Source organism: Miscanthus floridulus, chromosome 10, assembly GCF_019320115.1.
Source record: "Miscanthus floridulus cultivar M001 chromosome 10, ASM1932011v1, whole genome shotgun sequence".
Lineage (NCBI taxonomy): Eukaryota > Viridiplantae > Streptophyta > Magnoliopsida > Poales > Poaceae > Miscanthus > Miscanthus floridulus.
Window position 1 is genome coordinate 4971460 of NC_089589.1, and position 143360 is coordinate 5114819.

The 143360-nt window shown below is 45.1% G+C and overlaps 7 protein-coding genes, 1 long non-coding RNA gene and 1 pseudogene across 13 annotated transcripts; 4 read left to right on the top strand and 5 right to left on the bottom strand.

Moving 5' to 3' along the window:
* The first annotated feature begins 19147 nt into the window (after positions 1 to 19147).
* On the top strand, positions 19148 to 23424 carry LOC136486123 (protein DETOXIFICATION 21-like). Its single transcript, XM_066482909.1, has 8 exons — positions 19148 to 19678; positions 20596 to 21137; positions 21259 to 21345; positions 21755 to 21811; positions 21899 to 22137; positions 22244 to 22362; positions 22451 to 22537; positions 22672 to 23424. Exons 1-8 carry the CDS (start codon positions 19331 to 19333, stop codon positions 22750 to 22752), a joined length of 1560 nt encoding a protein of 519 aa, XP_066339006.1. The 5' UTR covers positions 19148 to 19330; the 3' UTR covers positions 22753 to 23424.
* LOC136486124 (uncharacterized) lies at positions 19846 to 20708 on the bottom strand. Its single transcript, XR_010766668.1, has 2 exons — positions 20569 to 20708; positions 19846 to 20409 (listed from the first exon to the last, which is right to left on the bottom strand). It is a non-coding gene; the product is annotated as an uncharacterized lncRNA (long non-coding RNA).
* Positions 23425 to 23937: 513 nt separating the features above from the next.
* On the top strand, positions 23938 to 32926 carry LOC136486121 (uncharacterized). 2 transcript variants are annotated; one of them, XM_066482905.1, is made up of 9 exons: positions 23938 to 24068; positions 24201 to 24345; positions 25279 to 25436; positions 25845 to 25929; positions 26016 to 26076; positions 26315 to 27690; positions 27995 to 28150; positions 30663 to 31267; positions 32791 to 32926. In XM_066482905.1, exons 1-6 carry the CDS (start codon positions 23956 to 23958, stop codon positions 27616 to 27618), a joined length of 1866 nt encoding a protein of 621 aa, XP_066339002.1. In that variant the 5' UTR covers positions 23938 to 23955; the 3' UTR covers positions 27619 to 27690; positions 27995 to 28150; positions 30663 to 31267; positions 32791 to 32926. The 2 variants fall into 2 exon arrangements, with proteins under 2 accessions (XP_066339002.1, XP_066339003.1); XM_066482906.1 differs by lacking the exons at positions 30663 to 31267; positions 32791 to 32926 and adding an exon at positions 28334 to 28367.
* A 37-nt stretch (positions 32927 to 32963) lies between these two features.
* Positions 32964 to 39103, bottom strand: LOC136486122 (type I inositol polyphosphate 5-phosphatase 10-like). Of its 2 annotated transcripts, XM_066482907.1 has the most exons (12): positions 38774 to 39103; positions 37698 to 37777; positions 37538 to 37622; positions 37278 to 37358; positions 37048 to 37120; positions 36815 to 36919; positions 35562 to 36270; positions 35254 to 35447; positions 35067 to 35175; positions 34824 to 34969; positions 34488 to 34699; positions 32964 to 33644 (listed from the first exon to the last, which is right to left on the bottom strand). In XM_066482907.1, exons 2-11 carry the CDS (start codon positions 37728 to 37730, stop codon positions 34495 to 34497), a joined length of 1740 nt encoding a protein of 579 aa, XP_066339004.1. In that variant the 5' UTR covers positions 37731 to 37777; positions 38774 to 39103; the 3' UTR covers positions 32964 to 33644; positions 34488 to 34494. The 2 variants fall into 2 exon arrangements, with proteins under 2 accessions (XP_066339004.1, XP_066339005.1); XM_066482908.1 differs by lacking the exons at positions 32964 to 33644; positions 38774 to 39103 and having other exon boundaries at positions 33997 to 34699; positions 37048 to 37116; positions 37538 to 37739.
* Positions 39104 to 43500: 4397 nt separating this feature from the next.
* Positions 43501 to 57927, bottom strand: LOC136486125 (long chain acyl-CoA synthetase 8-like). 2 transcript variants are annotated; one of them, XM_066482910.1, is made up of 13 exons: positions 57787 to 57927; positions 57609 to 57693; positions 54341 to 54928; positions 54171 to 54251; positions 48333 to 48527; positions 47660 to 47791; positions 47404 to 47577; positions 46690 to 46919; positions 45829 to 45946; positions 45327 to 45458; positions 45118 to 45252; positions 44842 to 45048; positions 43501 to 44529 (listed from the first exon to the last, which is right to left on the bottom strand). In XM_066482910.1, the coding sequence occupies exons 3-13, from the start codon at positions 54878 to 54880 to the stop codon at positions 44365 to 44367; spliced, it is 2109 nt and encodes a 702-aa protein (XP_066339007.1). In that variant the 5' UTR covers positions 54881 to 54928; positions 57609 to 57693; positions 57787 to 57927; the 3' UTR covers positions 43501 to 44364. The 2 variants fall into 2 exon arrangements, with proteins under 2 accessions (XP_066339007.1, XP_066339008.1); XM_066482911.1 differs by lacking the exon at positions 57609 to 57693 and having other exon boundaries at positions 57787 to 57895.
* Positions 57928 to 98601: 40674 nt separating this feature from the next.
* Positions 98602 to 101599, top strand: LOC136487542 (MYB transcription factor 69-like). The gene has a single exon (XM_066484663.1). The coding sequence runs from the start codon at positions 98793 to 98795 to the stop codon at positions 99825 to 99827; it is 1035 nt and encodes a 344-aa protein (XP_066340760.1). The 5' UTR covers positions 98602 to 98792; the 3' UTR covers positions 99828 to 101599.
* Positions 101600 to 104898: 3299 nt separating this feature from the next.
* LOC136487543 (uncharacterized) lies at positions 104899 to 110463 on the bottom strand. The gene is given in 7 exon segments (XM_066484664.1): positions 104899 to 106271; positions 106566 to 106699; positions 108282 to 108786; positions 108788 to 109216; positions 109218 to 109281; positions 109284 to 109499; positions 109502 to 110463. Coding segments are annotated over 5 exon segments (1806 nt in total). The 5' UTR covers positions 110421 to 110463; the 3' UTR covers positions 104899 to 106271; positions 106566 to 106699; positions 108282 to 108608.
* A 1138-nt stretch (positions 110464 to 111601) lies between these two features.
* LOC136487898 (uncharacterized) lies at positions 111602 to 117551 on the top strand (annotated as a pseudogene).
* On the bottom strand, positions 116789 to 122666 carry LOC136487544 (pentatricopeptide repeat-containing protein At4g14820-like). Of its 3 annotated transcripts, XM_066484666.1 has the most exons (7): positions 122191 to 122666; positions 121678 to 122089; positions 120932 to 121450; positions 120399 to 120575; positions 118817 to 120225; positions 117177 to 117627; positions 116789 to 117080 (listed from the first exon to the last, which is right to left on the bottom strand). In XM_066484666.1, the coding sequence occupies exons 3-5, from the start codon at positions 121363 to 121365 to the stop codon at positions 119016 to 119018; spliced, it is 1821 nt and encodes a 606-aa protein (XP_066340763.1). In that variant the 5' UTR covers positions 121366 to 121450; positions 121678 to 122089; positions 122191 to 122666; the 3' UTR covers positions 116789 to 117080; positions 117177 to 117627; positions 118817 to 119015. The 3 variants fall into 3 exon arrangements, with proteins under 3 accessions (XP_066340763.1, XP_066340762.1, XP_066340764.1); XM_066484665.1 differs by lacking the exon at positions 121678 to 122089; XM_066484667.1 differs by having other exon boundaries at positions 117177 to 117594; positions 120932 to 122089.
* Positions 122667 to 143360: the final 20694 nt, after the last annotated feature.

Below are 143360 nucleotides of genomic sequence, written 5' to 3' on the forward strand. Positions count from 1 at the left end.
GGGCGCCTCTATTTACAGCTGCATAGGCTTTGGTATATAGGTTACAATCTGATTTACAAGGAAGGAATAATCCTCCCAAAAGCTACCAAACTAGGGCAGGTCTTATCCTATTTATAGACCTGCCTAATATACAGTGGATCTGCCTAATATATAATGGATAGCATATTCTATTGCCTAATACCCTCCCGCAGTCATAGCGGGAGGCTCCCGGACGCAAAGACTAGATCGAAAGTCGATGAACAATGGCGTTGGGAGGCCCTTCATCATGATGTCTGCAAACTGATGAGAGGAGGGCACGTGGAGCACCCGAACCTCACCAAGGGCCACCTTCTCATGCATGAAGTGGATGTCGATCTCGACGTGTTTCATGCGCTTATGGTGGACTGGGTTGGCCGTCATGTAGACGGCACTGACATTATTGTAGAAGACAACATTAGCAGACGGTAGCTGAAGGTGGAGCTCCTGAAGTAGCCGGCAAAGCCAACAGCACTCTGCCATGACATGGGCCATAGCGCGGTACTTGGCCTCGGTGCTGGAGCAGGACACCGTGGTCTGGCGTTTGGAAGACCAAGAGACCAGATTATCACCAAGGTAGACGCAGTAGCTAGAGGTGGAGCACCGAGAGTCTGGGCAGCCAGCCCAGTTGGCATCGGAGTAGGTAGTCAGCGTCTAAGTGGAGCCACGCCCAATGTGAAGACCCGAGGAGAGGGTTCCTTTCACATAGCGCAGGATGCGCTTGATCAGTGCGCGATGAGGCTCCCGTGGGGCGTGCATGAAGAGACACACCTACTGGACTATGTAGGCTAGGTCAGGACAAGTCAAAGTCAGGTACTGGAGGGCCCCCGCTAGGCTCCTATACTCTGAGCTGTCCTTCTCTGACAAACGGTCACCCTCATGGGCGGAGAGCTTGGCATGAGTGTCTACTGGGGTCATCATAGAGTGACACTCAACCATGCCCGCACGCTAGAGAAGGTCGATGGCGTACTATCGTTGAGACAGAAAGAGGCCACCAGAGGAATGCGTGATGGCGATGTTGAGGAAGTGATGTAGTAAGCCGAGATTCATCATGGTAAACTCAGAGCTGGGTCGGGCCATGATGCATTGGAGGAGAGCCGAGGATGAGGCGATGAGGACGATGTCGTCGACGTAGAGTAGCAGGTAGGCGAGACTTGTCCCCTCACTGAAGACAAAGAGGGACGTGTCGGAGGTGGAGGCGACAAAGCTGAGCTAGCGAACGAAGGAGGCGAACCGCTGGTACTAGGCCCACGGAGCCTGCTTCAACCCATAGAGGGACTTTTGCAAGAGGCAGACGTGGTCTGGGGCAACAAGGTCAATGAAGCCTGGGGGCTACTGGCAGTATACAGTCTCATAGAGGTGGCCATGAAGAAAAGCGTTCTTCACATCCAGCTAGTGGATTGGCCAGTCGTGGGAGGTGGCGATGGTGAGGACGGTCCGAATGGTGGCCGGTTTGACAACTGAACTGAAGGTCTCGTCGTAGTCGACACCCTTGTGCTGGGAGAAACCACGGACCACCCAGCGCGCCTTGTGGCGAGCAAGGGACCCATCGGCATGGAACTTGTGCCAGAAGATCCACTTGCCCGTCACTACGTTGGCACCGGGAGGACGAGGAATGAGACGCCAGGTGTAGTTGTCGACGAGGGCCTGGTACTCGTCCATCATTGCAGCGCACCAATTGGCATCAGCCAAGGCACTACGGTAGTTCATCGGGAGTGGGGACGGTGAAGGAGACGCGAGCGAGGCAGAGGCTGTCAAGTCCTCATAGTTAACCCATGGAATGGCGCCTGACATGGTCCTGGTGGTAGGACGTGGTGGAGGAGGCAGAGGTGGCGGCACCGGGACAGCACGCGGTGTGGGTGCTGCCTGAGGTGCAGCCACAGGAGGGTCTGAAGGCATGGGTCGATGGGTGTAGAAGTGCAGGAACGGGGGCACCAGGTGTGCAGGCCCACCCGGAGTGGAGGCACCGCCTGCAGGGTTGTAGCCCATGCTCGGGGCAGGCTGCAGATTGACTAGAGTGGCCTGGACAAGCACTACTGGGGCAGGCAGGACCTCCTGGTCGCTAAGGGAGGTCCGGCCAGCCTGGCCAGGAGGGAGCACGATAATCAGGGGCGGTTGCTCGACGTCCAGAGTGGAGGGAGTGTCCACGACAGAGGTACCACCTACATTGTTAGTAGGACAGTATACCGAATTCCTATTGACATCAAGTAGAAAGTCAAGGGAGGTAGGTGGCAAGGTGGGAGAGCTGGTGGCTAAGGGGAAGGAGTGCTCGTCGAAGATGACATGATGTGAGATGATGATACACCGAGTGGAGAGGTCAAGGCACCGGTATCCTTTATGAGCTGAGGGGTAGCCGAGGAAGACACAAGCCGTGGATCGAGGTGCGAGCTTATGAGGTGATGTCGCCTGTAGGTTAGGATAGCACAAACAACCAAAGACACGAAGATGCACATAAGTAGGAGGGGTGCCATGGAGATGGGTGTAGGGGACTTCTTTGTGGATGGAGGAGGAGGGGCGTCTGTTCAGCAAATAAGTGGCTGCAGCAAGGGCTTTGGCCCAGTAGGGTGGTGGTATAGAGGCTTGCAAAAGGAGGGTTCGGATGGTATTATTCAGGGTGTGGAGGATGCGTTCGGCTTTACCATTTTGTGAAGATGTATGTGGTCAGGAGCAACGCAACAGGATGCCCTGGGCAACGAGGAAGGAGATGGCGTTGTTCACGAACTCTGTGCCATTGTCCGTCTGAAAACATTTGGTAGGGAGGCCAAACTGCGTGTGCGCATAAGCAACGAACTCAAATAAATGCTGCTGCATGTTAGATTTATGACGGAGGGGAAAAGTCCAGCAAAAATGGGTATAATCATCTAGGCACACTAGATAATAAGAAAAACCAGAGTTGCTTTTTATTAGGGATGTCCATACATCACAATGGATAAGTTCAAAAGGAACAAAAGTGCTGGATGTTGATGAAGTAAAAGGAAGGCGCGTGTGTTTGCCTAGCTGGCAGGCGTGGCAAATACTGCGATCTACTTTATTACATGTGATGAAATTCTTATCTTTCAGGACATCTAGTGCAGCTGGAGCAGGGTGCCCGAGGCAACGGTGCCAAAGAGATGACAAAACAGCAAGGTGACATGATGGTGCAACAGGTAAAGTGTAGAGGTCTCCGTCACTAGCGCAACGAAGCATCACTCGTCCCGTCCGAGGATCCTTAACCGAAAAACCAGTGGCATCAAACTCAATGGAGCAATGGTTGTCATGGGTGAACTGTCTAACGGAGAGTAAATTGCGCACAATGGAAGGAACAACTAGGACGTTATTAAGGACAAAATCTGAATTTGTTGTAGAGAGAATGGAACGAGCACTGGATGTAACAGGAATGCGAGTACCATTGCCTACTAAAATGGAGGAGGTAGAGGGGGTTTGGGGCTGTAGTAGTATACCATCCGATGCCATCATGTGGGAGGTGGCGCTGGAGTCCACCACCCAAGGAGATGTGCCTTGCACTGTCAGCTGCTGCAAGGCAGCAATCAGGCCTGCCTGATCCCAGGTCGGAGCATCGAAGGATGCTTGGGGTGGAGCGAAGGTGGTGTTGGCTTGTGGGGCTGCGCCTAGAAGACCCCCCTAGTGGCGCCTGGGCTATCCGCCAAATCCACCACGGGAGGAGCCTTGGTTGCCGTAGCTGAAGCCGCCATGGCCGCCGAGGGGGTGACGCATTCATCAGGGTTGATGCGCTCGCTGGTCCAGGGGTTGAAGCCCTAGGGCTAGCATTTGTCGTCCTTCCTGGTGTTGCGGCGACTACCATCGCCAGGCGGCTGCCGCTGGTGCTGCCTGGCGCTCGATGACGAGGAACGGCCACCAGAGTCACCAGAGAGGGTTGCGACGAGGGCTGAGGCAGCGCACACCTTCTCCTCGTTCTTCAGACAGAGTTCCTTGAGGAGGAGCTGATTCCAGGCCATGGCGAAGGTGAGGTTCGCCTGCCCGACGATGTTGTCGGCGATGGAGGAGTACTATTTGGAGAGGCCACGCAACAAGTTGAGGACGAGGTTGGAGTCGAAGATAGGCTGGCCAATGTCACAAAGGGCATCGATGGCCTCCTTCATGTGCATGCAGTAGTCGTCGATGGAGGAGTCTCCTTGAGTCATTGAGTGGAACTCGTGGCTCAGGAAGATGGCATGAGGTGCTTTGTTCGCCTGAAAGACGTCGGTGATGGCTGTCCATAGCTAGCGGGCTGTCTGGTTGTCGCCGTCCATGGCGAGGTTGAGGATGGGATCAGAGACGGAGCCGAACATCCAGTTGCGAACGCAGTAGTCAGCTTGTACCCATGCCTCATCGGTGGGTTGAGCGGAGGAGGTGTCGAGGTGCATCAGCAGCCCAAATTTCCTGCACATGGCGCAGAATGTAGACGACCACTTGGTGAAGTTGGGGGGCTTCAGCTCAAGGGTCATGGGAACGTGAGTCTTCACATTGACAGAGGCATATGGGCAGAGGACTGTCGGGATGGGGGCATCAGCCATGCCGTTGGTGAGCAGGGGAGGAAGGGACAGGGGGCGGCGTGGCCTAGAGGGGAAAAGGAGAGAGGCCCATGATCGGATTAGTCTCGTGATACCATGTAGAAGATTAGAATTGAGGGCAATTGGCCACACACCAAACTAGGTGGGGCGCCTCTATTTATAGCTACATAGGCTTTGGTATACAGGTTACAATCTGATTTACAAGGAAGGAATAATCCTCCCAAAAGCTACCAAACCAGGGTAGGTCTTATCCTATTTATAGACCTACCTAATATACAATGGATCTACCTAATATACAACAGACAACATATTCTATTGCCTAATAACAACACCCCCGAAGCTCTATGGGTGGAAGCAATCAACACCGCATGCTATACATCCAACCGCCTATTCCTTCAAAAGTTCATTGGCAAGACACCTTATGAGTTGCTCAATGAGAAGAAGTCGAACGTCTCCTTCTTTAGGGTGTTTGGTTGCAAATGCTACATCTACAAGAAGCGGCAACACCTAGGGAAGTTTCAAAGACATTGTGATATTGGTTTTCTTGTTGGTTACTCATCAAAGTTCAAAGCATATAAAGTATTTAATCATGCCACCGGCTTGGTTGAAGAAACATATGATGTGGAATTTGATGAATCTAATGGCTTCCAAGGAGCACATGAGAATCTTGATGATATAGGTGATGAACCATTGAGGGAGGCTATGAAGAACATTCTGGTTGGAGACATCAAGCCTACAGATGATGAAGATGATGTACAAGTGACTGATCCACCTTCTTCATCAAGTGTGCCACAAGATGATGAAAAAGATAGGAGAGTAGAAAATAAAGATACTCATGTCTCCCATGAACAAATGGTGGTCCAAGCATAAGATATTGATGCTCCACAACCTCCCCCTCAAGTGGTCAATAGAAGAAATACACCCCTACTTCAAAATCATCCACAAGATCTCATCATAGGGAGTCCACCAAAGGGTGTAATGACTCGATCTCAAAAACTTACTTCATTTATTGCTCATCACTCTTTTGTCTCTTGCTTTGAGCCTACTAAGATAGAGGAAGCTCTTCAACATCCGGATTGGATCAATGCCATGCATGAAGAGTTGAACAACTTCGCCCGCAATGAAGTTTGGACTCTTGAAGAGCAGCCAAAAGGTGCAAGAGTCATTGGAACAAAGTGGATGTTCCGAAACAAGCAAGATGATCAAGGTGTTGTTGTGAGGAACAAGGCAAGACTAGTTGCAAAGGTGTTCTCTCAAGTTGAAGGTTTGGATTTTGGAGAGACCTTTGCCCCGGTTGCAAGATTAGAAGCCATCCATATCCTCCTTGCATATGCATCACATCATGAAATAAAACTTTATCAAATGGATATGAAAAGTGCATTTTTAAATGGCTTTATTAATGAACTAGTCTATATTGATCAATCTCTCGGGTTTGAAGACCTTAGATATTCTAATCATGTTTATAGGTTGTCCAAGGCATTATATGGGCTTAAGCAAGCCCCAAGAGCTTAGTATGAGCGCCTTCAGGACTTCCTCATTGAGAAGAGCTTCACCATTGGGAAGGTCGACACCACTCTATTCACCAAGAAGCTTGATGGATATATCTTCATTTGTCAAGTGTATGTTGATAATATCATCTTTGGATCATCAAATGAAGACTCATGAAAAGAATTTGGTGAATTAATGTCGAAGAAGTTCGAGATGTCAATGATTGGAGAGCTTACATTCTTTCTTGGTTTTCAAGTCAAGCAAATAAGAGAAGGGATTTTCATCTCTTAAGAGAAATATACTAATGATCTTTTCAAGAGATTCAAGATGGATGAATGTAAGCCAATCAAGACTCTAATGCCAACCAATGGACATCTCGACCTAGATGAGGGTGGTAACCTGGTTGATCAAACTCTCTACCACTCTATGAATGGTAGCTTATTGTATTTGACCGCATCTAGGCCCGACATCATGTTTAGTGTGTGTATGTGTGCTAGGTTTCAAGCTAATCCTAAGAAAACTCATTTAATTACCGTAAAAAGAATCCTTAGGTATCTTAAGCACACACCAAGCTTGGCCTTTGGTATCCCAAAGGAGCTAGATTTGAATTAATTGGCTATTCCAATTCGGACTATGCTGGTTGCAAAGTTGATAGAAAGAGCACATTCGGAGGGTGCCATTTGCTTGGTAGATCATTTGTGTCATGGTCCTTCAAGAAACAAAATAGTGTGGCTTTGTCCACCGTCGAAGCGGAATATATTGCCGTGGGTGCTTGTTGTGCACAAATACTTTACATGAAACAAACTTTGCTAGACTATAGTGTAGTTCTAGATAAAGTACCTCTTTTGTGCGACAATGAAAGTGCGGTAAAACTTGCAAATAATCTGGTTCAACACTCTCGCACCAAGCACATAGATATTCATCATCACTTTCTTAGAGATCATGTTGCTAAAAATGATATATCACTAGAAGGTATAAGGACCGAGGATCAACTGGCGGATATCTTCACTAAACCACTAGATGAGGCAACATTTTGTAGATTGCGGAATGAGCTCAATGTGCTTGATTTTAGTAACTTCACTAAAAATTGAGCTTGTGTTGTCCCTTGCATTGCATTGTAATATATAACATGTTTAATGCTTTATAATGCATATAGGGCTTGTCTAACATGGTTAAGATAACCACCAAAAAGCGTGTGAAGAAGCTTAACCTTAGATCAAACTTGACAAGCAACTAGATTTACATTCAAGTATTGCATATGCATGAATGTTGTTTTGTTGTTTATCTTAAATTGCAATCTTATTGCCTATTTTCTTAAAAAGAATTATAGCCTAAGGCAAAATATTTTAAAAAAACTTGAGGGTTTAAGAGAGGTCACTCACATTAGTCCTAATTGGTGTTTATTTTGATCTTATTGAAGTTGAGACTTGATTGGGAACAGGCAGCGCGAAGGACTTTGAAGATTTGCTGAAGGAGTGACCGTACACTACACCGGACTCTGATGTCCAGCATCCGGTCAATTCACAGGAGGTGAACTGCTGTCGAAGGAGTGACCGGATGCTAAAAAAATGTTTCTAGTGTCCGGTCAGAAGGAGCTTCAACGTCCGGTCGATGATGAAGACGTCAAGGCTAGGTGATCGGACTCTGGCTACGTCAGGTCAGTGTCCACCAAACGCGTTCGGTCATGATTCCAAAGGATTTGGACTTCTTTGGAATCGACCGGACGCTGGGTGGTAGCGTCCGGTCGCTACCACCAGAGTGTCCGGTCAATAGAAAACGTGCAGCTTACGATCTCTTTTCTCCTTTCCTTTTTGGATCCACCGGGGGACCCTCATATAATCCACGTGCGTGCCCTAACCGAGCCTATCCGCCTTCTCTGCTGCCGTCTGCCCTAGCCGCCCGAGCACCACGCCACCATACCACGAGCCGCTCGCTGCTCCCTACGCTGCCGCTCCTTGCGCTGCTCACCCACGCGCCATCACCGCAGCCCGCACGTCGCCGCCGCTCGCCCGCACGCCGCACTGCACCCCTACGCTGCCATTGCCCCTTCTCCAACACCACCACCAACTTCCCCACATAGCTGCCGCCGCGCCTCTATTCCTTGCACCGCCGTTGCCCCGCGCGCCACCGCTGCTCAGCACACCGCCGCACTCCACTGCACCAGCGTCACCATGAGCTCTCCTGTGCCCTAGCCGCCGTGCCCTGCAGTGCCCTAGTGCCCCCAAGGTGCATCCTCGCCGGTGACCTCCATTGCAATCCAGTGCCACCGATCCTAGACGACCAGGAACCTTAGCCATTCGGTGTCCCCCGATCTATTCCTCCTCTCGCCGCTTCGTTGTTTTGACAGGTAGCAAGCCCCGCGTCTCAATTTCGTATCTAAATTGCTTGCTTCTTAGGGTTTCACATATATTAGATACATTGTATTTATTTGTATATCCTATCTATTCCATCGTGCAGCGAGTTGGTGCCGTTGAGATCGTGTGACAGTTGTCAGTTAACTCAGGGCCAAGCTCACGAGTACAGATCGAGGCCAAGCCTCGAAAGCGATAGATTGACAGTTGTTCTTTGTCAGCAGCAATTTTTCTTCAGATTATCAGATGGCTCACGTGGATAATGTTGGTGGTGGTCCGGGTGATGAGGATTGGAGGCCCCTGCCTCGCCAGCCTGCAGACCCTAAAGGCAAAGTAATAAAGAAGCTAGCAACCTAGAAGCAAAAATATCCAGATGCAGAGATAGCAAGAGCAGCAGCAATTGTAGAGGCCACAGAGCGTACCGAGAGAGGAGGTGCATGCAGTGGAGTTGTTATTGCAGATCCACTTTCACCAGAGGCAATGACTACACTTCAGCGCGTTGAACATCTTCATGGTGGTCCAGCTGGGACCCTCATGATTGGAGGGTGGCGTGTTGCCATTGACGAGGTTCAGCCTCAGGAGGAGCCACAACAGTAGACATAGGAGGCACAACCATCACAGTAGTCTTAGGAGGGTGAGCAAGTCCAGTAGGCTGAGGAGACAGAGGCGGCACCACAGCCACAGTTATGCCACTCTGGTTATACTCGTGTCCCAGTTTCACCGAGGCTAGCCACTCAGCGTAGGGGTTCTCATCCACCGCCTCGACCATAGGGTCTGCCTCTAGTGACCTATCTTGACCTGAGGGCTGCCACGGCCAAGCAGGTGTAGCAGTTGAGGTTTGTTGACTTTGAGGTGTAGTTTCCACCCAGGAGGGATGAGAGAGCATCCGATGGATTCTATACACCCCTGCAGTAGGACTTCTATAATGCCTATCTGAACAGTGGAGCAGTCTTCAGACCACAGAGAATGTGCGCCATCGAGTCCATTGTTGCAGTAGCTGGAGAGCACATTCGCCCCTATCTTGCATATCTATCAGGGCTGATAGATCTAATTGGATGGACCAAATTATATGTTCCATCTTAGGTTCGGCAGTTCTATGCTTCTCTCTTTATTGATCTGCACCATAACTTTATTCACTTTGCATTCAGTGGTAGAGACTATCGGTTGACGAGCACCAGGGCCAGGGAGATTCTCAGGCTTCAGGAGCAGCCAGTCAGGCTCCATGAGGTGTGCTATGGATAGACTGCACCCCCTAGACCCCCTCATGGTGGCTTAGTACCCCCTACAGACTTGGTGCGTCACTGCTTCACTGAGCCTTTTGGCGAGGGTTCGAGGAGGAACCCCAATGATCTCACGCCCACTGCTCTCATGCTTGAGGCAGTTATGAGGAGGACTTTACTCCCGAGGATGGGATACATAGAGGGATTGACTCAGATTTAGCTTTGGCTTATCAACTCTCTGATGCAGCAGACAGTCTTCGACATCTGGGATCTCCTTCTGTTAGAGATGGAGGATACTATAGCTGAGGGCTTCAGAGGTCACAGGCAGCTACCTTATGCTCACTGGGTCACTTTTCTTATCCATAGAGCTATTTCTGTTAAGTCGCCTGAGATGATTGCTGAGTACAATGGTGCCACGACATAGTTCCCTTCTTATAACCTATCTCAGATGATTAGACACAGTACACTACATGCACTGAGTTAGCCATGCCATCATCCAGAGGTGCCAAAGACTACAGCCCAGCAGGATGATATCATCAGGGGTATTACAGCTACAGAGGAGGAGGAGCTTGCTCAGTAGGAGGGGTTGGTCACTAGCGAGCCCAGTGACAGTTCTGATGATGATTACCAGCCCATTCCATAGATGCCTCCACGATGACATGATGCTAAGGCCAGCAGCTCCAGTTCAGCGCCACCTGCCCCGTAGACTGACCCCACTCTTCTGGCTATACTTGAGCGGATGAGGCAGGACCAGGCCAGATAGGCTCAGGAGACAGCTGCTACTCTTACACAGTTTTAGACTCGGTAGGATGAGTTCCAACGCCAGCAGCTAGTCATTCAGCAACAAACACATGCACTACATCAGCAGCAGCACGCCATGCATTAGCAGTAGCTCCTCATATAGTAGTAGCTTCTTGGATTTATGCAGCATGTAGTGACAGCTATTGGGGCTCCACCGCCACAGCCTATGCCCCAGCTTGGTCAATCTGCCACCACTTCCACGACTCCAGCATTATAGCCTAGTGGGCTTTAGAGTCAGGGACAGCCACCAGCACAGTTTGCTTCTCCTATAGAGCAGGTGTCCTAGTGGTTTGCTACATCAGTGCTAGCCCCGCAGTTCACACTATTTCGTACAAGCTTCACACCGACTGAGACGTCATCGCTGCTAGAGCCAGAGACCATAGTGTCTAAGAGCCTTGGTGCTTCCTTTAGTGAGTTGACAGGATAGCCCACTCCTCCATACCTACATGTTCTAGGTCCTTCTATGGCTACGCCTATCACCGCGATGACAGAAACGCTCTCCTCTTCAGTGGCATCATCAGAGCCAGCTGCTTCAGTTATACCATCTTAGCCTACAGCAGCACCAGTTCCTGATCCAACCTAGACTGCTTCAGCATTAGTACCAGCTATAGAGGGGCAGACAGCATAGAGCTCAGGATCAGACAATGATGGCACCCAGTTCCACCTTGCCCCTCGTACCTTAGTGCTCGGCTCGTCCGTTGTAGCCTCACCGACCGACCCGTAGGTTTTGGTGTTTGACGCCAAAGGGGGTGAGGGTTTGAGTATGTTAGGTTTAGGGGGAGCTACTTATCTAGGGGGAGCTTAGTTATTATATTAGCTTATCTATTTACATTTGGAGTTTCTATTTGTAAGATACACTATTATGCTTTTGTGTGTGTGATACATTATGCATTCATGTTTACTATTATATCTATGTGATAGTGATATCTATGTGATTGTGATATATGACATGTGTGCTCTCTACTTTAAATTCTTTATATGTCATATCACTTGTGTTTTGCTCATTTGCCTTTGCTTCCGCGCTTTACTCCGATGCAAATGAGCTTTATTACTTGTACTCATGCTTATTTCATATCTTTTGAGTACATCATGATGGCTTGGGTCATATAAGCTTATCTAACACTTTTGTTCTTATCGCCAAAAGCTTATATGATTCAAGCATGTTAAAAACCTCATCTCTTTCATATACTCGAGGTAGTATTGTCATCAATCACCAAAAAGGGAGAGCTTGAAAGCATCTAGGCCCCTAGTTGGGTTTCGGTGATTAATGACAATACGTGATTACTGTGACTAACGTGTGTTTTGCAGAAATAATTGAGTTAGGTCACGGTAATGGAGATCGATTGGGCAATCATGGTTGTCATGCCCCTACGATGGAAATCATTTCGGTTTTCAAAGGATGGATGACAAGGTTAAGGATGGACTAGTTCTAAGTGTCGATTCGAGTTGGAGAGACACTTAGAGTAGTTTAGGACTTTGTTTTTCCTTTGGCCATACTATTAAGGGGGGAATAAATGGGTAGCTTGACCTAGGTGAGTCTAGTGAGTTAGGTGTGGTGTACACTTGTTAAAACTAGCACTAGGTAGCTCTAAAACAGCCCTATGATCCAATGGAGCAAACTTCATTCACATATGTTCGAGAGTTGGAAGTGAATAGAGCATCAAATACTGACCGGACGCTGGCTTCGATGTGACCGGACGCTGGCTCAGGGCCCGGTCAGTTCATTTGACCAAGGTGATTGCGTTTGGTTTGACCAGACGCTGTGAGGTCATGGTACCGGACGTTGAGGGCCAACGTCCGGTCGACTCTAGTAAGGTTCTAGAGAGGGAAAATCACGACCGGACGCGTTCGGTCAGTGCTGACCAGACACTGGCCAGCGTCCGATCACACTGTAAATACTAGAGTTTGGGGTATACTGACCAGAGCGTCCGGTCAACATGACTGGAGCGTCCGGTCACCCCGCAGAGGCACATAACGGTTTGTTTTTCAGCCGATGTTCTAAATACCACCTCCACTCGTGTGTGGGGGTACTTTTGCTCATTCCAACAGCTAAGAAACACCTTAGAGAGTGCCAAGAAAAGCAAGGTCCTAGTGAGGTGATTGAGATTTGAGAATCCAAAAGAGAGCCGTCATTAGTGAAGATCAAGAGTAGCAAAGTGTGCATCCACCTTCTTATTAGGCTTATCGTGGTCAAGTAAGAGTTCGTGCTTGTTACTCTTGGTGATCGCCATCACCTAGATGGCTTGGTGGTGATTAGGAGTTTGGTGATCACCCAGCGGAGCTTATAGGTGACCCAACTCATGTTGTGAGCGGTTGTGGGTGATTCACCGCGATGGAGTGTCGAAGAATCAACCCGTAGAGAGCATTTGATCCTTGCGCGGATCAAGGGAGAGCTACACCCTTGCACGGGTGCTCCAACGAGGACTAGTAGGGAGTGGCGACTCTCCGATACCTCAGCAAAACATCGTTGTGTTCCTTCCTCTCTATTTACTTTGAGCAATTCAATTCATATCTTTACATTCTTAGAATTGCCATGCTAGAGTAGGATTGGAACTTAGGTTACAACTCTTTTGTGCGGAAGAACACTTAGGAACACTTTCTAGGCACAAGGGGTTAATTGAGCTAACTATAGGATTTAATTATTGCAAAGAAATTTAGAATTAGCCCAATTCACCCTCCCTCTTGGGCATCTTGATCCTTTCAAACCCATCACTTGGTGGATGCGTGTACCTGTTACAACTATGGATGTGGGCCCATCTTCCAGTTGGCCGTCCAGAGGTTCTGGCTCATCGTGAGTGGTTCCAAGGTCAACCTCCAAGTCGGCAGCCGATTTGGGCGTACCTTTAGGACCAGGTTAGGGTTCCGTACATGAGGTTAGACCGGGCGTACATTGAGTTCACAAACGAGCTAGACACGGTGACGGCGTCTAGTGTAAGTAAATTTTATTTTCCATACTGCTTTGAAAAGGATTAGTATACCATCTAACATCTTGTTTGGACATGTTGCAGGTGGAGTGGGAGTCATACGTTGGAGAGGGCGCACTTCCTTTTTAGTTGAGCAACATTTGTGGGTTCGACAATGACTTCTATAGGATGAGGTGCCCTCTAATCTACTTCTATGCTGTCGAGTTTCACCTGTCAGATAGGGTTGCATGCCAATTTAGAGTGAGACAGCTTTGGCCTATGACTCTGTTCTCGACTGGCATTGACTTACACAAGTAAGTGTTTTGATATTTCAAATGTCTCATGATGGTCCATTTCTATTAATATGGTGACATGTACATGAATTCAAGTAATGATGACATACATACAGGTTGGATCGTCAGAAGAACAAGAAGATTTTTGACTAGGAGAGGCACCACCAGTCCTTCATTGAGCAATGGGAGGAGATGCACGACAACATGGATGGCAACAATGAGTCGCACATGAACCATGAGTTTAGGTGGTACCAAGCTTGGTACCAGCGTGCGACACGTTGCAGGCTAAGGGTATAGTGGATAGAAGATGACTACGCCGACATCGAGTCCTCTGACGATGAAGACATGGCGTACGACCAATCGACTCGTGCAGGAAGGCAGGTGGAGGCAGGACTGATCTTGGATAGAGTGGTAAGACAATTGCCTTATTTTTCTATGTTAAGTTGCACAACAATACATTAGGCGTTCTTGACCGACATTAGGAGTTATCTATTTTAGTTAGTGCCACCTTCGAGCCGTATCACCCTTATAATACGTTAGATTCTTGTACAAAAGAAAACCAAACCTATTGCTATCTGTTCAGAAGTATTATTACTGAGAACTTTGTTGCAAGGTAATACACTCAAATGCTCAGTTGAAGAGTTTGAGCGTATTCGACCGAGAGTCAGTGATGACTACATACTTGGCTTCCTAGACGTAAGATTAAAAATATTCTTTCAAACATATCATTAATACGTTAGATTCTTTCAGTTAACATAGTTTTGTATAACAGAGGCTGTCACGTCATCTACGCCGTGCGGCTAGTCATTGTGGTTGCAGGACAAACACGACGCAAGACGTGTACATTCCTTCCATGGGCAGAGGAGGCTTGGGTTCCTCTAGCCAAGCAGCTATAGGGGATGGGGACGAGGATGAGGAAGAAGATGACGTGGACAAGAGGCACGAGGAGCTTGGCCCCTCTCAACTCCATGACGCTCCCTCGACTCATCCTACACCGCCTCTAGGCACTAGGCGATGCCGTCCGCATGACCCTTACACTCCAGGTACGAGCGATCTGGATCACAAGGGTAAGGGCAAGAGTAGGAGGCAGTGAGGGATTTGGTAGCTATTAGTATGCACTATTATAGATTGTGTATTTACTTTTCTGTAACTATTTGGGACTGTATGGAAATTGTGGACTATTTGGACTGTGCAGGACATATTATGTTAGTTGTGATGTTCGTTGTGGTTGCATTTTGCTCCTTGGATGATTAAATGTTTGGAATATATAATGATATCTCTGTTTGTAACTGTGGATGCTCCTAAAACAAGGAAAACTCTTACAATTTTTTTTCATGAAACATTAATCATACTACACTGCTACAAAGGCACAAATGTAGTACACAGATTAACTATAAATTTATTAGAACATGTATAATCCAAACGTACCGTACATACGCTTTGTAGATGAATCTAGGGTTACCAAGCAATAGTGAACGAATATATGCTTTTCAGACAATAAAATAGACTTTTTAGATACAAGGACAGCATCGATTTATTGCATCACTGACATAGTACTGGTATGCAAGGAAGCACAACTCCACTCTATCTCCACCATCCATCTTATGACTGTTTGATCCAATGGCCGAGGTGAAGAGACACACGGATCGCTGACATGGCACATTGAGAGGCCTCCATTTCTCATCTCAACCTATAAATAATCATTCACTCCCTCTCATTCACACACACAACAAGGAAGAAGAACACTCATCAGCATTTTCTTTTGTTGCAGTACCAATGTCTGAAGGGTCGTCTAGAGGAAAAGAAAAAGGGAAGGGAACTACCATTAGGTGGGAGGGTCCTCTTGGTCCCGATTTCTTTAAGGAAGCTCTTTATCAGAGGTTCCTAGTTGAGAGTAAAAGTGATTTCACCAAAGAGGCACCACTGAGAGGATACGATGAAAGGAAAGAAGAGTGGTCAAAATGCATGCATGGTGAGGACTGCCTAGTGTAGATGTTCACCGAGGGAATAGATGGAGGTCATCATTTCTTCAAATACCCGCGAGCATGGGTAATTGCTATTACTATTTGTTTCTTTAATATATTCCTCTTGTATATAACTTATACGACATACTTATTGTAGTCTTTTTTGGTCGAAGACAACTGTAGGTTCATTAGGTGGGTCGATCCTCGACCTATTTATCTGCATGCGGAGTACATCTACTACCTGCAGGACCGTATCTTCGATCTAGAAAGGGAAGTTAGCAGCGGTTATAAGGACGACGGACAGGATGACAACAATAATGATGCCGATTCACAGGAGGCACTCTGCAATGATCCATATTGCACCTGCCCTAACCACAAGAATAAGAGGCCTCCCCCGTCACCCCCGCCACCACCACCAACAACAACAGGAGGCTACTATGGAGAAGGTGCAACACAATTTGCTATGTGGCCACACTACTAGGACGACTTTATGTTATTCACATGCCACATCTATATGTTTGTTATTTGGTTTAATTACCTAAGGCATATTAGGTTTAGTCGAAGGAAACTCTATACCCAGGTTCGGTCATGTTCTCACATGCCATTTCATTTGTTTCGTGTGTTGAATTATATAATGCCGTACATCGTTAGGTTTTATTTGCAGCACGTGTTCACATTTCAATATGTCCGTATCATTAAGCGGAATATTAAGACCATAAATAATAAAAACAACCATATAATGAAAAGTTCAATACTATGCCACATTACACAACATATTAATACTAGAAGTATGTACCGACAGTAGACATAGGGGCAAATGCACTTATAAATCCTCAGTCTAAAACGTACTGAGTAAGCAACTCATCATCCGAGTACCAGTCCTCTACTACAACCTTATCGCTGTGGCTAGGCTCACCTGCGTTTCTCTGACATGCCTATCATCTGTAGTAAGCGGCCTCTACTTCATCTGCGGCCGCTGCGGCCTGAGTGAAGAACACGTCGTCATCCTCCTTCGCCTGTAAGCCCGCCTCTGCTAGACCGATGAGCTCGCTCAGTCTACCAGTGTCTTCCTCTGCCTGCTCCGCCTGCAACCCCGCCTCTGCTAGAGCGATGAGCTCGCTCAGTCTGTCAGTATCGTCCTCAGCCTCCTATGCCTGCAAGCCCACCTCTGCTAGAGCAATGAGCTCATTCAGTCTGCTAGTGTCGTCCTCATCCTCATTCCCCTCATCAGACAACACAATCGGTGATTGAATGGTGCGACCAACTCGAGATCTATGCTCATCTAACTTCTTCTCCTCATACCTTGCATGAGCCAGCTCCGCGGCATGTTCCTTGCTGCAACCAATCTCTTCATATATAAAATACAATCAGTTAGCAACGCGATTATATTTCATTTAAAATCATGCAATGAAAAAATGCTTTCAAACACTCACTGCCACATAATGCAACAACATGCTCGTTCAAGACCTACATCTGTACTCTTGTCTCCTCCCTTGCCTCATTCCTTGCTCTCTCCTCCTCTAACGTCATCCACCTCTCCAATCCCTATTTGTTAAGCCCAACATCGTTCGGATTACATATACCGCGCTGTCTAGCAAACTCACGTATCTTTTCTTTATGATGTTTAACGAATAGGTTGACGTAGTCAGGTGCATATCCTCTCTTCCGTGCAATTACTTGCCTCTTCTTCAGTTCATCCAAGAACTTAGCTTGACCATCATAACATTCCCACCTGTATTTCCTAGTGCTCTGTTCAAACGTCAAATTCAATCATATATGTCTTAGCAAAAGAAATAAAATACGATTTTATGTTTACCAAAAAAATAACCAACCTCATCATACTCAACCATATGGCCGCAATAATAACCTATTCCAAGCTCCGAAGGGACTAGGCCATAGTTAGATTTAACACCACATTCGCACATGACAGGAGGTGCTTTGTAAATCACTATTTCTTTCTTCTTTTCCTTAACCTTTCGCAGTTCTTTCAGTCGTTGGTTCTTAGGACCATACAACCACTCCTTGAAACGACACTTCGCCATTGAAAACACCTAAATAAAAGGATATTAGTACATGAACACATATAGCTCAACATTTCAACACGTACACTTTGCACTTACTTTATGCTTGTTTGGACACACAAACTCTAACATATTCTCAGGGTTTATCACAGCTCGATCTCCACAATCGCACAGAGGAGGTTCCTCGAGTCATCTAACTACGGCTAGGTGCTTCTCCTTAGCCATCATTGGCAGAGGGTTAGGGGGGTGAAACCCACCGCTTGAAGTGCTCACGTGGATGCCTCCCTCTAAACCAATCATCGAAAAGGAGGTACCTAGGATCAAACTTGTCTGCACCGTCGATCCACTGAAAGAAAAATCACCTCTCATGGTCCTACACAACGAGATTCCAACATAATATTAATAGCATACTTACACAAATAAATAAAAAGGATAGTGGAAATAATTTCTTACATTAAAACGACTACATGTGTAGAAGCAACGCCCCGCTGTGTCTGGATGTTTCGATTGAAAAACATGGGCCGGGAAACCACAATCACAGTTAAGAACAGGGAGGTCAGGAGGGACGAGGGCATCTTTGCTCGATGCGTTAGGGTATAATTCTCGAGGACGACCCCGTTTTCGTCAAAACTCCTCCCTAAACATTTCTTGCATCTAACAAAACGGATGTAATTTAACAAACATAAATCAAAACATCACAAATAAATATCAATGAGAACCATAACTATAGTACAACCAATTTCGTTCTAAGAACCCAAAGCGGTTAACATTAAACCATAAACTAGGGTCTCTCATTTGATGCACAACAATGAACCCATAACATAACTACATGCGCCTAGGTTTGCTAGCTTTTCCACGCCTTGGCATCATCCTACGGTTGTATAATACATATATTGATGGATACAATAAAACCCTAAGTGATGACGATTATTACGTTAAAAATCCGACTAATACATATCGAATCGATGCGAAAAAAAAAACTAGGAGGGGAGCGAGGATACCTGACTCTCGAAGATCTACGGATCAAATCAAAGTTTCCAAGGTACAATATGCCGATTCGTGAGGTAGGGTGAAGTGGGGAGAGAAAAAACCTGAGAGGGAGGAGAAAGAAGAGAAAGAACGCTCGGGCAGGAAGGTTGCCCGGGGTTAAATGGCAGTGAGCTCGGCGCCAGTCACTCTGGCGCCGAGCTTCTGGCGCCGAGCTCGCTGTCATGTCATCTATAGTACTCAGGAGCTCGACGCCAGCACCAATAGCGTCGAGCTAAGGATCTATTTTCTGAATTCTTTCCGTCAGAGGTCTATTTATGATAAACTTAAAAAAAAAAAGCTAAAATATAAAAAATTCGGTCGTGGAGGCCACAGGATGGGGTGATGGTTGTGGAGCCATGCATGTTGCGCGACGAGTGCAGTTGTGTAGTACCTACCACACGAGACACGAACATGTGCCCGTCGTACCCGTCCGTCCCAACGCAGCTGCCGCCACGCCAACGAGGGCACTCTCGTCCTTGCCGGCCGGGCGTCAATGAACAAGAACAACGCGCGCATGCCACACCAGACACCACACCTACCTCTCCTTGGTCCTTGCTTAAACTGCAGTGCAGGAGTATATAATAATAACCAACGCTCGGCTCATCATCACGGCTAATCTTCTTCTCAGAGCTTATTAGAGCTTGTCGCACGCGCCCGTGTCACAGCATTATCTCTCCTCCTCCTCCGCCTAAAGCTCGTGCACGCAGGCCCCGGCGGCGAGTCGACGGTACGGTATGGAGGAGCAAAGTAGCGGTGCTGAGGCGAAGGTGCCTCTGCTGGAGCCACGGGCGGCGGCGGAGCACCACCACAACGAAACAGGAGGAGGCGTCGTGGTCGGCAAGGGGGACGAGGCGGAGCAGCGGCGGGAGGAGGTGGAGTGGTCGGCGCAGCCGCTGCGGCGGCGCGCGTGGGAGGAGAACAAGCGGCTGTGGGTGGTGGCGGGTCCCTCCATCTGCGCGCGCTTCGCCTCCTTCGGCGTCACCGTCATCAGCCAGGCCTTCATCGGCCACATCGGCGCCACCGAGCTCGCCGCCTACGCGCTCGTCTCCACCGTCCTCATGCGCTTCAGCAACGGCATCCTGGTAACTAATTATATATTACACCGTTCTTCTTGCTCACCTTCCAATCCATCCGACCATCCAGTTAGCAGTAGTAGTAGCAGCGCCACCGCCACACCACAAGCTAGCTAGATCTGCAAATCTGATTTCATCTCCTGCTAAAACAATCTCAGCGTGCATCAACATACATATATAATTAAATTCTCATCTGATTTCATACACATGTATGTGTATGCCATTTTTCTAGGGGCAAATGTATAAATATAGGAGGGAGAAAATTAAACAACGACTTTTATTATTATTAATACTCTGCGACGAGTTTGGCACCAACTAACCATGCTGGGAATAAAGGAAGCGGAACAAACATTGCTGCATCTGTTCCTGGGGACATGTATGTCGCCCAAATGAGGAATTTCTTTCTTTTTGCACGTGCAATGCAGTAGAGAGACGTACGCTGAATCGATCCGTTCTTCCCTCGGCGGCGTCGCTGAAGAAACTGGCGAGGGGTTGACTGAATCGGGTACGTACCCGTCGTCGTCGTCATCGTCATCGGTGGTTGCCAAGTCATGGTCCATCTCACCAAAGTCATGGTGGAACAGGCATGGACGACGTTTCGTCTCCAATGGCTTTTACTTGCGTGACCTGACTGTGACTTCCTTTCTTGCCGCTTCAAACACTACTTCCTTTTCCTACGTACCCAAGATGAACAATCTCCTCTGGTGTGCGGTGTGCAGCGCATCACCCTGGCATCATTGCTAACAAGGGGAAAAAACATGTGAAAACATTATACATCAACAGCTGAGTGAAAACAGCATGACCTCAACAGGATATCTATCTGTATATGCCAACCAAATACAATTACCACTCTAGACTAGAAGCTTAATTAATCGACAGAGCATTTTCATGGATCTTACCGATGTAATGAACTAACCACATTGCAGCTGGGGATGGCGAGTGCGCTGGAGACGCTGTGCGGGCAGTCCTACGGCGCGAAGCAGTACCACATGCTGGGCATCTACCTGCAGCGGTCCTGGATCATCCTCTTCGCCTGCGCCATCGTCATGCTCCCGATCTACCTCTTCACGGCGCCGCTGCTCGTCGCGCTGGGCCAGGACCCGGACATCGCCGCGGTGGCCGGGACCATCTCGCTCTGGTACATCCCGGTCATGTTCTCCTACGTCTGGTCCTTCACGCTCCAGATGTACCTGCAGGCGCAGAGCAAGAACGTCATCATCACCTACCTGGCATTGCTCAACCTCGGCCTCCACCTCCTCCTGTCATGGCTCATGACCGTCAAGTTCCAGCTCGGCCTGGCGGGGGTCATGGGATCCATGGTCATCGCCATGTGGATCCCCGTGTTCGGCCAGCTTGCCTTTGTCTTCTTCGGTGGCTGCCCTCACACGTGGACCGGGTTCTCCTCGGCTGCGTTTGCTGACCTCGGTGCCATCATCAAGCTCTCGCTATCTTCTGGTGTCATGCTCTGGTAAGCAGCATGTACATTTTTCAGGGATACTAACAGTATCATATATAGCTTTTTTATCGATCTTATCAAGGTTTTGATACACCTGTAACACAAATTCGTTGCTCTACTTTTGCCTTTACAGTTTGGAATTGTGGTACAACACCATATTGGTGCTGCTCACAGGGTACATGAAGGATGCAGAGGTTGCACTCGACGCCCTTTCAATATGGTAATAATATGCATTACTCTACACTTCACTAATTAGTAGCTTGCTATTCACACTTCTTCAGTACACTTTTTGTCCTCCCACTCATAATTGGCTGCCATGCTACTCCCATCCTGTTTGGATCTCGTCTCACTAGATCTTAGAATCATCTCACCAGATCTTGGAATATAGCTTCCATAATTCAGTTTGGGATCCAAACAATTCAACTTTTGTTCTATAGTCTTTACCATCTATAAGTTGGCTCTCTCTAGCTTTGATCAGCTTGTGCCTGTTGAAAGCTCTAGCTGATCCGAACGGGACCAGCTTTTGCTCCAGATTTTAAAATCCACAGGCCAAAGGTTTTTGCAAGTTGAAACCCAGTGTGGATCCAACAGGCCCTAAACAGTGTGATAACTATTTGTGAAATGTGCAGCCTCAACATCAACGGTTGGGAGATGATGATTTCTTTCGGGTTTTTGGCTGCAACAGGGTAAATAACTTTATCTTTACCATTTTTTTATTCAGTAATATAATATCTACTTTCAATGGTTTTGATATGAATGCAATATATCTTCAGAGTGCGAGTGGCAAATGAGCTTGGAGCTGGAAGTGCAAGAAGGGCAAAGTTTGCCATTTACAATGTGGTCATCACCTCTTTCTTGATCGGATTTGTGTTGTTTGTGCTCTTCCTTCTCTTCCGTGGAGGCCTTGCCTACATATTTACTGATAGTCAAGCGGTAGCTGAGGCAGTTGCCGACCTTTCACCTCTGCTAGCCTTCTCCATATTGTTGAACAGTGTTCAGCCAGTGCTATCAGGTATCCTTCTCCTAAGACCTACTGAATGATAGAGGTCGCTACAATGTGCTACCACCACCTTGTTTTATTGGCACTAAAATGACCATTGTCGTCATCAAATCTATAGGCGTTGCTGTCGGCGCAGGCTGGCAAAGCGTAGTCGCCTATGTCAACGTCACTTCGTATTACCTGATTGGCATCCCTCTTGGAGCAGTCCTGGGCTATGTGGTGGGATTTCAAGTGAAGGTGATATACAGAGTTTGGTGTTTACCATTGTGGAACTCTAGAAAAATGTTGGCTTTAAATCCTTACTCTCCTTGGTTGTTCATCGTAGGGCATTTGGATTGGCATGCTGCTCGGAACACTAGTCCAAACTATTGTGCTTCTGTTCATAACATTAAAGACCGACTGGGATAAACAGGTTTACCTCGACTCACTGTTTCCTCAGTATTGCAACTAACTAACTAACAATGTTATATGCAGCCTTCAAACAATAGCTAAAAGGTAGTACACAACATGTTGAATCACCTTTAACAATTAACCCCTTATCTGCAGGTGGCGGTTGCCCAAGAGAGACTGAAGAGATGGTACATGGAAGAGAACAGAAGACTTCAGGGGTTGAGGGGAAACTCTTAAACCGCCCCTCAGACCAGCCCCAGCTCCATCTCTGCAGGCCGTTAAAGTATCTGCTCGGCATCCGAGACCCTTTGGGCAGAAACACGTATCTCTAATTTTCCATTCACCGTCTCACAAGAACGAAATGAGGGAGCTCTTAGGTAGGTAGCCTATCCAGAATCGCTCCTCAATCCCAGGCCGAGCAGCGGAAGTGGTTGTCAGCAGCAGCAGAACAGACACTATTGTTTGGCAGCGGCATGGCGGATTTGCTCGCAGCCTCTGTTGGGTTAGTGCAGAGTTTGGCTTAGGTTTTGGGCAGTATGGTAATGCCATCGTCATCAGAGCAGCGGTTGTGGTGTGTTGGGGATGTAGTAATTTGTAACAGATTTGATTCAATACGTTTGCATACAAATAATCATCTGGGCATGTGTTGCATACAAATAAATAATCATCTGAGGGGTGTGTTGCACACACAAATAATCATCTGGGCATGTGGTGCGTGGTGGTGTGTGTCCTGTTGAGGTCTCTCTGTCTTGTTTATCTAATTCTACTATTCTAGTAGTATCTTGTTGATTGAAATCCTAATTGTTACGGCTACTGTGCTTTTGCAATCTGGGAACTCGAGTGATGTTTTCGAGCGAAACCGGATCGGTTTCCTGCGTAGTTTGGGGAACTAGCAAGTGCGCGATTCAACACGAGGCAGAATGAGCAAGCAAAATCGAATGCGGGGTCGGAGGACATGAGAGGGGGAGCCGGGGAGGACGAACCGAGGTGAATTGGACTCTGTAGGTGAATGATGGGCGGGGCCGGGGCGGCTCCCGTCAACCGTCATGGTGGCGTGGCCTACAGGCCGGCATCCGCTTCGCCGGAGCGCCGCCTCTGCTCTCCCCTCCTCGATTCCACCCGCGGCCGGGCTGCAGATCGAGGTTTGGCCGCCGGTGTCCGTCTAGGGCTCAGCGGATCGTCGATCTCCTGAAACTGACGCTCCAGCGCTGGGTGAATGACAGGTAGGGCCCGCACGCCAGAGAGGCAAGCCGTGCTGGGCCAGCCGTGAAGGGTCTGACCGGTGGGCCCCGCCCATTCCCATGTCCGTTGCCCGTGGGCCGTGGAGACTGGGGAGAGACGGAGGCTCCATCCATTTGAATTGGGGAGGGGGAGGCGGCGGCACAGCCAGAGCCAGGCAACATCCGCCGCTCGATCGAGTCCACCAATCGGAGCGGTGCCATGGCCGCCGCCGCCGCGGAGCAGGAGCAGGAGAAGGAGAAGGAGCTCCTCTCGTCGGTGGTGGACGACATCCGCTCCTACTCCGGGTCCGACCCCCTCCGCCCGTGGCTCCGGTACGGCGCCGCCGCCCGCCGCCCCCTCCCTCCCTCCCTCTCGTCTCCCTGAAGCTCCGTCCCTGTGTTTTGCGCGCCGATGACGGATCGACTGACGATCCCCTTCTCCTCCGCCGTTGATTTGCTTTCTAGGGGGATGCGGAAGATGGAGCGGGCGCTGCCGCCGGCCACGCTGCGGGAGAAGCTGCCCAGGTTCCTGCAGAAGTGCGCCCAGGAGTTCCAGGGCGACGCGCGCTACCGCGACGACCCGCGATACCTCCGCGTCTGGATCCAGCTGGTCAATGTTCCTCTCCCCATGCGCTTCAATGTTCATTGTGGCAGCGTCATCGGTTCAGGGCTTTGGGGGCTTTCACTTTTCGGAGTGGCCTGAATCTGCACTGGTTCAGTTGACATGTTGGGGGCGGTTCAGAGTTGCCTCCTGGGCCACGTTTAGATTGCAAATATTTTCAACCCGATAAATAATAGCACTTTCGTCTTATTTGACAAATATTGTCCAATCGTGGACCAACTAGGCTCAAAAGATTCATCTCGTGATTTCCAACCAAACTGTGCAATTAGTTATTTTTTTTACCTACATTTAATGCTCCATGCAAACGACTAAAAATTGATGTGATGGAGAGAGAGAGTGAAAAAACTTGAATTAGGCCCTGCTTCTGCACTGGCTCAGTGGACATTTATTTCTGTCTGATGTACGGATTCCACAGCACAGCACAGCACAGCTTTTCGTTTCCACACTGTGTATATTGCGCCATTATCACGCCGGGAATGCTGTCATGAAAACTCTCGGCAATACCGCAATAGGCTCACTGCAACTTTTCCTCTAGACTAGGGTAGTGTTTAGTTCCCAAAATTTTGTAAAATTTTTCAAGATTTTCCGTCACATCGAATCTTTGGACGCATGCATGAAGCATTAAATATAAATAAAAAATAAAACTAATTACACAGTTTAGACAAAATTCACGAGACGAATCTTTTAAGCCTAATTAGACTATGATTGAACACTAATTGTCAAATAACAACGAAAGTGCTACAGTACCATTTCGCCAAAAATTTCGCCAACTAAACAAGGCATAGATTGTGCCATAGTGCCAGTGGAACAAGACACGTGCTCTTGAGGAAATGGCTCAACCATATATACCGTGCTCCATTTGGCTTTGAACCCCATGTTATAAGACATTGTCTTACTGGGTTTAATTTATTAACCATGCAGATGGACTATGTGACGGATGCGAAACCATTGCTCAAGAAGATGGAGCGGAATGGAATAGGCCTCAAGAGAGCTTCATTTTATATGGCTTATGCTCTGTATTATGAGAAGCACAAGAGGATCAATGACGCAGAGAAGATGTATCGTTTGGGAATCCAGAAGTAAGACTTTTACCCTCATTTTGTTTTTTGATACCACCTCCTTTTACTACAATTGTTATGTTATTGTGTGAGCAAAACTCACATTAGCTGAATCTTGCGTGTACTTTCATCATCTGGAACTAGGCATATCTCAGACCCACCACCTACAGTGAATAAGTTAGTAGTTATTATTTTAAAAAACAACTTAGTCTCTTTCCCTGGATATTATCATTTTTCTGAGATACACTATGTAGCCTCATGGCCAACCTGAATGACTCTATTAAGAAACAGTCGCACATGGTTATACAACACCTAACAATTGAGAAAAAATTAAGGCAGAAGGATTGCTAATGCTCCATGTTAAAAAATAGATCTCAGTACATAGTGCCTTTAAGAGTAAAGCTGGTTACTTACTCAAGCGATTAATAGCCTTGCAGAGCCTATTGGAGAGTTGCAAAAGGCACATGAACAGTTTCTTCTTCGCATAGAATCATACAAGAGGAGGAAAGATAAAGTATACTACTCAATTATCTATTACAACAGTTTATATCATGGTCAGTGTTGGGTTTGTTGACCTCCTTTTTTATTTGTGCACTTTAGCTGCAGGAAAGAATGCCTAGGAAAGCTGAGTCAAGTGCTACACTGATGAACCAAGTTGAAGGTAGGCCTGTGAAAAAAGGGTGTACAAATCATTTCCTGGTGTAACCATATATTGTCTTTGTCACTTTTCTCTCTATTAAAAGCTTATTATTCAATCTTCCACAAAATGAAGAAACAAAATCCTTCTTGTGGTTCCTTATCTCAAACCTTTCTTTTCTCAACACATTTTCTAATTTAATTGAAGTATAATATAGATGTTGATCTGTTTGTTACCGTACTTACTTTCAAATATGTTGCAGGTGAAAGCAGAAACTGTAAAGAACTGAAATCCAATACAATGCAAAAGTCAAGAAGCAGTTCCAATCCCTCAGTAGGTTGTTATCCTCCATTAGGGCCTGCTAAAGTGGGTATACTATGCAGAGGCAACTCAGGAGCTAAAAAGAATTTGCCCCGTTGTAATAGTGATGATACTGTAGTTGTACGGTTTGTAGGCTCTGCATTGGTTGGGAAGTCAGAAACTGAAGATGCCTGCCATCATGGCTTAGTTGAACCAACTATAAACACTAAGGAGGCTATGGATGCCATCAATAGCATGTTTTTTGAGCCAGTGGAACCTGAGACAATGCTCAAGAGACGATCAAAACCTAAGAAACCAAATTATGATCAGCAGGCAAGTGCATTTGGTATCTTTGTTGATGAAGATGAACCTAAAGGTAATCCAAATGTGCTTCACAACAACAGCATGAAGCAAGACCATCCGAAATTCAGTCAGCAAACAGGAGGGTTTGCGATCTTTGTTGATGAGGATAGTCCTGATGGCAACGACCAAAATGTGAGGCAAAACAAGAACTCTAATAAGGAAAACGTGAAGTTGAATCAGGAAACAAGCGCGTTTGAAATCTTTGTTGATGAAAATGAGGCTAATGGCAATGTCCAGAATGCCACATGCCACAGGAAGAATAGGTCTCCTCCAAGACCATTATGTGATTCATCTAAGAATCGAGGCGAAAGTGACTTCCAGAAGCCATTTGTTGGAGGATTTGCAATACTGCCAGATGATGAAGAAGAACAATGTGAGAAAAGTGATGACGGTATGAAGATGAATTCTAGAACTGTGCAGCCTACTAATGATAATAATAGTTTGCTCTGTCCAGTTCGAGATGATACAGGAACAAGATATCATGAAGGTTCTCATCCTGTGAGTTCTGGGCTTGGAGAAGACACTGTCATTCATAGATTTGTTGGATCCACTATTGATGATGAGCCTAAGGTGGAAAATGCATGCCACCATGGGTTAGTCGATCCAACTGTCAATCTAAAGGAGGCTATGGATGATATAAATAATATGTTTGGGAGACCACTGAACTTCAAGGGTGACAGAACAAAGCGGAAAGCCAATGCATTGTCAGATAGAAAAACAGCTCCAGCTTCTGGTTTCTCCATATTAGCTGATGATGACCTAAAAGATAACCCTACCAGCAAAGCCGATCAGAAGAATTCTTGCAAATTTGATGCTGAGGATGGTCTATTTGAGCCCACAATCACCACCCGTGATGTCATGGCAGAGATCAATGATATGTTTGGAATGCCACTGGACTTCTAATATTAGAGGGAACTGAATAACTCATGCATTTTTCCCCCTTACCTTTTCACTTTTCCCTTGTGAAATATGCAGGTGAGCATTTTCTTAAGTTTTTGTTGGAATGTTTACAGTTCATGTCCATTACCCCTGCAAACCTAGAAAATATTGTTTTGTCAGTGGGAAATCCAAACATAAAGATAACATTCAATTGGTGACTGCTGTCAATCAACATTTATCGTAGCGGGGGCTCGGAAATGGACATTAGCTTCACATGAATCTATTGATGCCCTGAGTTTTGCTCTGCTTGAAAAATGCCTCTCACTTTTGTCTCTAGATCCCTCCCAACCTGATTTTGCTTATGACCGACTCGAAAAGTTCATTGGTTCTCTTGGTGCAGGGGGAGATATGCACCAGATGTTTCAATGTCAGGAGAGCTCGCTACATGGGTAATTCAGGGCGAAGAAACTGGCAACGATTGCGCTGCTGCAGGAGCTTGGACCTGTTGCTGGTACAAATTCATCGGCATGGTCTTATCCATCCAGAGAAGGGAATGGTTAGCATCCCAACCTCATTAGCACCAACCAATTGATCGCTGGTGTCGTGTCATATATTGCTGTCATTGGCTGAAATGTTGGCTCAAGACTTCATTTTCCAGTTCAAAGTGTTGAGACTTGTACTATTTTATAAAAATTTTAGCAAGAGTTGGTGTGCTGTTCTGATGTTATGTTTTTTCTAGATTGCGCATGTACCTGCTTGTGATAATCGTATGCCTTCAACAACAAAGCTTTTAAGTCCCAAACAAGTTGGGGTAGCCTAGAGTTGAAACCCAGCAGAAGCAATCAAGGTTCAGGCACGTGAATAGCTATCTTCCAAGCACTCATATTTAAGGCTAAGTCTTTAGGTATATTCCATCCTTTCAAGTCTCCTTTTATTGCCTCTACCCAAGTCAACTTCGGTCTTTCTCTGCCTCTCATCACGTTACTATCCTGACTTAGGATTCCACTACGCACCGGTGCCTCTGGAGGTCTCCATTGGATATGCCCAAACCATCTCAACCGGTGTTGGACAAGCTTTTCTTCAATTGGTGCTACCCCTAATCTATCACGTATATCATCGTTCCGAACTCGATCCCTTCTTGTATGACCGCAAATCCAACGCAACATACGCATTTCCACGACACTTATCTATTGAACATGTCGTCTTTTCGTAGGCCAACATTCTGTACCATACAACATAGCAGGTCTAATCCCCGTCCTATAAAACTTGCCTTTTAGCATCTGTGGTACCCTTTTGTCACATAGAACACCAGATGCTTGCTGCCACTTCATCCACTCTGTTTTGATTCTATGGCTAACATCTTCATCAATATCCCCATTTTTCTGTAGTATTGATCTTAGATATCGAAATGTATCATTCCTAGGCACTACTTGACCTTCCAAATTAATATCTTCCTCCTCCCGAGTAGTAGTGTCGAAGTCACATCTCATATATTCAGTTTTAGTTCTACTGAGTCTAAAACCTTTGGACTCCAAAGTCTTCCACCATAACTCAAGTTTCTGATTCACTCTTGTCCGGCTTTCATCAACTAGCACTACATCGTCCGCGAAAATCATACACCAAGGGATGTCCCCTTGTATGTTCCTTGTGACCTCATCCATCGCTAAGGCAAATAAATAAGGGCTCAAAGCTGACCCTTGATGTAGTCCTATCCTAATCGGAAAATCATCCGTGTCTCCGTCACTTGTTCAACCTCTAGTCACAACATTGTTGTACATGTCATTAATGAGCCCGACGTACTTTGTTGGGACTTTATATTTGTCCAAAGCTCACCACATAACATTCCTTGGTATTTTATCATAAGCCTTCTCTAAGTCAATAAAAATCATGTGTAGGTCATTCTTCTTCTCCCTATACCGCTTCATGACTTGTCTTTTTAAGAAAATGGCTTCCATGCTTGACCTTCCGGGCATGAAACCAAATTGGTTCATAGAGACCCGCATTATTGCTCTCAAGCGATGCTCGATAACTCTCTCCCATAGCTTCATAGTATGTCTTATCAACTTAATTCCCCGGTAATTAGTACAACTTTGAATATCTCCTTTATTCTTGTAGATCGGTACCAATATACTTCTCCTCCACTCATCAGGCATCTTGTTCGATTAAAAAATACGGTTGAACAGCTTGGTTAGCCATACTATAGCTATGTCCCCGAGGCATCTCCACACCTCGATTGGGATACCATCCGGTCCCATCGCCTTACCTCCTTTCATCCTTTTCAGCGTCTCTCTGACCTCAGATTCTTGGATTCTCCGCACAAAGCGTCTATTGGTGTCATCAAAAGAGTCTTACAACTGAAAGGTTGTGTCCGTATTCTCATCGTTGAACAATTTGTCAAAATACCCTTGCCATCGATGTCGGATCTCATCCTCCTTCACCAAGAGATGCTCCCTTTCATCCTTAATGCATTTAACTTGGTTGAAGTCCCTTGTCTTTTTCTCACGAACCCTAGCCATCCTATAAATGTTCTTCTCTCCTTCCTTCGTACTCAAATGTTGGTAAAGATCCTCGTACGCTCTACCCTTTGCCATACTTATACCTCGCTTTGCAGTCTTCTTTGCCACCTTGTACTTCTCTCCACACTCCTGTCATGGTACAAGCGTCTATAACATTCTTTCTTCTCCTTAATAGCTCTTTGGACTTTCTCGTTCTACCACCAAATATCTTTAGCCTCGTCTCCACTTCCTTTGGTTACTCCACACACCTCTGAGACCACCTTCCGAATGTTGGTTGCCATCTTCTCCCACATGTTGTTTATGTCATCTTCTTTCTTCCAAGAGCCCTCTTTGATAACCATTTCACTGAATACCTCTAACGTCTCCTCTTTCAATTTCCACCACTTTGTTCTTTCAATCTTAGCTTGTTTATCTCTACGGGCACGCACCTAAAAACAAAAATCCGTCACCAAAAGCTTATGTTGAAAAATAACACACTCTCCTGGTATCACCTTACAACCCAAGCATGCTCGTGTGTCCTTTCGATTGTCTATAATCGTTATAATGTTTGAGCGTGATGACTGATGAAGCAACAGTCTAACTTCGCACGGAAATTGAAAATCTTGCAGATGTTGAGATAGAAAAACATGAGAGATTACCTTTGATAACACTAAAAGCCAATTTGCCATCAGATAAGTCACAGACAGTATTATATGTACAAGTTAAACAGGCCATGGAAGAACAGCTGTTCGGCTTCCTTAAAAAAGATCGGAGAATGAAGATATCCCCTCCACGGGGAGCCGGCGTGCCGTCCTCCCTCGCCAAGCGCAGCCCTCCAGCGTCTCCTCGACGCCGTTGACTGCCGGGCTCGTCGCCACCGGGGCGATGGCGTCGGACTCGGGCTCCGCCAACGACAGCGTCGCGCCGTCCAGCCTCTCGTAGGCGCCGCCGGGGAGGGCGACCACGATGCACCAGGGCTGCTGCTGCTGGCCATCGGGGCCCGCGGCTTACAAGACGAGGGATTGCCCCTGGCGGTGGAGGAACGTGACAGCGGCATACGTGGCGAGGTTGCTAACATTGGCCGGCCCCGGCGCCGCCGCAGGTCGCCATCCCGTCTGCTCCATCTGTGGGACCTGCGGCCTGGAAGGGAGTTCACTGGAGCTCGGGAGTGTTACCTGGTGAGTCTCATCTCAACCGCACGTTTTTGACCCAACGTTTACAAATTGTTTAAGATTTTCGCCTTTTGTGATAACAAATTACCCAAATTTTGTGAACTTGAATTTAAAATATTGATCTTGGAACAAACAATCAAATCAACTGCAACCCACAATTCTAGGATCATAAATCTTTACTTGTTTGCAATTCCTGGCTTTGGCGAATGCTGAATAGGAGGACATGAACATGGGCAATCAACGTTGTATGTAGTACATATGTAAGTAAAATGGTGGTCTCGAGGAATCGGGACCTCAGTGCCTCGTCGTTTTGTTGTAGGATAAAGACAAGGAAAACGAAATCAAAACAGTGGAGTAAAGTAACATCTGAAAAGGGCCATCGATGATGATGTTATGTGTTGACAGCGAGATTGTATCTTTCTCTCCCTATTGAAAAGAACTTGCGGTTTCTCAATTATCAGATTGATAATAAGTATACCAACTAACAAAAGTTGGAATGAATAGTCATTTCCAACATAAGTTACAAAATCAAATAACTTCTCTTCAAGAAACAACGCATCAACTACAGTGTGTTGGCCCAGGCATAGTAATGTTCATTTAGGCAAATCCTGTCAGTTGTCACCCCATCCCCATGAAAATTTGATGAAGGGAGATGATCCAGAAAGTACAGCTCTTCAACTATACAACCTACCTCAAGGCTATAATGGTCTCCAAATGCCTGTGCCGACTAGGACTGTTTGCTTCAAGACGTGTCATTCTGCATTCCCACCGATACGTATCATCATGCTGTTTCAGACATATGCTTTTTTTAACGCAGTTTCAGACATATGCTTCAGTTAATCTTCAAACATTTCAAAATCGTACTTGAGTGTTGCAAAATAAAGCAGTTTAACTGGTTACTGACTGTTACTATGGTGTGCATTACTGCATCTGCATTGCTAACATGACCATGCTTACCAAGAAGAAGACTAGTGTCCCATCATGTCAGCGTCATCAATCAACCTGTAGAAATGGCACCTACCATGTCCTCTTTCCCTTAAAAAGGAAAAAAAGTGTGCCTGCCGACTCTTATGGATCACTAATTCAGTGCTTGTTTAGTTCCCAAAAAGTTTCCCAAAAAGTGCTACAGTAGCCATCACATCGAATCTTGCGATACGTGCATGGAGCATTAAATGTAGACGAAAAAAAAAATTATTGCACAGTTTGGTTAGAAATTGCGAGACGAACGTTTTGAGCCTAATTAGTCAATGATTGAACACTAATTGCCAAATAAAAACGAAAGTGCTACAGTAGCCAAATTCCCAAAAATCGCGAACTAAACACGCACTCACTAGCACTGCGCGGACATACCATTCTCTCACTTCCTATACTGAAAACAGTGAGACAGGCAACCTGACAAGAAGGACATAGCTAGAGAAGTAGAGAGAAGCACACAAACTAATAAATTATAAATAAAGCATTACTATGTTATTCCATTAGAAAGCTTAAACCGCTCACTCACAATGAGCACCACACCCTCAATGTCTCAGAATCTTGCTCAGACGGCAGAAACAGGTAAGGATGAAACACACGGTCACCACATTGAGACTGGCATATGTGTTCGTTCAGTGCCATCTACAGGCATGCAGATGCAACCCCTGCGCTTTCTTCAGTATTGTGCTTCATGCAACCGCACACTTGGCCCAGAGGTTGACATCTACATTTACAAGTATGTTTCTTGGCTTTGCCTTGGTACCTAGCTAGATATTTATCGATAAAGTTATAGTTTTTTTCCCTGATTTCTGGTTGTTATGCTCAGTTTTGTACCTTTAATCAAGTTAGCTTTTGATCTGTGATTGCTACATGTTGGTTCTTAGATTTTGTGATGTCTATTCATGCAATGAGGTTTAATCAAGTTACTTTTGATCAGAACATGTGTTGATTCTTAATTTTTGACATGTTCTATTCATGCAAGGAGGTTTATTCAGGTTACTTTTCATAAGAAAGAATTCTATTCGTTTTATATATTGTTCAATCTTCTACTACTACCAGTCTCCGTAAGAAATGCTACTCCACTTAGGTATCAATCCATTTCAAATTGTAAGTCGTTTTAGGTTTGTCGTAAGTCAAACTTGTCTAACTTTGACCAAGTTTGTAGAAAATATATTAACATCTACAATATCAAATAAAAGTATCATCAGGACATATTTCATGGTGTATCTAACAAAACTAGTGTGATGTTGTAAATATTTGTGTATTTTTTCTCTATAAACTTGGTTAAAGCTAGAGAAGTTTGACAACGGAGGGGTACTTCTATTTTTCCTCAGCCTTGGAGTTGGAGATTTTGCTCCTTCCTTCTGTTTGATTACTTGATGCTGCAGGGGAGAAAGCGCTTTCTGCAGTACTGAATGCCGAGAAAAAGGAATGAAGATCGACCACGCTCGAAGGAAACGTCGGTCTTAAAATTGTGCATCGATATCAACAATTAAGCGATTTGAATATGTCAGAGGAAGTACAATATCATACTCCATATATAGCTGTTTATGCAACTATTTATGGACTATGTCGACCTTGTGAAATGAAATTGCCAGTTTTATGTTAAATGGAATTACAATTGATGTGTTTCTTGAGTCAGCATGAGTTTCGCAACGTGGAATATAACAAACCAACCGATATGTAGTATTTGAGCATTACAGTAGCAGCAATTGGTGAACACTGAAGAGCTCAATGATCTGGTACCAAATGAAAGCCTTTCAAGCTTCTATAGATTTACATGCTGGCAGTCATGTATGGACAGAGTACAATGATGCATATGACTGCATTTTTTCTTTTGAAATGGAGAAACATCAGTTAAGTTATTATGACTGTGCTACTAGTTTCCTCAACCTTGACACAAATTAAACCAAATGAATCACAGCCCATAGAATCAAGATATGGCATCAATCCTGTACTCATGTACTTATGTTCTTGGGAACCCTTTGGTTTCTGGCCCTGTGTGTAAGGGAACAATCTTGATTCTTGAAATAACAATGAACAATGGATAATTTTCAGTTAGCCTCATTGAGTCTCTAGACTGGTTTGCAGTACACTATGGTCAACACTCAACACCCACCAAGTCATTACCAAGCTCTTCAGGACATGCTTCCTTCCAGTTGCCTCCCCTGCATGCACATCTCCTGATCTCAGCACTTCGGCAGTGCACACAATGTTTCAAGTACCTGGAACAAGCATTCCATGCACTTGCTACATGTCTGCTACATGGAGGCGAGCAGGAGCTCCTCCGCGCCAACTTTCATGTTGGGGCCTGACGCGAACTTGACAAGCCTGTTGTTGTTGTCGGGGACCGCGGCCTCGACGATGAACACGCTACAGACGGGGCGGTGGTCGGAGAACTTGGACTCGCCGCGGATGTAGCATAGCTGCACTATCCCTTCCCCGTGCCAGAGGATCCGGTCGCACCTGCAGGCAGAATTTTTTTTGGGTTTGGTCACCATCAGGCATGCACACTGAACATTTTCTGAAAAAACACACATGAACATTTTCTGTTGTCGGAAGTCGGAACGGAAGGCGAAGGCTCACTCACCATGCCGGCGTCCTCCTCTTCTTCTTGGACGCCACGTCCTCGCCGGCGTAGGTGTCGGAGTTCCACGAGTACTTGTAAGTGGGGGCGAAGAAGATCTTGCCCTCGTTCCACCCTCGGAAGACCCCGCTCTCCCTTTCAGTCTTGAGCTGCTCAGTTGTTCAGATTTCAGAATGCTCCGTGACTGACACACATGCCTGCATGCAGAGCTCTGACAGGTCGAATGAGCTTGGGTTGGCTGGTTACCTGATCCTTCTCGAAGAGAGCGCCCCAGTCGTTGGCCTGGACGAGCTTCTTAGCCTCCGTGTAGCTCAGAGCAATCCGGTAGTTGAGATCGCCTAGCCAGATCACACGACTGCGCCCGTCGTCAGTCAGCTTACTTATCCGATCGATCATCGATCGATCCAAGTGGATGAGCAGGGTAGCTACTTACTCGTGGTCGAGGATTCGCTCGGGGATCCGGCGGCCGGAGCGCTTGCAGAGGCGGCGGAACTGCGTGTTCTTGAGGATCTCCACCACGTCGGAGTTCCGCCTCAGCTCGTCGCCTTCCTTCTCCCCCGACGCCAGGTGGCTGCACACGAAGCACAGGCTCGTCTGGTGCAGCGACATGCTCACCGAGATGCACCCCTGCAGTTGCACAAGCAAAATGGCATCACTTGATCTTGACGACGGCGGTGGCGGCGGCGGCGTGCAAATGGCAATGTCATGGCGGTTCAGAGTTCAGGCAGACAGCTGACCGACCTTGTTGCCGAGGTAGCCCATGATGCCGCGGCCGACGCAGGAGAAGCGGACATGGCCGACGTGGGGCACCAGCCCGCACCTCACCCACACCGTCGCGAACAGCCCCACCATCTGCTTGCACGCCACCAGGCAGTAGCTCTCGCGCTGCCCCGCCACCGCGGCCCCCGCAGCCGCCCCGGCGGCGGCGGGGCTCTTGGTCATCACGTCGGACGCCACGAAGCTGCTGGCCCGGACCTCCTCGTCGTCGTCCGACGTCGTCGAGTCGCCCTCCACGGCGGCGGCTCTCGCGCTCCTGCTGCCGCCGCAGCCCATCAGGCAGGGCGCCCTGCAATGCGGCGGCCTCCTCCGCGGCGGCCGGTGGAGGTGGTCCGACGATGGGCAGGTGCACTCCTTGAGCCGCCGCCCGAGGGTGATGCCGGCGCGCCGGATCTCCCTGTTGGAGGACTTGTGGAACCGGGAAGGGTCCAGTGGGCTGGAGCTTGGCGTCTGCAGAGCCGACGCCGCCGGGGACGGCGCCACCGCCGCGGCCGTGTCCAGGGACCGGCTGAACGAGTAGCCGCTGGATGAAGCTTCCAAGACGGCGGAGGCGTCGGAGGGCGGCGATGGCCGGTTCAGCGCCTGGTTGATGAGCGCCAGCCATCTCGACGCCGGCTCGTTGTCCTCGATCACCAGGACGTTGCCGGCGTTCAGGGGCACCACTTCTTGGAACCTGCATCGTATTGGTTCCAATTATGGCGGGAAAAAGATCCTACCAAGTTAAAACTGCTTCAAATTAAACTTCCAAGTAAACTAAATGTGGTTGATTAACTTAGTCTATGGATTAAAATTACAATACTCCATGAAACTAAAATTGTAATTTTGCTTGTTACATTAATCTGCCGATCGTGTTACTACGATAACTGATTTTCCAGTCTGATGGAATTATTAGTTTAATGAGTAGACAGCTGCCAGTGCTAGACTCAGTGGAATAAGAAATGCAGGATAACCACAAGGAAAAATCGTGATTGGTTTGCAGATTGAACGATAGGAAGATCAAGAGCACAACGTTAAATGTGCTGAAATCTCTCGTGGTTCTAGAGACATGAAAATGACAACGATTTAAGCCGAAAAGATAGCATACGTGTTAGAGACTGTGATGTCTGAAGATGTGATGCCTGAAGATATGCATTGTGATTGTGCAGAAGACACAGAAATCTCAATCGGATAAGACAATAACAATAATGCAGTTTTGTGATGCTTAAATATGAGCATACCCTAGCACATAAATGTCTGAGTAGTCATCAGAAGGCAGGAAGACATTCAGATTGAGACCCCTGTCCGGGGTCTTTCCGGCGACGTTCCATGTGGCTGCAAATACCCTATGATAAGAGCAACGCAAGCCAGAGTAAAATATCTCAATTTGAGCTAATGAAATAAAGAGATCTGAATCATGTATAGAAAAGTAGAGCCATTGGAAACTTATGACTTGACTGACGACTATGCTCACCTGAAAGCTTCCATATGAGTAGTACTGGCTGTTGCAGGAGAACCCAAACCGCCGAATTTTAGACTTCTACTTTCTATTTGGAACAAGATGAAGTTAGAAAATGGAAAGGGAAACCTTGCTTAGACTTCAGGGTCAAAAGAGTTTAAGATAACACATGGAAAGATAAAAGCTAATCAATGACTGAAAGTAGAGGAGTAGAATTAATGGAGCAGAATGGGATAAATACGTACCTGAAAGACTTTTGAAGAAGGATGAGGATGATGCTGACGGGGAAGCCACTGTCGACCGTTCTGGGGACTCTTTCAAATCAACTGAAAAAACCAACAGTATTGTCTGAATTTGACTGAAATCATATCAGCAATTTATACACTACAGTACTTTCGATACATAATATTTGGGATGTAGGCAATAGAATTTTTCTTATCCTCATGGATTACTCGAGAGGAGAAAAAAATGGTTGCTTCGCTGTTAGAAAGGATTTGGTAAAAACCTGTGGAGTCGATGCAGTACTCTGTGGTGCTATGTCTTGGTGAGGCATTCCCACCTTTTGTTCCATGAAGTTTTGGAAAGAGAAACTGGAATGGAGAGACAAAAAAAAGATAAGGAAAACTCTCAAAAAAAGAGAAGGAAAACTCTCAAAAAGATGCTACCTTCTTCTTCCTTCTGCTGGTACTCTTGTCCATGCCTGAACTCAGCTTGAAACGAACAGCTCATAAAACAAAGACAACGCCTGCAGAAGGTTTTCAGAACAAGTCAGGTTAGGTGGGCAGAAGTTTTAGCATTACACGAAACCAAACAGAAGAGTCTGGTGATGAAAATAGGAAATGGAAGGTAGCCACAAGGATTTCAAAGACTTGTTCTTCTGGACAAAGACTGGAGCGAAAAGAAATTCAAAGGCTCAACGAGAAAGTGAAAAGGCACCAGCAGCTCATTTGGAAACATTACTTCAAACAGTAATATGAACCTAACTGGACATAAGAATCTCAGCAGATCACCAAACAGAACAGTGTTTGTCTTCTGCAAGATACCTCACAGAATTACGTGCGAGAAAAAAAAAGATACCTCACAGAATAGAATGAACAGAGTGGAAAAATTCAACCGAGAAGCTGACAGCAAAAGAACTAGTTGAACTAAAAAACATCTCTACAAAAGGAAAAAAAGCAAATTGCCACAAAATACGTCATGACTGTTTCAAAAACTTCTTTTACCAAAAATGTGGCATGCACGATGACGAAGCATGTATGGTCCATCCTCAAAGGAAAAATCTACTTGTTGGACATGTCATCCAAATTTGTGGTGGTGATCCGGTCCAATGGAACAGAAGCAGTTGACTAAGCAGACAGGTTTAAAACAGCTATATGGATACAGGCACAACTGCTGCTGCTGGTGCCATCAACATGTCATTTAGAAATTCTGAATCTTGAGAAACATTTCTTTTTTAACATGCTGGTGAAAATGAAACAACCCACAGAAAAAGCTCCTCAAACCAGTGGACAAGAGACAGTAGGACGGCGGTTCGCGTATGTTTGCACAACCACAGGAATATTCGAATAATAGGCTATATCCTAATTCCTTGGTAGATCCAAATGGCCCTTGCGGAGAACGCACACCATTTTGTTTTCGATACAATCAATCGATCAGCGACGAAACAAAAGAAAAAAAGACGAATCATGAACAATGGAACTTTAGAACAGGGAAGGGAAGGCAGAGAGTCTGGAGATCTTACATGATTGGGAGCAGCTAGCTGGTGGGAGGCATGAGAAGGGATGAATAGCTGGAGGAAGGGGAGCAAAAGAGGCTTCAGAGAAATTGGGGTTTGACGAGCTGTCTCCACACTGCACCAAGGAAGCAATGAAAGTTGCCAGGAACCGAATAAACTAACCTGCCTAGCTATATATATAAGCCTAGGAAGCAGGCTGTCAACAAGTGTTGCATCGTGCTGTGTTAAGAAATAAACTCCTCCATGGATATCCAAAAGAGGGGACAATGGTTGTTGGTTGCTCTAGGAACCACCACCGGGAGCTAAGGTAAGGTAAGCTGGGAATGAAGTAGCTGGAAATGAAAAGCTTTATTTGAAACAGCTTGTTTGAATGAAGGCTGGAATGGAACAGCTAGCGAGTAGTGCAGGCAGAAACCTCCAAAACAGTATCAGATGCAGACAGGAGGAAGAGGCCAAGAGCTGAACAACATGCTTTGATGTCGTTGATCGTGATAATAAGTTAATAGTACAAGTAAGTAGTGAGACAAATATGTGTAGCAATGGGCAATCGTACACGGAAACCGAGGCAGCCGTTTTGGGGCTTGGAAGCGTCCAAAATCAAATCAAATCAAACGGACGCAGACGCTGAGGGCTGAGGCTCCAAGAAAAGATGATTTGACCCAAGATTTGTTGCTTTCTGGCGGTCGGTCGGTTGGCGTGCCTCGTGCCGTCGTGCGTGCGTGCGTGCGCGTGGCTGCCAGCCTGCCACTGTCAAATGGAGAGAGATGGAGACGCAACCGCGAGCAGAGATAGTGGTGGTTTGGAAACCGCCGGCCGGGACGGCGACGACGGCGATGCGTGGTCGTGGTTGGTTGGTGACGACGGCGGGGGAGGGAGGACGTGCGTGCTTGTGGTTGCTATTGCTACTCCCCTACCTTGGTCAACTCGAATCGAAGGAGAGCCTGAAACCAGCTGCCTGAGTGGGTCCCGCGCGCTCGCTCCGATCGGATCCTGAGCTCCTGTCGTCACGTTGTCCCCTGCGACGGCCGCAACGGCTGCTTCGTGCACGGCAATACGGAAATGCGCTGCAGCAGGTGCTCTGATCTGTGATCTCAGTCTCTCACCATTCATCTCGCCTGACGCCCGCTGCTGCAGGGATCGACGACGTGCAGCTACCTGCTCAGTGCTCCATGATTAGTACAGCCGTAGCTGCTGCTGCCTGCCTGCACGCTCATCTTGGACCACAAGACCACCAAGCCATGCATCTAGCATCCATGCTGCCACTCGCTGTAGGTTACTTCTCCCTTTGACTTTACTGTTTGGTGGGTTACTAATACTACTACACACCTTTTTTTATATACTAACTAACTACTATTTTTTATGAATTATATTAACTAACTGGCAGGCGCAGCAAAAAGCCTCTCTCGAGTACCTGCTTCAAAGCGAGGTGAGATGCTGATCATACAGCGTATGGGCCACACCAAAGGACCATCAGCATTAGAGCTGGAGGCCTTTGACAAGATCTTCGACGGCAACCTAACCGCGTTCAACGTCGAAGCATTGGATGCGCTCTTTTCGGACGGTGGCAAGGGCCCGTCTATGTAGCCGCGAAGGCGCAAGGCCATCTCCTAGGTCGCACCGCTGCGTTGGTTTTGGTTATTTTTCATTTATGTAATATCGAAACTAGAGGTCTTTTACTAGGATGGTCCAACTACGGTTGGTTTAGGTCGACCTCCTTCGGTGCTCGATAGAAATGCATTGTCTGTATATTTAAACTCTTCTACTTAATACAATGATACACAAAAATCTTTTGCGTATTAGAGAAAAAATACTAACTAACTACTTGCTCACTACTCCCTCTATCCCCTTTTAAGTGTTGTCTAGATTTTCGTGCTAAGTTTCACTACATTTATAGAAAAAACATCAGTGACATTTGTATCTCTAAATAAGTGAAAATAAGTGTACTACAAAAAAAAATATAGTTAATCTAATGATATTTATTACGCACCATAAATAATAATAATATCTTGTATATATGTGGGTTGAGTACGTTAGACTCATCGATATGCGCGAGAATGACACACATAAAAGAGGTCGAAGGGAGCATGTCTAAAATACAACGAGCAATTTTAGGACCAGTTAAGAAGTCTAGCAAAACATTAACTTGTCTCTCATCTTATCTTATATTCTTGTAAAGCAAAAACCCACTAGCTATTTATCTCAGCATACAAGCTATCCAACTAGACAATGCACTATCACATACAGTTAAAATCCACTAGCACATGCAATTGTAATGTCCACGTCAGCAAGACACATAAATATTTTGTTGTCCACGTCATCATACCACACAATCAAGTACAGGGACGAAGCCAGAAAAAAATTTAGGAGAGGCTGAACAAAAGAATAGAGGCTTTTTTATCTTCTCTTAACCTTAGTCCCTCCTACCTAATACATATATGCATAAAATTTTAAGGGAAGGCTTAGGGGGCTCCACGTGCCCAGGATCGGTAGGGGGGCTAGAGCCCCAGCCCCACCGTTGGCTCCGTCGTTGCAATCCACTAATCCGTAATTTCCGCAGCAACGCGCAAAGTATGCTTCTAGTTAATTGGAGTTTGGTTGTCTAACTTAAGGCCCCATTTGGTGCAACCATGCTTCACTCGTGGACAAGGTTTTTTTTATTTGGCTCCATGAGCAGCTTCAGCTACATATTATAGAAGTCATTGTGCATGAGATGATATTTAAAAGGCAAGCATGAATGTGGTTTAAAAGGCATACACGTATGGAATAGGTTAAGCAAAACTCAGAATACCTTATAATTTAGGACAAATATTTAACCTTAAATATATGTTTGCCCAGCGCAACGACCACCCTACTACCGACGATGTGTGTCGTTCCCTCACGCCCCGCTCAGGTGGCAACGGACTCACCTCCATCGCTCAGGCAAGGGCAGGGGCAGCCACATGTCACTGCGTCACGCCATCGCTCATCTTGGACCACAAGACCACCATGAATCAAATTCGCTCATCATATTTGAATCTGATGGTCCATGCATGGCATGGTACGTACGGCGGCCAATGCAATGCAAGGATCATTATTTGCGGTCAATGGATGCTGGATCGGTCCTGAGCTAATCTCGGCCGTCTGATACAAAATCAATAGATGACGATATAGAGTATCATCAGCTTATATTTATTCGGCAGTGCTACTAATAAGAAAGCAGGAGCGCATGAAACATGCATTCATGTCATGCGTATATATATGTACCGAATCAAAAGACCTTGTTCACGCTCGTACCAAACAAAATGAGCTTTGTTATTTAAGCAATAAGTAAAGTGTTGTGGGATAAACGTACGTATTTCATCATTAGCAAAAAGTCATACAAAATATATTTTGACCACTAATTATTCCTCTTACAATGTGTTGTTATTTTGGTCTCAAGAGAGATTTGGAAGGAACGGAATGCAATATGCTTTGGGAACGCCGAATGCCAAGTCGAAAAACCCCTTCGGACGATCAATGCAAGCATGAAACCAAGCAACGGGTGGGTGCATGCTGGCGTGGTCAATCTAGGTTGCCTGTTTAGCGAGTAATAAGGGTCTATTTGGATAGATTAGAACTAACAACTAGTCCTATTAGCTTGTATAAGTAAACTAGTGAACTAACAACTAGTCCATGACTAATAAATTAATAATTAGTCCGCATGTTTAGATACTTAGCGACTAAAAACTAGTCAACTAGTTGTTAGTTATGTGGATCCAAACATGGCCTAATAAAACCTAAACCATAGTGTTGGTGTCGTTGTCAGTGTCGTTGTCTCTTCCTAGATCGCTTAACCCGGTAGTATGTTTCTCCAGAGAAAGTGGTCGGGAGCGCTTGCTTTGGCAAACACGTTGTGTTGATATTGTAAACTCTTCCACGTTAATAAATGATGCATAAATGTTTTGTGTACTCAAGAAAAAAGAACAATTGATACCACCTCAGAGGCACTTTAAATAAAAATCTATTAATACAAGTCTGCTGTCCTAAATTTTCATGTACTTTAAATAATTATTTGTAAATATTTGATTTTTTTTCCTGTAGAAAATATAATTATCAATTCAGGGCAGAGTGATGCTTTCAGGCCCATGTACGTATTGGCCCAAATGAGCCCTTACGTTGGCTTGGTCGAGCTGGATACTCTTATCTGGGCCAAGCCTCATCTTCTGGACTTCTTTCCTTACTTCCGCCCTGTGAGTCTGTGACAGGACAAATTTGTTTGGTTCCACTTGTGTACGTCAAGATCCTATCCTATCTTGCACAACATCAGATCTGATCGAGATTGGGGAAAATAGGGCAGATGTACAAATTGTCTGCATATATACATGGACTTAGCGCCCGGACGTCCGTTCCAGGACGCTAGCATCGGACGGCTGCCGCGCGCGTAAGAAGCAACGGGGCTTTCGAGCAGCCCGCCCCCGTTCGTCGCCCCGCACGCGCACCCCGCCTGTCCGTGCTCCCATCACGCCCCCGTGACTCTCCGAACAACATCAACACTTACAACATGAAACACTTAAATGTAACATACGTCTAAAACAGATAAAACATTTAGAACATACATTTACAACATATGTGTGAAACATATGCAACATTAAACACTTGCAACTTACAACATAAAAACACTTGCTACAACATAAGATTGAAAACAGATAAAACGTTTTCAACAAACGCTTGCAACATATATCTGAAACACTTGTAACATGTGCAGCATCCCGATCTACTTTTGCAACATCCATATGAAATTTTGAAACATACCACTTAAACATCTGAAACACTTGAAACTTACATTTGTAACATAGCGGAGGGAGAGGTCGGGCTTGTCAATTCTGGCCGTCGGGGTGAAAGCCGGCGGCGAGCGATGGCGAGCGAGAACCACCAACACCGGTCGTGCTCATGAATGCCCTTGGCTCGGCCAAGAACGACCTGAGGCGCCATCGGCTAGGGGCGGCGGCAGCATCCCACAGCGGCGAGACATCCCATCAGCGCTGGGGTTGGGGAACAGGCTAGGGAGGTGATGCGATTTTACATAGACATGAAGGAGAGAGATAAGATGGAAGAGAAGAAGATAAGTGTGAATAGCCACTTGAGGGGGGAAGTATCAAAGTTTTCATACAATAGGTGAGACCACCTAGCGATGCGTTCGGAGGGACTCCCGGCATCCGGAAGCTCTAATCATAGCATTACATCTGTTAAACTTTGGTTATGTGTCCAGGGCCTATTTATTTTGTATACAGAAGACAGATTACCAAGCAACAAAGGTCCAGAAATAAACATCATTTACAATATACTTAGCGTCATGACTCATAAGGGAAAAAGAACACCGGCCGTAAACGGACGTGAAATTGAGCATCCTCTATGTTGATGGCTAGAACAAAACTAAATTCCCACGACGTGAAGCTATACAAATCAAGATCGTGTTCCAACACTGGGCTTATTTTTCCTCACAGAACAAGCTCCTGTGTATCGGCAAGGATACACGCACGCACACCACTCGTGCAGGTCAATAAGTTTCATCCAGGCAGCTCTTGCCTCTTGGCAACGCAAGCTGCTGGACGCGTAGGTGCAAACCGTCTGTCGCTTCTTCAGTGATAGAGCTTGTCCAAATCGTCTTTGAATTTGGTCTTTATCTGCTCCCTCTTCAGTTTAAGCGCCGCCGTCACCAGCCCGGACTCCGGCGTCCACGGTTCAGGCAACAGCATGATCTTTGCTGGAACCTCGAATTTCTCAAGCCTTGCTACTTTCGCAGCCTGCACAGTACGATCATGTCACCTTACATGACACCTTTCTAAAACTAAATAAAAATGGACTCTAATCCACCATTGCAACATAAACAAAAACCTAGCATCACTAACATGTGGTTACAGTATGCTCCCACCATGGTAAAAAGATTTCAAGATTGTAGCTTGTACTAGGAAAGACAAACCAAAACACACCGCAATATCTGAAATGCAAAATTGTGCCTATGTAAACCAATGAGGTATTCTTCCTTTGACGCAGCAACTATGCTAGTATAATTTTTTAGTCGTGTATGTAAGACACCGTCAGTTGAGTTGTCTAACCTTTGATAGTGATTGCTGAACCTCCTTAATTGCTTGATCATTTTGGCAAAGCTCTTCAAAGCCTTTATAGTTTATCCCAGAATTTTGAGCCCACTTCTCCAAGGCCTGGTGTGCTGGAACAACCAGGGCAACACAATAATTATGAAATGGATCAGCATAGACCATGATGTTCTCCACATAATTGCTTGTTGCCAGAGCCGATTCAACCTGCAAAGAGAGACAGTAAATCACTCTTCAACAAAATATTCACAGTAGGACTTAAAAAAAAAAACAAACCTTGCCAAGAGACACATATTCTCCGTGCTGAAGCTTTACTATATCTTTTTTCCTGTCAATAATCTCAAGGCACCCATCAGGATGGAACTGACCAATATCACCAGTGTAGAACCAGCGTATGCCCCTCTCATCAACCTGTAGGCCACATGAAATGGAAAAAAAGTGAATACTTAAGGCTATAATGTTCTGGACTTCTAGTAGAGTCTTACCTTGTATACTTCATTCGTCTTTGCTTCATTGTTGTAATAACCTTTTGTTATGCTGTGTCCACCAACCACGACCTCTCCTCTCGGCATCGGAGAATCAGAAATCCTATAACCACCTTCTTCCCACGAAACAAGCTACATTGGTTCGACAAAAAAAAAGGAATTACAGATAACTAAGGCCTGGGCATGCTGGTAAGACAACAGAAAGTCTTTCGGGAAAATGGACGTGTTCAGTGTACACATTAGGGAATCAACATCAGATGAATGGTTGGGGGGCAAGTATTTAACAGGAAAGTTTAAGCATGCCATTGAAAAAAGTAAAACTCTAAGCTATGCGGTTGAACAAGTGCATCCAGAAAAGAGGTGCCAAGCATGACACTCCCAGATACGCAAATCAATCACTCATTGTTTTTAATGCAGGTTTCATCTGCTAACATCCGCCACATGAATATCAAGTATATTTGTCAACTACTATCCAGCAAACATCAAATTTGTAAACACAAACCTTGACATAGCAGCAAGGAAGCGGTGGACCAACACGACCCACACTTGTGTCATCCCATTCAGTGAAAGCTGCTCCAGCACAAGTTTCAGTCAATCCATAGCCTTGACCCACTGGGACACTGCAGCAACAATTAAGTAGCATATAAGGACAAGAAACATAGGAAACACCTTATATTATCAGGAAAGTCATGGGTTACATATGCAATTGGATATAAATTCACTGATTAATATTCTTCAGTTTATCAGCTTTCAATTGGCAAGGATATTCAGAATAATAACTCAGATATTTAAGAATGAACTAAGCCAACTGATAATGACAGAAGAATCAGATAACATGGACCTGGACCCAATATGTGCATGTCACATGAAATTGGTAATTTGTGTACATTCAATGAGAACACTGGTCAACGGCTTTTATAAGCAAACTATGATTGTAAATTCAGTCTAACAATAAAGGGGGGCAGACCCAGTGCCGGAGGCTCCCACATGAGGGGGGTCTGGGGAAGGGAAAAACCGAGGCAAGCCTTCTCCCCACAAAATCTGCGGAGAGGCTACTTCGAACCAGCGACCTGGTGACTCAGTGAGACAGCTCTCACCACTGCACCAGGCCTGCCCTTCAAATTCAGTCTAATAATCCTTAGTCAAATGCATAGGAATAAATTTACAGCTGCTACGAACCAAGATCACTCAGTAACTATGCTTAAGAGTTTCCTGTATAGCAACTAGTTAAAAATTCTGAGCCTAGCGGCATATAGAATATCAACGATATACTCTTCCATAACTAAAAATCACATTATACCATTCATTCGATCAGCTGAGACAATACATTGTAATTTGAGATAAGCCGGGCAGAAGACATTACCCTAGACATATATTCATAAATCTTTGTGTGTCACTTGATAGAGGTGCACCACCACAAAGAACAAATCTTACACGTCCTCCAAGCATTGCCCGTATTGGTTTATAAATAATGTTATCCCATATCATCCTCTCCGGTGCCCAAGATCCAAACCAACTCCCCTCAATTGTTGCAAGATTTCGCTTATATGCAAAATCAAACAGCTTTTTTGTCAGGCCACCCTTCTCACCAACCTGGAAAGAGAAATAGAAACGTTAGTTTTTACAATGAAAAATAGTTGATTGCTTACTCATGATCCCATGTGATTAATGTCATTGAAGGCAGTTAATTATGTGTTATTGAAAATCATTGTGCAAATCTAATTCAAAGAAGCATGATGGTCTGTATGGTATGTGACCTTGTATAACTGGCCTGGAAACCCTACCACATGAAACAAAGGAACTCTCTTAACAGTGACCTCATGTTCTAGCCACAAAATTAAAGGTGTCACAAGATATGCCACAAGAGGTACTCAAAATCTAAAGCTTGCTCAAGTTATGTGACGCTTTTACCAATTCAGCATAGTTGTATCACAAAGAGCTGAGCACAAGGGGATGACTATACAACACAAAGCACTCTACACTAGATTATAATTACCATATACATAGAATATTGTAACGGTAACAATGCCAATCAATGACATTTGGTGGAAATACAAAATTCAGAAAATAAACTCACTTTCTTAAACACAGCATCTCTGATACGATCCAAAATTGCAGGAACTGAAATCATAAGAGTAGGATTCAGTACAGAAACATCTCCTTTTGTCCCCTTCTTAATCTTGTTTGATGTATCAGTCATAGTCAATGCTGAACCATATCCAATAGCAGTACCAGAAGCTAACATGACAGTCTGGATTGACAACAACAGCATATCATTAAAGATAGCGCAACTCTTGTAAAACTGCATGTATATGAATTATAATATATATCACCTCTGCTGCTAGCTCAAAGACATGAGCCAATGGAAGGTAAGCCAGATAAACATCATTCATGCCAAGGTTTGGGACTATTGTCATGACTGCTGCAGTTGTGGCCACAATGTTGCCATGTGTGATCATTACACCCTACATCAAAATGAATAAATAAATTACAGGAGAGAAAAACACCTGGTAAATCAATGATTTCAGCAATAAAAATCATAGGAAGAAACTAAACCCCTAACATGCTACAACATAACTAACTAGTCAACGTGGCATGATTAACTCCAGAAAACTACTCTTTTAGATCTTACGCATTTTAGTGCACTTGCACCAGAGTTTGATATCTATGCATATTTTAGAAGCAATGTCAAGTGAAAGCTTTATCCACTATAAATTTTGCAGTGTCAGTTATTATCTATGCATTAGACAAAAAAAATGCTGCAATGAACATTAAGATGTGGCTCATTTGTCCCACATCACTCTTAATGGCCCAATTGGTCCTGCCACTGTAGATTCTGTATCAAGCAAGGAAACTCATATATATCCAAGCAAATATTGGGACCAACTGTGGGTTTTGATTTTTTTATTTGAGAACCAGTCGCCTTTTATCTTTTTTTTTATGTTCATGCAAATTACAAGATTATGAATGCATAAGAAATTGCAAAAGCCTTGATCAACAGTATACCTTGGGAAGGCCAGTACTTCCGCTTGTATACATGATAACTGCAGTATCAGAGCTTGAAGGTAACCTTGCATCAACATGAGATGTCTTGCCTAGTTCCTCTACTTCAGTGAAAGACAATGTTGTCAGATGCTTCACTTGATTCAGTGTCTCAGCCTCAACAGGTTCATCCTCAATATAGATAATATGCTTAAGACTCTGCAATTTAGAGCTGATTGCAGGTATCTTCTTAAGTTGCTTCGAATTGTAGAAGTTAAGTCCTGCTCCCAGTTATTACTTAGTTATCTGTGCTTATTTATGTCTCTGCTATTAAGGCCTTGGGCAGCACAAGTGATTGTGCAAGTACCCAGGCAGTTAGCTGTTTAGTTAATGCTCTAATGAGCCATCAATGTAATCAATGTGCTACTTATATCCTATATATGAAAGAGCAGTCGCCTGGGTGTGTTCATCCCTGGCTGAGTAAAAACACTCTGTACCTCCAACAATTGGTACCAGAGCCTAGGTTAGACACCTCTCTCTCATCTTCTACTCGAGCCCCTTCCCTGCTTTCTCATCCATGGCCTCGACATCTTCTGAGCGCCGAAGGAAGGCTGCCAAGGGCGTCAGCGATGCGGAGGACTCCTCTGGCCGGGCCGCGCGCTTGAAAGCTGCAGAGGAGGCAGCTGCGCAGGCGGTCCAGGCGGCGCGGCAGGCGGCGGCGGCTGCAGAGGAGGCGGCAAGGACCGCGCGGGTGCTGAGGGAGGAGATTGCAGCAGAGAAGGAAGAAGAGGAGCTGGAGTATGAAGAAGAAGAGGAGGAGGTCAAGAGCCCGCGCCGGAGGTCTCCATCTCCGCAATTCCGCAGGCGTGGCCGCGGTGGCGGACGTCGGGAGTCGCCTGTGTACGACAGGGTCGTATACAGGGACTCGGGCAGCGGCACGAACTGGCCAATGCTGTCCAAAACGAACTACCACGAATGGAGCCAAGAGATGAAACTGCGAATGCAGGCCCGCGATCTGTGGGACGCAGTTGAAGGAGAGCGGGTTTCGTTCCGCGACGACCGGCGGGCTATGGAGGCGATTGTCGCAGCGGTTCCCAAGGAGATGGGGATTCCGCTCATCGACAAGCGGACGGCGAAGGAGGCGTGGGACGCCATAGCTGCTGCGCGCATCGGCGTGGACAGGGTCCGCCGCGCGACGCTGCAACGCATCCGCCGCGACTGGGAGAACATCAGTGTCAAGCCAGGAGAGAGCGTCGAAGATTTTGCCTTCCGCCTCTCAACTCTGCATCGACAGCTTGTCCTTCATGGTGATCAGGACATCGATGAGAGGCGTGTGGTGGAGAAGTATCTGCGTACAGTACCGTCGAAGTATGCGCAGATTGTGGTTGCTATTGAGCAGTTTCTGGACTTTGACATGCTCACGCTTGAGGAAGCCACTGGGAGGCTCAAGGCTGTTGATGACCGTGAAGAGCAAGCGCCTACCGAGCCAATCACCGTCGGCGGCAAGCTCATGTATACTGAGGAGCAATGGCGCGCACGCTGGAAGAAGGAGAAGAAGGGGAGCGGGGATGATTCTGCTGGCTCTAGTTCAAAGAATCAGCGCGGCGGCGGCCAAGGCGGCGGTGGTGGCCGCGGTCGCGGCGGCTGGAGAGGAAAGGGCCGTGGCGGCGGCCGCGATGGTGGACGCTGTGGCGATACCTGCCACAATTGTGGCCAGGAGGGCCACTGGGCAAGAGACTGCCCTCATCCACGCCGAGACAGAGATGGTGACCGTGATGGTGGCGGTGACCGTGGCAGCGGACGGGGCAGAGGCCGTCGTGGTGGCGGTCGCGGTGGCAATCAAGGCCAGCACGCTGGTGGCCGAGGGGGCGCAGGCGGCGGTGACGGCGGCCACAATGGCCGTGTGCAGTATGCAGAATGCGAGGATGATGGGGCTCTGTTTCTGGCGCATGGGCTCGTTGATCTTGATAAGTGCGCGCCGGCATACACCTATGCTGCTCAAGAGGTGAATCTGGAAGAACCAAAAGCCCGCGCCTTCCTTGGTGCCAATGGCGATGAAGAAAAGGCAGATGTGTGGTACCTTGATTCAGGAGCTACACACCATATGACTGGACGGCGTGAGCTCTTTTCTGACTTGAACACGGACGTGCGAGGCACGGTCCGATTTGGAGATGCGTCCAAGGTTGACATCAAAGGCATCGGTTCGATTGCTTTCGAAGGAAGAACTGGTGAGCATAGGGTGCTGCAGGGTGTGTACTATATACCAGCCCTGAAGAATTCCATTATCAGTTTGGGTCAGCTTGACGAGAATGGTTCCAAGGTGGAGATATATCACGACGTGTTACGTATCTGGGAACACACTGGCCGTTTGATTGCCAAGGTGAAGAGAGGGGCTAACAGATTGTACACACTCCAACTTCATGCAGCCCAGCCACTTTGTCTTGCAGCATGCAGAGGAGATGTAGCGTGGCAGTGGCATGAGAGGATGGGGCATTTGAATTTTGATGCACTCCGCAGACTTGGGAAGGAGGAAATGGCGCGCGGTGTCCCGGTTATTGACCATGTGGAGCAGGTGTGTGACACCTGTGTCACCACCAAAATGAGAAGGCGCCCGTTCCCAGCTGCAACACAGTACCGTGCCAAACAGCCCCTTGAGCTGGTGCATGGCGATCTTTGCGGACCAGTGACACCTGCAACACCTGGAGGGAATCGATATTTCCTGCTGCTCGTTGATGACGCTAGCCGTTTCATGTGGGCAGCGCTCATACCAAGCAAGGATGCAGCAGCAGAAGCCATCAAGCGCATCAAACTGAGCGCAGAGGCGGAGAGTGGTCAGAAAATCAGGGTGCTTCGCACCGATAATGGAGGAGAATTCACAGTTGCTAATTTCGCTACCTACTGCGCAGAACAAGGAATTAAGAGGCACTTCAGCGCTCCCCACTCACCTCAGCAGAATGGGGTAGTTGAACGGCGCAATCAGTCAGTAGTGGCCATGGCAAGGGCACTGCTTAAGCAGAGGGGCCTGCCAGCTCGGTTTTGGGGGGAGGCTGTGATGACAGCAGTCCACATACTGAACCGATCGCCGACACGTGCGTTGAAGGGGATCACCCCATATGAGGCCTGGCATGGACGTTCACCAACTCTGGGACACATGAAAGTGTTTGGGTGTGTGGCATACACAAGGAAGCTCAGTCAGCTGCGCAAACTTGATGACCGCGGCGAGGCCGGCGTGTTTATTGGTTATGCAGAAGGAGCTAAGGCATATAGGGTGTTTGAGCCTGTGAGCGGGCGTGTCAGGATCAGCCGTGATGTTGTATTTGATGAAGAACATGGCTGGGATTGGTCCTCGCCGGAATCTGGGCCATCAGCTGTGAACAGCAGTGAATTCACAGTTGAGTATGTCTGGTCAGAGGAGGTGAGCGAACCAGCGCCGCCGTCGTCGCCTCTGCTCCCGGATTCACCAAGAACACCCGCACCAAACAGCCCAATTGGAGTTGAAGGAGCAGAGGGCTCCGCATCAACTCATCCTCAAGCTAATTCTGCTCCAGCGGCACTGGAAGTGTCACCACCGCCACAAAGTCCTCAGATTGAGCATACCACGCCTCTGGAGGAAGATGATGATCGACTGGATGCTTATCACGAGGATGAACCACTTCGCTACAGAACTGTCAGCAACATCATTGGCCAGCAGCCCACACCGCCACCTGCAACTCGCCTGTTCGCAGAGCTGCATCTAACGCACTCTGGCGAACCAACTTCGCATACTGAAGCCAAGAGAGATCCAGCGTGGTGTGCAGCAATGAAAGAAGAGCTGCGATCAGTAGAGAGAAACAAGACCTGGGAGCTTGTGAAACCTCCTGCTGGTCACCGTCCAATCACCCTGAAGTGGGTGTTCAAATTGAAGAAGGACGAACACGGTAGTGTTATCAAACACAAAGCCAGACTTGTCGCTCGTGGCTTTGTCCAGCAAGAAGGCGTGGATTATGATGATGCTTTCGCCCCTGTCGCACGCATGGAATCCGTTCGAGTCTTGTTGGCTCTGGCGGCACAGGAGGGTTGGTCTGTTCATCAGATGGACGTCAAGTCCGCATTTCTGAATGGAGACCTCAACGAGGAGGTATATGTGCATCAGCCGCCTGGCTTTGTTGTTGCTGGACAAGAAGACAAGGTGTATCGCTTGCGCAAAGCTCTGTATGGCCTACGGCAAGCACCAAGAGCATGGAATGCAAAGCTTGATTCAACATTGAAGAAGAAAGGTTTCAGACAAAGCAACCATGAAGCTGCAATCTATAGGCGAGGTTCTGGAAACTCTCTGTTGCTTGTCGGTGTGTATGTGGATGATTTGATCATCACAGGGGCCAAAGAGCAGGATGTTGAAAGCTTCAAGGCTGAAATGAAAGCAACATTTGAGATGAGTGACCTCGGGCTCTTAAGCTTCTATCTGGGCATTGAAGTACAGCAGAGCACCGATGGCATCACCCTTAGACAGACTCACTATGCCAAAAGGATACTGGAATTGGGTGGTATGGTGGACTGCAACCCAGCAGCCACTCCTATGGAGGAAAGGCTAAGATTGAGCAAGAAGAGTACAGCCAAGGAAGTTGATCCAACACAGTACAGGCAGCTGGTTGGAAGCCTGCGATATTTGGTTCATACTCGACCTGACTTGGCATTTGCAGTCGGGTTTGTGAGTAGATTTCTGGAGAGGCCCACCATAGAGCATCAGCAGGCAGTGAAGCGTATCCTTCGGTATGTGGCAGGCAGTCTGGAGTATGGCCTGCACTTCACCAAGGCATCCAGTGAAGCCAGATTCATTGGCTACTGTGACTCAGACTTGGCTGGAGATATTGACTCAAGCAAGAGCACTACAGGTTGTCTATTCTTCCTAGGCAACAATCTGGTCAGTTGGCAGTCCATTAAACAAAGAGTGGTTGCCTTATCTAGCTGTGAAGCAGAGTATGTTGCCATGACTACTGCTGCAACACAAGCTCTGTGGCTGTCCAGGTTACTTGCTGAATTGTTGGGAAAGAAAGTGGAAGTAGTAGAGCTGCGAGTGGATAACAAATCAGCAATAGCACTTGCAAAGAATCCTGTCTTTCATGACAGAAGCAAGCATATCAGAATCAAACAACACTTCATCAGAGATTGTGTTGAAGAAGGCAGCATCAAGACTGAGTTCGTCGCCACAAATGATCAACTGGCAGACATTCTGACTAAGGCCTTAGGCAAGGCCAAGTTTGAAGACATGAGAAGCAAGATTGGGATCATGAAGATCAAGGATGGGGGGAAGCAGGTCTTAGGGGGAGAACTGTAGAAGTTAAGTCCTGCTCCCAGTTATTACTTAGTTATCTGTGCTTATTTATGTCTCTGCTATTAAGGCCTTGGGCAGCACAAGTGATTGTGCAAGTACCCAGGCAGTTAGCTGTTTAGTTAATGCTCTAATGAGCCATCAATGTAATCAATGTGCTACTTATATCCTATATATGAAAGAGCAGTCGCCTGGGTGTGTTCATCCCTGGCTGAGTAAAAACACTCTGTACCTCCAACACGAATCACATATCAGGGTTGAAACCTGTGTCTGAAATTCGACAGAAGAGTATTTAAGATGTGTGAACAAATGAATTGCCGCTCATCGAATTCCTTCAATACTAACACTTGGGCACCAAATAATGTATACTGGTTAAGCACTTTCATATACGGCCATCAAGAACTTATAAACAGCTGGCATACAGGTTTTTTCTACAGGTATCAAGTTAAATGAAGAGTATAGACAAACGTAATTGCTTAGTTCTCAACTGTATAGAGACAAAGGGAAAATGCCACACAAAAAAAAAAACGCTGTGTGCACCAAATCCACAGTACCTCGTTTAATGAATGCACCAATGCATCCTCACCAAGAGATGCATATATTGTTACAACAGTTAAATTTTGTCGGAAGCATCCCTGAAAAGAAAAAAAGATGATACTACAGTCAGAGAGCTTCACAAGTTCAAACAAATGTCCTGATACAATGGCATGCATGATATCATTACCTGAGCAGCAATGATCCACTCAGATCTTGTATCAGAGAATATAGCAGCATGACTATCTAGGTCGTGGCCCATCTTGATAAGCCCAGAAGCAAAATTACATGCGCGGTTAAATGCCTCAGCATAGGTATCCCATTCATATTCACCAAGGTGCAGTTTCTCAAACTTCCTACCATCAGAAGATTCCACAAATTCCCTCTTAATTAGCTTCCTCATGCCAATACACCTCCGTCGAGAGTACTTTTTGCTGGCCATCTCAAACAGAGCTGCCATTGTGGTGGCGCCCTCCCAAGGGACTTCAACTAAGGATGAAAACCTACTGTTCCGCATGGCAAATCCCTCCTCTCCACCCACATCAGCTCGCACCGCCCTTTGCTTTGTCTTCTTACCAAACATCATGGAAAGCAAGACAGGAGTAACTACAGCCAGAAGCAGGGCGATGACAACTCCATTGACACCATACTCTTTCAGTAGTGGTACGTCACTTGTAGCGATTCTTTTTAGAAAGGACATGTTGGAATTATCATCGCTAACTTCTCCCATGGTTTTCCACTATATCTGGAGCATCAGACAGTAACTTGACAAATTTGACTGCATAAAAGTAATCACAGGGTTATGCGTGTAGGCATGCTATAACTTATAAAAGTAAAAACTCTGATGGACTTGAATTTGTGCATAACAACATTGAGTGAGTGCAACATGGGTGATGATCCACGATGGGGGAATATTACCGTGGGTACCACACCACTAGGCAGCATAATGGAAAGGAAAAAAGGCATTATTCTAACTACTACAAAAATTTAACAAAATTAGGGTGTCATCAATGAGCTCAGCATCTGAGCAGACAGATTCAGAGTTAGCTCTATGTCAAAGCAAGAACCTTCCAAAGCTCAGTAATATAAAGGTGTGTTGCGCATGACGAACAGGACAGAGCAAAATGAGCTAGAAAACTGCAGCTTGCTTTGCTTTAGGTGAAGCGATGAAGCTGCCCAGCGCATCATGATGGACAGGGAGTCACAACAACACAAGTACCACGGTTTTGATGGCGAGGATCGCAGTGAGACTAGAGGCACTTGTCGCATCAATAGACCTAATTTTTAACAGACTCAGAAATCATTTCAAGTTTCAACAGCGGTACGTCATTTGTAGCAATTCTTTTTAAAATTGACATGTCTGAACTCTGAATAATATCTGGAGCATTGACAGTAACTTTTTGACAAAAATTACTGCATACTAAAAAGTAACCACAGGGTTATGCGTGTTGGCATGTTATAAAAGTAACAACTCTGATGCACTTGAACCTGTAGATAAACATTGAGCGAGTGCAACATGGGTGATGATCCATGATTGGGAACTACTACCGTGGGGGGTACCAGTACCACGCCACTAGGCAGCATAACAGATTGGTAAAAGGGTGTTCTTGTAACCACTAGTGCACAAAAATTAAGAAATGTTTAATATGGGTGGGTTCAATCTGCTCAGAATATGAGCAGCGATGGCTTAAGACTTGGCGCTAGGCCACTAGCCAAAGCAAGAACCTTTGACTGAGACCAGGTGCAAGGAAGGTGGGCTGGTGTGTAGAATCAGCCAGCCGCTGATGCACATGACAGGACGGCGTTAGAAAAATCCATGCTTGCTTTACTTTATTATAAGTAGATAGAAGAAGCAACGAAGTTGACCAGGAGATGATGATGATGATAGGCAACGGGGTTCGTGCGGATAGACGGATATAGTATAGTAGTAGTAAGGTGGCGTTTGGATAGGGGTTGGGATAGGGATAGAGAAATATAGTGGGATAAGAAAGACATGGTATGGGTTAGGGATACAAGGTTTATATCCTTAACCAATGTTTGGATTGTTCATGAAGGGCAGGCCTGGTGCAGTGGTGAGAGCTGTCTCACCGAGTCACCAGGTCACGGGTTCGAAACAGCCTCTCTGTAGATTTTGCGGGGGGGAAGGCTTGCCTCGGTTTTTCCCTTCCCCAGACCCCACTCATGTGGGAGCCACCGGCACTGGGTATGCCCTTTTAATGTTTGGATTGTTCATGGTTTGGGTTAGGGATACATTGTGGGGCCCACTAAAATTAGAATATAAAATAACTATACATCTTCTCCCTCTTGGCCCATCTACAATCTTCTGGCCTCCGACTTGCTCCTCCCAGGCGTTAGCTTCTGCAGTTCTACTTTCTGCCTGGCGGCCGCACGAGACCGAAGTGAGCGGAGCACGAGAGGAAGCAGCTCGAGTGCGTGGGAGGCAGTGGCTCGGGCTGCCTGCGGGCTTGCGGCAGCGGCTCGGTGCGGCTGCGGCAGGGCCGAGACGAGCGTCTGCTGCTCCGGCGGCGCGGCGCATCCGAGGCGAGCCGCTGCTGCTCCTGTGACGCGGCGTATCTGAGGCGAGCGGGTGCTACAGCAGCGCCACAGCACATGCGAGCGGCCGGCTGTGGCTTGGGCGGCCCGAGCGGCGACACCAGTAGCTCCTGTTCGACGAGATGAGGAGCGCCTCCACCAAGTATGGCTGCTCTTCATCCTCCCACCCATCGAATTGAAGATGTCTGGTAGCGCAGTAGCTTCATTTCCCATTTGAAACCCACCCCTCCCATCGGGTTTAGATCACTGGGATATGGCAGCTGTATTTCCCTATCCCTATCTGACCTCATTTCCCTTTCCTATTATCCAAACATGGGATAAAATCTATCCTCCCCCTCATTTCCCTAACCCACCCTCCATATCCAAGCATCCAAACACCACCTAAGTAAAACAAGAGGCATTTAAATGAAACGAACAGACGTGGCCTCCGGCATGGATTTCTCCCAGGGAACATGCAATTTAACTGGACGCGGTGGATGGGGACTCCAGTGGCAGAGCATAGCGCGGTTGATAGGTAAACGAGGGGCATGTGAGGCCGCGGAGGCGTGGCACTTGCTGGTGCACTGTGTGTGATGCGCGGCAGCAGAGCAGCATGCCAACGCCGCCAGAGGAAGAAAAATTTTTTTTTTTGAGGAAACAAGAAAAGAATATATTACGTATTAATTAAGAAACTACTCGAGGGGGTTGGAGGCAGCAGCAGAGGACCCTGCCGGCCCCGGTCCCGGAAGAGCGTGAAGACGCTGGGTTAGTGCTGCAGGTGCTGTGAGGCCGCTCGCTGGGGACGGCGGAAACGGACGGGGCTCTCTCACACCTCACTCACTCCCACGTAGGGGGTTGGGGAAGAAACTACCAAAGCAGAAGACGCCGCGGAACAGGAGGAGCAAAAAGGCCGCGGGATCCCTTACCGGGAGGTGGTGGGGAGCAGCGAAAATGGCTCCGGCTGCTCCGCGACGACGCCTCGTGGTCTCTGTTGTGCTGTCCGACTCGGCTCTGCAGGCGGATTGGACCAGATCAGCGCAGAGGTGGGGAAGCAGGAGGGGGGGTGGGGAGGGGAAGGACCGGAGGGGAGGATCATCGCCTCACCTGCGCCGCGCCGAGGGGGAGGGGGATCGATCGGTCGGGTCAGGGGCCGTTGGCCGGATCTGCGGTGGCGACGACGTGAGGAGGCGTGAGGGGGTGTGGTGTGGGGCTCCGCTCCGCTTCGAATCCCGCAGGAAGATGCTTGGAAACGGTGGTGCTCGTGTGGTCACCATGGGGTGGGCCCTCCCCCTCACTCATGTGCCCACGTGTCGTATCGTGCGGGGCAGGGCAACTGGAAGGCACGAAAGAGAAGCGCCTAGCCGCCTTTAGCAGGTAGCGTTTAGTTGGCAAAATTTTCGGCGAACGTTGTTATTTGGTAATTAGTATTTAATTATAGTTTAATTAGGTTTAAAAGATTCATATCGTGAATTTTGCCTAAACTATATAATTAGTTTTATTTTTTATTTATATTTAATGCTTCATGCATGCGTCTAAAGATTCGATGTGATGGAGAATCTTGAAAATTTTAGCATTTTAGAGTGAACTAAACAGGGCCCAGGTAGTACGGAGTATACGTAGATCGGAAACGTGGGCCCGCGTTGACTGTGTGTGCCCGACACGTGGTCCCAGGAATAAATATAACGCCTGCCACTGAAAAGGGCCTCGATCTACTTGTACAGGTAGGCAGGATCAATATTGTTCTGGAAACAGATGTAGCGGTCCTAGCGTCAGTACCGAAATTTGTGTAGATGGATGGGAGTTCAATTGTATGCTTAACTGATAGATTAGAGACTTTATGCCATCTGAATTTACTTCCGGTATAATCTTAACCTAGAATAATAGAAAAAAATATAACTTGGTGGCAGATTGTTTGGCCACTCTTGGAGCAAGCGTTCTGTGTTTATGAGCCAAGCCCTTGACTTTATAAGTAAACTCTTGTTTGGCGATTTTGCTTGGTTCTAATGTTTAATGGAATTGAGTACAACTCAATTTGACTCGTGTTCGGTCAAACTGGAGATGTTTTGACTCTCCAAGATCTCTGTGGAGGGAGTATTTCACAAAAGCCACATGGCAGTGAGGTTACGTGGTGTTGTCGTCCCTCGTGCAGTTCCCTGTTTGCCAACTAGGGATGAAAGCTGACACAAAACTAGCAAAAAAGACTTATTAATTATTTCTATTAATGCATTTAATCAAGGAAAATAAAGAAGGGGCCCGTATAGTTGAAAATGGGAATGAAAACGACATATACTAGATATGTCAAAAATGAGAACGGGACAAGGATAGCTGGAAACGGAGATGCAAATGGAATACGTGCGAATATGGAAACCAACAAATACGGATGGAAACCCGAATCTTACACGACATAGTTTAGTGTGCGTATTTGACATGTGAGGAGGCTTGTTGTAAGGCGCGTTCGGTAGAGATTCAGATCTCACGTAAACGTCTAGATTCTTTTAAGAAATGTTTCTGATGATGAATCGAAATCACCTTATCATATCGTTTGGTTGGTAGACTTGATTTAGATTTCTAAAAATTGTTTTATAAAAAGTTATATAAATTAAAATATTCTTTAAAAAATATCGGGATTTTTTTAGGCGAAGACCAACTTAAATACAACATTTTAACTTGTTGCACTAAAAAAAGAACTAACTAAAAAAAGTACAATCACTATTACAGAAAGAGGGACCAGAAACAGATTCGGGAGAAACCAGCCTACAACTTTCTCAGAATCTAGTGAAGAAACCGCGAAACATTCTGACGGTGGATCACTAGATAAAAGTTCTGTTCGGCACCTGTCACCCAACGAGTGAATTTATACTTGTATCGCGTTGCTTTAGAAAGACGATGGTAGCATTCAAAAACACAAGGGATTATACTGGTTCAGGCCAGAGCCCTACGTCCAATCTCAAAGAAGATCGAGTGCGTGTTCTTCGGTCGAATGCTCTGAAGTTCTTACAATGGGTTATGTAAGATGAGGAAAAGAGGTAGGAGCATGGTTATTAGGACCGGACCGGCGATTAGACCGCTAAAGACCAAACCAGAGCCTAAACCGGTCCAGTTTACTTAAAAGACCATATGTACAAAGAACCGATAAAAACAGGTTCAACCGGCCGGTTTTTTTTTAACCGGTGAACCGGCCGGTTCCATTCAAACCGCCCCGGTCCGTAATGGCGCGTGCTACTGCACCTGCAGTCTTCCTTTGCAGCCTGATGCTGGGCGGTGGAGTGCATGCACGTGGCATTGATGGGCCCGCCAGGCTGCTCCTTAAGTTTTTGGAATTTGACGCTGGCGGAGTGCATGGCTGCATGCACCTGCCATTGACTGGCCCGCGTGGCTGCTCCTCAGAGTTTGGTGGTGCTGGGTAGTGCTGGCGTCAACATATTATCTTTTAAATTTCATAATTTTTTTTAAATGAGTTCAAAATTAGATAAATAATATATCTATTTTGATTACCACAACGAGCTCTTCGCAATGCTGCACACCATTTTAGCATTCGAGATTGTTTTGCAATGGTGAATATTTCAATCACTATTCTAGTCATTCTTTTTGGATTATCACAATGAGATTGTTCACGCACTTGATGTTTTGAATTTAAGAACATGTCATTCTGTATTTGTATCTGCATATGTATAAACCTTATGCTTGTAAAATTAAATTGTGTTGTACCATCTATCAATTATTAATTATGTTATATATACCTGTTCAATGTATTTGTGTACGGTTCGATTTAACCGGTCCAAAATAATTGAACCGGTGGTTCAACCGGTTCTAAACGGTTGGACCATGAACCAGTGAACCGACAACCTCACCGGTTTGATCTCCGGTCCGATCCTAATAACTATGGGTAGGAGAAGCTAGGTGGACGAAGCCCGAATGAAGTCTTATGAGTCCGTCCCCTTGGATGAGAGCCCTGGCCTCCTTTATATAGAGTTCGAGGGTCAGGTTATAGATAGAAATGGGTTCTCCCGACCGAGTGGTCGTGAGCCCGAAGGAGGGGAAACTAGTTGAAAGGACCTTGATGTCGCCTAGAGAAGGGTGAATAGACGGTTCTGAAAATTAACAACAAATAAAACTTGCAGCGGATTAGTAACAAATGCGCAACGAAGATTGACGAAGCCCAACAAGTGCTCAAGGATTGGCTTGCTCTTAATTGCTCTCTAACACTTAATCAATCACTAATCACTCACTCTAAAAAAGAGAGGGGTTATAGAGAGCTCACAAATGGCTTGGGAAGGGTTTGAAATGATTGGAGCATCAACAGCAACACCAGGAGGTATGGGATGGGTATTTATAGCCACCCCACATAAGCTAGCCGTTGCAGTTTAAAAACTAGCCGTTATGACCTGTATAGGTGCGGCACTACCGCGGCAACTCGCGGCACTGCTGCAAAAATTCGCGGCACTGCCGCAGCTTCCAGAAACAGCACAGGTCACCTCACAGAAAACGCCATAACTTTTTTATTCCGAACTCCGTTTTCAGTGATCTTGGACTTTCTGGAAAGCTTGTTTCAAGGGCTATCCAACCCAGCAGAGAACAAGGCCCAAGATCAACAAGTGCAAGTATTGTGCTAATGTGTTTATCTCATGTTAGCACTTGGGTTTGGTTAGTTTGAGCACTTGAGACTTGTCTATGATTCGTATTGCATCCTCCTTCATAGTACGGCATACCTATACTCAAGATCAAGAGAATATAACCATTTTAAACACTTGAGTCTTCAATATCTTCGTATGACATTTCTTCTCAATATTACTTCATAAGGGGTTGCAATCATCTTTATCTCATCTATTCGAGCAAACACACCTTGAGCATGTGACTTGAACCATTTCCATACATATGAGTTCACCTCAATGGCTTTGAGTCACTTTCACTAATGATTTGATCCTCAACACAATATGGCTCCTCATAGCTTGATTAGTTCCTCGACTCAATGCAAGTACTCACTTCTTCACCTTAGCCATGATACCTCGGTCCTCAAGCCATCGCTTGCCCTTCACCTTCGCTTAGTCCCTCGAAGCCCTTTTGATGAGGACATCCTCCACTATTAACCACTGGCAAAGACGCAACAAAGGGGCCAAGTGGCCTAGTTGTAGTCGGGCGGCGACCGTGTGAGCCTCTGAATAATCCCACCTTGCTTAACTTGGGAGGAGGAAGCCACCTTAAAAGGGAGAGCCACCCTTCCCCTATTGGACTAGTCTTTTAGGGACATTGGGGCTTTCCCCGAGTGGGTGTGCTTGAGAACTGTTGGGGTCCGGGCAGCCTTAATTTATTGGGCCTCGGCCAACCCCACTTGGGCCGGATGCATCATTTAGTATCAGAGCTGGGCCCTTGTTTAAGGGGGTGGGAATGATGAGGACATCCTCCACTATTAACCACTGGCAAAGACGCAACAAAGGGGCCAAGTGGCCTAGTTGTAGTCGGGCGGCGACCGTGTGAGCCTCTGAATAATCCCACCTTGCTTAACTTGGGAGGAGGAAGCCACCTTAAAAGGGAGAGCCACCCTTCCCCTATTGGACTAGTCTTTTAGGGACATTGGGGCTTTCCCCGAGTGGGTGTGCCTGAGAACTGTTGGGGTCCGGGCAGCCTTAATTTATTGGGCCTCGGCCAACCCCACTTGGGCCGGATGCATCATTTGGTATCAAAGCTGGGCCCTTGTTTAAGGGGGTGGGAATGATGAGGACATCCTCCACTATTAACCACTGGCAAAGACGCAACAAAGGGGCCAAGTGGCCTAGTTGTAGTCGGGCGGCGACCGTGTGAGCCTCTGAATAATCCCACCTTGCTTAACTTGGGAGGAGAAAGCCACCTTAAAAGGGAGAGCCACCCTTCCCCTATTGAACTAGTCTTTTAGGGACATTGGGGCTTTCCCCGAGTGGGTGTGCCTGAGAACTGTTGGGGTCCGGGCAGCCTTAATTTATTGGGCCTCGGCCAACCCCACTTGGGCCGGATGCATCATTTGGTGGACTCTAGGTAATGAACAAATATGAATCTAAGGCAAACGAGATTATACCTCGTGGTAAACCTGAAATATCTGATACCAATTGATGAGTACAGGCCCGATCTTCCGAGAGGTAGCCGGTAAGTTCGATTTGTGGAGATCTCGACGTTGGTGATCCGGCTTCAAATCAGACACGATTCAAACCCTGCAACCGTTACACCACTGCTCCGTTGGTTATCAACCAAGCACAACTTGATTGACCTCGCCAAGAGGGCTTTTCCTGCAAGCGAATCGAAGAGCACAAGCAAGAAGGTAAAACACGCAATCTGAAATTACAAATATGAATGACGCGAATATCAATAGAGGGTTCAAGAACTCGGTTCCAAAGGACTAATCGACACAGTGGAGGAGATCAAGAACGGGGGCCCTGGATCACTGTAAAAGGATTTGTCACCACAGTTACAATGAACGATTCAGTTTCTCGATGGAAAACTAAACTCTAAACAAAACCCAATTGTGTAGCAGCGGCGGCGATGATGAGGACATCGCCACGCTGGACACACCGACGCCATGGTCTTCCCCAAGTTGCAATTCGTTTCCAACTCAGCTGCCACGTCGTCCTCGGATTTAGCAGACACGTCGTTACTGTTTCGGTCATAACTTCCTCATACGACATCGAAACGGGCCGTTCTTGGATGCGTTGGAAAGGGGACGACGATGCCGTCGTTTTGGATCTGGTCCCAGCTCTAGAAGGTCCGTGGATCATTCTGTGTGACCACAGCAAGGTGCTGCGTCACCTATTTGGGCCAACTTGGCCATGTATCGTGTCGGGCCTTAAGCCCAAGTTGTGGGCGCCCAACCCCTGGCCGTCCCCAACCCTAGGTCGAGTCTTAGACTATAAACACAGCCGCCGCCGCTGCTACACAATTGGGTTTTGTTTAGAGTTTAGTTTTCCCTCGAGAAACTGAATCGTTCATTGTAACTGTGGTGACAAATCCTTTTACAGTGATCCAGGGCCCCCGTTCTTGATCTCCTCCACTGTGTCGATTAGTCCTTTGGAACCGAGTTCTTGAATCCTCTATTGATATTCGCGTCATTCATATTTGCAATATCAGATTGCGTGTTTTACCTTCTTGCTTGTGCTCTTCGATTCGCTGGCAGGAAAAGCCTTCTTGGCGAGGTCAATCAAGTTGTGCTTGGTTGATAACCAACGGAGCAGTGGTGTAACAGTTGCAGGGTTCGAATCATGTCTGATTTGAAGCCGGATCGCCAACGTCGAGATCTCCACAAATCGAACTTACCAGCTACCTCTCGGAAGATCGGGCCTGTACTCATCAATTGGATGATGAGGACATCGCCACGCTGGACACACCGACGCCATGGTCTTCCCCAAGTTGCAATTCGTTTCCAACTCAGCTGCCACGTCGTCCTCGGATTCAGCAGACACGTCGTTACTGTTTCGGTCATAACTTCCTCATACGACATCGAAACGGGCCGTTCTTGGATGCGTTGGAAAGGGGACAACGATGCCGTCGTTTTGGATCTGGTCCCAGCTCTAGAAGGTCCGTGGATCATTCTGTGTGACCACGGCAAGGTGCTGCGTCACCTATTTGGGCCAACTTGGCCATGTATCGTGTCGGGCCTTAAGCCCAAGTTGTGGGCGCCCAACCCCTGGCCGTCCCCAACCCTAGGTCGAGTCTTAGACTATAAACACAGCCGCCGCCGCTGCTACACAATTGGGTTTTGTTTAGAGTTTAGTTTTCCCTCGAGAAACTGAATCGTTCATTGTAACTGTGGTGACAAATCCTTTTACAGTGATCCAGGGCCCCCGTTCTTGATCTCCTCCACTGTGTCGATTAGTCCTTTGGAACCGAGTTCTTGAATCCTCTATTGATATTCGCGTCATTCATATTTGCAATATCAGATTGCGTGTTTTACCTTCTTGCTTGTGCTCTTCGATTCGCTGGCAGGAAAAGCCTTCTTGGCGAGGTCAATCAAGTTGTGCTTGGTTGATAACCAACGGAGTGGTGGTGTAACGGTTGCAGGGTTCGAATCGTGTCTGATTTGAAGCCGGATCGCCAACGTCGAGATCTCCACAAATCGAACTTACCGGCTACCTCTCGGAAGATCTGGCCTGTACTCATCAATTGGTATCAGATATTTTAGGTTTACCGTGAGGTATAATCTCGTTTGCCTTAGATTCATATTTGTTCATTACCTAGAGTCCACAAACAGCCCAAAAATATTTCAATTTCCGTTGTCCTATCGCCCTTTGTGCCTTTGCAATTTCGTTTCAGATTCGTGTTGTTGAGTTTGTGTCCGTGGTCGAGTCTTGTTGCTGGTTTAGGATTGTGTTCGTGGTCGTAGTTCAATTGCCCGTTGCTGTGATTTTGTTTTCCGCCGCTATCCCATCCACCGTTCCCAAACAACAAGTCGAAGCCACCACATTACTCGACTTGCCCCGCTAGCCGCCTTGTGTAACTTCTCGCCGCCGCGCAAACCCTAGATAGGTTGGCAGCCGCTCTTATTTTGCCTGCATTGCAGCCCTCCTTACATCATCAGGCGAATACCTACTGTTGTGATCGGTGTTAGAGTTTAGGGACACTTTGCCCTAACTGCCGCCGCCGTGTTGTGCCTCCCGGAAAACATACCTTGAGATACCTTCGGTAAAACAGGCATAACTTTCCTTGCTGTCTTTACCTTATCAAGCCATACTCAAGTCACATCATATTAAGCATCCATTGAAAACCATTTTTCAATAGTATGATCCTTGCTTGAATATCTTCTAGATATGAATGTTGAGATCAATCAAGCTTTAGTTTGATTCATATAAAGACATATATGAATCAACATCAATATGGTCAAGCCAATTCATGATTCCTTATATCCTCTTTATCTTGGCTTAACACTCCTAACTCACTTCAATATCTATCTTCATACTTCTAGCTTGATCAAAGCAATGCAAAGTGATTTTCTAAATCTTTATCCATACAAGCAAACCAACATAGAGACCGACTTATATCCAATATGAGTTGTGTCCTTTGTCATTTAAATCTTTGCTTGGTATTTCTTCACTTATGCATTCTTGACTTATTCTTCAATCCTTGATCAAAACTAATCCACTATCAAAATCTTCTTGTTCATGCAAAGCAAACCATTATTGAGACCAATGCAAAATCATCAACTCATGTCTCTTTTAACATTTGCTAAATATGCTTGCTTTCTCATAGTACTATGATATTCCTCAACATAGAAGCCATTTCATCAACTCCATTTGCATTGTTGTCTTTCTCTTTGAACTATATTATTTCTATGATCTTCCAACACAACAATACACAATTTTGTCTTGATTTGAATATTATGTGGAATATCGTCAAGTTTGCCTTCTTGTTGAACCTATATACACTTCTCATTCCATAATCCACAAGTTTATGCAATAAACTCAATTTCCTGTTCAACATTTAGTAAATTTGTTAGACCTTTAATGGTGTTGTCATTCAATTCACAAAAACCCATTAAAGGGCTAGATGCACTTACACTAGTAAACTTGGCTTGCAAGGAAAGCCGTCTTGTCTTGGCATCAGTGCACGTCCGAGTATGGTTGTCGTCATGGTCTTATGCCCATGTTGCGACATGGCGTGGCGTGATGCTAGAGTGCCAGTTGTGATGGCACTGTTGGCATGGTCATGGTTAGCCAACTGTCCTGGGCGATGTGAGCTTGTCGTGCCCTTCATCATCGTCTCCTGTTCTCCTAGTGGCGTCATGGCGATAGTGAGGGAGTAGGTAGCCACCCCTGGGTCATCAGTCGCCTTGCTGGTCATGTTGCTGGTGGCCTCAATCCCGAGATGTGGGGTCAAGGTCCTCGTTGACTTGGTCGGTCTTGGAAGTAAAGGTCGTGGTCGTGTGCCCCATCCCATAGAGGGTAGGGCCGTACGTCCATCTCGTCGGGCCATATTTGGACGGTGGGTTACTGTACTGATCGTCACCGCCTAACAGTGTTGTCTGGTTGGCACAGCGTGGCGCAGGGATGACGTCTTTCCTGCTATCTCCTCAGTCCTGTCAAAGTGAGTGGGGCATGCCTGCCCCTGTCAGAGTCAGCGTACCCGATGGGGCTCGACCCCTCCTCGTCCCTTCCGGGGGTTGGGACGGAGGAGAGGTCGTGCGATGATGCATAGCGTGCAGTAGGAGGAGCAAGAGGTCATGATGGACCTCACAACTTGGTGCTTGGCCTGAGGCCTTTGTAGTTTAGGCGAGCCACAATTGTTGGGCTTCAGCTAGTTGGGCTAGCGTGGGCCGCCCAAGCGACTAACTAATTGGTGTCCTGAGATACTCAGGGTATCATAACTGCGATAGCACCGATTCTCAAAATTCTCCTGAGAAACGGATCAGCTCCAACCACCCAAACGACTCCGTAGTGTCTCATGGGATTCTTATGCCCATTAGGATAAGTTTTCCTGATTCCGGGTGTGGTGACATAAAAAATTATTATATATCTAGATCTACATTATATCTAGATACATATCAAAATGGATGTATAAAAAAAGTCAAAACGACTTATAATTTGGAACATAGATTTGTTCTAGCAAATTGACAATGTATTATAAGAAAAATTGAGGTTAAACATATATTTTGTTTGACTTTTCCTTAATTAAAATACACTGATCACTAGTGAACAGAGGTATTATATAGTTGTAGCATAAATAATTTTATATTTATAAAGGGAAACATCAAACATGCATGCCGCATTTGTATGTGCTCTTTAAATTGTTCCGCTAAATCACATCCAAACTCGGAGTCTTGAAACTCCGTTCCAATTTGAATCAAGCAAACCCAACTGTCCTTCATTGGATTTCCACTCTGGGCCGAAAATTCATCCACCTGGGCCGAAATTCCATTCGGTATCTATTTCAGGGCGCATGCATCCTTGGCTCAGCCCATTTTCTCCCAGAAGGAACCCAATTCCCTCCCTATTTAGGCCTCAGCCCTCAGCCCAGCAAGGGGCCCATGCCAGCCCACTAGCGCCCCGTAAGAACGAAGACGCACGATGAGGACGGGGAGGAGTCAGACGGTACCAGAAAGTCCAACAGATGCAAACACCATCTTGGGCTATGCATACATAGGATTTGGGCCAAAAAATATAGACCAGGCCAAAAAATGGAGGCCCTGTGCGCGCACAAGCCCAAGGACGGGCCTGCTTCAATACCACATGACAATTTGGAAGAAAAATAAATAAATTCCCCTCAAAAAAGAAAAAATAAATGTTTATATACGTTATTACACTTTAGTTTCTTGGTCATTTTTTGGTTTCTTGAAATTTAACACTATCCAAATACTCTTTATAAATTCTAAAATTTGGCTAGGGAACAAAAACATATATCTTTATGACATACTCTAAAAGGTTTCATCAAGAAATTTCAAATATGGTAATCACGTGATGCATTTCAAAAAAAGGTAATCAATGGACACCCAAAGCATGAAGGAATCTTGATCCAGTTCCATGGCGAGGTCAAGATTTTCGTAGGTGACACTGCCATATAGCCAGCTGTGCATGCAGGTGTCAGTCTGTAGCAGATGGGACAAGCCGCCATGTCATCGATGTGGTGAGGGCTAGAGACAGCCCTACAGGGGGAGATGACTACGGGTAGGGTTGGGCATTCGATGGATGTCGACTAAATATCGTCGCCAGTTCATCGATGGGTATGCCCACGATGGTAGTTTGTATAGAGAGGTGCGCGTGAACAAAAGAAAGATGATGACAGAGACAAAAGATTAGACTGGTTCAGACCGTCAGCATGACGTAATACCGTAGTCCTATGTTCTGTCGGTTTGTATTGGCTATCGTTCATCAGCTCATTCATTGCCACAGTGAGGTTGGCGCTTGGTGTCGGCTGGACATCTATTCTATCGTGTAGGATCTCTGGTACGCCTAGAGGGGGTGAATAGGCCTGTAAAAATTCAACTCAAACCAAAGTCAAATTCACCCGTGGACCTGCCACACTTGCAGGAGAGATTAGTTTACAGCTCAAAATCTATCCAATGAAATTTAGATCAGGTAAATTTTTTAGCTTCCTGTAGGGTAGTAGATCACAGATCGACAGCTGAAAGTGGTGGGATCACCACACACAAGTAGATCAGCCTCAAACTCTAGAAATCACCTCAACAACAACAAGAACACAAGTGTAGCAACACAAGCACAAGATGACACAAGGATTTATTCTGGGGTTTAGCTCACCACCAAGGCTTGCCTAAGTCCACGTTGTTGAGGTATACCACTAAGGCTTAGAGCTTTACAACCCTACCTCGTTCTTAAGTCAAGAGAGCGAACTCTTGAGATGAGGGGTGATTTTACTCGCTGCAAGATGTGGTTATAAACCTCCCAGGGCTGCCACACAAGTTGGCAAGCTCCACGGGCGACGCTCTAGTCGGCTAAGAGCCAAGCTCCAAGAGTAACAAACACAACCGCCAGCTAAAATGTGAACCAAGTGCTCTTTAGAGTTGGGAATCAATGGAGCTGCTCTCTAATCGAGTTTTGGACCCTTTTCCCTCAAGGATTGATGGAGAAATTAATGAATTTGCTTGGAGGCTTGAGATCAACAATGGAGTGAGAGAGAGGGAGCTCCTGCTCTATTTTGGGCGTACTGAAGTGAGGAAGAAGAGAGCAGATGGCCGTTGGGAAGGAAAGGAAGAGGTATATATATACCCCCAGCCCCCAACGGTCACTTCACCCAAGGGATCAGGCGAGACAAACCCCGCGACCAAGGGGTTGGGCGAGACGGAGCCCGCGACCTTAGGGTCCGATGAGCCGAAGCCCGCGACCAAGGGGTCGGACGAGCCAGATCCTGCGACCTTGGGGTCGGGCGAGCCGGAGCCCACGACCAAGGGGTTAGGCGAGCCGGATCCCGTGACCTTGGGGTTGGGAGAGACTTTTTAATACGTCTTGAGCCATCTGGAGAAGTCAGAGTGTGCGCTAACTTCCTTGTGCCATGACACAAGTGCGGCAGTGCATCTCTTCAAGTGCGGCAGTACCACACCACGCAAGATAGCAAGGGTAATAGTAAAGTGTAGACTGTCTTGGCTATGAATCTGAAGATGCATGTGGTTGTTTGAGCACTTCGTAGCACATATTAGCTTAAGCATTGTGCCCCCCTTTATAGTATGACTTTTCCTATACTCAAATTCAATATATAAAAGAATTTAAACCTCTTTTGAGTTTGAAGCCATCTACATTTGTAATTGGGGGCTCCTCCGTTTCGTGTAGCATCCTCGAATATAAATTCCCTGCTTGTCATCTCGATGAATCTCATTAGTTCTCTAATTGCATGGTTATTATCACCAAAACCCATAATTAAGGCTTGATTGCACTTTCAATCTTTCCCCTTTTGGTGATTGATGACAACCCAATTAGAGCTTACAAAAGATATAAAATAAATACTAAGACTTTCGAGCCATGGGTGTAGAGCCTCCCCCTAAGTATGTAAATAGAGAATTGAATTCTCAAATTGCATAAGAAGCCAAGATTCACATTTAAGTGAAAGTGATGGGGCTCCCCCTACATCCATGCTTCTGTGGGGTGCTGCATACTGTGTCAGGTATGTAAAACGTGATGCAAATAACAATTTATGCACAACATGGTTTGTTATTGCAGCTGGGTGTGGCACTACCGCACTTGCTGTAATAGCACAGATCAGTACAGACACCACATAACATGTGATACATATAAAGATATGCATTCTAGCACAGATTAATATATGTCCATATCCCACACATATATAAAGTACTTAAGTAGCATTATTACATAAATATAGTTTCTAATGGACTCTCAAACTCACACCTAACGAAGACTACTCTAAACGGATATGAACATGACACTAGCTGCAGCAACCTCCATGGCGTGGAAAAAGTTGACCCAAAAAAGTTGACCCCTCTAATTTTCTCCCCCTTTGGCATAAAGCACCAAAAAGAGAAGGAAAGAAGAAAGACCAACACTCACTCCTTATCCTCTTGGATCGTATCCCAATCAACATAGCTTCACTAGCACTTGCGACGTCCTCCTCTCCACCACCATCATCATCGTCGTCGTCGAAGGAGGAAGAAGAAGACACCACCACCCTCTCTTGGCGATGAGTGGTTGAAATGTGGCACTCACGCTTGGTGCTCCTCCTTATGGACTGCAAGGTGATCCTTAAACTGGTGTGAGGATCAAGCTCTAGCTGCTCCTCCTCCTCTCATCAGTGTAGATACTATAGAAGAAAGTGACATAAAACTGGGCTAGCACTTCCTCATTCTAATTATATCTGAGGCTCATAATATCAGTGAGGCCAAATAACTCACAAGCCTTGATCACCTTATCGAATTCTGACTCATTCTTTGCCTTCATTCCCTCCCAATCAACATACTGCATCTTGACAACTTTGGATTTCTTGGAGTTGAAGTTCACAGATGCATAAAAGTTGAAATGAAACTCATTCTAAAACCTATAGTCAATCTCCAAATCCTTTGGCTGCGCATAGGGATTGTTCTCACGTGCTTCCTCCACCATCTTCAGCTTTCCTACATAGTTGAGCATGGGATGAGCATGTGTGTCAACAGGATGCCCCATGACCACATCCTTAGAATACTCTCTGATGTAGCTCCTATCAAACTCCTCAAGATGAGGTGGAGTAACTGGGCAAGCACCTAGAGGAATGGTGCGGCTAGCCCTCTCCAGGTTCTCCTCCTCCTAGACATCTGATCTCTCCTCCCCCTGTATCTGGCAACATCTCTGCCTACTATACCGCTACTGCCCCCTGTGGTCCTTCCACAACCACGACGAGGCAATTGCTTGTCCCAAGGTTCTATCATCTTCATCTTTCCCCTTCGGTCATCATCACCTCCAGAGGACATCTTGGTTTACGTGGATTGAGGAGGAAAGGGATGAATTGGCTCTATTCATGAGCTAGGGCTACTGCTGATGATGACGTAGAAGAACAGCAGTAGGCCACGGCAATGCCGGAGGTGACAGTGTGGCTAGACAGAGTGGTGGCGGCACAACTACGTGCGTGAGATGGAGAGAAAGGAGAGAGAGAGGCAGTGGCTGTAGGTGAGAATGAGGTGAGAGTTACCCTAGGGCCAGGTGAGAATGAGAAGAGTAAATGGACCCCCACGGTAACTGCTGTCATGGGCTAAATTTCGATTGAAATTCAAAGTGTGGCACTGCCGCAAGGTAGGCGCGGCACAGCCGCACTCCCTAGAATAGCAAGATTTAGCTACTAACTAAATAACTATATATATATGATATGGATACATATCTCAAGCATACTATGATCAGCAACAATTAATCAATACAAACAATGATCATAATGCACTTGTTTCTAAAGATAAATCATTTTAAGGCACAATATTTAAACCTTTCTAATTCATTTCTTCTATCCATGCTAGTTCATCAATCAAGGTGTGCTATAGTTCAAACCATATTACGAGAATCAAGAATGATTAGCTAACTACGCAAAGCACAAAACCTTGACTCATCAAGAGGCTTAGTGAAGATATCGGCTAGTTGTTTTTCGGTGCTCACATGGCGAATTTTGATATCTCTTTTGGCTTCGTGGTCTCTCAAGAAATGATGTCGGATGTCTATGTGCTTAGTTCTTGAGTGGCTTACGGGATTGTTGGCTAACTTTATAGCACTTTCGTTGTCACACAAGAGTGGAATTTTTGTGAAATGACAACAAAAATCTTGAAGGGTTTACCTCATCCAAAGTAGTTGAGCACAACATGCACCGGCTGTAACATACTCGGCCTCGGCGATGGAAAGGGCTACACAATTTTACTTTTTAAAACTCCAAGACACTAGGGACCGTCCAAGGAATTGATATGTCCCCGAAGTGCTTTTTCAATCTACTTTGCAACCGGCGTAATTGGAATCCGAATACCCAAGTAGATCAAACCTGGAGCCCTTAGGATACCACAAGCCAAGGTTAGGAGTGTGTACTAAATATCTCAAGATTCTCTTAATAACCACTAAGTGACACTCTTTTGGGTTAGCTTAAAATCTAGCACACATACACACACTAAGCATAATATCAGGCCTAGATGCGCACAAATAAAGTAGAGAGCCGATCATGGAGCGATATACCTTAGTATCCATAGCTTTTCCTTCATCATTGAGATCTAGATGTCCATTGGTTGGCATGGGAGTTTTGATAGGCTTAGCATTCACCATGTCAAACTTTTTAAGCATATCATGGGTGTACTTTGTTTGACTAATAAAAGTTCCATCTTCACTTGCTTGATTTGAAATCCAAGGAAGAACTTCAATTCACCCATCATGGACATCTCAAATCTCTTGGTCATGATCCTACTAAATTCCTCACAAAAAGAATGTTAGTACTACCAAATATTATGTCATCGACATATATTTGGCACACAAATATATCTTTGCCAACTTTGTGAGTAAAAAGGGTAGGGTCGGCTTTGCCTATTTCAAAGCCTTGTTTAAGCAAGAATTTCTTAAGGCATTCATACCATGCTCTTGGTGCTTGCTTAAGCCCATAGAGCGCCTTTCAAAGTTTGTAGACGTGGTTGAGGAACTTAGGATCTTCAAAACCCGGTGGTTGCTCAACATAGACAAGTTTTTGAATGGGGCCGTTGAGGAATGCACTCTTCATATCCATTTGATATAGCTTGAAATTGTGATGAGCGGCATAGGCTAGAAGCATTAGGATTGCTTCAAGTCTTGCCACAGGTGCATATATTTCCTCAAAGTCCAAGCCCTCTACTTGAGTGAAACCTTGAGCAACCAATCTTGCCTTGTTCCTTGTCACCACACCATTCTCATCTTGCTTGTTGTGGAAGACCCACTTGATGCCAATGATATTGGTGTTGGGTCTCTCCACCAAGGTCCACACTTGATTTCTTTCAAAATTGTTGAGCTCATCTTGCATGGCCATCACTCAATCTGAATCACCAAGTGCTTGCGCAACCTTAAGAGGTTCCTAAGAGGAAACAAATGAGTAATATTGGCAAAAGTTTGCTAAATGTGAATGAGTTGTTACCCTCTTTTGAAGACTCCTAAGAATGTTGTCAATGGGATGATCCCATTGTATTGTTTGCCTTAGCCTTGGATGATCAATGGCCTCTTGTCCATCTTCTGGATCTTTATTACCTTCTTGCTCGAATATTGGTTGTAGGTTTTGTCCTTGAATTGGAGTTGGACTTGCTGTTGCTGTCAGAGGGAGTGTGGCACTGCCGCTCTTATGTGTGGCACTACTGCTCTACTGATTTGCAGCAAGAGTCTGCTCCTCCTCAGCATCAGGTATGTCAGCGAAACTTTGTTCATCAGCAGCTTGAGGAACCTCCACTTCAGTGACTTTGTCTTCTTGTGGTCTTATATCACCAATAGCTAATTGCTTAATTGCTTCACATGGTGGATCCTCCTTTCCTACAACACTTGAATCAACTTGCTCCACTTGAGAGCCATTAGATTCATCAAATGTCACGTCTACTGCTATTTAAACTCTCTTGGAGGTTTTGTTGAAAACACGATAGACATGCTCATTTGATCCATAACTAAGGAGAAAACCTTTATCAACTTTAGGTGCAAACTTAGAGGTTTTGGGTTTCTTATTAAGTATGAAACACTTGCACCCAAACACTCTAAAGTAGGACACCTTTGGTTTGTTATCGGTTAGAAGCTCATATAATTTTTTCTTCAACTTCTTGTGTAGGTAGAGGAAGTTGATGGCATGGCAAGTGATGTTGATAGCTTTGCACCAAAAGAGGTCTGGCATCTTGTACTCATCTAGCATTGTCCTTGCCATGTTAATTAGTGTACGATGCTTCCTCTCTACTACACCATTTTATTGAGGGGTGTATGGAGTTGAAAACTCATTCTTGATGCCTTCTTCATCAAGAAACTCCTTAACTTAGGTGTTCTTGAATTCAGTCCCATTGTCGCTTCTTATTTTCTTGATGGGGAGACCGAACTCCTTTTGAGCTCTTCTAACAAAAGTCTTCACTTTGTCTCTAACTTGACACTTATCAAACAAGAAAAATACCCAAGTGAAATGGGAATAATTATCAACAATAACAAGACCATATTTGTTACCCCCCGATACTTAGGTAGACGATCGGTCCAAAGAGATCCATGTGTATGAGCTCCAATGGTTACGTCATGGTCATGATGCTCTTTGGTGGGTGAGGTATGCCAACTTGCTTTCTAGCTTGACAAGCGCTACATATCCTATCTTTCTCAAAGTGAATATTTGTTAGCCCAAGGTTGTGTTCGTCCTTTTGAAGTTTGGCCAAGTTCCTCATCCCAACATGGGCTAGTCGGCGATGCCAAAGCCACCACATGCTAGATTTTGCCACTAAACAAGTCTCAAGATTAGCTTTACTTTTGTTGAAATCAACTAGGTAAAGCTTGTTCTTTAAATGACCTGTAAAGACAATAGAGGAATTCTCCCTTCTAAAGACTTCTATACCCTTATCCATAAAGAGACAATTGAAACCCATCTCGCATAATTGAGAGACGGACAACAAATTGTAACCTAACGAATCAACATGTAAAACATTTGTAATTGAATGCTCAAGGGTTATAGCAACTTTATCGAGACCAATCACACTCCCCTTAGAGTTGTCTCCAAAGAGAATATTTTTATTTGAGTCCATCTTCAGGGTATATGATGAGAACATATTCCTTTCTCCGCTCATATGATTTGTACATCCACTATCAAGCACCCAACTTGACCCACCAGAGGAGTATGCCTACAAAATAGATTTAGTTTCTTGATTTAGGTCCCCAATTAGACTTGTGGCCTTGCATGTTAGTCATAAGAAATTAAGGAACCTAAATATAAGTATTCCTATATGTGTTGGCTTCCTTTCCAATATATTTTGCAACCACTTTTCCACTGCTGTTGTTCCTTAAAACAAAATACAAAGTCAAGCTTTGTCGAGGTGGTTGAAACTTTGGTTGGTAGGCATACTTGTTTATAGTGCCCACACTGATTCCTTTGGCTTTTGCTGAACCTGTTTCTGTTGGGACACCTTCTTCTTGGACTTAGTTTGATTAGGAGCAGAATTGGTAGCCTTTCCATTTTTGTGGGGAGCGGCACAGCCGACCTTCACTGTAGCACTGCCGCGGGTGGCACTACTACTCTGGACTACGGCACTGCCGCTGTCTGTGTAGGCTGATCTATACTAACTCATTTCTTCATCTCAAACTTAACACACTCATAGTCATTTATGATCTTTCTTCCATTTGTCTTGGCTCCTGTAGTGTGCCCAAGCCTATGCTTGATTGAGGGGTGTCTCCCTTGCTTGAATTGAGGTACTTTTGAATCATTTGCCTTCTTGTCACTTACTTGAGCCTTACCACTCAAGCATCACATGCCAATGATCTCATTGAGTCTAGCAATTTCTTTTCTCATTGCCTCCATGTTTGTAAGGTTAGTGGAATAAGCACTCAAATCAATATTATAACATTTTCCACAACCTTGACTAGTGGAGGTAGTAGAGGCATCCTTTACCTTAGAGGGATGTGAGTTGTTATCCTAAAGAATGTTATATTGCAGCTCAAGTTCTTTGTGCTTTTCATCTAAGTCACAATAATTTTTCTTGAGAGTAATATTTTCTTTCTTTGTGACAGCATGGTCCCCTTGTTCTTTGGCCAAGGCCTTGCGTAAGGATTCCGCCTCACTTCTCTCTGATGCAAGAGCTTCCTTGTTAGCAATGTAGAGATCCTCTTATTGGATAAGAGTTTCCTCTCTAGATTCTAACTTGGCTTGGACACTCTCTAAGTCCTCTATTAGTTTAGTGATGAATAGTTTAGTCTTTCTATCTAAGTTTTTAGTTAATTTATCAATTTCTTCATCACTAGATTCATCACCACTAGAACTATCACTAATATCACTACTAAAGATATCATTAGGAGGTGGAGGTGGAGGAGCTTTGGCCTTAGATTTAGATTTTACCTTCTCATCCTTTGCCATAAGATAAATGTGAGGGGAGTAGTAGTCATCATCGGACATGTTAATGAAGAGTCTTGATGAAGAAGATGGCTCATGGATAGCAATGGTTGCAACTTTCTCATCTTCTTCACTTGAGCTTTCAATAGATGAATCCCATTCATGTCCAATGTGAGCTTCTCCCATGTTTTTCTTGCGCTTTCTTCGGTCGGCCTTGTCCTCCTTCTCTTTCTTATACTTGTTCTCCTTGATCTCATGTGGGAACTTGGCAATGAAGTGATTGGTGCTTCCACAATTGTAGCATGTCCTCTTCTTCTTGTTTGGAAACTTCCTATTTACTACCTTGTACCCTTGCTTCTTCAACCCTTTGTGAAACCTCCACATAAAGAGAGCAACATCATCCACTTTCTCATATTAGTCATCATCATGTTCACTCTCACTAGAGGATGAGGTGGTCTCTACTCTTTCTTGAACTTGCTTGATTTGCTTTGGGCTTGCTAATTGAAGCTTGCTTGTTGGTCTCGGACTTGCTAGTAGAGCCTTGCTTGCTTTATTTGTTGGCCTTGAGAGCTACATCCTTGTTGATCTTTATGCCTTCTAGCTTTGCTTGCAATTCTCCAAGCTTCTTCCTCTCATTTGCTTCTTCTCTTTGCATGTCAAAGGTCAAGATCCTCCCAAGTACATCATTTGGTGCGAAGTACTCAAACTTCTTCTTGTCTCTAATTAGAGTTACTATGGTCTCATTTCTTGGTGAATAAGCTTCCAACATGATCTTGACAACTTTGTGATCATCTAGTTCATCACAACCATAGCCTCTAATCTTGCCCACCATGGTCATCAACCTATCAAACATCTCTTGTGGCCCTTCTTGTCGACACAAAATTTTGTCCCATGCTAAGGGCACACGAGCAAGCCAGAAGGGTCCGCTCGATGGAGCTAGAGATCTGCCTAGCTTCAGCATAGGGATGGTCAATCCTGCGCACTTCTCTCAAGACATGCCAGTCAATTTGACCCTACAATTGACAAGGAGAGAAAGCTAATCAGTAATTTAAGGCGAAATATGCCGGTGTTGCTAGACAGTCCCGAATGTGCGGCTCTGAGAGCCGATATGGAAGGAAATCGACTAAATAGTTGATTCCAGCATACTTATAAGAATAAATCAATTAAAGCTCATGGAATTATGGAAGGTAAATCAGTTGTCACTCATGATAGATCTTGTTATTTAGATAAACATTAGTCAATGGCAAAAGGATGTCAACAATAATTAATTTATGCTAAGCCAATGACTGCAAGTAACCGAATCCCTTTTTATATAGAATAAGCGGCTCATCATCATTTAACCATTTAATAAAGATAAATCTAATGAACATATTAGATCTCGTCTATCGCTATGACCAGTGGGGCATAAGGCAGAATCATGCAGGCCGTAGAAGCAACAATAGATTTAATGACTCTAACTCATTACTAATATCAGTGGGGCATGAGGTAGAATCATGTAGGCCGTAATACAATAATAAGATCATAGGGCTAACACATCTTTCAACCTATCTTTACTTCAATGATCTCATAACATGAACTACATATGTGAAAGCACTCGATATCGGCTAAAACAGCCGATTCAGGCATAGCGCATAGTTAAGGTCATGCCCTATCAGGAACAAATCTACCAAGTAACGATCATCACTCTGCGGTGCTAACAGTGGGGTGTGAGGTAGAATCACACAGGCCATGATAATGGGCCATGAAACGGTTTTCGTTAGCCAATAAATCTATTCAAGACAAAACATGCCTTAACCACACACTGTGCACGATCAAGATTGACATAAAACAACCGATAAAACATAACTCATCGTTTAAGATATATATTAGATTAGTTTAGATTAACAAACGATGGGTTAAACAGGATATAAGGTCGATCTAGATCAATCCCAATCGGGCGAAGTGATATTGCTGTAATTAAATAAATAATGAAAGTAATAAGCAATATCGGTAACTTAATGAATCTATCCGATGGAACACTACCCTTAGATAGAGCCGATAACTTGACCTTAATCTAGTTCGAGTAATGGAGGTCGACCGGATCGATGTAGCCTTACTTGAACTAGATAAGAGTCGATAACTAGCTTATACCAGAGTCGTAGTGGAGGTCGACCGGATCGATGCAGCCGTATGAGTAGAAGTATAAGCCATGATGGTACTTATAGACAAGCAATGGAGGTCGACCGGATCGATGCAACCGTACTTGCTGAAGAACTCACCGAGATCTACTCTACTCCTACTCATAAGGGGTGTTTAGAGCCTAAAAAAGTAAGTAACTTGTATTTGATTGATTATGTGTCCTTTTACAATAGTCAGGGTCCAATATTTATACCTAGGACCTACGCATGACTCCTACCTAAGCATGGCTCATCATAATTTTTGGCCTAAGAGAAAATATTCTGAATTTAAGATAACTTGGACCCTAATCTTTCCCTTTTTGCAGAGTCCAACATGTTTTGTTCCAACGCCAATCATAGCCTTTGTCATTATCTGCTGGCGCTATCTGAAGAAAGCTGATTCTAGTGTTGCATTTGAATTAGCTGATACCAACCTGCATGCAATTGATTTCTTGATGACATGATCTTGGGAGCTTTTTGAGTCCCTATGATTTTTCTTCCAAATTTTGGTGTAAACACTTCTCCATTCAAGATAACAAATCCATTGAGCTTAGACATCAACAAATCAATTCTTACCTTTCTCACTTTATCAACCCCTTCATATGCAAGATGCAAAGTATCTCATATTTGCTTAGCAACATCCACACCAATCACTCTATTGTACTCATCACCATCCAAGGCCCTAAGTAGCACACTAGTAGCTTGACCGTTGAGGTGGATGATTCTCATTTCTTTCATGGTTGGATTCTTAGGATCAACCGGTGGCTCAAATCCATTGCAAACAACCTCCCAAATGCTAGGATGAAGACCTATAAGATAGGCTCTCATCAAGTGCTTCCACTTGGCAAAGTTAGTCCCATCGAAATGAGGTAACTTGCCCATGGGCACATTGATGAAAAACTTGCAATCATGGTTAGTCATAGACATAGAAGAATAGTTAAAGGATACGGCGGCATATTTGTTGTTGTCATTCTTCTTGCCCTTTCCTTTCTTGTCCTTCTTACTATGCACTTGGTAGGACTCATCATCATTGTAACACCCCAGGTGTTTGTCACCAGTTAAGCAATGGATTTGAGCTCAAACATGATATGTTAAGTGGTGATGAATGTGTCAAGATCAAATCTACAAGAGTGAGCTCCAACTTAAAATTGGACAACACACCTTTACTTACATGTGTACCCTTGTTAAGATTATGCAAAAATAATGTTAAACATGCTCATTACATGTACATTACATCAACATGCATCCATCTTGACCAGTGGAAAAGTTTCATGAAGTTTGGAATCAAAAAGTCACATGAAATGATGAGTTACATTCTTGCTTGAATTGCACTATTAAGTGAATGGAATTATAGGTCATCAACCAAACCTTGCTACCTTGCCCAAATGACTCTAATTGAACTCTACAACAAAAGTCATGAAGGGTTCGTGTTGAGCAGAAGTCAAGAAAATGCCTCAATCAGTGTAAAACTCTAATTTAAGCTTTACCGTGATTCTACATTGACTTGGTTTGAACTATGGCTTAGAGTGTTTGCATGGTAGTGGAACTTAAATAAAAGTTGAAGTTTGAGTGGATTAGAACAAACTTTGTATTTGGATGAAGAGCTAGATCAGCTTGTAAGCAAGTCAAACAGAGGCTCAAACTTTGAATCGACCGTTGTTTTCAGAGTCCAAAAATATTCTAAGTCTAGGAATTTCACTAAGCTATGACTTTGGCATCTCACGTTCTCGTGATTTTGTTAAGCAACTTGATTGGGTCTCTAAATAAAAGTTGGAGTATACATTATGGTGAAGCGCGTGCAAAAACATGGCACCAGTGCAACTTCATTTTGACCATCAATTTTGGAGTTTGTTAATCGCTGTCAATGCACTGACAATGTCATCTTGGAGTGTAATTAACCGCTAACCTAATGCCCTAATGGCCAGTTACCCTTAACGAAAGTTGGAGAGGACTCAGAGAGAAACAACTTTGATTCAAGCATCTAGGATCGAATATGCACGGAAGATGCAGAATTTGATCCCGAAGTGGGACACTTCGTCGCTCGCCACATGCTCAAGGAAATGTCCACGCGTCCTCCATGCGCTGGCCACGCCCCCACCATGGCCGATGCGTGCCTCTTTCCCCTCCACGCGCCTGATCTCCCTCTGTCGGCTATCCCACTCGCGCTCGCCTCTCTCCACTCCTTCTGGCTCACTCTCTACTCTCCCTCGACTCCGCTAGAGCACGAACGCCAAACTCCACCATGGCCACCGAGGAAGCTCCGTGGCCATAGCTTGTTCCTTCACTGCCGCTCATTGCACAGCCGCTGCCACCACCAAACCCTCCTTGACCCTTCCTGAACTATACCGTACCACAACCTCCCCTTTCCTAGTCTTGTCTGCCGCTGGCTGGCTCTACTGACGGAGCAGCCATGAGGAGCGACGTCGGTGCACATAACCCAGCCCCTACAAGCCACCTCTAGTGAAGTTGTCGCCACCCATAGATGCGCGTGGGCCTAGGGATACCACGCCGCCCTTTCATTGCCGCCGGTAGGCCTTCGGCTGGCTGGCCTCGACGTCCTCCTCTGCTCGGCTTGATTTGAAGAAGAAGAGGGGCCGTGCGTGGAAATAGAAGATTTTCTAGGGGGTTAAGTGAAGAACATGTGACTCATTTGAATAGTGCCGAGAAGGACTGGTTCACTGGCGCTTAATTTATGTTTTCTGTAGGGACCCCAGTGCAAAAGCGTTTTTCTTTTCTTTTTCATTATATGCATATAATCAGCTAAACTTTGGAAAATTGTAGCAAACTCTAGAAAAATCCAAAAATAGAAAACGAGGACTTTTTGGAATCTTTGTGAAATTATCTAGACAATGGATCTATAATATGGCATGATTTAGTTTAAAGTTTTTGCTGTAAAAATCAATTTATGTAGTTAGGTTTTTACTACTAGTTATGTCTTGTCGTTTTCATAACTGTAGTTTTTGTAATCAAATAAAAGTAAAATTTTTATGGTAGACTACTGATGCTATGTGTATGATGTGGTAAAAATTTTAGGAATTCAGGTTTGATATTTTAAGAGCTATAAAAATAACAAATGCCATGTGTTGCTTTGCTCCTATTCTGAATAGGACTGCATGTTTGTATTAATTGGCTCAGTTAAGTTATGAATCATGACTTGATGACAATACATGAGTTGTAGCACATTTCGTAAGATTTTCAAAAAGCTAAATATCATAATTTTTTGTTAAGTAGATTTTTAGTTATTGTTGCTTAAATTTTTGTGGTTGTTTCTGCCCAAATCCAGATAGGATTGTCTTGTTGGTACTGTGGGGCCTATTTAGTTGTAGAATTAGCTCTAGGTGTTTATAACAAAGTTGTTTATAATTTTCTGAGATTTCTAAAAAGTCTAGAACCACATTTATTGGACATGTGGAACTCTAGTTATAGCTGTTTATAGTTGCATATCAAATTATGTCCATGTTTTGGACAGAGATGCATTTATTGGATTAATTGACCTTGTTAACTATAGAATCATCTTAAGATGAGAATAATAAAGTTGTAGGTACATTAATAATATTTTCAAAAGGTTATGATTCATGTTTGTTGGAGGTCTAGAACTCTAGTTATGCTTCTCTGAATTTTCTATCAGTTTTCTGTACCACTGCTGTTTGGGCTGCATGTGCAGTTTTGCTTGTGCAATTATTTTTGTGGTGTAAATGATGTTTTCTATGGTTGTGGTGAATACCAACGTTGTAGGTAGCTTCATAATCTAGCTTGTGTTAAATTTTCATAACCATAGGCCTGATAATTTAGGAGCTACAGATTTTATAATTTCCCTATCAGGTTTTGCATGCTCTCAGATCTAAATGATTATGTTGTTTAACCCAACTAAGCTTTGAATCATGTCTTGGAGATCATATGAAAAGTGTAGTTCTTTTCATGAGATTTCCAAATTATTAAATATCACTCCTTTTGGTGGTCTAAATCTCTAATTATAAGCTTGTGAAGTTGTATGGCAGAATCTGTCTAAGTCTGGACAAAAGTGCTCAATTGTGCTTGATTGACCTTGTTAATGGTGGAATCACCTTGTGATGATAATAAAAATGTTTTAAATAATTTAATAAGATTTCTAAAAAGTTAAGGTTCATGCGTATTTGATGTCTGTAACTCCAGTTATGCCGTTTTGAAACTACTACTTCTTTTCTGTTCTAGTTCTGTGCAGATCTGAAATATTGGTATGTTTGACCTGGTTAGTTTTGGAATAAGCTTTTGGTGATAATAAAAATGTTGTAGGCAATTTCATTATCTTTCTAGAAAGTCTAGGATGACCTTCTTTGGATGTCTGGATCTCCAGTTATGGATAAAACGAGTGACTGCTGTGCTGCTGCCTAGATTTCTATACAGGTGCTAGGTGATTGCTTTAGCTTGCTCTTGTTTTGGCTAAACATGTTGGTTAGTTCTTGATCGATGCATGGGTGCAATATCTGAACTTAAGTTCACTTGTGTGCCATACCTAATATGCTTTCTATCCCTTTATAATAGGTTGTGTGATGTTTAGTTAAATAACTCTAGGTGCCTATGTCTTGCATGATCTTATGTTTACCTTGAATGATATTATGTGATGCATCTCATATTACTATTCTTCATATTCATGCACTTACATCTCATCTAGGTATGCTAGATGAACCACGTGAAGGACGTGATGTTGGAGCCGAACCCGAAGACGGTGTATGGTGGACCTATGTCGAAGATGGAAGGACTGGACAAGTACTAGGATGACAGATACTCATCAAGCGAGTGTCATCTAACAAATACTGACCTAGTGTTGGATCCTAGGAAAGCCCTGAAGCATTCTAAGCCTCCTATGTTTTTACAAATATCACTTGAGTTCTTTATGTTTGATGCATTAGATTATAAGAGTTGATTGGAACCACTTGATGCATAGAACTACCTTGTCCAGAAATATACCTTGAACCCTATGTAGGTCTAGGATCGAATGTACGCTTAGCAATGCTTAGACCAGTAGAAGTCGAGTGATTTCCTATCACCTGCGAGATATAGGTGGATACCAAAGTACGGTTGGCTATATTTACTATCGTGGAAATAACCATGTGTTAATAATAAATAGAGACCGGGCGGGATATCGATAGAGAAGCAACAAGACATGGAGGTCTTGGGTGTGGATCTATCCTCGTCTATATCTTTTAAGGACCAATTCACTGTACGTCCTCATATCATGTTGAACGCATGCCTATCACTTAGTTGTCTAGATAACTCGCTCCGACCGTGAAGCCGAGTAGCTCAACTCAGGCCGAAAGGCCGGGAAGTGAAAGTGCGCACTTTGGCGGTAGTAAGGATGTGTGGGGAGCCATTGGCGTAAGTCCAAAGGTGAGATTGACCACCTGGTAGAGTGGATTCCCTGAGAGTGCGACGCTGCTCGGAACCATGAATTTGTTCCTGAGTTATACCAAAGGTGACCCGAGGCAACCATTGATCAGGTTGATTGGGTTTGTGTTAGGAATAATTCCCCAGCTAGGTAGGAATCAATTCGAATTGTCGTCTCTCCCAGATAGTGAGAACTTGACTGAGCAGTGACAACATAGAGACACTTAATTGAACTTGATGGTTATAATGATGATGATGATGTTACAATATTATACCGGCTATGGTTACTATTGCCTGTTACTAAATGATATCCCACATGTTTGGCACATGTTAATTGCTAATCTAGAGATGAATAGCTATAATTAACTTGGTTACTGAATTGTAAAAATGTATAGCTCAACTCTTGGCTTTTATGCAAAATGTTGTCAAGCTAGCTCCACCTATAAAGCCTTGTATACTCCTTGGTGTCCTTTTATTTCTGGTTTATGATGGGTAAGTCTAGCTAAGTACATTTGAGTACTCAGAGTTTATCCCACCATGTTGCAGGTGAAGTTCTTGGCCTGCTGAAGATGGTGGCAAACCGCCGGTGGGCTCAGTGACTCTATGTTTATTTCTCATCTGTATGCTTTTGTCTGAGGATGTCACTTATGCTAGCAATGTATTTGGAACTTATATTAATGTAATCATTGGAAAGCTAGGTTGTTTTCACTAATCGGTTTTGAAACCCAAACTTGTATTATTATTTATAAACCCATTTGTAATATTATTTCCATTGCAACTCTGCGTATGTGATGTGTATTTGCTTAATCACGTGATCTTGGTTGTGATGTTGATTTATTGAGGTCCTTCGTGACACTCGGTGGACTACCGAGTTTATATAAGTGAAAGTATGCGTGTATCAACGTGTTAGCGGGGACAGCCATACTTGATCTTGTATAAATTAGGCGGTTATATCACAATCATCACCATCTTCAGAGCTGCTAGATAGCTCACTTGAAGATGCATTGGAGGCTTTTGCTTCTTGTTCCTTCTTCTTTCTTGCTTCTCTTCTTTTTCTTCTAGCTTCTCTCTTGAGTCTTCTTTCTTCTTTTCTTGCTTTCTTCTCTTCTAACCGCTGCTGCTCCTTCTTCTTCTCTCTTGCTTCTCTTTTCTCTTTTCTAGCTGCCCTTCTTCTTCTTTTTTCTTCTTCATTTTGAGCTTTTTTGACATCGGTTGCCTCTAGCTGTGGGAGCATGGAGTTGCTCACTATAGAGGCGCTAAGCTCACTGATGTCAGTGTCATGCAGTCAACGTCCTCCAGATCGATGTTGATGGGCTTCACAACACTGGATCCTCCCCCAGGCTCCATACCTCACGCGGTCAAGCGCACACGAGGTTACCTTGCTCTGATACCACTTGTAGGATCTCTGGTACGCCTAGAGAGGGGGTGAATAGGTCTGTAAAAAATTAACTCAAACTGAAGTCAAATTCACCCACGACACTGTCGCTCTGTGAGCGTGGCACTGCCACACAGTGGCACTACCGCACCTGCAGGAGAGATTAGTTCACAATTCAAAATCTACCTAATAAAATTTAGATCAGGTAAATTTCTTAGCTTTCTATAGGGTAGTAGATCACAGATCGATAGCTGAAAGTGGTGGGATCACCACACATAAGTAGACCAGCCTCAAACTCTAGAAATCACCTCAACAACAATAAGAACACAAGTGTAGCAACACAAGAACAAGATGACATAAGGATTTATCCCGTGGTTCAGCTCGCCACCAAGGCCTGCCTAAGTCCACATTATTGAGGTATACCACTAAGGCTTAGGGCTTTGCAACCCTATCTCGTTCTCAAGTCAAGACAGTGAACTCTTGAGATGAGGGATGATTTTACTCGCTGCAAGAGGTGGTTACAAACCTCCCGGGGCTACCACACAAGTTGGCAAGCTCCACGGGCAATGCTCTAGCCAGCTAAGAGCCAAGCTCCAAGAGTAACAAACACAACTATCGACTAAAACGTGAACCAAGTGCTCTTTAGAGTTTGGGAATCAATGGAGCTGCTCTCTAATCGGACCATTTTCCCTCAAGGATTAATGGGGAAATCAATGGATTTGCTTGGGGGCTTGAGGTCAACAATGGAGTGAGAGAGAGAGAGAGCTCTTGCTCTCTTTTGGGCGTGGTGAAGTGAGGAAGAAGAGAGAAGATGGCTGTTGGGGAGGAAAGGGAGAGGTATATATATACCCCCAACCCCCAATGGTCACTGCACCCAAGGGATCGAGCGAGATAGAGCCCGTGGCCTCGAGGCTGGGCGAGATAGAGCCCACGACCAAGGGGTCAAGTGAGATGGAGCCTGCGACCAAAGGGTCGGGCGAGCCAAATCCCATGACCTTGGGGTCGGGCGAGCTGGAGCCCATGACCTTGGGGTCGGGCGAGCCGGAGCCTAGGACCAAGTGGTCGGACGAGCCGGATCCCACGACCTTGGGGTCTAGCGAGACTTTTTAATACATCTCGAGCCATCTGGAGAAGTCATCGTGTGCGCTAACTTCCTTGTGTTGCGACACAAGTACAACAGTGCCTCTCTTCAAGTGTGGTAGTGCCGCACCACGCAAGACAGCAAGGGTAATAGTGAAGTGTAGACTGTCTTGGCTATAAATCTGAGGATGCATGTGGTTGTTTGAGCACTTAGTAGCACATATTAGCTTAAGCATTGTGCCCCTTTATAGTACGACTTTTCCTATACTCAAATTCAACATATAAAAGAATTTAAACCTCCTTTGAGTTTGAAGCCATCTATATTTGTAATTGGGGGCTCCTCCATTTCGTGTAGCATCCTTGAATATAAATTTACTGCTTGTCATCTCGATAAATCTCATTAGTTCTCTAATTACGTGGTCATTATCACCAAAACCCACAATTAAGGCTTGATTGCACTTTCACATCGACCTGATGGAACTCTTTGGCGAGATTGCGAGCAATGCGGCGACCGCCATGCTAGTCGGCTATAGCGCCGCTGGTGGCCACCGTAGCGGCTGCATTCGCCTATTTCGTGCGGCGCCTGACGTGTTCGATGCGTTCCTTCCTTCCTAGGCGGCGCGCTGGGAGTTAGTTTCACTGTCCTGGGCAACACTATCGCAGCTGGTCATGAAGAGCTCCCTGGGGAAGCGTCGGGGGATGATGGAGGTGTCGGCGATGGTTTTGGTAATGGTCTTGGTGGAACCCTTAGATTTCACCCCAGTATCTTCCTCCAAGATGGGGAGCAGAGAATCTTCGTTGAGCTAGCGGATATGTACCATGTTGACGGCAGGTGCAAACTAATTGGCCTCAGGCAGATCAGGCTCGGAGAGCGGATGGATGCAGCCGACATGGTCAACGTAAAGATGTCGCAGGGCCTCTTGATAGGTAGTGGTCGCGTTGGCTAGCCCATAGGGATGAGCTAGCATGGCACCCTGTGCTGGAGCTTCTCGATCGACCCTACACAGATCGGATCTAGAGAGAGGTCGGCGCTGTAAAATGTGCCCTTCTGAAGTCACCATGATGGTCAGATCTGCATCCTATCACCTTGTATGGTGCGATCGCGCGGAACGTTTAGCGCTAACCACCTAGAGATGTTGCAGCGGTGGAAACTCATCGTCGTAGGGAGACCGATCTAAGACCGACTCCACGAGCGACAAGCAGTCGGCTAAGCCCTTGTTGACCCGATCCATAGATGCGATCAAGTCGTTTTGATCAATCGGCTTCCTCGGCCGACGCGGCATCGATCGATGAGATCTCGGTGAGGAAGGTGACCCTAGGACAGGTTTCGGGATCAAATCTACTGATGCAGGTGCAGACGTGGCCGGCGCAGGATTATCCTGCACCGGTTGGACGATCTCCCCGTTGCCATTGGTGTCGATGACCCAGGTGATTGGTCCGACCGTGAAGGTCTGGCCGGGCCTAGGGGCTAACAGAGAGCTCGGAAGACGTACCATCTGGCTCGCCATGGGATCAAACGCACACCCCTACCTGGCGCGCCAACTGTCGACTAAATATCGTCGGCAGTCCACCGAGGAGTATGGACAGGTTCAAGCTGTCAGCTTGACGTAATACCCTAGTCCTGTGTTCCGTCGATTTGTATTGGCTATCATATATGATGGGATGATTTTTGAGGGGGTCCTCTACCCGCCTTATATAGCCTGGGGTAGGGTTATATGCCGATTAGATCTCTAATCGGGTAAGATACAATCTTTACATAGAATCTAATATCCGGCATATCCTAAGAGATTCTATGCTATCTTCATGATATCGTCAGGATGTCTTGCGGCGTGGCCGTGCGCCGTAAGTCTTCATCTTGTCCTTGGTGGTGCAGCCCATGTCTTGCACCGTGGGTACCTAGGGTCGGACCCCCCACAGTTAACTCAAAATTTTCGGCATGGGTAATTCGGGTATTAGAAATTGCTATCTGATTTTGGCCCAAAAAAGTACTACATGGAATTTTAGGCACATGATATTTCGTTTTCAGGTTTACTCAATATACCAGAAATGGACAAACCAACAATTTTAACAACATTCCAGGCGCATTTTAATGCACAACAATCTATATTGAACCATACCAAATAGTAGATTTACACCGCACTGAACTACTTAATGTCTTCATATTTAAAATATAAGAGCAAATATTTGAGATATTTTGGGTAATCCAGGTACCATGGAACATTACCCGAATTAAATTCGGGTTTTACAGCCGTCCGAAACTATAATAAAATATTTCAGGTTTTGGTACTTCGGGTTTGGGGATTGGGTATCGGATATTTTGCCCATCCCTACTGCCGGGCTTGTTATGGTTCCTAGCTAGCCCCTCTTGATATTGTGCTACGATCAAATATCAATAGTATCCTACATGTGTGTGAGGGATCAAGCTGCTGGTGCTGGTGGAGTGAAGTGGAGTGGTCCATATATGCAGAGAGAGCTATAATGAGCAAGTAGCTAGGCAATATAAGGAGAAGATTGAGAAAGATATCAAATGCCGGTGGCCTGGTGAAGCGTGTGGAGTGACCCTATCACTATCAGATCAGGAATGGACCAATGGTTTTTATTAGCAGAGACCTGTTGACGGCCTGCAGCTAGCACTAGCAGTAGCAGGGGACCATTGACCCCCCGTCGCCGTCTTCCTTAATCCATCCCTAGTTCCCCGCCGCTAACTCAGAAGGACCGCTACACGGGTACACATGCCAATTTGTGTCCGGCCGACCACACCACGACTTTGATTATCCTCTTTTAGTGCATCAATCAATCAGGAACTTATTATACTATTATATACATATAAAGTTCAATGAAAAATAATAATCCGTTCACAGAAAAAACAAAACAAAATCTTATTCATCGGCCAATTCTAACGGCATTTGGTCGCCAGCTCTAGCTCCCCTTGCTGTTCCCGTAGCGAAGCCATATCAAATAGGTGCTGAAATGGCTTGGACGAAAGAGTTTGGGGGAGACTTAGTCGTTTTTTACTTGAGGAGCTAGAGCTGTAAAAACGTGGTTTCTCCTGGACCTTTCATATAAAGTTGGCATAATTTATAACAAAGCTACCACTGAGGTCGTTTTTTGTATTGTGGTTTCCAAAACGATTTCAACCCACCAGAAAAAACTACTTTACAAGAACAAATAATGAAATAAACATGATCAAAATTGATCGATCCAGCCAGCTGCTTCAATGAGAGACAGCTATAGTGTTGCTAGCCGAGAGAGTTTAGGGTTTTTGACACCTAGTCATGTCTACTTAAATAATGAAGTTACGCATGTTTAGGGCCTGTTTGGATGCCCATCTATGCACCACGGTCCATGTGTGTTGGGGTAGATTATTGTAGAATTTAAACTAAATTCAATATCAACCCACCCCAACACATACATGAAAAAAATTCACATTAGGCCTTGTTCGGATGTTGTTGGATTCACCTTAATCCACATGTGTTGGAGTGGAATTTAGTTCAAGTTCCAATCTATCCCAACACATATAGATTGATGTGAATCCAACTACATCCAAATAAGGCCTAATAATCCATCTCAACACGCATAGAGAGGGGGACGTATCATGAGCAGGCTTAGACATGCGCCCTGTTCGTTTGGGCTGGTTTGGCTTATAAGCCATGGCTAAAAGTACTGTTGGTTGGTTTGATGTGAGAGAAAAATACTGTTCGTTCACTGATAAACCATGACTTATAAGTCAAATACGATCGAGCGGACAGGCTGATGACTTATGAGTAAAGTCTCGATTGTCTATGTACTTATCGCTAATGGAGTATGGGTCGACAGTCGACGACACAGGCTTAAATGCCGAGCATGAGACTCCTTTTTCTTCATTTAATAGTCTGCCCCCCTCCACACACAACTCCTACTAATTATGGAGTACGTAGCACACTGTGGCATGATATACTATACTGTACTCTCTGATAACATAGTAGTCTTAACATAGACCATTTTAACTTCAGTTAAGATTATTTACTGACAATAAATTATCTTATAAAAAGCTATATATATTATGAAAGTGTCTTTTTAACCTACGGAAATTCTCGACCGTCAGGTCCAGAATTCTATTATATATTTCTGGCCCATGAAGACGACATGAACACACATTTTGACCGTCAAGTAAATGAGTTTCCCTGTCATGCTTGAACAACAAATATATTCCCTGACAATGAGCCCACTTTCGGAAAATAATGTTATTGTTTTGTTGGCCGGTCACCATCAAAGCAAAGGTAAAATTTCCTGTTGTCCTCCATCCAACAGGAGAATAATAAAGAATTTATTCGAGTATGCAACCACAACACATGCAGAAAAGAAACAAGGTTTACGCTTTGGAGTTAGGGATGGCAATGGGTTTGTGCTCAGTGGGTATCTCCCATCCATATCTATACCCATTAAAAAATTTTGCACCCATGAAGAAACTTATGCCTATGTACAGGTGCAATTTTGTGCCCATAACCATGCCTATGTGGGTAGCGGGTACCCGCGGGTTACCCATGCCCAAGGAAAAATATACCACATGTATTAAACTTTGAATATATGAGAAAATAATAGAACAACAAATATGTAACAAAATGTAATAGAAAAATGATATCTATGCCACCCTTTCTTATATGGCACTAAGTGTGCAACTTGGACCATGTTTTGGAGTACATTAGGTTAGGAGATAACATTAAATTGTAGTTTGCATATCGGGTATACACGTACCCATGGTTTTATGGGCTTGGGTATAGCATAACCATAACTATACCCACGAACCCAATTGGTATGGATTTTGCCCATTAACTTATGGGTACGTAAATTAGTCCACACCCATATCTTAATGGGGTAAAACCCCATCAGATTTCAGGTAACAGGTACCCATTGCCATTCCTATTTGGAGTGGAAGTGCCAGTATCGGTCAGCATTGTCAGGTAAGCTACTTTAGAGTCTACGCTTAAGGGCTTCTTCGTTGCTGGCTACTCCAGTTCCTTTTGTCGTGCGCTCCTTGGCCTAGGACTCATTCATCATGGTTTTCATTCGATTGTGGATCTTAGGGATGGCGAGGATGGGGTTGGGAAGAGGGGGGGGGGGGGGGGGGGGGGGCGACGATATGGTTGTGTACTACTGGCGGATTAGGGCATCAACCTCGAATGGGAAGAGTAGAGATTAGTGGTGAGGGCTAGCGCCTCAGGTGGGGTGGGAGCGGAGGTCAGGCTTGAGTGTCACCGCCTTGGATGTGGGATGATGTTTGTGCGGAAGGTCATCTATGCGTGAGGGCGTTCGTGTAGGAGGAGGAAGGCACACTTTGTGGGATATGTGTAGGGGAGATTGAATTCTAATTTTTTTTTTGTAGCATGCCAGCCGCACTAGTGGGTTTTGGGGTTTTGTTTGGCGCTCACGCTCCGCCCAGAGGAAGATTTTGGCGTTGCTAAGAGGTTTCTCCATTATTTTTCTATGGGTAAGCTAAATACTGACATAGAAAAGATAGCATGGCAAGAGATAAATCATTTCTTTATGTGTGTTAGGTTAAGTGGTAGATGCAAGTTCGATTGTGTAATTCCGCTTTCTAGTAGTGAAACATAGTATTAAGTCAAACTATTTAAACTTTAAATAAGAATGTTTATTCAAAATAAATTATTTTAAATAAGAAGGCTAAATATATCATGAAAGTACCATTATTTTAATCCACGCAAATCATAAATATTCATGGTCAAAGTTGGAAGCTCATTCTTCACTTAGATCAAACTTAGGTTGAGTATATAGGAGTATTTGTCCGTTTGCATTTTGCAATTAAGCCGTGCGCGAGTCCTTTTCTGTCGCATTGGTCCACGGAATTGATGCACAACGATTAAAGCACGCATTGACACCCAAGATCACGACTAATCACTGTGTCTGTGACGACAAGTCGTCGTGGGAAAGAGCTAACGAGTAACGACCTGGAAGTACACGGTCATTGGCTCATTGCACAACAATTTCGTTCTCTCATTTATTTCCAGATTTTGGGCTCAAAACATTTTGGTCACTGCATGCACGAATATAGTAAAGCTCATCATCTAGAGGTCATGCTAGTAATCCGATCCGAATTGTAGTTGTTTAGGGCATTATTGTTTTACATGTTCTACCAGGCAATTAGTACTCCCTCCATATTCTTTTGTAAGGTGTATCATCATTTTTATTTTTATTTTTGCTCTAATATAGGATGTTGCATTGGTACCAAAATAGACCGTTACAATTAGACCAGTCTCCGTGGAAGGTTTCATTGTATTTTTTCCAAGACTGTCATGTAATGTAGAGTGAAATAAAACTTGGATAAAACACCCACTCTCAATGTAAATTTTCACTACATGGTTTCATAGACATTTAATTATATGACTCATAGAGAGTTGGTAATCGTGCTAAGAGAGTTTCGTACCCATAAAATTAATTTCTTCTCTCTTTATTAAAACATTGTAATGTCATAAAAAATGTTATGTGCAAGGCTATTAAATACGAATGAAAATCTCATGAAACTCCTATAGAATGTACTACTCATACCGACCCAATCAAGCGTGCCGAGAACAGGGCCAGGAGAATGAATACAACAACCAATAGAGCACTGCATCCGATGGATAATTAATTCACCGTGATGGCGTCTTGAACCCCTTCACGCCTAACAAACAAACTATTGAAGTACTCCCTTACGTTTTGGCTTTTCTCCGTATATAGTTGTCGGTGTTTTGGTCCGGCGGGTCCTCAACCGACTAGTGAAAGTATACTACGTGCTCCTAATCTCGGATGGTGATGCAAAGAGACACAAGGTTTATACTGGTTCAGACAATAGGTGCCCTACGTCCAGTCTGAGAGAACGATCTTGTATTCCTTGCACCGAAGTGCTTGTAGTAGGGGCTTATAAGCTGAGCGAGAGAGGGAGCTAGTCCCAGGTCTCTGCGTAGAGTGGCGTGGGTTGCTTGAGATGTTGATCTCTTGCAGTGAGGAAGTGTGTGTGTTACAGAGCGTTGTGCGTTGCTTGCACGTGTGTGTCCTCCCCTCAGAAGCAGTCCTGGTCACTCCCTTTTATAGTTGAAGGGAGGCACAGGGGCGGTACATGTATTTGCTACGTGGCGGTATGTTCGAGCCCTGTAGCTTGTCACTGTGGCGGCATGGTCGGTGGAGCGGCCTTGTCCTCGGTGCACTGGAGCGACGCGCCGGTCACGCCTGATCCTGTGCGACGTGGGAGCTCCTGTGGTGGCATGCGCGCCTTCTTCTGTTGGAGGCGTGCTGGTCACTGTATGTTTGACCGACGCGGAGAGCCGAGGCAGGGTAGATGCGACGGCGCGGGTGTGCTGACTCCGAGGATACAGGAGCTTGGCCCTGTGCACGACGTGGGAGCTCCTGCAGCTTGACGCAAGGTATGACGCGTACTGCGGACGACGTGTCGGTCCCAGAGTGCTGACAGCGTAGAGAGCCGAGGCCCAGTTGGTGCAGAGGCTGAACCATTGTGGGGGGCTCGGCGGGCGCGAGTCCCGAGGCTATAGGAGCCCGGAAGCGGATAGCCGAGGCTCGGAGGGAGCAGTTGGTCTTGTACGTCGATTCCGAGGCTACAGGGACCTGGACTTGACTTTCCACGCCGCGCTGTCCTTGGAGCAGGGGTTAGGCAGCATAGTGCAGCACGAGTATCAGTCGTGGGCACAGCGCCGAGCACAGCTGCCGGTAACCTCTGCCCCGTCCTGTCCCGGACAGCATGACGTCGATGTGACTCCCGTCTCGTCGGCCACTCCGCTGTATCGTGCCGTCGTTCGGCTGACGTCGCGGGAGTGGTTGGACGTGTTGGTCGGATGTGACATCCTGTCAGAGAAGTCGGTCAAGGCGGCGGTGACGGGGTCGTTGCCGAGCCGGCCACGAGCGAGTTGGTAACTGAGTGCTCGTCCGAGGCCTTGCGGCGCGGGGCCTCGGGCGAATCGGTACCTCGTCCGAGGCCTTGCGGCGCGGGGCCTCGGGCGAGTCGGAGAATCGGTACCTCGTCCGAGGCCTTGCGGCGCGGTGCCTCGGGCGAGTCGGCGAATCGGTACCTCGTCCGAGGCCTTGCGGCGCGGTGCCTCGGGTGAGTCGGAGAATCGGTACCTCGTCCGAGGCCTTGCGGCGCAGGGCCTCGGGCGAGTCGGAGAATCGGTACCTCGTCCGAGGCCTTGTGGCGCGGGGCCTCGGGCGAATCGGAGAATCGGTACCTCGTCCGAGGCCTTGGGGCGCGGGGCCTCGGGCGAGTCGAAGAATTGGTACCTCGTCCGAGGCCTTGCAGCGCGGGGCCTCGGGCGAGGCGGAGAATCGGTACCTCGTCGGAGGCCTCGTGGTTTTGTTCTGGGCCGAGCCCGCTTTGGGTGAGCCCGGATATAATTCGAGGTGGGCCGGGCGGTCCAGCTGGGCCTCGGATAAGGTGGGGGTTTGCCGGTGGTTGTCTCTTGGCTTCGATATTTACAAGGTCTAAGTGATTTTTTCGGTTCTTGCTTAGGGGACCCCTTTTTATGGTACCCGACAATAGTTTTTGCTATACACTTATATATACACTAAGATACATAACGATTAATCTGGAAAAGTCAAAACGCCTTCCAATTTGAAACTGATGGATTAAAAATTAAGGTGTGACAAAAATTATGGAAACGACCTGTACATCTAATGTGTAGGTGCCGTTTGGGCGACCTTTAGCTCCAAGTGTGCATGTGTTTGATTTAGATATCTAAGTTATGTATAAATTAGAAGCATATATAACAACTCATCTAAATATTCCTGATGTACCCCCTTACTCCCTCTGTCCCGAATTAGTTGACGTTGTAGAAGTTCTCATAGAGACCAACGCCGAAGCGAAAAGACCCTGACACCCCTATACCGGCATCTCACAGCTGACAGCGACGTTGAGCTTGGGAGCAACGCTCCGGCTGGGAAATAATATTTTACTGAACTCTCCACACCGTAACCAACAATGGGAACCCAAAATATAAGACCTATTTCATGTTTGGGTAGCGCTACAGGCAAATGTTTCAATATCCATTTTTTGTCTTCTCCAACAACAAGACTCAAAAGATAACTCTTTCTGCCAAATGGGTCTCCATGAGAGAGGATACTCAGATTTAGGTTGTGTCTCTTTTGACACTCAAAATAGGTCTCCTATATAGATACTCTATTGGAGACCGATACAGTACTATTGGAGACCCATTTTACATTTGGGTGCCCTTATGGGTCGCCTGTTGAGAGAGTCTAAAGACATCAACAATTTTGAATCTCCTTTTCTTTATTCGGTCTTACAGACGAGTGGACGACACGAAGTGACAGCTTGATGGTACGTTGGTAGTGGTCAGACCCGCATGCTGGGCTATAACGTCAGCAATTGTGAGACAAATTTTGAATCTCAGAGCTCTTATATTTTGCGACGGAGGGAGTACCAAATTAAAAAGTTGTGTATCAATCCAATACGCAAATGGATGAAAATATACATCACTTGTGTATGCTCATTATGAATCTATTATCAAGTTCCCACGAAGCTACAAATATGAGCGGCTATTTTCTTTTTCCTTTTTTTCTTTTTTTCTTTTTAAAAAAGAACGGCATAAGTTTTGCTACTAGCTTATGAAAGAAAAGAAAACAATTCCTGGCCCCGACAACCGGGGAAACATATACATGGCTAATTAGTGGGGGCAGAACAACTCCAGACCTTTACAAAATCAAAACAGTCTCGTAATTCAGAATACAGGGAGTATAAACTAGACTCTCCTGCACTTAGAGCGAGGCTAATAATACAGCCGGCTTGTTTGCTGTAAGGTTCTTTGTAGCCTTTTCTCAGCCCACTCATATAGTAGTTAGCTCTTTACAGCTAATACATGGCCCACTTGTCTCTCTCATAGACTTTTTTGGTTCTTGTGCCCAAGCTGACTATAAGCTTACAACCCGCTTCTCCTCTCTCTCCTCTACCTCAACATTTAATCGGCTTACAATCTGCTATTATACTCGCTCTTAGCTATAGTGTGCGAAGAAGGGACGTAGGTACGCGGCCGCATCGGAGCCCGGGTCAGGAGTAAACGCCTATCACACGGGCACGTGGGATATATATGTTGAGTTCAGCGTAATATAATAAATACTAGCGACGGGCTGGCCAATCAGGGGGGAACTAATTAATTAATATAATAACGCACGCGTGTGTGACGACGTGGAGACCCAGCCTCCCAGAAATTAAAAGCACACACCACACCATGCGTGGATGGCAGGGCAGGGGTATTGGCTACCAGCAGTGCACAAGTACTGTAGATGGCCATGGCTGTTGGCTACCACCCTCTGTCTCAAAATATAAGGCAGGAGGGCATGCGCGTATTTTTAGCGTATGTTTCGTTCTTAAGATCGATAAATTGGGTTTAGTTGGGTTGAATCCATTTTTGGAGGTATTTGGATGAGAGACGATAGGGTTTGGGTTCATCCTGCAGTGAACAAAACTAGAAGGGTACGGTGTTGTTCTTCTTCGCCTTGTTTTTTAGAGCACAGTGTTGATAACGTGTTAAAGTAAAATGTAAAATGAACAAATGATTGGAAGAACTATTGTTTTCATTGGTCTCGTAAAGGTATTTATACATGTAAAAGGGTGTGTTGACAAGGTGCATATTCATGAATGAATAAGCAATCGTTCACTGCACAGTCAGTTGCCAAAGGACATATCCCTTTGGTAACATATGTAACTGCTAATCATAACCTAATATCTAGATGAGATCATCTCTTGAAAAGATGTCTGTTGGTGAACATATGCCATTTCACAACACTAAGAGCAACTTCAAGAGACTCTGTATCTTTTTCTAGTGTATAGCAATAGAGATTTGGATGAAAAAAATACCCTCCAACAACCTCTTTAATTGAATCTTTATAGACATCCTCCAACAACCTCTTTATAAAAAAGTTATTGGAGGATGAAAAAATATATAAAATGATTTTTATTCAAATGACTCTCCAACTAATGATTTACAGAGTAATAAACTTTAAAAATATTCTTGGAGATCCTCTGATTACTAGCTAACTAATATTTTGCCACGGCTAGCATTAATCCATTTAAATAGCTTCTGAATAAACTATAATTTAAAATAGAGGAAGTACGTGCTAGCAAGCATACTCATTAACCGATGAGATACCGATCGATTTTTTTGTGATCCATATTCACAAGATAAATGTGACGTGGGTACCGAGTTCTGATCCTGATGTGCCGTGGGAGGTAATATTTAATAATTGGTAACAGGAGAGATCAGTTTCATCCACAGTTCTAATTTATTGCAGAGATGTGGCTGGACTACAGGGCACATTTTGCGTTCCAATGCATGTGCTAGGCCTAAGTTGCAAGTTGCCGCACGATTATGAGGGTGGGCCTCCTGCATCACTTGATAAAAGTCATGCAGGTCCATTATATTATTTACTTATTAATTACGTCGACTAACCAAATCATCGGTCTGTTCGCTGGTTGGTTTCTGAGCTGGTTTGGGCTGGCTGGTGCTGGTTTGTTGTGAGAGAAAAACACTGTTGGCTGGCTGGTTTAGGCTGGCTGAAACCAACAAACGAACAGGCTAAGTAGATCTTAGTCTTGCTGTAACTGAGGTCCACAGTTTAGTTATTACTCATTGGAATTTTCATCTGTACCCTCATTTTTTTTAGGATCACAGCCATATGAATAAACGCACACATATAAATTACAATAGGAGTATGTGTGTACTTTCTCCTAGTGAAAATATAAGTCCATCTAGGGATTGTTCTAGTTAAACTCCCTTTTCAACTTTGACTAGCAATATCTACACAAAATGCGCTATATCTTTAACCAAATGACTTATATGTTATAGAAGCATTTATCATAATGAATTTGGTAATGACAACACCTTGTATTTCATTCTATATACTATTTTAAATATCAATAGTTAATAAAGTAAAATAGTTTGCCATAAGGACAGGAAGTACCTATATTTCCAGTAGGAGGAAATACTAAAACCTGCAAACAGGGACCTTTGTAGCTGACATATATATACATAACTGTATGTAGCAAGTGAAAAGGAGCTCACTCACATTCACCCCTCGCCCTATATATAACCAACCGGCCACACACTGCACGTACGCTTCATGGGAGCAGAGCTACATACAGCCATAGCTTAGCTACAGGCAGGTAGCTAGCTAGCTGCCACAGGCTGCAAGAGGGAGAAGCAGCAGCAGCAGCCATGGGCAGGCCGCCGTGCTGCGACAAGGAGGGGATCAAGAAGGGGCCATGGACGCCGGAGGAGGACATCATCCTGGTGTCCTACATCCAGGAGCACGGCCCGGGCAACTGGCGCTCCGTGCCCATCAACACGGGCCTCATGCGCTGCAGCAAGAGCTGCCGCCTCCGCTGGACCAACTACCTCCGCCCCGGCATCCGGCGCGGCAACTTCACCCCGCACGAGGAAGGCATCATCGTCCACCTCCAGTCCTTGCTCGGCAACAGGTGGGCCGCCATTGCTTCTTACCTCCCGCAGAGAACCGACAACGACATCAAGAACTACTGGAACACCCACCTCAAGAAGAAGCTCAAGAAGCACCAGGCCATCGGCGCCATCTTTGCGCCGCCGCCGCCGCCTCCGGTCTCCGACTCCTCCTCGTCCTCGTCCATCGTCATGCCCACGACCACCGTCGTCGTCGGCGGCGGCGGCGGCCATGTCATCGACCACCACCTCCACCGTGACATGCTCGGCACCAATCCCAGCTACTACGCGGGCCCAGGAGGCTGCTGCAGCAACCCAGCCGAGGTCGCCCAGCTAATAGCCCGGCGCTCTCCTTTCGCCGCCGACGGCGGCGACAGCTCCTCCTCGTCCTACGCCTCCAGCATGGACAACATATCCAAGCTGCTCACCGGATTCATGAAGCAGCAGCAGCAGCAGAGCTCCCCGTCCCCCGACGCTGCAGCTGCCGACATCAAGCCCTCGGCCGCCCAAGTCAACAACAACCATGCTCTGCTGTCATCGTCGTCGTTCCACCACATGTCTGCCGGCACCGGGAGTGGTACGCCACCTGCAGCAGCCTGCTTCAACGACATGACGCAGTCGCCGCCGCATGCGCAGCAGGCGGCGCTGATGGGGCACGGCGGTTACGACGACCCCAGGCAGCCGTCCCCGCTGTCTCCGATAGAGACGTGGCTGTTCGAAGAGGCTGCCGAGCAGGTCGGCGACCTCATGGATCTGTCCGAAGACTGCTGCTCATCAGTTCCGATGATGTTTTAGCTCAAAAACAAAGAAGAGAAGAGATCAATAATATACTATATGACAGCCCAATATACACATCAGTTATTAGTTAGGTTATAATTTGTTGCTGCAAATTACTTTTTTTAGAACAAAGTTATTATATACTTACATATATATGTTGTTACATATATCATATAATATGGATGCATGCATGAGACAAGTCAAGATATATACATACACTATACACATACCAGTCAAAGTCAAACACCCCTGTGAAGGCCATCTTACTTACCCACCTATTTATATTAGGTATACATACAAACGTACTTGTGGTAGTTTTGACAATGTCAATCAAAAGTCAGAAGAATAAAGAGATAGCAACAGGCTAGGAATAAGAGTGACCGAGTGATATGCAGTAAGCATGTCAGCATGATGTAATTACAGTTATTGTATTTCATATTGTTTTTGTCAATATAAATATAAATATATATACTGCTCTGCATATTGAACTTTTGGTATCTCTTTGTCCATCCATAGTGAAGTACTTACTAGAAATTTTCCCTTTTTAAAAAAGGAACAAATATGTGACCACTTAAGTTTATCAGGAGCAGTGAAGAAAGTTTCTACCTGTGTAGTATGTGTTAGTAGCAAGCAAGCCAGCAATGCTGTGGACTCTGCCATGACTTCTTGCTATACTTTCTGTACACTCTAAAATATGAAATGCAGAACAGCAGGGCTCAAGAATAAAGAAAAACATGAATGAATGAATGGCTAGAAAGAATAAGTTGCAGAGAGGTGCAGTGGTCCCTGATGTAATGGCAAGTCTCTATCGGCAAGCAGATGGTCCCTGATCACATTCAGTGCAGAAGGAAAACTCATTTTCTTATATATGTGCCTCCTATCCCCATCCCATCCATTTAACACAAATCATTTCTCTTCTCTTCTTTTCTTTTCTTTTCTTTTCAAGCGCTTTAATGCTTCCATGGAAAATTGAACAAGTGTTAGAGCATTTATGCAGTACAGCTTTCAATGGAAAATAACGCATATTTGAACAAGCCATCAACATAAGTGGAAATGCAATTGCTGTAGTCAGATGCCAAACTAAATAAATCCCAAGATACACGGTACAACTACGAGCGCTGACATCAGTATACAGGGAAACATTACTATTCCATGATTGAGACATTATCCGAGACGTGTCATTCTCTCGTACACGTCCCTTTTATGTCATTTGCAGAAAACAGAAACCTCTGCATCTATTTTTCTTTTTGAGAACTTGTGCCCGTATTTTTCCATATATAAAGGAGAAAGAGTTTTAAGCGACCTATAATGCAATGCACAGCAGGCAACCAGCCAAAAACAGAGACAAGCTATTTCATACTACTGACAGAAAAACGACAATAGCCACAAACCAAGAACTGAGACAACATGATATAGGCAGAAATACGACAAAGGGTAGCGCGTGAACTTCACAAGTCATTCAAATATATTTCTTCTTCTTTTAAAAAATGAACAGTTCAAATGGTATATTAGACCTTTAGATGAGGGCAAAAACCTCAGAGCAAAGTGTACAAGCCGATGACGGTTCAAGCTTTGATTGTTCTGCCTGTACAACGACTAGTCTGTCGCTGGAATCCTGATGTTGCACACCTGAGTACAGAACGTACTGAAGCTTCATTGGTTTAGATATATGCATGCCTCAGATCAGGTAGAGCTGGACCAGAGATCATAACAGCATACACTGTTCAAACTTTGTCCTGTATCAACCACGAGAACATGCATATCCAGTCAGTGCCCCTCAGTGTCTTAGGTTCTCCTGTGCTCCCAATACAAAACTTCACATCAAAATGTGCATGGACAATTCAGCAAAAAACACAGATGGATAGATGATGCAGGTATCTATGTTCATGCAAAATTTGAGGTGAAACAAAATTCTATGCAAGGAGAAACAAAAAGAAAAGAACACAAAATCGGCATGCATGTCCATCGGTCATAGTCTAAAATGTTTAAGTCCAGTCATAGTCTAAGTAACTCATATCATTAAATCTTCAACCAAATGAAAGGAGGATGCCTACCTTCTGTGAGGACAAAAATAGGCGACTGAGGGCTGTCTGCATCAAGCCAGAAAAAACGATAATCCGTGCACACTATGCGGCGATTCAAAGTGTGAAATATATATGAAACAAACGCTGGCCAGTTGAACTTGATCGACCTTCATCTGCATATATGTTGTGTGGTTGATGGAAGGCATGCCTGTAAGAACTGCATGTTTAACTCATCTATGCAAAGAATCTGGCTAGTAACTACTATTCTACAGAGAGCATAATAAGCATCGATCAGAGGCATACATCTCATCCTCGGTATAGCCTTGAGTTCACATGAGGGGGACAAAGCAGGACCATATGGCATTATTGCTCTTGCTCATGTTTAATTACAATGGAATGTGCCAGCATAACCAACCCGCAGGTAGGATTTAAGTATGTATATATATATATATATATATATATATATATATATATATATATATATATATATATATATATATATATATATATATATATATATATATAAGGTCAATTATATTTATGTTACCTGTGGACGACAGAGACAAGCTCCACTGCCTCTCAGGAAACTTCTTGCAGCATAGCAATAGCAATAGGTTGGGTGTCAGTTTGGCTGTCGAATAGCGTTTTACATATCTGTTCTGATAACAGGCAAAATCAGTCTTCGGTTATCGAACTGGAGCAATCTGAAAACAACCATTCCTCAGAATTTTGCAGCACTTGTTGACAAGGCAGTTCAGTGAGTCTGACCACTGATGGACGGTTCTAATAATTTCTAAACAATTCTGAAGTCTCTTGTGCAAAGCTTAGTACCTCACAGCTCATCAATACCAGCAGAAAAACGAGTCTTTCTGTACAGAGCTAGGCTTCAACTGTTTTCTTCATGGAGACCGAGGGAGGATGGTCCTTGTTATCTGAAGACTGCATGCATTGGTCATATGTGCAGATCGATGCACATTCCATACCAAGTCATCAATCGGCACTTTGGCAGACATGAGTTGCCATCTCTTTTATTTCTGCGCAAAGGCAATGCAATAGACTCAAACTGAACCATTATTGACACCAGTTTGCCCTAATTAGATGATACCCTCAGCCCTAAGGAATACTCACAAGAATACAATGCATCTGAAAGTGACATGTTCAATAGCATAAGGACAGTGTCATCATCAGTTATTTAATTGCTATTTAATAGACAGATGATGTAACCAAAAAGAAAAGAAAGATCTGACGACCTGAACAATGTTATGCATGAATAAGGATTTCAGTTAACTCAAAAACAATTTCTAGTCCATATTTGTAGAACTACTACAGGCTTTATTGCGCGAGTTTACAGTCTGATGAAAACAGGAGTAAGCTTCAAAATACCTTTGACCAAAATGGATTTTAGTAGCTATAAGTAGCTCGATGTAACAAATACTTCAAAACTACTTTAACTTAGTGTATTGTATAAAGAATCATATATTCTATTGTTTTCTTCTTATTTTATCAATCAAGCACAATTTTTTTACCTATTGGCTGCATGAGTATCTTTATGTGCAAAGACATGTCTTACACGTATATATCATATATGTCTGTGTCACAATACGTTCATGAGAGAACCAGTGATCTGGCATTGGCCCCATCCCTCACTAAATATCATCACAATGAATTGGCAATAGCATTCCAGTTTCTGGAAGTTATATGTCCAAAAAGCTTGTTTGCCAGCAGGAAAAACATGCACAGCTGCTCAAGAAATTACGGTGACATGCTTATTTACTCAAGAATCAACTATTTCTGCTGAAGATGCTGTGAGTTTAAGAAGCCAAAGTCACAATATCTCCATCACGAGTACTAGAATAATAATCATCCAATAGTGTTCTAGGTACTCAGCAGGCCTGGCTCTACCTCTAATTAAAGGTGATCTATAAAGATGGAACATTGCAAAAACACGTGATGGAACCTTTAATTAACAAAGTCAAGTCAAGATTTCTAAAAAGAAAAGAACTGTTACAGAAATTTACCACCATAAGAGAAACAGAAGCAACAGGAAAAACACTGTATAATAGCGTAGGACATGGCATACAATACAAGAGAACACCTTGCAGCTTGTTGCACTATTGATTCAAAAGAATGTCTCAGAAACACAACTTTTGGACAAGCTTTGACTTGTCCGTATCTTATTTTCTTAGTTCAGATGAAATTGCATTTTTACAGCATAGTCATGGAACAGAGTTAGTAGCCACATTCCAACTACTAAGGACCTGTTTGGCACGGCTCCTCCTGAGGGGCTTCTCCGGAGGAGCCGGAGCCGTTTTGGAGGAGCCACAAATTGTGGCTCCTCCAAAACGGCTCCGGCTCCTCTGTTTTTTACTGAAAAACGGCTTCTCCAAGAAAACGTTTGGCAAGGCTCCTCTGGAGGAGCAGGAGCTGGAGCCGAAGAGGAGCCCTGCCAAACAAGCCCTAAGTACTAACCAGACTAGCACCAAGGAGGCAAGGACCACCTCAGCGGCTCAACCAGCCAATCGTTCTGTCGTCGTGTAAGAACACCACACATCCATTGCCTTCAAAAAAGACTTACTAGTACTATCACAACCAACTTTTGTCATGAGAACATCACGTATAACAACCTCTCATCAAAATTTTGTAAGTTTCAGACAATTAGTATTGACATGTAGAAAAAGCTAGAATCTGTCATATCACGCAATAGTTTTTTTTTTTACCTTGTAGAGCTGCTACCTAGCCTACCCCAACTTGCTTGGCACTAAAAAGGATTTGTTACTGTTTTACTAGTCTTCTAGGGCTGCTAGTTACAGAGTGTAGCTCTTATGGAAGTAAATAAGTACTCCTGGAGTTGCTATATATCACATCTACAAGGGACCACAATAGAGAAGGGGGTATACAAACAAGATGAAGGTTGGTATTATCAGAATCCAGCATCTGTTGTGAAGTAATGTCTGTATTGGAAACTACTTAACTACTAGGTTACGTTACTTTCCCAGACAAAGCACCCCCACCCCAACCCCAACCCCAACCCCACCGCTTGCCCTCACCTTGTGTGAGAGCTTTCAGCAGTAGTTGGTTAGGCAACTTAAACCACTGCAATAAACCTGTACCTGCTCACTACATCTATTCGACTTGTGTAACTTGCCCAAAGCAGGATGCTTCCGTTTAAGAAGCATATATAGGTAAACCATTGATGTATAGTATTTATGCAACAAAGAAGTCATATAGCTTAATCATCTGCATAATCCTTCTCTATTCGTCACATGCCAAAGGCATATTTATGAGATCATTCCATAACCCATTATTAATTGTAGACTATCTACACCAGAGCAAAATAAATAGGCTTGATGTGACATTGAAAGGTATGAGACATGCCACATCGCCTGCTATGTGTTCCAGGCAATCTTCAAAATACTCGAGCTCCAATGCAAGAGCTCAACTAAGATGTTGATCCATTTGACACAGCTTAGTGCCATCTGTAAAATCAATTAAAGATTAACAGAGAGCACTATCTGCAAGTCATAAAAATTTATATGAATTTATTTATCATCACAGGCCCATCAATTGATTATGCGTTTCTTCAGATAAGGAAAATAATTATAGTGGATGACTGCCAACTGATAGTGACAAGGACAATAAAAGTTGACAGGAAGCACTCAGGTTTTTACAGGGTCAAGACAAACTAGAGCAGATGTTTCCTTCGTTTGTAACGAACTGAGGACAGTTAAAAATGTACGATCTTCACACCAATTTGTCAAGAAAAAGCATTTTACATGAAATGATCCTGGTACCATCAAATTCAATAGAGGCATTTTACACTCTCAGGGCATCGATATCTATTTAACTTCATGTAGAAAGCATGGTAAACAAGAAGGCATGTTTGCAGGATGATTTTTTTTTAATTTAAAAAAAGACACTTTTCAGAAACTTTATGTGCCTATCATGTATGAACCAAAGTTCTAAAGGGGGCATGGCACCAAATTATTCCTGCTGTAAGGAATTAGCATAGGACCACTAATTGTTTGCAATACGTACATGACTAAAAGTATCATCAGATTGGACAATGGATTTGCAATTTCCATGATTGAGAACGACCAACTTAACCTAAAGAATATTAAAAATCCTAAGGCCTAGCGCTTGGGCAACAAATTACATGTAGTGATGTGGATTGTGTAGTAGAAAGCAGCCTTTCTGATTGATGTAAACAAAACTGTAGAGACAAAGCTCTCAGCTGAAGATATTTGATAGGAACAACAAATAAGACCCTTTCCGACAAGAAAATCAACCAAAACTCCAAAAAAGGGCAGGACAGAGTAAAAGGTCAAAGTATATAGTGGATGTCAAGTCGTCATCAAAGATTCAATTGTTCATAGATAGTTAAACAGTTAGCAGCAACCATCAATCTTGATCAACATTGGATTGGGCATCATCGTTAGACCTAAACACAGGAAAACACAAGTTAGGCATTGGAAAATTGGACTTGCTAGTTGTTAGGGGAAAACTATTTGGCAGTGTTTTGTTCGGAAGAACTTAAAAAGATTGACTGATGTGAACGTGAATTATTGAAGACAAGCCAATTGCCAGAGAAGTTTATTTTCAGTAGATTAAATGCCCAGTAAACTGTGATATTTAGCTAGTGATGCATAATTATGACTAACAAAAACCGAATGAAAGTGAATCTTATTGGAGTGAAACAAAAGTCAAGCAGGTGTCCAGAAATGAGGGGACTTACAAAACATACATCACAGAGGTGCGACGGAGTGTTGCGCATGAGAACTGGAAACATGCTACTTGACAACCCAGAGACAGTCGTCCAGTCAGACATGCCCATAACTGCAGGGGACCAAGGACCATCACTGTCTCAAACTGTGAAACATGTGGATGAATTCAGTTTTTAGTGATTCAGATCGCCGGAAATTAGCAGGAGGAAAAGAAGAAGAAAAAAGGCTAATTTGACTGTCCTTCAGTCCTTTGTTTAAGGCCCAAACAGTTCTTAGGCCCATTTGGATTCCATACTAGGGCCATAAACTATGAAGCACACAGCTGATTGTTACAGCCTGATCCAAAAAAATACTACTAGATCATCACTGAAGTAATACTTGCGCTAGCCAGCAATCAGCAGGGTCTGGAAATCGCTGCAACTAAGCAAAAGCTTTCAACTTACAAGCAAACAAGAGGGAAACTCAACATGTCATAAGGTTGTGGTGCTACTGCAATCATTTCAATGTTTTTGGACTTGTCAGTTTATTATCTCAACAATGTTCATCAGGCAACAGAAAGTATATCAATCATCCTTTTTTTTAACGTAAAGTATATCAATCATCCTCAATATAAATAGATATATAATTTAAGTCTCTTGTAATTTTACATGTCAAGGTGCAATAGAACTAATTTAGGAAACTGCATGCATATAATATGGAATGAGGAAGGAGAAAAAAAGGAAAATTTTCAGTTGTTATTAGTTGTATGAAATTATCAGTTAATTAAGTTGGAAAGTGTTCAGTTGTGTAAGAGACAAACTTCTCCAGTTTGCAAACACTGCTTTCATAGAATGCAACAGACATTTCAAACAAAAAATCCATTCACTGTTGTATATAACTTTCAATGTTTACAATCAAATTCAGATGATCAACATTTCTTGCAGATACAGTATACACTTAGTAGTAAAAAGGATGGCATTAGCATTCCAGTTAAATGAATAAAGTCTACTCCAGATTTTATCATATCTGCCACATATAATCAATTGGCGTTAACTGGTTAAGAAAATCCAGTTAACAATATGAGATGGAAATCTGCTCTACATTTCTATGACATCACAAAAACATGAATTGTGAAGACTGGTTAAGAACTTCAAGTTCTTATCTACAATGTATAACATCACCAGAAGTCTAAAACTACATTATACAAGGTTGTACTGTCAAATATCAGGATACAACACTGTTTGAACGTTGAAAGGTTGGTTTGTAGCCTAGTGGATGAACACAGCAATTCATAGGACCTATATTCTCTGCACAAAACATATACAGTGCTCGGGAGCACTTGTCCAGTGCATTGAGGACTTAAAACTCTAGAGCAGCTCAGGTACCTGAACTATCCAGGCCAGGAACATACCTGATATTTCTTTGTAAAAAAGATCAACTGTCTAAGTTATGAACATTGAACAGCATGTCACAGGTTTACAGCCTTCAACATTGACAAAAAGAAAATGCCTGTTTCCTTGTTTCAACATTACTTTAACAGAAAAGAGCAATCTGCTCTTAAGATGGTTTTATAGTTCATAAAAATATGAGCAGGTTCACATACTAGAAAGGTACTTGTTATAAACTCATAGAATTTCAAGACACTTGGTGGTACAGAACTGAATACAACAAATGTTCTCAAGCATGTTTAAGCAGATACAGATACAAACATCCATTGTATCAGATAAAAAGAAAGTAAAGAAATATACCTTGCCCCCTCTACGCTAGAGCCAGGTTTGCATTTGAATCTACAGATCTATCATTTGCTAATGGGGGAGTTAAAACAGAGGAAAACCCTCTTCTCAATTTCTGAAGTCATGATCCCTAGGCAGCTCAAACTTGGCAAAGCAGGATACTTATCAGGCTGCCTTCCCTACATTAGTGAAATGGGAGGTGGAATGGTACTTAGGAAAATACATGTCATGTAGCACCTGGCCTCAAGCAACTTTATTCTGAGAGAGTGGTGCTGAGTCTCCCATCTTGAGACCTGAAAGAACCATCCACGTAATACAAGATCATTCCATCTGATAGTCTGATCACAGCTTGTCCGTCAACCGAATCATGAAAGAACTGACAGCAACAACATCCAGAACAATCCATGATGACTCAAACATGTCATGGAAATAGTCTGCACCGATCTCCTCTGCCGCTGATCTGAATGCGTTACCAAAGGCATTACCCTGAGCAGCCCCAAGCCTTGGTTTTCCACATACTAACAACCAGTACCTTCTCAGGCTCCTTTGCTAAGCAAGCACAGATTAGCGGCTTCATCCTTGCACCTCTTTCCTTCAGCGCATCCATCAGAAAGAAGCAGAACTTGGTAAGCACCTGTGGGTGGCAAAGCTTGATAGTGTCCACAGGGTCATCAAGCTTGACCCACCGGAACTTCTTGGCACTCCGTATAAACCCTGTCTTAGTAATGGCCGAGCTTCCTTGCCTCAAAATTGCCCTCTGAATCTCAATTGCAGACTGCATCCCTTTCTGCAACTGATCAACATTGCTCAGCGACAATGCTGAGTATGCAGCCCAAAACTGCTCGGCAGCAGAGGACTCCTTTGAGCCCTTGGACTCGGCATTCAGCGATTCAAGCAACGCCGTGACACCATACACAACGTCTGCAGCCGATACCGTGGACCTGTACCCTCAAGAAGCTCCGGTAGTAGAACTCGGTGAGCCCGTACTCAGGCTGCAAGCGGTCAAACCCGTCCGGATCTTGCGCTTGACCTCCATGCTCATGTACTGGAAGCTCTTCTGGCAGTCGGCGAGCGGGAACCCCATCCTGGCGAGCAACAGCTTGAGCTTCTTGAGGCCGTTGTCGGTCCACGTCCTGAGCTTGGTGGCGACGTAGGAGGAGCAGAGCATGGAGTCGAAGAGGCTCCACTCCCGCAGCAGCATGAGCCGCGGCTCGTCCTCGTAAGCGATGCGGACGCCTCGGGCGCGCGGACCTTGGTGCCGTCCTTGAGCGTGACGACCGCGCCGGCGCCCGACGGGTCGAGGTTGCCCGAGCCGTTGACGTGCTGCTCCAGCTCCATGACCGCCGCCTGGTACCGCTCGTTGGTGATGCGGTTGTGGACGAACTGGTCGGTGAGCGCGACGCAGGCGAGCCAGAGGAGCTCGCTGGTGTTGCGGCGCAGCGCGTGGGCCAGCTCGTACATGAGGCACCCCGACGGCTTGCCGTGGAACGTGCTCAGGCGGTAGTACTCCCGCCGCAGCCTCCCGAACATCCTCACGGGGTCGGCGCCGGCGTCGTCGGAGAGCCGTGGCCTCTTCCTCCTGCCGCCGCCGCCGCGGACATCCTCGTCGGCGTCGGAGTCCTCCGAGTCGGATTCGGAGGCGTCGGAGCCAGAAGCCGCGCGGAGGGGGGCGGCGTCGGCGTCGCCCTGGGCGGTGAGGTCGGAGGCGTCGGCGAGCGCGGCGAGGTCGAAGTCGTAGGAGAGGTCCGCGGAGCGGTCGTCGTCGGCGGTGAAGAGGATGACGACGCGACCATTCCGTGCGCAGAGGTTGTGGAGGTGGACGGGGCGGTGGGAGTCGACGACGAAGGCGGTGGCGGTGTCTGGCAGGACGGCGCTCACCAGGTCCCGGTGCGCGCCCCAGTTGATGAGGACGAGGCAGAGCGGCTCGGAGGCCGAGGCGGAGAAGGAGGCGAGGAGGGCCCTGGCGGCGGCGGCGGAGGCGACGGGGTAGACGGAGTCGGCGGCGAGGACGTGCGCGAGCGCCCGCACCGCGCAGAGCGAGTCGGCGTCGGCGGCCGACGGGAGGATCAGGAGCGGCGACGAGGAGGAGCCCGCCGCCGCCGCGGCCGCGCGGAGGCGCACGTAGAAGGCGTCGACGCGTAGCTCGCGCACCATCGCCGCAGCGTCAACCAACCGAGGTCGGGATTGGGGAACGGTGGCAACTGGCAAGTATGTTTTTCTCAAAAAAAAAAAAAAAAAAAACTGGCAAGTATGTGCTCGCTTATTGGCTGCTAAGGTTAACAGTGAGTCAGTGATCGAAGTCCGTCAGCAGGGGCGGAGCCGGAAGTTTTTGAGAGCCCGGGCAATCTCACTGCACAAAGATATTTACTTAGGCCCCGTTTAGATAAAAAATTTTTGGATTTTGGCTACCGTACCATTTTCGTTTGTATTTGGCAATTAGTGTCTAATTATGGACTAATTAGGTTCAATAGTTTCGTCTCACGATTTCTCATCCAATTGTGCAATTAATTTTTTTTTTCGTCTACATTTAGTACTCCATGCATATGCCGTAAGATTTGATGTGACGTATACTGCGTAAAAAATTTTGAAATCTAAACAGACCCTTAGCAAATTATAATATTTTTTTTGATATATAGGAATTTTTCTTTTGAAATTAGCCGAGGAGCCCGGCCGGCCGGTTCACAGGGGCGGCTCACAGGCTCCAGGGAGATTATTTCTGCTTGATGATTTCTTGTCGCCTCTTTTTTTTGTGTGTAATTTTAATTTTGTTTACTTGTTTCCAAATTAAGGTTCCATCCGTCCATGGGTATACAAATGCAAGCAGCATGTAGATACCTCATTCATCATAGTGTGTTGTTCGTCTCTAGATCTATTGTTGCTGCAGGGCAAATTGGCTGAGTGCAGTTCGATGTTGACTACGCCGGGCACCCACGTGTCAGGAGGATCCTAGAGTCCTGCCGCAGCCGCCAGATCCGTGGGGCGGTGGCACCTCGGCCGGGACGTAGTTAAGTCTATTCGGAGGCCGTATTGTATCGTGGATTATTTACTGCTGGCTGATTTGGTGTGAGAGAAAAACACTGTTTTCAGCTGGAAATTTACGATCGTTTACGAGCAAGCGAACAGACTGCGCGAGGACCCGAAACTCGGTTTAGAGCGCGTCGGGCGCCGGTTCGTGGCGTTCGGCGTCGCACCCGGCGGCGCGTGCGCACGGCGCGCATAGGGAGGGAGGCCTGGTGGACGGCGCAGTGCACTACACCCGCCTTGCACGCTGCTCCACTACGCGCGTGTGCCTGCCCTGCGACATCCGCAATGTCCGGTGCGATACCCTGAATTTTATGGTCAACATACTAGAAAAGACTTCTGCTGCCGAGCACAAGACTGTTAAGGAAGAACCCGCTAGTAGAAGGGGTCCTGGTGGTGATGGGGATGATATTGCTGCTGATGGAGCAGCAAACACGTACCACAGGGTATGGATGCTCGACTTGTTTTTAATTCCTTCTTGACGCAGCTCTACGTGGTCTAAGAGAATTAGTTTGTTACTCCTTGGTGATAAGCATTGTGATACTATGCCATTTCACTGCATTATTACCAGGGGCAACATTTCAGATGTATTGAATTCTCAATATAAGAAAGGTGGTGAGAAGAGTAATAAGAGGAAGAGGACAGAAGGTAAGAAATAAGCTAATCACAAAACTTATGATTCCTATGAGCTTTCTTAATTCCCTGCATTACACTTCATATGTAATGTTGTTTTCAGAAGATCTTTTGGGTAAAATACGGTGTTGGGAAAGGCTAGTGATGTTACCAGACAGTTCTGTTAAGTGGTCTGACTATAGCAGCTATCTTGAGGAGTATTATGAACGCAATGCTTCTGGGTTCGTTGCTGCTGCTGCTGCAAAAAAAAAAAATCCGCAAAATGCCACTATTACTGACATGGGTGCTGCTGTTGCCAAATTTGTTAGTAACCCTCTTGCATCTTTACTAAACCACCAATGATCTTACTGAAGCTGTTTGTGTAACATATTTCAAACTCGCAATTTTTTCAATTAGTGTCTCAAGATGGAGGAGGAACTCGTGTCCGCGTGGAATACTCGAGTGTTCCGTAGGTTCGATGACCACCTTGCAGTCAACACTATCATTGAGAGTTGCCTGATCAAGGAGCATGCACTTTCGATGGGTTGAATTGTATCTTCCTTCTGCCATTGCTTTTGTGGTATGTGCGCCTACCTTGCCTGAACAGACCAAATAAAACATGTTTTTTTTTAATTTTACCGTTGTAATGCTATTCTCTTTTGAATCCTAGTGACTGAATTTGTGCTGCTGTTAAGAAAAAAATAGCTAAAATGAGGAGGTGGGGGCTGGAAATCATGCTTGAAAGCTACTCATTGTCACAAATTAAGTGCAATCATCTTGTCTCTTTCATGTAATCTTGAAATAATACTACCTGGAGTCCTGAACGGTGTTTGGATTTGGCAGCTGCACAAACTGGTGCAAATTTTTATAATCAGGGTATGGTATTGTTTTTGACTAATGCCTAGCATTGGTTTCAAGTGTATTACCAGGGAGGCTGAACTGATGTGTGAGACGCTGAAGCATGGTGCTAAGCCTTCTTATGAATACATCCAGCTGAGCAGCGTGATCCGCATGTGCGCCTTGGGCCTTGTGAACCTCAAAGGGAACCAATCTATTGCTTCTGCCGCTGCAATTATGGTTAGTGCCTACCTGCCTCCTGTCAAAATGTGCTAAATTTTAACAAGTATCGATCCATTTCTGTTCTGTAAATCACCTACTCATGTTGGCACTGCTGGTTGCAAAATGATGGATGTCAAGGGTATGGCAAATGAGGCAAAAATGATATGTGATTGGATGAAGAGAGAGAACAAGCTTGTTACCTTCAGCTTGTCAGAGCCTCAGGGGCTCGAGGAGTGCTGCCTGATCCGGTAGAAAGCCCTGAATGCTATGACCAGCATATTGCATGAGTCTTCCGTTCCTTCTTCCAAGGTTAGTGGAAAATATATATAGCTGTATGTCTTTTCTGGTCCATCGAAATACTGATACCATAGCCGTGACTAGTACATGATTTTTCTTTTTGGCCTCGTTCGCTCGGAGGAATTCTGGATAAATCTGGAGGAATTTGTAAGAGGAAAATACTATTTCGGATGAAAAAAGAAGCGGATCAAGCCGGGTTTGAGGGCACGCGAACGGAGCTCATGCCCTCAAACCCGGCTTGATCCACTTCTTTTTTCATCCGAAACAGTATTTTCCTCTCACAGCGTCTCTATCTCTGGACATTCGTTATTGTATTTGTACAGTAGGTTCACATACTGGTCATGTTTTACCTCAGCACATACTAGTCATGTTTGTTGTCTGGGCCTTGTTTAGATTGCCTCAAAATTCTAAGTTTTTTCACTCTCTCTCCATCACATCAATTTTTGGACGCATGCATGGAGCATTAAATGTAGGTAAAAAAAATAACTAATTACACAGTTTGGTTGTAAATCACGAGATGAATCTTTTGAGCCTAGTTAGTCCATAATCGGACAAAGTTTGTCAAATACAAACGAAACGTGCTACAGTGTCTAGATTGCAAAAATTTGCAATCTAAACAAGGCCCTGGTATGTAAGAACGAAGAAACATTTACTGAGTTTCTTATTGTTTCTTTGTTGATCAGTAAAAGTACAGTTACATTTTGATGGCATTTCCCTACTGTTCCTCGCAATTGCAATGCTATCGTGATTGCAGATGCGGGACGATGCAATGCCATAACCAAGCAAGGACTATAGCAAGGATGGCACCCATGGATAACATCATTGTTTTACCTAGAACACTATATATGGTCGTAGTTTGAGCTGTAATAATGTATGTACCTTTTTTTTGTGCTTGGGAGATCTGCCTTCGGTGAATGAAATAGTACAACCAGTATGTGGTACTGTCTGATCTTATATATCAACATCGTTATGGTGCTATATTACGCTCAGTAAATCCTCGAAAACTCTGGTGACGCTGACACCGGTCTAGTTGTCTGATTCCTCCTACGAAATTCCCTCTCGTCTCCACCGGGATACCGGATACTATCGGAGGGTCTTTTGAATCTGGGCCTGAGCCTTTTACGATTTTGGGCGAAGCAGAGTGAAAAGTCCACTGACTAGTTTGGCCCATCCGACCACAAAGTTTCTCACTTGCTCCCTAGGCCCTAGCTTTAACAAGCTAATTGCCAGTTGCCACCCGATCCTTAGCTAATTGCCACCCGTAATAGCTTTCTGAAAAGCAGAGATGTTTTTCCGTTCAAAAAAAAAAAAAAACCCTTAGCTCACCATAATAATGCACGCCGCCGCCGTCGGAATGCATCTCTCTTTCCCACCGCAGCTTGCAGCTCCTACATCCCTGGCAGACTCACCCCTCGCCAAGTCGCCATCCAACTTTATCGCCTAAAAACCAGTACAGGTTCAAACAGGACGGAACAGAACAGAACAAATGGGCTTGGAAAGTTTATGTCACTGCCAGCAATTGCATAAAACTGTGGTAAAATGCGCGTCATACGTTCTACACGAGCAAATCATCGGCCGCTTCCGTAGGCCCACCGTCTCATTGCTTGCGCTTTTACCATGTCTCTCGCTCTGCCCGTGAGTTTATTTCCACTTCCTCCTCTGTCGCAGCACCTCGCGGCTGTCCCATCCTGGACGTGGACGTGCACTCCCCTCGCTGTTGCCGCGCCCCCCCCCCATCCGCCGCCGCTCGCTCGTGCCCCATCACGTGTGCCACCCGCTCCCTCCTGTCGCACGCGTTGGTGCTGGTGGTGCTCGCTCCGCCCCGTCGCGCGCACCGCCCACCCGGCCGACCCAAGCCTGATGCTGGTGGCGGTGGTGCTCGCACGCCACCACTCGGCGCCGACTCCCACCCCAACGGCCGGAATTGACTGGGACATGCGCTCTCTCTCCCCTATGTTGCAAATATATGTTTCAAGTGTTTCAGACGTTTCAGAGGTATGTTGCAGTTGTTTTATATGGATGTTGCAAAAGTAGATCGGGGATATAGCATATGTTGCAAATGTTTTAGAGACATGTTGTAAGAGTTTGTTCAAAATGTTTCATCTGTTCTAGACGTATGTTGCAAGCGTTTTGATCTAGATATTGCATATGTTTCACACATACGTTGCAACAGTATTTTCTAAATGTTTCATCTGTTCCAGTCTTCCGTTGCAACAAGTGTTTTCAAGTTGTAAGTTGCAAATGTTCTATCTAGATGTTGCATATGTTTTCACACACATGTTTGCGAGTGTATGTTCAAGATGTTTCATCTATTTTTCAGACGTATGTTGCGTTTAAGTGTTTCATATTGCACGTATTTCATGCTGTTCGGAGAGTCAGGGGGCGCGGGGGGAGTGATGGTGCAGGTGCCGGGGAATGTGGCATGGTGAGCCGGTGGCCGGCGAACGTGGCATGTGGCACGCGGGTGCCGGCGGTCAGGGGCATGACAGGGTAGGATGCGCCTGCAGGGTGGGGCGAACGGATGGGGCAGGTCAAATCGAGACAGATGGGGCAGATTGCGAGCGAGTCATACGGACACGACGACGGCGCGATGCGCATGCAAGCAGGGTGAATTAGCGTTCGGGAGGCAGGTGGTGCAAGCGCGCGCGGAAAACGGCCATCCGATGTAATCCTATCCCGTCGGACGTTTGGCACCGGCATGCCCACTTCTACAGTACTCATTTTGGTTTCTAGCATAAAATTTCACATGGATACGGTACAGACTATCGGCCATGTTCGCTTCGCTGATAAGCCAGACTGAATAGTACTGTTCGCTAATTTGTTGTGAGAGAAAAACATTGTACCATGGCTGATAAGTTCAAGCAGAACCGAACGTCATCAGGCACCAAAACATTGTGAAACGCCCATTCTCCCAGCTGAAGCAAATATTGCACATGAAGATTGCAACGCCTTCATCATGCTCTTAACAACTCCGTTCATGAGTGCACATAGTTCTACATAGGCGTTCTTGCCCAAAGATTCAGTAGGGGGGGACACTCGGTCACTATGCCTCCAGAATGAACACAGATATAAACCTCTGTAACCTGACTACGCATCCACCCTATCCTTGTTCATTTCCTGTTGTCCATGTCCATAGCTACAAAATGTTGGGTAAGTGGCAGCTGTACTTCAACTTGGGATGTGGGCAGAGCACTTGCTGCAGAGCCATATCCAGTCACACCCTCACGGAACAATTCGTCGTACATCAGGCACATGAACTAATATATGGCACGGGCAGAAGACCATTTTGGTTTCCCCCGTGGGACTTGGCTAAGCAGGGGCAAAATAGTCTTTTTAATATGGAATATACATTTAGATTTACCAAAGCTAGGTGATAAAAGTTAGCTAGGATACATCCAAACAGATCTATCTAATAAGTTAGCTAATCTCAACACAGCTACCGATTGTAAAAATACACTTTTGCCCTCCCACCTATCTCTATCCATAAGCCTCTCTGATAGTAGATAAGAAAGAAAGGACATTTTAGATAAAACTACCCATGCATCCACCTTTTATCTAATGGATCCAAATAACATTTGGCTAATAGTTAATCAGCTAATAGTTAACTAGTTAATATTAGTGTATATTGTTTGTCACAAAAAAAAACTAGCTAATATTAGCTGTGGCCTATTCCATGGACAGCTAAACCAAGGAGGGCGACGGGGACGTGTTGACACCACCTGCACATTGGTGGTAGTGGAGTGGCTCACCGCACGGCTGCCCACGCAGGCATGCGCTCAGTGCTCTGTTTCCAACTTGGCTGTGTGCGCAAGAGATTTCAACAATCTGTACAAGACATCGACACCCAAATTAAAGTTAGTACAGCATGAATTGCATGCATAAATATGCACAATGAAATTACAGAATATATGGAATCCGTACCTGTCTTGTATTGTCATACCACTTTCCCCTCTACCATTAATTTGTGTCTACATCCAACTAACTAGTTGACATTCTCTTACATTGTGCCCCAATGATGCATCAGAGAATTTTGGTTGCAGGTTGAGGAGAAATCCTCATTGGAATGGAAGTAATCATAAATCCGTTCCCAATAGTTGCTCCTAGTTTGGTTGGTTCTTTGACAAGATCCATACTGACATTGATTGAGTCATGTTGACACCAATAGTGCATCTTCCTGCCCGCTGAAATTCTTTGATCTTGTCTGATTTGGTCTCTCAGTGGGTGCTGCTCCCAGATTCTGTGACAGTTGCTCTTAAGGTTGGTATTCAGTTCAAGGTCAAGCAGTGGGTTGAATGACTCGCTCATCAGATTGAAAAATAACCATTGCCTTCCATAGTCTCTGATCATGCAAGAGATATTGTCAATCCATGTACTGCACAAGAGATGTTTTGCAAATAAGATGACAGACACCAAGATGTTCATTTTCTAATCTGTTCATGATCATGGAGAATAAGATGACAGGCAGTTCATTATGACCTTGCAGTACAAGTGCAATATTCTGTGCTTTCAACATGTGTCTCGACATGAGCATTTGTGTACAGGAAAGTGCAAATTTTTTTGTACAAGCAGCCTAGGTCAGAAACAGAGCACAAATGGAACCAATAGAAAAATTCAACTACGGACAAAAAGGATAAATGACAATACCGTTCAGGCTTAGCTTGAATAACCAGATCTACTGGTTCTCTATCTAGTGTCAAGATAAAGAGAATAATCACTCTAAGGAAAACTTAACATTCTAAAAAAAATCATAAAGCATTGCTCTCAAGGTAAACTTAGTATGGCAGGTACAGAACACATATAAACATAACATGTGCAGTATAATTGTCAATTGCAGACATACAGGAATGGTCGAGTTATTTGGCTATTTGAGCAAAGCTGTACACCATACTGATTTTGTTGATTGAAATTTTCATCTCACATGAAAATCACCATTAACTTGGGCGTGTTTGGTTGAGCGCCTCACAGGCAGCGACTGAGCCCCAGGCGCTCGAAATTGAACGGCTGGGGACGCTGCCTGCACCAGGCAGCTCCGTGCAGGAGCAAACCAAACACACCATTGGTCCCTTTATTGTCACAAGGCACCAAAAGCCATTGGTTTCTATTTTCTCAAAGTTCATCACGGTAAGCAATCTAATAATCTTCTTGTTTCTATTTCTATAGAAAACTAAATGACAATTCTGAGGTCAAGTCTCCAAATTGTTTTGCCACTGAATTATGTCACTGAGATGTGGCTCAAAGAGTTATATAGCAGGGCAAAAGAACTTTGCTACAAGCCAACAAGTTTATCAGATGAGCAATCATGTGTTTGTCAAAACAATTGCCAAACAATTTCTAAACTGATAAATGAGGGTCATCCTATTGCAGTAAACAAGTTATAAAATATATACTAATAACAGGATGCTCTGTTAAGTGGAGAGCAAAGAAAAATTGTTGGATATCACAATACTGCATAATGAATAAAAACTGATAAGAAAGACCTGCATTCACACTATGCAATCCAGAAATGAGTGGCGATTCTCAAAAAAGTTGGCTAATCTTTGGCAAGATGTGGTATCCCCTACCTTAAATTACTAGGCAGAAGAAATAACAAGTTTCCCACTATGCAGCAGAACAGATTCTCTCATATCCTCGTTTCACATGTCTACTTAAACAATCTCAACATTCAGGGCAGCCGTGCATCTTTAGTTCACAACTTTTGAAAGATCTTGTCACTTTCTGGATATTTTTCACCTCCAGCTGCAAACTCATGAAAAGGCTCATTCAGCTCATCCAACTCAAGCCTGTTTCTTTTGAGACTCCGTGGAGTTTCATTACTTCCCTCACCTCCTGAGCATCATTCAAGTTATCAGATTTCATGTATATCTTTGATAAAAGCACAGATGCTCCGCCATGATTAGGATCCAACTGCAAAATTTTCTTGGCAGCAAATGCGCCGAGCTTGAGATCACCATGCATCCAGCATGCTGCTAAAAGAGATCCCCAGATAGGCACATTAGGCCCTAAGTGCATTGACTCTATGAGATTAACTGCTTCTTGCATAAGTTTAGCCCTTCCTAGAAGATCCACCATACAACCATAGTGCTCATGCTTGGGTTCAATCCCGTATTGTTGAACCATAGAGCTAAACAATGAACGGCCTTCATGAACTAGACCAGCATGACAGCAAGCATAAAGTAAATTAAGAAATGTCACTTCATTGGGTTCAACGCCTTCATTTTTCATCTGCTCAAACAGACATAAGGCAGATTTTCCATCGCCATGCATAGCAAAAGCAGTAATCATACTTGTCCAGGTGATGACATTCTTCTGAGGCATTTCATTGAAGATATTAAATGCAAGGTTAATACCCCCACATTTGGCGAACATATCAATAAGAGTATTGTAAATGTTCAATATCTTATTCAACCCATTATTCTTAATGAAGGCATGGATCCATTTGGCTTTATCGAGGGAACCTAAACTAGCACATGCAGATATGACACTTAACATGGTAACTTCATCAGGCCTGATACCACACTCCTGCATATCATTGAACAGACTCAATGCTTCATTAGGTTGGTTACTATCAGCATATCCTGATACCATAGCACTCCAAGATACCACATCCTTCTCTGGCATTCCATCAAATATAGAGCGAGCAATCTCAACTTTTCTGTTCCTGGCGTACCCAAAAACCATGGCAGTTGATGATACCAAGTCCTTCCTTGGCATCCCATTATATAGCTTTTCTGCCATCTCCATGTTCGCACAAGTAGCATACAAATTTATGAGAGCACTACTGAGGTGAGCACTGATAAGAATGTCTGACACCAACATGTATGAGTGGATGGCTCTTCCAGTTCTCAAATGCCTTATATGCCCACAAGCTGATAGAACAGTAGCAAGGATCAATTGGTCTGGAAGAACTCCAGAATTCTTCATCTTAGCAAATAGAAGCAAAGCTTCTTTGTAGTTCCGAGTCTGACAATAACTGCCAATTGATATCAAAGAGGTCTATAACAGTTTGTATGAAAAATGGAACTGCCAAGTAGCATGTAGAATGGAGAATACAGACTAGCAGCAAACAAATTATTTGTAAAGATGGCTGCATTAGACGGAATTTTGCTATTCATAGACTTTCAGCATGGTAAACAGAGGGCGTACCCAGTGCAGAGAGCTCCCGCTCTGTGCAGAGTCTGGGGAAGGGTGTCAGTGGCAAGCCTTACCCTCGCCCGTGCAATGCGAGGAGACCGCGACTCGAACCCGGGACCTTCCAGTCGCAGGCGGTAAGACTCTACCGCTTGCACCAGGCTCGCCCTTCTCAGCATGGTAAACAAAGATCTTTGAAAAAACAAAATACTGGGAATCAATATGCCATTTGTCAAGTATATGAATCATGGATAATGCAGAGTATATTCTACTTTCTTTAAGGTTCCTTGATTGCACCACCTTGCAAATTACCAAGTTATGTTAAAAATGGAGAAATCTGACAAGAAACACAGTTTTTCTAAAGGTTTGAGATAATACTTAATGCCTTCCAAATTTGAAGACAGAATTACTACACTTCACAAACTGGGCAGAGCTGATCTGAATCATCTGATTGAATGTGAACCTAATTAACTTGGCACGCAACATCTACTTGTTCCAATTTTGACAAACAATTGCAGAAACAAACAAGTTCGCTCAAGCGAGTATACCTATCAAGCATGACGCCCCAGGAGACGACGTCCCGCACGGCCATTCCATCAAACACTTTCCGCGCGTCCCCCACACATCCGCACACCGCATATGCCCCGACCAGCGCGGTTCCGACGAACCCATCCTCTAGTGACCCAACCCTGACTGCCAGCGCGTGCGCGCCTCCGACGTACGCGCCAGCACCCTCGCAGCGAGCAGCGGAGCGGAGTAGGGCAGGAAGCGCCCAGGGCCCCGGTGGGGGCAGGCCGGCGCGGCGGAGGCAGGCGCAGGCAGCGAGCACGAGGCGTGGGATGGAGGCGGCTGCACGGATGGTGGCGAGGTACGCCCGGTCGGGGTCCGAGTGGGTCGCCGGCGGCGTGGGGATGGGGTGGCCGCGGCGGAGGAGGACGGCTTGGAGCTGACGCAGGTGGTGGTGGTGCACATGCGGGTCCATTTTGGAGTGCCAGTGTCTCGTTGAGCCGTCCGATGGTGCCTTTGGATGGCCGAGATTGATTAAGCCGTTGGTAGTTGATTACTGACTGCATAATAATAAGTGACAATTATAGTACCTAGAAGGTCTCATAACGCCTTAAACTCTACAAATAAGTTCGAAACGTGCGTAAATGACAATATAAATTGTTCAAACATAAGATACAATCTTACATAAATAGAAGATTTCAATGCTAGTCTAAGGCTTTTTCTTTACGTGCATCTTTTTAGCCAATGAGATATGATGTGTTTGCAATGTATTCTTCAAAAATCTTACCATTTCTTGTCACTCTCGAGACCAAAACCATAAAGGGTCACTGGTCATAGTAATCACTGTCACCATACAATTCAATAAATGCCATGAAACTGGCCGGCATCCTATGTCTATACTAAAATCACAATTCACAGAATACTTTGCAAAAGACAGGTACAAGAAACGCCGTTTTCTGTCCCGGAGCACACTATTCCTAACAGCATATCAGAAACTCTTCTACGTGGGTGGTATTCATATGCTGAAAAACAAATTCACATTTCACCATCACCAATTACTCATCAGAGATGCAGAGCAGCAGTCAGCACTCTGCGGAGGCAAAGCGCTTTAGATTTTTTTTTTTCATCTTTCACCGATGCAAACAAATTCCACTCAGTATAGCATATCATGCTATTATTCCATCTTAGTTTCCTATGCCCTAATAAGAAATCAAATATTGCAAATTGCAATGCAATTATTAGAAACTAGACAATGGCATTCATATGAATGAAAGTCAGAAATTGATACCCGGTTACTCACAATGATCTTGGGTCTGGCCTCTGTTGATCTTGGGTATTTCCTCTCTTGCCTGTGGCTCTGGCCACTGTCTGTGCCTCTGAACTCTCTGCGACTATGCAGCAAGACAACAACCGCCAGCCAGCACACCAATACTGCAGCCTGCACCCTGCAGGAGCAGCCGAGTAGGCAAATACAGCAGGAGCAGGCGAGCCGCGAGCCGCGACCAGACGAGCAGGGCGGCGGGTGCTGGCCCGTTGGGGGAATGGGGGCGACCTGGCCACGTGGGCCCGGGCAGCGCCCAGCGCCAGCAGACAGCAAGCAGCACTGCAGCAGGGCGCGGGAGGCCGGGGCACGAGATCTATCGGCGCGCCGCTAGCCCAGGCCGGCAGGTCGCCGCACGCGGCACGCCGCTGATGCCTCGATGGGAGGCCGGAGGCGGGAGCGCCGAGGGGGCGAAGGAGAACAGAGGAGTGGCCGCCGCCGCTCGAGAATTTCGAGTCTCGACTGCCTTTCCTATGGGCTCTTCGTGGGCTCAATCGAAGACCCCGTTCCCGAGGGCCCATATCCGCCCCTGGATAGCAGCGGCGGCTGCCCAGCGGGCAGTGGCAGCCCGACCGCGCTGAAAGATGGGACAAACGGTGGTAAACTCAATGTTGTTTCTTATAAGAGTAAATTGCACGGCCGGTCCTTAAAGTATTTGACGATTCTCATTTGGGTCTCCAAACTATGAAATTGCACGTTTGACTACCTAATATATTTAAGTGATCTCATCCAGGTCTAAAATAGACACGATGAGGGTTAGAAGCTGACGTGGACATGATTTGAACAGAAAATGGCGTTGACCGGCGGGTTCTCGCCGGCGACAAGACCTGCATCCACACGTCCCTCTTGGCCTCACGGACACGCGCAAAGGGACGGGACGGCTCCGAGGTGCTCATCGAGACTTGGTTGGCCAACCGATTGAAGCAGAGGCGGAGCAGAAGGCGCTGCCGGCGTCGAGGACGTAGACGGCGGCGTGAACCGGCGGTCGAATCGGCGTTCTGGCGCGTCCTGTGTGTCCTCGTCGCAACCAACGAGCCGAGCACTCCGCCGTGCACTCGTCGCCGGAGCTCATGTTCCCCAGGAGCACGAACTTGTCTGGCACCTTCATGTTGGGCATCGCCAAGAACGCATCCCCCTCGTCGCCGCACGGTGCCAGCGCCTGACTCCAGCGGCAGCCCGCTGAGAAGACGCCGCCGCTCCACTCCGCTTGGCTCAGCGGCTCGAAGCCATCAAGGCATTTGCACATCGCCACGGGCAGCGTGTTGTCGCAGTAGCCGTAGGCGCCACAGCTGCCATAGGGGCTGTAGGAGCGCGACGGCCTGTGGCAGAACCTCCTAAGTTATAGGGCCCACATGCACCTGTCACTGTCCGACGACCTTTGACATTTATGCATATGTTTCCATTAACTTAAAAAAGACTGTCGGGTGTCCTCGGGGAACCCTGAATCATCCACGATTTCCGAGCAGGATCACGTTACAGAGTCATTGCAGTATTACAACATTTATTCAAATATCAATACCAGAGTAAAAACAACAGCGAAAGTCTTACAATAACATAATTTACAAAACAGTAGTTTCAAACCTCACGACTAGGTTCGATGTTTATTACAAAACGAAATAGTGGAGTGGCATTATAATATAATACAAAACACACAATGAAACTGCCCTGCCCAAGGGCCACACATTTACTTCTCATCGTCATCACAAGGAACAACTGTCATGCAGCATGATCCAAAACAGATCTGCTCATGAGGCTCACCTGCAACAAGGGGTCAACGAACCCTGAGTACAAAAGTACTCAACAAGACTTAACCGAAATAAAACTAATAGAACTCAGAAATGCCGGTTCATGGGATTCAAGGTATGGCTTTAACAATAATCCAAGTTCTTTTGCGTAAAACTCAAAGGTAAAACTTCATAAGTACCACATGTGAATCTGCCATGATCCGTAATGAGATCATGAACTTCATATCGATCTCTTTCACAAACCTTTCTCAAGTTCCAGTTATTAATACTACGATGATGAACAGTGAGTTGAGTCTCCATAACCGAGGAGCAACGACGATTTGAACCTATTAAACCCAGCTGGGAATTCCAGACCACACGACATATGCAGGTCCCTGACCTACATATACCAACCTGCACTCAGATCCTCTAAAACAAGAACGGATCCGCGCCACCCGAGAATATAGTACTCCACCAATCCAGCCCATGGCCACGTGGGTACACGCTATTCCCGCCATCTCTCCACTCCCAGTGCGCGAGTAGCCATTCTCGTACTAGAATCGCCAAGTTAAGGCTTACCGGAGTATGTGGTTAGTACTACAAATTCTCACCTCATGCAATTCAACAACGGACGTGCCTTAATCAACACAGGCAGAAAGACCCCGCTCATAAGACCTCTATGTCTGGTGGCTCACACTCACCGAGTCCGCCCGGTCTAGATTTATTACTCCACATTCCCATATCACATGCTAACATAATTAACCAATGTTCCATTTAAAACTTGCAGGTGGCAGGTAGTCACCCGACTTTCATCGTTCTACGCATAGCTAAGCAAAACTAGGCATATACGAGTTTAAAACTGGTAATATGGTAAATATCGAATAACAAGGGTGGTAATGCACCAATTAGGCTCTTACTTAACTCCTAATCACTTAATGCAGTAACGGAAAGCAAAAGCGAAATTAATTTATAAAACACAAGGTAGGGTTGTATGCATCCGGGGCTTGCCTTCGTTGACGGAAAAGTCTGGTTCCTGCGACGTTTCACAAGTATTCGATCCGACCTCAGCAGACGGATTAACCTCTTCCACAACTTGATTAACTACCACGTGTTCACCTTCGTTCACTACACGTAGTAACAATGCCATGTTTAACATGATGCGGAATACGAAACATGATGCTCGATGATGGATGCAAAAATTAACAATTTGAATACAACTTTCCTTCACGGTACAGTGGCAAGTCAAACTAATCAAACCTTTTTCGCAACACCCAAATCAATTGCCAAGGATCATTATCAACTAATGACCCAAGGACATTACTCAATAAAAAATTCAAACAGAACCTAATTCATTAAAGGTTACTATTTGCTTTTATGAATTAATTATTTAATTCAAAATTATGAAATAAATCAACTTATTCTAATTGAGCTCAAATTTTTTTGTAAATGTTCATTACATAATAAGTAAGTGGCAAAACAAATTTCATAATTTTTGGACAATTAAATAAGCCTAGAAAAATCATGGAAATCCATTTATTAATAAATTGAGTAATTTTTATCACATTCAAAAAGTACTAAAAAACATTATTTCATATTTTTCTTAAATACTATACATCACAGAGAAGTCCCACAAAAATTTTCATAATTTTTGGAGCTCTAAATAAATCTACACAAAATTAACAAAAATAGACACTATTCATTCAAATATGAAAATAGAAAAATTTCATTTGAACGTTGAGTCACTGACAACCCGACCCCACCTGTCATCCCTAACCTCGCGCGTTTGACCACGACGGCGACGGCGTTGACCGACGTAAACTCGTCGACGGTGAGTCCAACGGCGACGGCCAAAGTACCAAAATGATCACCAAGACTAGGCGCATCGATTGACATCCCTATCAGCACTGATTACGACCCTATACTAGCTCGTCGTCGGCCATGGCGGACGCGGTGGCACGGCAGCGCTACGCCGGCGGTGTGCAACCGGTAGAGCTCAAACAAGGGATCCAGGAAGCACCAGTGGCTCACCCCGAACGTGTTGAAGCAAGGAGCGAGGTCGGAGAAGCAACGGAGAGGCGTGACGACGATCACGGTGATCACGGCGGAGCAAAGATCGTTGGTGAGGAAGAACCGGCGACTGCAGTGGTCAAAATGAGCAACCAACTATGGATTAAGTACCACAGCATCGAAACAAAATGGAATCAACCAAAACCAGGGACGGAGATGCACCGTGGAGCTCTGGCCGCGGCGAATCGTGCTCGGCGGAGGAGTTGCCGGCCACGAGGAAGAAGACGATGCAACTCGAGTTCTCGACGAAGACAAACCAAATTGGTGGGTCGGCTGGATGTGTAAGGAGTAAGCGAAACTAGAACTAGCTTATCAGCGACGGTGGAGCACAACAACGATGGCGCGGGCTCGCCGGAGATGAGCAAGGTGATGGGAAAAAAACAGAGCAAGAAGAAAGGGTAAAGACGACGGCGGCTCAGGCTATAAAGGGAGCCAAGAAGCTCGAGGAAGCTACGCTGTGGCCTTCACCGCACCAGCGCGATGCCAAAACGGCCATGACCGCGCCTGGAACGCCGAAGAAGGAAACGCCGGCAATGTAGCTTCGGCGGTGGACACTGTTCACAAAAATTACAGATTTGCCATTCGCCAAATTTCACAAATTACTCCCAAGTTTTTATAACAACTCAAAAATCTTGCAATATAAAAGTTGTCTAAAATCAAAAGTTCTACAACTTTGCTTTTATAACCAACCCCTAATTCAGTCTAGATTTTGAAATGAACTTTTGAATTTGAATAGGGAAATTTAACGAATTACGCCTTTTCGAATTACTCCAAATTTTTCTAAACAACTTAAAAAACTCCAAAAATAAACTTTGTATAACTTGTCAAGCTCTACACTTTTGCTTTTGGGCTCAACCCCAAAATATGCTTAGATTTTGAAATGAATTTTTAGGGTAGGGTTTAAATACTAAAAATCAGGGTTTTCTGGAAAATTCAAATCCAAACCAAATTTTGACATGATTCAAACGATTCAATTCAACACTCATAACACAAATGTAAACTTGTTTTAGTGAATGCATATCAAAGTTTGCAATTTGACCAAATGCCTTGCAATGCATATGATGACATGTCATGTTTTTAATATTTAAACACCCGGGGTGTTACAATCCTTCCCCCTAAAAGAAATCTGGCCCCGAGATTCAAAGCCATAGAGTAAATAATGGAAAAGGAAATGTGTCAGTCCAAAAACATTCAAAACTTATCCATAAAACAGCTGAGGTTCCTTTACAAAACATAACTTGTAGCAACCGAGCTCAACTAACATTACTCTATTCTATATTGACGCTAGAAACTCTGGAAACTTTTCTAATAAGTAATCTTCTGATTCCCAAGTAGCTTCCTCTTCTAAATATTGATTCCATTGTATTTTATAGAACTTGATTGTCCGTCTTCGAGTAACACGATCTTTCTGATCTAACACTCGGATAGGATATTCGGAATAAGTTAAATCCGGTTCTAGTTCCACTCCTTCAACTTCAACATTCTGTTCAGGCACTCGGAGACACTTCTTCAATTGAGAAATATGGAACACATCATGTACAGCTGCGAGACGTTCAGGTAATTTCAAGCGATATGCCACTTTTCCATACCTTTCCAAAATTTGATATGGTCCAATATATCGAGGTGCCAACTTTCCTTTAACACCAAAACGGGTAACTCCTTTTATTGGTGATACTTTCAGATATACAAAGTCTCCTTTGTTAAATACCAATGGTCTCCATCTTCTATCCGCATAGCTCTTTTGGCGGGACTGAGCTATCTTTAAATTACTCTGTATTTGCCTAACCTTGTCTTTTGTTTCTTTTACAAGGTCAACTCCAAAGAATCTTCTTTCTCCAGGCTCAGACCAACTCAATGATGTTCTGCATCTACGACCATAGAGTGCTTCAAATAGAGCCATTCTAATGCTTTCCTGATAACTATTGTTATATGAGAACTCGGCCAAAGGTAAGCATTCATCCCACTTATTGGAATAGTTAAGGACACAACACCTTAACATATCTTCAAGTACTTGATTGACTCTTTCAGTCTGTCCATTAGTCTATGGATGATAAGCTGTACTATACAGAAGTTTGGTACCCAATGAAGAATACAATTGTTTCTAAAAGTTAGAGACAAACTGTATACCCCTATCTGACACAATAGTTTTGGGTACTCCATGGAGACTCATGATTCTTGCTAAATATATCTTGGCATATTGAATCATAGGATATATTGTCTTGACTGGAAGAAAATATGCTGACTTAGTGAGTCGATCTACAATAACCCATACTGAGTTAAATCCTTTTGATGTCTTGGGTAGACCAACAATAAAGTCCATACTTATGTCCTCCCACTTCCAAGATGGAATAGGTAATGGTTGTAATTCACCAACAGACCTCAAATGTATAGCTTTCACCTTTTGATAAGTATCACACTTTGCTATATATCTAGCAATCTCTATTTTCATTTTAGTCCACCACAATCTTTGCTTCAAGTCATGGTACATCTTGTTGCTTCCCAGATGGATAGATAACCTAGTAGCATGTGCCTCATCTAGAATTGACTGCCGCAACTCTGGAACTTTTGGTACCACCAGGCGATCCTTGAACCATAACACATTTTCATCATCTATGCTAAAGCATTCCGCTTTTCCATTCTTGACTCTTTTCTTGATATGGGCGATACCCTTGTTTTCCTTCTGAGCAGCAATAACTTGATCTCGAATAGTGGCTTCAACAATTATGTTGTTCAAACTTCCTTGTTGAATTACTTCTACATTCAACTTTTCCATTTCTTGGCATAAATTCAAACCCATTGTTCTCACTATTAGACAATTGCAATAACTTTTGCGACTGAGGGCATCTGCAACCACATTTGCTTTACCAGGGTGATAATGTACTTCCAAATCATAATCCTTAATCAGTTCTAACCATCTTCTTTGTCGCATGTTCAACTCTGACTGAGTAAAGATATACTTTAAGCTCTTGTGGTCTGTATACATATGGCACGTATTACCAAGCAGGTAATGCCGCCAAATCTTTAGAGCATAAACCACAGCTGCTAACTCCAAATCATGAGTCGAATAGTGTTCTTCATGTTGCTTAAGTTGCCTGGACGCATAGGCAATGACTCGGCCTTCTTGCATCAACACACATCCAATACCAATACCTGAAGCATCACAATACACATCAAACGGCTTCTCAATATCAGGTTGGGCTAATACTGGTGCAGTAGTCAACAATCTCTTCAAGGTCTGGAAGGCCTCTTCACAATCAGATGACCAGACAAACTAGACTTGATTTTTCAATAGTTTCGTTATGGACTTTGATATTTTAGAGAAATCTGGAATAAACCGACGGTAATACCCCGTCAATCCCAGAAAACTTCGAACTTGATGAACTGTGGTTGGCGGTTTCCAATCAAGCACATCCTTCACTTTGTTGGGATCAACTGCAACTCCTTCGGCTGACAAGACATGTCCAAGAAATTGCACTTTCTTAAGCCAAAAATCACACTTGCTGAACTTGGCATACAGTTGATGTTCTCTCAAGCGGGTCAGAACAATTCTGAGATGTTCCGCATGTTTTTTCTTATTCTTGGAATATACTAAAATGTCATCAATAAACACCACTACAAACTTGTCTAGCTCAGGCATGAATACTGAGTTCATCAGATACATAAAATGAGCTGGAGCATTTGCCAAACCAAAAGACATTACCAGGTATTCATATAATCCATATCTTGTGGTAAATGCCGTTTTGGATAGATTAAGCGAGAAATACACTATATAAATATATTCCAAGGAAGAATATAACGAAGCTAATTTTGGATAGATGTGTTATGGCGTTGGTCCACTTTTTTTCTATTAATAAGCTGTTTTATTAAATTACATTATAAAACTGAGGTATGTGTAAGGCAAAGCTAGAACTATGCATGTAATAATCGTAAAACGGGTGTAGATAATTTCCTATTAGCAAAAAGAGAGAAAAAAATCCTAGAGATTAATTGTTTCTCTCACCAGCAGTAGGCGGACAGTAGCAGATGATGGTGCACTCACACGTGGTCGTGGTTGGGGTTGGGAATTGGGATGGGAGCTGACCAATTGTGTGAAACCAGTGTGTCTCGGTCCCGGTCCCGGGGGGCCTTCTTTGGGTCTGTTGGCAACTGGGAAGCAGTACGTACTCCGTACTTATTGCGGTCGGTGGGTGATGCATGCTATGCTACGTGTACATACTCCTACATGGAAAGAAATGCGTTCCCTTGGACTGCACCCGGTGACTCGTTCGTAGCTAACCTGCATTCTGTGCATACCCTGGCCCGTGCGCTGCTGTCATCGCGTGCGCGCATGTTTGGCGGCGTGACACGTAACACGGATATGGATGCCACGTACGGGCGCACCACATATTTCTCGAACACCTGTCGTACGTGTAGAATGTGTACTAGATGGTGCATGTCGTGGCCAGGGGTCCAGCCCGGTTGGACTGTTTCATCAAATTCAAAGGCTGCATGCAGCTGCACACACCAGCATCAGCACACAGATGCATGCACACGCGACGTAGGCGCATCGCACAAGTACGGACGGCCGAACAAGAGGGGGCTGCGCTGCGCTGCATTCTAATAGTGTGCGTGCTTGCCCGAGAGGAAAAAGCTAGACCAAAAAAGTGGCCGCAGGCCGCAGCGCAGACGTGCATGGGGCCGACGGGACGGGACCCAATGCAAGCTCGTGGTCCGCGCCGATTTTTTTTAAATAATATTTTTATGATTAAATACAAAATTAGAAGCCAATATAGAAAAGATTGACATACACAAACCTATCTGCAGCTCACTAGCCGATAGGCATGCGTGGCAGGTGGAAACACCATCCTTTCGGCAACTTGAGGGCCAACAGGCCTAGTCGGCCCGTGGGCTGCCGACAGGTTAGCTCAGCAAAAAAGTGGCCGCAGGCCTTAGCCGCTGCTGCCGTTGGCACCTATCGGCAACCGAGTTGCCGACTGGATCTAGTTTTTGCGAGCGTGGGCTGCTTACGTAGACCTATCGGCTTATGGGCTGCCGACAGGCCTGGTCGGCCCGTGGCCTGCCGACAGGTTAGCTTAGCAATAAAGTGACCGCAAATTTTCAGTAGTATATATACAAGGAATTACCCTCCTACCTGTGTCGCCACAAGGTTGTTGTAAATATTGTAAATAATACTGATTCTCCAATGTGCATTGTTTGTAAGGACAATTTGGGCCAAAGCTGTAGGGTGACTGTGTTTATTTTTTGTTGGCTTTTAGTTCTTAGTATGTCTATGATGAATTCCTATGTTTGAAATTATTCTTTGCACTGTTATATTGTTACCTTTCGCTATGCATAGACCTCAGCAATCTAAAAATTAATTCTACTATGATCCTCCACTCTACTTATTTTAGTTTATTTGTATGATATTGCCAAGGCTGTAACACCAAACATGTTTGTTCAAAGAAAGCTTGATGTTAGTAGCTGCCAAAGTGAAAACTGACAAGTCATGTGGAAACAAGAATGCATGTACTTACCGGCATGCACAGGGCAGCACAAAAGGGGTGCCCCATCCTTCTTTTCATCAGCAAAGAAGAGTGTCGGATAGAAGGCACTGGCAGAGAATCCTTCCGGGTGGCCAAGAAGTTGACATGAGTGTAAAGGTAGCGACAGTGGGCAAAAGACAGGCCGTCCTTAGCAATATCATCTCAATACTCCAGGCCACCTACATTCTCATTCACACAGGAGATGATATGAAGAATATATGCAAGTTTCTACAAAACAAAACAGGATAAATAATTAGCAAAACTTTTCATTGTACGCAGCAACAAATAACACAAACAAAATCATCAGTTCAATGAAGATCAGATGTACCACCGAGAGAAAACCGGACACAAACCTGTCCACAGCTCACCAGCCGATAGGCATGCGTGGCAGGTGGAAAAAACCATCCTGTCGGCGTCTGGAGGGCCGATAGGCCTAGTCGGCCTATGGGCTGCCAACAGGTTAGCTCAGCAAAAAAGTGGCCCCAGGCCTTAGCCGCCGCCATTGGCACCTATGGGCAACCGAGTTGCCGACTGGATCTGGTTTATGCGAGCGTGGGCTGCTTACGTAGACCTATCGGCTTATGGGCTGCCGACAGGACGCTACATGTCTGGTTTTTTATAACAACTTCTTGTTTACACCAAAATTTGAAAGAAAGAACGCGGGAACTCGCAGGCTTCCAAGATTATTCCAATCAAGGAGGTTCGATGTCAACCAATTGAGATACGACTCTGGAATCGGGTCTCTTGGGATGACGTCAGCGGATAGCGATGATGAACTACGGTTGGCGCCAAGAAACTACATATCGGACTCTGCAAAAAGGGAAAGATTGGAGTCCAAGTTATCTTAAATTAGGAATATTTTCGTTTATGCCAAGGATTGTAACGAATCGTGCTCGAGTAGGATTCGCGTTTAGACTCCGGGTATAAATATCAAACCCCGGCTATTGTAAAAGATCAATCAATCCAAATACAAGTCAATTACTTTTTTTGGCTCCGGCCACCCATTAGGAGTAGTAGTAGAGTAGATCTCGGCGAGTTCTTCAGCGAGTACGGCTGCATCGATCCGGTCGACCTTCACTGCTTGTCTGTAAGTACCGTCATGCTTTATACCTCTGTTCGTATGGCTGCATTGATCTGGTCGACCCCCACTACGGCTCTGGTATAAGCTAGTCATCGACTCTTGTTTAATTCAAGTATGGCCTGTGTGATTCTGCCTCACACCCCACTGCTTGATTTAGATCAAGGCCAAGTTATCGGCTCTACCCTAGAATGACAGTCTTTGGTAGATTCATTAAGTTACCGATATTGCTTATTGATTTCATTATTTATCTAATTACAGCAATATCACTCTGCCTGATTGAGATTGATTTAGATCGGCCTTATATCTTATTTAACCCATCGTTTGCTACTTTAAAACTAATCTAATCTACACCTTAAACGATGAGTTATGTTTCATTGGCTGTTTTATATCAATCTTAATCGTGCATAGCGTGCGATTAAGGCATGTTGCATCTCGAGTAGATCTATTGGCTAGCGAAAACCGTTCCACGGCCCGTTATCACGGCCTGTGTGATTCTGCCTCACACCCCACTGTTAGCACCGTCGAGTGGGGATCGTTATTTAGTGGATCTATTCCTGGTAAGGCACGACTTTAACTGTGCGCTATGCCTGAATCGGCTGTTTTAGCCGATACCGAGTGCTTTCACGAACAGCTCGCATCACGAGATCGTTGAAGTAAAGATAGGTTAAAAGATATGTTAGCCCCATGATCTTATTATTGTATTACGGCCTGCATGATTCTGCCTCATGCCCCACTGATATTAGTAATGAGTTAGGGTCGTCAAGTCTATTGTTATTTCTATGGCCTGCATGATTCTGCCTCATGCCCCACTAGTCATGGCGATAGATGAGATCTAACATGTTCACTAGATTTATCTTTATCAAACGGTTAAATGGTGCTAAATTATTTCTTTATATAAAAATGGGTTCGGTTACTCGTAATCATTGGCTCAGCATAAACCAATCATCATGGATATCTTATTACCATTGATTCACATTTGCTCAAACAATGGTATTTATCCTGAATAATAACCGATTCTTCTTACACAACCCCATGAGCTTTAACCAATTTATTCTCATGAATATGCTGGAATTGACTATTTAGTCGATCTCCTTTCATATCAGCTCTCATAGCCGCACATTCGGGACTGTCTGGTAATACTGGCAAGTTCCACCCTTATTTAATGATGAACTTTCTCTCCTTGTCAATTGCAGGGTCAAATTGACTGGCACGTCTCGGGAGGATTGCGCAGGATCGACCATCCCTGCGCTGAAGCTAGGCGGATCTGCTCCATCGAGCTGACCCTTCTGGCTTGCTGCGTGTGTCCTCGGCACGTGACGAAAATTCTGTGCCGACACTTCTAAAGTTGCAATTAATCATTAAAAAATATTATTTAAAGAAAAATGCATCGTCCATCCTGTGTTGTGGTGGGCAGGGCAGGCCGTGGCGTCTGGCGAGGTACCTCTAAAGTCTGAACTGGCCGCGGCCTGCTGGGCTGTCCACGCCACGCATAGACCCACCGTACGGCACGGGGATGGGGAGCAACCGCCAAATCTACACAACACGCTGAATTGCCAGACTGACATTGCAGAAGACACACAACACATTAAAACAAGATTTTGAATAATGAGAAAAAAATTGTATGCATAACGAACTTTGTTTTTAAACCATAAATCTAGGCAAATATGCATAACAAAATTCTTTGATTTTTCGTGTAGGCATTAAAGCTTACTTAACTATCTGGTCTGCCAGTGATGGTGACTATAAGATGACCGTTAACTAGGTCCCAATCCCACATGAGCACGGTGCACACTGCCACGGTAGGCCCACCACGTCCACGGCCTTGCGTAAGCCAGCACGAGCAAAAGGCCACACCAGCGACTCGACAAATTAAGCCAGAAATACACTATATAAATATATTCCAAGGAAGAATATAACGAAGCTAATTTTGGATAGATGTGTTATGGCGCTTGTCCACTTTTTTCTATTAATAAGATGTTTTATTAAATTACATTATAAAATTGATGTATGTGTAAGGCAAAGCTAGAACTATGCATGTAATAATCATAAAACGGGTGTAGATATTTTCCTATTAGCAAAAAGAGAGAAAATCCTAGAGATTAATTGTTTCTCTCACTAGCCGTAGGCGGGCAGTAGCAGATGATGGTGCACTCACACGTGGTCATGGTTGGGGTTGGGAATTGGGATGGGAGCTGACCAATTGTGTGAACCAGTGTGTCTCGGTCCTGGTCCCGGGGGGGCCTTCTTTGGGTCTGTTGGCAACTGGGAAGCAGTACGTACTCCGTACTTATTGCGGTCGGTGGGTGATCCATGCTATGCTACGTGTACGTACTCCTACATGGAAAGAAATGCGTTCCCTTAGACTGCACCCGATGACTCGCTCGTAGCTAACCTGCATTCTGTGCATGCAGTGGCCCGTGCGCTGCTGCCGTCGCGTGCGCGCATGTTCGGCGGCGTGACACGTAACACGGATATGGATGCCACGTATGGGCGCACCACACATTTCTTGAACACCTGTCGTACGTGTAGAATGTGTACTAGATAGTGCATGTCGTGGCCAGGGGTCCAGCCCGGTTGAGCTGTTTCATCAAATTCAAAGGCTGCATGCAGCTGCACGCACCAGCACCAGCACACAGATGCATGCACACGCGACGCAGGCGTAGTGCACAAGCATGGACGGCAGAACAAGAGGGGGCTGCGCTGCGCTGCATTCTAATAATGTGCGTGCTTGCCCGAGAGGAAAAAGGTTGACAAAAAAAGTGTCCGCAGGCCGCAGCGCAGACGTGCATGGGACCGACGGGACAGGACCCAATGCAAGCTCGTGGTCCACACCGATTTTTTAAATAATATTTTTATGATTAAATACAAAATTAGAAGCTGTTATAGAAAAGATTGACATACACAAACCTGTCTGCAGCTCACCAGCCGATAGGCATGCGTGGCAGGTGGAAAAACCATCCTGTCGACAACTTGAGGGCCGACAGGCCAAGTCGGCCCGTGGGCTGCCGACAGGTTAGCTCAGCAAAAAAGTGGCTGCAGCTGCCCGTTGGCACCTATCGGCAACCAAGTTGCGGATTGGATCTGGTTTTTGCGAGCATTAGCTGCTTACGTAGACCTATCGGCTTATGGGCTGCTGACAGGCCTAGTTGGCCCGTGGCTTGCCGACAGGTTAGCTCAGCAAAAAAGTGGCCGCAAATTTTCAGTAGTATATATACAAGGAATTACCCTCCTACCTGTGTCGCCACAAGGTTGTTGTAAATAATACTGATTCTCCAATGTGCATTGTTTGTAAGGACAGTTTGGGCCAAAGCTGTAGGGTGACTTTGTTTATTCTTTGTTGGCTTTTAGTTCTTAGTATGTCTATGATGAATTCCTATGTTTGAAATTATTCTTTGCACTGCTATATTGTTACCTTTCGCTATGCATAGACCTCAGCAATCTAAAAATTAATTCTACTATGATCCTCCACTCTACTTATTTTAGTTTATTTGTATGATATTGCCAAGGCTGTAACACCAAACATGTTTGTTCAAAGAAAGCTTGATGTTAGTAGCTGCCAAAGTGAAAACTGACAAGTCATGTGGAAACAAGAATGCATGTAGTTACCGGCATGCACAGGGCAGCACAAAAGGGGTGCCCCATCCTTCTTTTCATCAGCAAAGAAGAGTGTCGGATAGGAGGCACTGGCAGAGAATCCTTCCGAGTGGCCAAGAAGTTGACATGAGTGTAAAGGTAGCGACAGTGGGTAAAAGACAGGCCGTCCTTAGCAATATCATCTCAATACTCCGGGCCACCTAAATTCTCATTCACACAGGAGATGATATGAAGAACATATATGCAAGTTTCTACAAAACAAAACAGGATAAATAATTAGCAAAACTTTTCATTGTATGCAGCAACAAATAACACAAACAAAATCATCAGTTCAATGAAGATCAGATGTACCACCGAGAGAAAACCGGACACAAACCTGTCCGCAGCTCACCAGCCGATAGGCATGCGTGGCAGGTGGAAAAAACCATCCTGTCGGCGTCTGGAGGACCGACAGGCCTAGTCGGCCCGTGGGCTGCCGACAGGTTAGCTCGGCAAAAAAGGGGCCCCAGGCCTTAGCCGCTGCTGCCGTTGGCACCTATCGACAACCGAGTTGCCGACTGGATCTGGTTTTTGCGAGCGTGGGCTGCTTACGTAGACCTATCGGCTTATGGGCTGCCGACAGGACGCTACGTGTCAGGTTTTTTTATAACAGCTTCTAAAGTTACAATTAATCACAAGTCACAATAAACCATCATCACAATTTACAATAAACCATCATCACAAGCCACAACTAAGTCACAATAAGCCACAAATGCAAATGCAATCACTGCGTAGGCCCTTGGAACCTCTGCGACAAATCCGGGTCTTGAGACAGATTATTTGATGCCGCCGATTGATTCTGCACAAAAGAGAAGTATTCGAAACAGTGTTAGCTTCCTTTTTAACAGTGTTAGACTTCATATTGCAAAGTGAATTTCAGTATCGAAAGGTGTGCATTGCTCAGGTAAGAAATAAAAGGAGCTGGAGAATATAGATAAGTGTGTTATGTGTAAATAGCTATAGGTTGAGAGCAAATCATCAGCTATATGCTGTAGAAACCAGGGAATCCTATCTGCTCATAGGTAGTGTGTGCTGTGAAGTTATGGTCCCCTATGAATGAATACTTGTACAGTAAAGAGTGATGTAAAACTCTTGAACCAGTTTGCTAATTATAAAGTTGTGCTTGGTTAAAACTTGAAAGTAATCATGCTCCTCTTGTGAGGCATAAGATGCCAACATTTTGCAATTTAAATGCATTCATTCTTCCTTCCTGCAGAAAATGTGTGCAACACAGGTGTCTAACTCAAGCAGGTCAGTGGTAGCTAGTGATAAATCCCAATTCTCAACCTATTCTTAATAGTGTTATAGTACACTAGTGCAATTTATTATAAAGCCTGAATCGTATACATCTCACCCCATTAACCCATTGAAGTTTAAAGTCGAACCACGAGCACAGCACCCTGAATGAATTCAGATACAAGAATCTAGAACTGGTTCGAAGAGTACGCCAGCAGGCAGCAGCCACGGAAATACAATGCCTTATCCCCAGTTCCTCACTACGTATCCATATGCACAGCCCCAACAAAATTAACAACATTGGGAACATCTATGATATATAGATAGTGAGATTCGAATCTACTAACAGGAACAAGGTTTCGTTCTTCAAGCATTTCCTAGAACGCTATCGGGGCATTACTTTCTAAACCGCCATCTATCAACACGCACGGGCTTAGAAGTCAGAACGGCATATAGAAACACAAGCATCGCTAGTCTGGTTAGAGCATGTCCATGCAGATCAAAATGCCTTCCAAGTCCGGTTATTTTTTTGCTAACAAACATATCGCAGGTGCAAGCGAGGATTTGACAAGAGCCCGAAGCATAGCGCAGGTGCAAGCGTCAAATGAAACATTGAGACCAACCACAACAAACACTCAATCTGCAGTATAAGGTGTCAAGTGACTCACATGAGTAGTTGTGGGTGGCTGAGGTGAAGGGAATAGCATCGGTGGCGGTGGCAAAGGTTGACCCATACTCGATGCAAAATTCTGCATGTATTGGGACATTTGGTCCATCCTCAACCGATTTTCTTCCTCCATCCTCTACCGCTCGGCCACCATCCTCGCCTCCATCTCCTCCCGTTGCTTCATTTCTGCTTCCACCCGGGCCTATAACATTTCATCCCAATGTTACAATGCAAAGCTAAAGTACGTAACAATCAACGAATGATGAATAAAATAGAAATAACCTGGATCCATCTGGAACTGTGTAGCGGTTGGCCGTGGGCGTATTGCCGGGCTCACGCTCGTGCTCCTTGCTCAGATCTGGGAGAGAGTGGGAGTAGAGGCCGTGTCGAGTGTACTGTCGCCAATCCAGTACCGGTCATGCTTCTTGCCTCCTCCCACCCTCATCATGATTTCTCTATCAAGATCCTGGGTGCTCGGATCGAACTGTGACCCATGAACCTGCCTTGCCATCGCTGTATACTCACTAACATGGCTGTGGATGCTGGGATCACTGTACGCCTCGGGCGGGTCCTCCGGGTTGAAGTCAATGTTTGACGTTGCCTTGCCCTTTTTGGACAGAACCCATGCCTTCAACTGGGAGCAAGCTAGGCTGGCCATCATGTGACGATGACTGCGACAAAAATGCAAAATGATTAGAAATTATGCAGAATTGAGCGTTAGAATAAAGAAATGAATTCGCGTACCCATTTTTCCCTGTATTCGTCGAGGCTCAGGCTGCCTTGATGGTGTGATGCACGTGGCATCAGCAAACGCCTGTCCCGGCAAGCGTTGTGCATCTCCACCCACTCGGGCTCCAACCACTTGTCCACCATGTATTCCCAGCACTAGACATGCTGGGCGCACCAGTATGGAGGCACCTACGTGATCAAGTGAATGTCATATGAAAAAAATGAAATTAAGCATAATTAATCTTATAAAAAGTAAGTATTAATGTTCTATATTTACCTGCAAGAATTGTTCCCGGGTCAGGTTCATTGTTCTTGCCTTTTCTTTTTTAACCTTCATCCGTCTGTGTTGAGCGTAGTAGTCGATGATGGCCTAGACGCGCGCCTCGTAGTGCATGTCCTTCATGAGCTTCTTGGCAGCTTCTTCAGAGATGGAGGCCACCTTGGCCTCGTATCCCTCCCGGCATCTATAGAAGTCCTGCATATAGACGCGATGTATACAGTCATTACTTCAAGAATGTCCAGTGAATGTGATGTATTGAGCAATGTAGTGCGAGGAATACTTACCCACAGCTCGCCCTTCACCCGCTCTGCCTTGTTGGGGAATACCCTGCCATCACGATCAGCGGCGTCGAGGGCGGTGACATAGTGGTCCCACGTGTAGGCCGACTGTAGCTCTTCGCGGAACTGCACTAAGCCAAGGAAGTGTAGCCTGCACAAAAGGCCAAGGATACCGTTGACCTTGTAGTTGTGATCACCCCCACTGACCTTAATCCAACCCCTACCCAAGTGATTAAGATAAATTATTAGTTTCCATTGTAATTTTCAACATATCAAACGAAAAATTATTGAGAACATCTAAAGTTACTTACTTTTTCCCAGAGGGTTGAATCATCGGGCGTCTCTCAAGAGGTATCGGTCGCCTCGGGAGGGTCGAGGGACCTCGCAACCAGACCTCAGGACCTACTACCTCCTCCACCTGCTCCTGCTCCTCCTGTACCTCCTCGTCACTAGAGGCGTGCGTGGAAGGTACCTCCTCCTCATCACCAGAGGCGTGCGTGGAAGGTAGCTCCTCCTCAAACGACGATGAGGGAGCTACACGCGATGGGGGCCTCGCCCCTTTACCCTTCCCTTTACCCTTCCCTCCACCCCTGCCTCGACCCCTCCCTTGACATTTCCCTAAAGCTGACCATGAAGCTGGCATCTCTCCGTAAAAAGCTACGATCTTCCTCGTACCGTCCACCATTGTTCAATCATCTGCAATTAAAAAGAGTAAACCAATCAGCATAGATAAACAAAACATACTTAGAAAGATATGACAAATAATAAATAAATTAGTATGGCTCATACATGTATTAGAAATAATCATCATGATCGGGATTAGCTGGATCATAAGTCTCATCATCACTATCACGCGTGTCGATATAATCATCATGATCGGGAATGTTGTCATCACTGTCATTGCCTAAATGTAATCGCTAAAGTAATTCTAAGTCCTTCACATTCTGAACCTCGTCTCCAGCGTCCTCGTCAGCAACCCTTTCATTGTCTACTTCCATTCCTATCGCTTTGGTTAAGTCTATCTCAAAACTCCCTTCGAGCCCATCTTCTTGGAAGAACTCTCCGTCATATGTGTTTGGGTCTATGTTGTAATCCTCATTGTTTGATACAGGTAGTTTACCGTGTGGTGATACCTTGTACACAACATCCCAACCCTTAAGACGGTCGTCGGTTTGGCACGGGTATGAGAGATAATAAACTTGCGTGGCCTGTTGAGCCACAATATAGACATCGTCTCCTGGTAAGACAGATGATTATCGAATTTTGACTAGCCCAAGATTAGGGGTCTGTCTCACTACTGATGGATCAAACCAATGGCATTTGAATATGACTGGATTAAGAGGTTTGCAACCATGAAACATGAGTTCGTATATTTCTTCAAGTCTTCCGTAGTACTCGACCCCATCAATGATCGGCGTAAAAACTCCGGTATTTGTGGTTCTTCAATTGGGCCGACTCTGCTCGTGGCTTGTTGTGTGAAAGCGATATCCATTCACGTTATAACCGGTAAATGACTTGACCCTATAGGCACAGCCATCGGCAACCTGTCTCAACTCGGCACTCATAGACGCATCAGTTTGGCCCTGCAAGTTCAAGCAGGGTGGTTTGTTATATTATTCGCATGTACGAGCATCTTGTAATGTCAAACTAAGTACGAGCTAAATTGGACTGTACCTTCTGTTTGAACCAAGAAATGAAATCGGGCATTCCATTTCCCGCACCCTCTCTGAGAAGGGTCTCAGCTTCCTGCAGGGTAGGTTCCCTTGATTCACGCCAGAATTGACGATGCAATTCCCTATACCAACGAGAAACATAAGAGTTGGACATAGAATAGTGACTACTTGAGAACATGTTTGTTGAGAACTTACAGCATGTATGGCTCCACTTCGGATAGGTCGATCAACACATACAGCATGATAGCGCGCCACTCTTCATGTTTCAAGATCTTATGGGTCGCACCACTTGCACTTCTGAGTTGCCCTCGGAAAATGCTAAGGCTCGATTCATCTTCGCTGGCATTGTAATGAGGGGGTGGATTATGCACGCTAGGAAGGTTGTCAGCATAGTATTTTGTTGTGAAGTTTGAAATCTCCTCCAGAATGTATGCCTCTGCAATGGATGCTTCAATTTTGCATTTGTTTTTACATTTAGTTCGAAGAACCTTTTGACATCTCTCAATTAAATAACACCAATGGACCTGCACATGCCCCCCCATTCATGCTTCATACGGGAGGTGCAGAATCATATGCTGCATCGGATTAAAGAAGCTGAGTGGAAAAATCTTCTCCAACTTATAGAGCAACATAGGCGCCATTTTTTCCATTTCTACAACCACGGTACGAGATAACTCCTTGGCACAAAACTGGCAGAAGAAATTGCTCAACTCTGCTAGCACCTGCCAGATATGCTCAGGGACATAGCCTCGAACCATCACTAGAAGTAGGCGTTCAAGCCATATGTGGTAATCATGACTCTTGAGCCCGTTGACTCGCATAGTAGCTAAGTTCACTCCCCTCTTTAGATTCGCTGCATACCCATCAGGGAAGATTAATGTTTGGAACCATTCTAGTACCTCCCTCCTTTGGGCCCTCGTCAAGACAAAATCAGCCTTAGGCTTTCTCCATGACTTGCCGGCTCTGGGCTCTGGGAGGCGCCATGTCCAGCTTTGGTCTGTCACATAACCTCGCTTGATCCACTCTAGCCTTAACGTTATCCTTTGTCTTATCAGGAATGTCCATGATTGTACCAAAAATTGCCTCAACGATATTCTTTTCAGTGTGCATTACATCAATATTATGTGAAAGAAGAAGATCATCAAAATAGGGGAGGCTCCACAAGCATGACTTCTGAGTCCAAGCATGTTGCTCGCCATATCTCACAAAACCACCTTCTTATTTATTGACCTCGAGAGCATCTAATTGAGCACGAACCACGGCTCCTGTCATCATCTACGGTGCAGGGTCTGTAACTACGACATCTTTCATAAAGTTCTTGATGTCTAGTCTGAATGGATGGTCAGGAGGGAGGAATTGTCGATGTTTGTCAAACGAAGAATACTGGCCACCCTTCGTCAATCAAATGAACATTAGAGAAGCCTTGCATACTGGGCATGGGAACCTCCCGTGAACACACCAGCAGCAGAAAATCCCATATGCTGGCAAGTCATGCAGGGAGTACTGGTACCAAACATGCATTTTAAAGTTTGTCTTTGTAGCTCAGTCGTATGTCCATACCCCTTCCTCCCAAGCACAGACCAAATCATCAATCAGAGGCTCCATGTACACACTCATATTATTCTCCGGGTGTTCTGGAATTATCAACGACAAGAATATGTTTGGTCGTTGAAAGAGGACGCCAAGGGGAGATTGAGGGGGATAACGAACATGGGCCAACAGGTGTACGGGGCAGCCGTCATTCCATAAGGATTGAACCCATCTGTTGCCAGCGCAACACGTACATTACGAGCCTCTAGAGCTTTCTCATGATGAATCTCATCAAACCTTGTCTAGGCTTCACCATCGGATGGGTGTACCATCTTCTCAGGATTGTATCGACGTCTGTTTTTGTGCCATGTCATCTTTTTCGCGGATTCCTCAGTCGTGTAAAGCCGTTGGATCCTTGGTATGAAAGGAAGGTACCATAGGATCTTCATGGGGATTGCGAGCTGCCTCTTCTGACCATCTCCAGAGTCTACCTCCAGGAACCTAGACAATTCGCACTTCACACAGTACTTTTCTTTCGCATACTCTTTCCTAAATAAGATGCATCCCTTCGGACAAGCATGTATCTGCTCGTATGACATCTTAAGTGCACGAAAGAGTTTCTGTGCCTCATACATGCTCTTTGGCAAGATGTGACCATCCGGGAGCAGGCTGCCAACAACTGTGAGCATAACATTGAAGGCGTCTCGACTCAAGCTAAACTAGGACTTC

What these genes read in the sequence shown, in the direction of transcription:
- LOC136487544 (XM_066484665.1), bottom strand. Translation starts at nt 121,365, where the DNA reads ATGGACCCGCATGTGCACCACCACCACCTGCGTCAGCTCCAAGCCGTC. An exon ending in TGGGGCGTCATGCTTGATAG is followed by an intron (nt 120,576 to 120,931) that starts GTATACTCGCTT and finishes GTTTTTTCAAAG; the next exon opens with ATCTTTGTTTACCATGCTGA. An exon ending in GCGGGAGCTCTCTGCACTGG is followed by an intron (nt 120,226 to 120,398) that starts GTACGCCCTCTG and finishes ATCAATTGGCAG; the next exon opens with TTATTGTCAGACTCGGAACT.
- LOC136486123 (XM_066482909.1), top strand. Translation starts at nt 19,331, where the DNA reads ATGGAGGAGCAAAGTAGCGGTGCTGAGGCGAAGGTGCCTCTGCTGGAG. An exon ending in GCTTCAGCAACGGCATCCTG is followed by an intron (nt 19,679 to 20,595) that starts GTAACTAATTAT and finishes ACCACATTGCAG; the next exon opens with CTGGGGATGGCGAGTGCGCT. An exon ending in CTCGACGCCCTTTCAATATG is followed by an intron (nt 21,346 to 21,754) that starts GTAATAATATGC and finishes TGAAATGTGCAG; the next exon opens with CCTCAACATCAACGGTTGGG.
- LOC136487542 (XM_066484663.1), top strand. Translation starts at nt 98,793, where the DNA reads ATGGGCAGGCCGCCGTGCTGCGACAAGGAGGGGATCAAGAAGGGGCCA.
- LOC136486121 (XM_066482905.1), top strand. Translation starts at nt 23,956, where the DNA reads ATGGCCGCCGCCGCCGCGGAGCAGGAGCAGGAGAAGGAGAAGGAGCTC. An exon ending in TCCGCGTCTGGATCCAGCTG is followed by an intron (nt 24,346 to 25,278) that starts GTCAATGTTCCT and finishes TTAACCATGCAG; the next exon opens with ATGGACTATGTGACGGATGC. An exon ending in ACTGATGAACCAAGTTGAAG is followed by an intron (nt 26,077 to 26,314) that starts GTAGGCCTGTGA and finishes AATATGTTGCAG; the next exon opens with GTGAAAGCAGAAACTGTAAA.
- LOC136486125 (XM_066482910.1), bottom strand. Translation starts at nt 54,880, where the DNA reads ATGGGAGAAGTTAGCGATGATAATTCCAACATGTCCTTTCTAAAAAGA. An exon ending in TGGTGCATTCATTAAACGAG is followed by an intron (nt 48,528 to 54,170) that starts GTACTGTGGATT and finishes TCTAAATTGCAG; the next exon opens with AGTCTTAAGCATATTATCTA. An exon ending in TCTTTGAGCTAGCAGCAGAG is followed by an intron (nt 47,578 to 47,659) that starts GTGATATATATT and finishes TTGTCAATCCAG; the next exon opens with ACTGTCATGTTAGCTTCTGG.
- LOC136486122 (XM_066482907.1), bottom strand. Translation starts at nt 37,730, where the DNA reads ATGGACAAGAGTACCAGCAGAAGGAAGAAGAAG. An exon ending in CCAGCAGAAGGAAGAAGAAG is followed by an intron (nt 37,623 to 37,697) that starts GTAGCATCTTTT and finishes TCTCCATTCCAG; the next exon opens with TTTCTCTTTCCAAAACTTCA. An exon ending in CTTCTTCAAAAGTCTTTCAG is followed by an intron (nt 37,121 to 37,277) that starts GTACGTATTTAT and finishes TGTTCCAAATAG; the next exon opens with AAAGTAGAAGTCTAAAATTC.